The sequence below is a fragment of the Aulonocara sp. 'chitande type north' Nkhata Bay genome, linkage group LG16, assembly GCF_057382095.1.
Source record: "Aulonocara sp. 'chitande type north' Nkhata Bay isolate Kocher_YH1m ecotype deep benthic linkage group LG16, A_spYH_male_GT1.1, whole genome shotgun sequence".
Lineage (NCBI taxonomy): Eukaryota > Metazoa > Chordata > Actinopteri > Cichliformes > Cichlidae > Aulonocara > Aulonocara sp. 'chitande type north' Nkhata Bay.
The window spans coordinates 16807015-16950833 of NC_141359.1; the positions used below are offsets into that span (position 1 = coordinate 16807015).

A 143819-nucleotide genomic window follows, 5' to 3' on the forward strand; every position below is an offset into this window, starting at 1 on the left:
AAATACAACTTTTCCTAACTGTGACTTTGGGCTGCTCCTTCTGGCATGAACACCTTGCATCCACTGAGTAAACGTGCAAAATATCAGGATAATTTCAAGGTGGCAGTTTTATGACACGAGATTTGGGTCATGAAACAAGACAAGGACCCAAAGCATGTACGCAACCAGCAACAGAATGACTGAAAGAAGGAGAAAAAGCAGATTTTCCAGACTTTACTGGAAGAATTTTGCTTTAACTATTTCTGTGACATGACCTGAATATAAGCATTTGCTTATATTACCCAGCTGGTGCTGTGACTGATCACTTAGTGTGGTGAAAAAGAGCTATGAGAAGTACACTTTAATCAGAAAGCATTTGTCAATAATTAGACTTGGCTCAAGATCAGATTGATGAGAAATCAATTCAGATACTTCTCAAGTGTTTAGATTTTTTTTTGTATAAAAGTCAGTGTAGAGGCTAAATGTTCACTTCTTGTTTTTATAATTCATAGATATTCTGAAGAATTCAAAGAAATATTTGAACTTTTTAATCTGCAGTACCAACATATGAGCACCAGATGGAAACCAAACACTATTGCAGTGCAGCTGATCTGCACTGAGAGGCTTTGTTGCTGCCTGTTTTCAAGTTCTAACACGTCCCCTCACACGTGATAAGGATCCTAGATTATTTGCATTAAACTATACAGATCAGATGGAGCACACCTACGCCCATTTTAGTAACCATTAGGGTCCGACCAGGTGGGGCATTGTAACCTGTTCTCATCAATTTGTATATTGATGACCTTTCTAACAAACATGAAACAAGCATGATGCTGGATGGATGGTTATTAATGATCCTTAGAGCACGTTTTTTTTTCTCTCATGGAGACTAAAGTCAGATATTTGGGTCACATAATCAGGAATGAGCTTTGTAATAATGATGATGATGATGTGCAATGCACGAGCACTTTAAAACACCTGTTTTTAGAGCTTGCTGTATTTGTGTTAAAAGCAAATGCTTCAGGTGGCATGTGATGACACTTTGAGGATCTTGCTCAAGCTTCAAAGATGAATAAATGGAGTCTGAGTATTTATAACTATACTGTTCCCAACTGTAATGCCATGCTGAGTTATTGTTTGTATAAACATACATGTCGAAGTGATTCTAAAAACACGGCCTATGCTTTAACTGGCACAAGATATTCCTCCTGCCCCTGGAAACACTGTAAACATTGCCCGTTTGTGCAGTGATCGCTTGTGATTGCATTTTTGCATTGCTGTATTCATACTGTTACTTTTTGTGTATTGAGATGCATCAGAAGTAAAGTTTCCCTATTTAAAGTTTTTAAAAAAGTCAAGAATTTTTCAGCTACGCCTCCAGCAGGAATCTGCTGTTACTTTGAACGTCATGTGGGAACACGTTGAGTTATGACAGTTTGAGTCACACCTGCCAAAAGAATGAGAAAGAAAAAAACTTTTTAAAAAAATAGTGTAGGGGACTGACTGTGATTGGATGTTTGTTCTGCAGCTACTTCCTGTGGTGCTTCTGCTTTATGTCGCAACATGTTTCTAAAAACCAGTCTTCTTCCTCTTGGTGTCACGTGTAAATATGGAGCGGCCTTCAGTTTGCTTATTTATGACCATCATATTATTTTCAAATGCATTTTAACTACATTAAAGCTGAATGCAGTTCTGCTCTTGCAGAGCTGTTTGTCTTGTTTCTAGAGTTGTGCAATAATTTTATTCTCTATAATTTCTTCATTTCTTTTTTTTAAGGGGTGAACTTCTTCTTTGTTGTTATGTGTTCTAATGAATCTTTGTTGTCTGTTTACTTCTCTGTTTATTAATTCAAGTGTGGCCTGGATACTAGATACTATTGTGTGCGTTTTTTGCATGAATAAGGCAATCTGACCTTCTACATACACGCACAGACGCCCACACACACCTGGCAGTATGGAATATTGATGATTATTCAACAGTGAGTTTCTGTGCTGTTTGTGAGCTTTGCTCCAAAGAGAAAATTCATTCATTTCGGTCGCTTCTGCGTCCTGTGAACATGTCAGGTAAACATAGTACACCTTCTGCATTTAAAATGCAATAAAACTCTAAGCGCGGACCTCACTAAAATACATTTAAAGCAATAAAAATCCATCAAGCAGAAAAAGAGAAAACTTTGATTCTTTTTTTCATTATTATCACTGCTATAAATCTGATCGGATAAAGTTTCATATTTATTTAAAGCTGAACTAAGCAGCAGACAGACTGAAGCATTGATTGTGTGTTAACCATTACCTGTCAGATGGTTCAAACCGGTGGACAGACACAGGTCCTCCACAGTTACTGGGTAACCACCTAGCAACCATTCTATCATCACCATAGCAGCGTCTTTACCGCACAGCTGCCTGGTCCAAAGTCCTCTGCTTTTTTCTTATTGGCCTACTGGTTTCCTCCAGCTCTTCTTCTGTTCTCTATTGACTTTGTCAAGCATGTAGTGGAAACATTCCCTATGATTATGTTTGACCAAGACTGACCTAATGCTAGAAGATACTTTTATGGGCCACCTTTGAAGAAAAAGGTGGCCCATAAAAGTTGGTCTTAAGAACATTGTTCTTAAGACAAAGAGGGGAGACGCAGTAACTGTTTAAAACAGGGATAAAGGCAGAAATTTTTAAAGACATTTCTAATGTTGCTCCAGATTGTTCAAGTGACAAGACAATTCCTCCAACCTCAATACCCGACATCTTGGGGGGCGATTGTCCCTCAAGAGTTGGGAGTTCACCATGTAATCGGAAGGTTGCCGGTTCGAGCCCCGGCTTGGACAGTCTCGGTCGTTGTGTCCTTGGGCCGTTGTCTACTGGTGGTGGCCAGGGGTCCCGGTGGCGCCAGTGTCCGACAGCCTTGCCTCTGTCAGTGCGCCCCAGGGTGGCTGTGGCTGCAATGTAGCTTGCCATCACCAGTGTGTGTGAATGGGTGGATGACTGGATGTGTAAAGCGCCTTGGGGTCCTTAGGGACTAGTAAGGTGCTATACAAATACAGGCCATTTACCATCTCAGCCTCCTCATGTCCTTCTAAGCTCTCATTAAGACTGTTGCATTCGAAAGCACTATCACTAGCCATGAGTCATAATAAACCTCTGACATCGTAGATGAACATGGCAATATTATTATGTTATATTATATTTCTGTAGAGAGTCACGGTCATGTACGTCTGATCAAGCCTCATCATTAAGGCCCTGAAGAACTAGTATAACATGTTGTCCTGATTGAACTGATTGGATCAAGTTCATGTGCCACAGTTGCAGGTCTGTACACACGCCTTTTAAAAAACAATTTTAAAAGATTTCCATTTATACTGAGTTGTATCGTGTTCACTTAGCTCTACAAACTAACTGGCTTTATAGAGTAAGACGTTGACTATGTTACTGAACAGTAATGTGGGTCTGTTGTGGAGAAGAAAGAATGTAAAGTGAACTTGTTGAATGACTCGTTGTGTGACCAAAGGAATGAGTTTACAGATACAAGTGGCAAAGAGGCCCTTTGTTACTTCAGAGGGGTTTAGAGGAGAGCTGCTACTTTTCCACACTGAGCATCTTACCAGGATGCTTCCTGGATGCTTCCCAGGTGTTTCAGGGATCTCCGGCTGCGTGGAGACCCAGGGGCAAATCCAAGGCATGCTGTAGGGAAGGTCTGAGCTGGCCTGGAAGTGCCGCGATGCCCCTCAGTGCAAAGAGCTGAAGGAGATAACTGGGGGGAGGAAATCCCAGATCTGGATAAGTGGCACAAAATGGATGAATGGATGGAAAAGGACAGAAAATTTAAACTCAACAGTAATCTGAATACAAGTAATCCAGGTACAGACAAAATATTTACAGGCACACAAGTTTTGTTCGTTCTTACAGCTATTGAGTCTTTCCTCTACATGTTTATTATATACATAAAGAATCAAACAGCACTAGGACCCATCTATGAGTATCTCCTCAGCAGGAGATTGGAAGTATTTTTGTTAATTATTCATGAGAAAGAGACGGGGTCAGTCACATTTCAACAGCTCAAGATGTTGTTACCTGTCAGACAAGTAAGCTGTGATTCAGAGCCACAGGTGAGAAGCTGTCGCCTAATCATTTACAAATCATTTACGTTTAAAAACAGACAGCAATGATAAGTCTTTGAGGCCTATAGTGACCTCAATCATCACATGCAACACTTGCCTTCCAGCAGTAAGTTTAAATCTACGCATGCGTAGATGTTGTGGCGACAGATGGTCAACTCACCTCACAAAAGACAGAGAGAGGGAGAAAGAGAGAGACTGGATGGCACAAATGGAAGATTTGTCACGTGATCCCCGAGGCCGTTTTAATGACGCAAGCACCATATGGCGCGTGCCAGGAGGGCGGGGCCTCAATATGCTAATTACCCCCACCAAACCCCGCTGCGTGTGTGTACTGAGTATAAAACCAGCAGCATCCCACACACACCTCAGAAACCTCATAGCAGATCACGCACAATCACGCACGGACACGCAGACAGAGCGCGCGGGATGTGTGCGATCTGACATACAGCGGCTCATTACAGCAGGTAGGTTCATAACTGAATAATAATCAATATGCGAATTCCTCTGGTTGCTGGGTCTCGGCGTTGTCTGACCTTGGGAATGATGAATATGGTTTCTTATTTGTGATTAATTTTTTTAAATTATTTTTTAATTAATTATTAGAACGTTAATGATCACTTCACTTACCAATGAATAAAATAGCCTATTTCCTCTCATCTAATGTATAGACAATCAGAAAGGACAGTTTAAAAAAACAAAAGCAAAAGCCTGTAATTTTTGTTTTGTAATAATTAAAAACAGTTTCCTTTTTTCTTTTTTTTTTGGTTTATATATTATATATTTGAGTTTTTATCCTGTTTGTTGACCAATCTGTTACACACTTTTTCCTAAAATAAAAAACGTAATTTAATTATTAATCCTTTGAGTTTCGATTGTATTTTATATTCGTGTTAGTACCGAATGTCTGCTCACCTGCAGCCGTCTGTCGGTCTGTTAAACTAAATAATTTCCCCCAGGGATCAATAAAGTATTCTGATTCTGATTAACGGAACCAGTCAGCAGAAAGAAAGTCTTAGTATTATTATTATTTTATCACTATTATTATTGTAACTTCGCCTTATAAAAAACTACACTTTTTATCAATAAGCTGTAACACAATGCCTTTCGCATTTCGCACACTTTGTTAAATACTTTAAATGTTTTTTTAATATATATATTTATTTAGAGTTTCGATATATTTTAAACGCTTTCTGTTAAATCATTAAAAAAAATTCTGAACAGAGACGTGATTGCGTCTCTCTGGAGGCAGTTTGCGATCCTTTGCGCGGGTGTTACCGACACATTCTAATATCTAAATATGAAAACACGCCTTGTAGCTAATTGTGCAGCCATTCTTAACACCGCAGTTTTCTTTTATTACATTCTTTTTTCTTCTGTAGAGATGGTACCTTTGTCTGCACATTTTATGTTTATATTTGGCATTTATATTTAATATTGGATTCGGTTCAATAGAGGATCTTTCTTTGTGTCTTTCAGCGGGTAAATTAAAATGTCCAATTGCTCCTTTAATTTCATCGTCTTTGTTCTGTTTTATTTAAATAAAGACCGTCTAAATAAAATTCTACCCAAATGTTCTAAAGTCAGGGACTAAATCTTAAAATCCCAAACTGTTAATTGTTCTCTGTTCTGTTAAGCTTAAGTGTGACAGCAAACTTGCAGGAGTGTTTTATTATTCTTTAATATCAGCTAAAATTGTTTTCCATCAGAAATCAGCATTATGACGAGGTCTGTGCTGGAGGAGCAGATGTCAGTGGAGTCGGATGAGCAGCAGGAGCTCTGCAGCCCTGCAGAAAGAGAGAGGAGTGCAGAAGGAGTTACAGGTGGAGGAGGGGAGGAGGAGGAGGACCGCCTCCATCATCTAGAGGAGGATGAGGAGGATGATGAAGAGGAGGAAGAGGAGGAAGAAGAAGAAGACGGGGAGAGCAAACCCAAAAGGCGAGGGCCCAAGAAGAAGAAGATGACAAAGGCTCGTCTGCAGAGGTAGATTCTCTTTTCCTCTGCTTGCTCTCAGTGTGATGTGAAAGCAACACTTTCAAGTTAAACATTAAAAATCCAAAGTTGCACTAGCGGAAGTCTCACAAGGTTCAACCTCTGTAAAGCAGGACCCATTCAGTAGAAATCACTTGCATTGGATTAAACTATTAAAAAGACACAAAACCGCTTAACAGGAATAAAAATATTCAAAGGATGGTTGAAATTCTAGTTTTAATTTAGTAGTTTTCTGCATTTTTTTATGATCACACTTGTAGAGATCGATAGATAGATTTATGCTTTATAATGAAGGTCAGTGTTTTGGCTCACATACATGTAATTTTCTTTTAAAGCTCTAACTTAGTCTTAGCTCTAAATGCAGGAAATTATAGACATGAACAGGATTCATCTTTAACCAAAGAATTTTTTTTTTATCACATAGTATTAACATTTACTTTGCAGACACAAACACGGCACCGGGAAACTAAGAACATTGGCGTCCTAAAAGTGTGTCTGTGTACAGTGACATCTAATAGAAAATACTTCAAATTTTTCAAACTATAAGGAAAGAAAATGAAATAAGACTCACAAATTTAGTGACTAAACTGTGCTCATTTAAAATGTCCTTTGTAAGGCAACTTTCCAAACGAATGCCGATTCTGCGTTTTCAGTCAAGAGACGTTTCTGTCATTTTGTGCAGTGCTGTTTAGGAGTAAGATAGATGTGGGCATTTGTTAAAACTTACAGGGCCTGTCAATCATCAACATTCATTCTGTATGCACAATAATTGCTTTAGCATGTACTTAGTCTCATCCTCAGCACACACACAGCTGATGTCAAAAGGCTCTGTGTGTGTGTGCTGAATCATTGAAGAAATAGCAACTTATAGCTTACAAATTAAATAGAAACATAACTGGATACATAAATAAATAGGGGGAACAAAGAAATGTGCTGAGGGTCATTTTCACAGGTTCCTCCCACAGTTTAATGAAGTCCCTCACTGAACCTGTCACTACAGGCGGCTCTGTGTTGGAGCTCATATTGAATCAAGCCATCTGCCACAATTTTCTCTGGAAACATGTTTTTGTTCAGATTTTGATTAGCAGAAAATTGTTACGTACATTTGATCAGTAAGTGCTTGCAAAATACCAGAACACAGAGTAAAATCAATGTGAGACAACATGCAACGTTTTACATCTACATACAATTGTTTGCAAACTTATGCAAAAGGTTACTGAATAAAAACGAACACTACTAAGATGTTTCAGAGGAAATGAGAGATAACCCAGCTAACAATGAATCTGCTTCATGTATTTTGGAGGTTTAAGGTCCGTCGGATGAAGGCTAACGCCCGGGAAAGAAACCGCATGCACGGCCTGAACGATGCCCTGGAGAGTCTGCGAAAAGTCGTCCCCTGTTACTCCAAAACGCAGAAACTATCAAAAATTGAGACACTGCGCCTCGCCAAGAACTACATCTGGGCCCTGAGCGAGATATTGCGCTCTGGAAAGGCACCTGACCTCATGAGCTTCGTCCAGGCACTCTGCAAAGGTAAATCCCACCTAACATTAACAGACTACAATGGACTGGACCGAAGGCTGACCCAGTCTGGTCTCTGATTATGAAACATAAAGGGACAACAAGGATTTTTACCCAGGAAGCGTTTTCCCATTGGGCACAATGAGCATGTGTACTCCTTACACTCTTTAGTGTGACAGTTTAGCTGATGGTTGAGACTGTAATACAGCTTTTTTACAACAGATATTTATAAGCGTCACAGTAGGAGCAGCACAGGTAAAATTAATGATGTCTCATGAGTAGGTAGTTTTTCTAATGAATGAGTGTGGTTCAACGAGGTGAAGTCGTCAATACGTGTAATGCAAAATAACAAAATTCCTGAAAAGTTTTCATAAAGAAATTAGTTCGATAAATGTATAATGTCTCGGGTGAATGTGTTTCGTGAGGTTTGAGGTTTTTTTACAAGCCACATTTAGCTCATTGGTTCATCTACTTATTCATAGTTTACTGGTGGATGCATGCAGATTTTTCTGGGATGAGGTCATCTGATTTCATGTATAAGATTATGTCTATTAAACTAGCCCTGTATGTGTTTAAAAAAAGAGAAATTACTTGACTGCAAACAGCAGTACTAATTAGATTTTTTTAAAATAACCTTGTAGGTGTCATTATGGAACTAAATTTTGGCATAACATCTCTGCGTTTTGTTTGCTTGTGTTTTTTTTTTTTTACATAAAATAATAAAATTAGTTAATTAGTCACAATTTTAAGATTCTCAAAAAATAGCATTAATTATTATGTACTGGCATTTATTAACAGCTATTACAGCATACAGTTATAATATTTAAAAACAACTTAATAAAAAACAATATTACAGTACATGGATGATTAGTTAACTAGTGCTTCTATTACATTTAATAGCAGGTTAATAGCAGGTTTTATTTATTAACATGTATAAATGAACCTCGTGACAATAGACTGATACCAATAAACTGTGTTTATAGTCATTAACAAGTATTGACAAGCACTAATTATTAACTATTTAATGCTATAAAGAAACAATGACCAGCATGTATTGATCAGTATTAACTAATCATTGTCCTTCTATTGTCAGGTCTGTCTCAGCCGACCACTAATCTGGTGGCGGGCTGCCTGCAGCTTAACCCTCGGACGTTCCTGCCAGAGCAGACTCCAGACCTACCGGCTCACCTTCCCCCTGTCGGTGCCAGTTCCTACCCCGGACATTTTCCCTACCAGAGCCCCGGGCTTACGGCCGGCCTGCCCAGCCCTCCCTACGGCACCATGGACCCCTCTCACATCTTCCACCAGGTCAAAGGTCAACCCTACGGCCCACTGGAGCCCTTCTTTGATGGCGTCCTCGTGTCGGACGGCCCGGCGTTTGACCCGCCGCTCAGCCCACCGCTCAGCATCAACGGGAACTTCTCTTCGTCCTTCAAGCACGAGGCCGTCGCAGCCACCGATTACGACAAGAGCTTCTCCTTCAGTGTGCACTATGGAGGCGGGGGAGCTGGAGGACACCCTGCCATCTATGGCAGCGGGGGTTCCAACCCACGCTGTGGTGACCTACAAGTGGACGGGCTGATGGGCTTTGACGGACACTCACACCACGAGCGGCTGATGAACGCCCAGCTGAACGCCATCTTCCATGACTCCTGAGGAAGAAGAGGACGAAGGACTGAGTGACTGATGAAGACAGAGAGACCTTTGTATGGAAAGACAGTCTTGTGTACTTCTATCGTTTTAAAGCTGTCTTTCTGTCTGTCCTTGCTTTTTTTCTTTCTGTCTGCGTCAGGCTCTGCGACTCATCCTGACAACGGCGATGTCGCAAAGATGTCACCTTGATGTAACCTTCTTTGTAGCACTTCATCCTGCGGGAGACGCTCTCTGAATGTCTCGTTATTATCCATATTATCACTTAAAAATAATCAATAATCAATGAGCAATAATCTGGAGTAAACTATGCAATTTTGTTAAAAATCTGAGTGACCCTCAGTATAATAATTCCAAATGTTGAAAGAATAAAGATTTCTCTATTTTTGGGTCAGTGTGTGAGGCAGTGTTGGGCCGGTGATGGGCCGGTGATGAGCTGAAGTGTTTATGTGATTTTTACTTTTTGCTTTTTATAACATTCCTGTAGTGTTCTGTTAACATTTCATGTGACTCTTGTTCATATTTTATAAGATAGATGTTTATAAATACCTTTTATTAAAAGGGATTCAATGTGATCCGTCTCAGAGACTCTCATTATGTGCAGAAAGACAACAAAACAAATAAACACAATGTCATTAGATACAAATAACATGCCAGTTTTGGTCCTGCTGTTGTTTTAGAGCAGTATATAATACTTAGTGGTTACTTTATAAGGTATATACTGTTAAACTGCTCGTTAATGGAAATATCAGCCATATTAGCAGCAACTCCATGCATCTAGCAATTTAGACATTTTCAAGATGACCTGCTAAAGTTCAAACCAAGCATCAGCATGGCCACCACAGTCACCAGATCTCAATCTAACAGAGCACCTTTAGGATGTGCTGGATCGGGAGATTAATGTCATAAAGATGGATCTGACAAATCTGCTGCAAATGTATGATGCTGTCCTGCCAACATGGGCTAATATCTCTGAGGAGTTTTTACATATTTGTGCCAGTCCTGAAGATAAAAGGGGGGTCCAACACAGTACTAGCAATACATACCTAATAAAAGTGGCTAGTGGGTAGATACCTCAAATGAAATACATCATTATATATATATTGATGTATTTTTAAGAATTTATTCAGCCTAATTAATGTGAATGATCTTTTGTTTTCTTAGTCTTTTCTGTTGGAAACACCCTTCAGTTTCAGAAAGTCTAGACCAGGGGTGCCAAACATAAGATCAGGCAAAAGACTACAACCCAGGCCACTGGACAGGTTTATAAAATGTGTAGAAGTGCATAGATTTGGGACTTTTAACAGTATTTTCACAAGTTATACACATTTTCCTATTGACAAATACTTCCATCCCCCATTGTATCTATACTACATCAAAGTACAAGGCTTCTGTAAATTACTGAAAACTTTATATTTAAAAATTTGGAATTACAGGACTGTCTGAGCAATGACTAACCAGAACCTTCTCTGTAAGGTTATACGTTTACTGTAGTTTCACTGGTTTAACCAACTTTGATGTGAAGTGGCCCACATTTTTAAAGAGTTTGACATCCTTGGTCTAGACAAAAACACTGAAGGTTAAATTTTGGAAACCAAATCAACATCCCGAAATCTGAGTTCTTATAAGGTTGCTGTTTAAGGGGTTTAAACTGAGGTTAGGTGTTTTTTCAATGCAATGTAATGAGTGCTTAGCCTGAAGAGGAAGAAATTGGCTGCTCGCAGCTATGCGAGTATTCTTGAAAAATTCCCACAAGATCTGATGTCATAATAACGTCACAAATTTTGCATTGACCGCTGTGTTTAGGCTCCTTGCACAACACTAAACACACAAGGGAGAAATTCATATCTCCTTCAAGAGGAAATCATGCTAATGACATTATCATGCCAAATAAAGGACAAAACTCAGATTACAGTCTCTCTCTCTCTCTCTGTGTTTGTGTGTGTGTGTGTGTGTGTGCATGTGTGTGTGTGAAGGGCACAGATGTTCGTTCTGCAAGCAAGATTTTAATTTATGAAAATGATCTTGTTTATGCATGAGAGCCCCCCTCCACACACTGCTGTCCTGCTGAGTATTGGTGTGTGTGTGTGTGTGTGTGTAAGTCAACAGGGACAATATGGTGGCCATATCCCACCATTTAGCCTTCCTGTTGGTGGAATAAATGGAATAATAATGAGAGAAACTTCAGCTAAAGCATGAATAAATCCTGGTCAGAACTACAGAATTTAAACCACAAAGAAAAGATTATATAAGTAAAAAATATGTTTGGTTTTTTTTTTTACTTTCATTAGACAGGACAATGTAAAAGCAGGTAGAAAATCAGAGAAAGGGTAAAAACATGTGGCAAAGGCTCTTTTCAACAGTCAAACAGTGGAAGCTGTAATTATTGGTACGGATCCTAAATATCTGGAAGCTCTGAAAACCTCACTTCAAAATAATCATGCTTCCAGTAAAGGGACATTGTGAAGGCAAATGTGGAGCTCTGGAAAAAACCTCAATGACGGCTGCTTGTGTAAGTTGCTCACAGTGAAACTACAAATGCGTTATTACACTCAGAAGGTAGCTTTCGCTTTAGCAGCAGCAGCTGTATTATCAGTATTATTAATTAACAGTATTAGCACAAGTCTTTGTGATAGTGGTTTTGAGTTTCAGTCTGTTGGCTGATCATAACACTGATTAATGCAGCTTTAACTCAGCCATCTGTCAGCAACACACACACACGTTTGTGTTGTGGCTCATAATATGGTGTTTATACCAGAGTCACTTTCCTCTTTGATTGGCCGTCTATTATAGCATATAGGGGGACTCATGCCTTGACTATAATTAATTGGATGGATGGATGGATCAAAATGCAGCCAGTCATTTCAAAAGTATTGATGCTTTATGTTCTGTTTGCTGTTAACTGGCTTTTGCTAAATATACTATTTGTCTCTTAGTATGAGGGAGGATCTAAACGCAGCTTTTATTTGTGTCTTTAGTTACTGGAGAAGATGACAGAGTGAAAGCATCTATTAAGAGACGAATCACTTCCACTGGTTCCATTATACATGAAAGTTATATTATCATACCATATTGTGGTCAGAAATTAGCTGCAAATCTATGTTTGTGTATAGATTAAATTAGCAAGATATGCTAATATACATATTAATTAGTGAGTTTTAGAGGTGCTAGAATGTCTGTGTTTTCTCCAAGTGAACTCCAAGTCTGTAACTACAAACACATGAGAATGTTTAGTTGGCTTATTGGCCAGATGTATCACCTGTTTTGGAACAGATTAAACACCTATAGATGTGAAAACACAATAGATTAAAATGCTAACTTTACATAAAATAAAAGTTTAAATCCTCCTTAACTGTCATGTAGTACATTACAATTGCAATCAGTCTAGCTAGCCTGCGACAGTGCTAGCTTACTGATTCCCAGTTTTAAAAACAGTGAAAAATAAAAATCGAAAAATAAAACAACATGGAAACATAAAATACCAAACTCTTGAAATATCTTAACGCTATTTAAGGTGTCAAAGGTAAGGTCTACCTTTTTTAAATAATTGTTCTGCTGTTTAGCCTGCAATGTTAATTATATTTTGGTCTCCAGTGACTCCTATAAATATAATTAAAAAATTTGGACTGCCAATCACATTCACACTAAAATGCAGCAATAAACAAACCTGAGTTTTGAAGCTCACACAGGTGCGCGCGCGCGCTTGTTGATTACACACCAGTGAATCTGCCGCGTGCTCGAACTGTGCCAGTCCGCTAAACTAAAGCCGCTGCCTGTTGCCATAGCGACAAGACCCGGAAATACACCGTCATCAGCTTACTGCGTGTTTATCAGAGGGTATCAAACTCATAACGGTAGAGTTTTTGTTGTTATTGTTTGTTTGTTTTTTGTTTATTTGCTCGTGCGTAAATAAACAGTAGATATGTCGGAGCCCGAGGAGCTGCCGCAGAGAGAACAGCGAGAGAGTACGAAGAAGAAGAAGAAAACGAAGCGGAGTGGGAAAAAGAAGAAGGAGCAGCGGGAAGGAGAGGAGCAGGTGGAGTTTGAGCAGGAGGTGCAGAGGTGAGTGGTTCTTGTGGGTTTCCTCCAGGGTCGCGTTATACACAGAACCCGTTTTGGACCCACACGTGTCTCGGTTCATACAATAAAGTGACATAGCAGAGGAGAGAAAGAACCGACTACTCGTAGTCAAAACCCGTCTCTTCAGGAAGCTTTTCAAAGTAAAAGCACAGCAGTTAAATCCTTACAAAGTCAATAAATAAATAAACGATTGTGCCAACGTGCAACTGTTACTCTTCCGGTTTAGACATGTTATTGAGGTACTATTTCCCGCAACCCAAATGATACATATTAAACATAAAAAACAATTTAAAATGGACTAATTGACCTTGCAAAGCACATGGCTGTGCACTGTGGTTATGAACAGACTCTAAACTGTTTATGCTCAATAAAATAAATGAAAATAAATTTCTATGAAGAAAAGCGAAATTGCATGCAAGTGACACATTTTAATCCTGCTAGCAAGCTATGATTGATGGACAGCAATTGGTACACTCCCACTATGTTTCATAAAGGGAGATGAAGTATGTCGACATAAATAATAATTGTTTGGCTCACAACTTCATACCAAACTAATTCTTGTTTTCAAAACGTCTTGGTACTTGGTGCATATCTTTGGTTTTCACCACAGACTTGTTTTTTCTTAGTTTTTATTCATTATTGAATCAATTTAGCTTAAGGATTCAAAGAGGAGCTAGAGAGGAAGTTTGATATTAGAGCACTTTTCAGAGAAAGTCTGATAATCAGTCCCCTTGTTTGCATATTTAATCAGGTTACTTCCTCAAACAGATAACATAGAATTAGCAAACACAAAGAAAGACTAAAGAGTAGCTCCTGTCTGTATATACACTCAGCGGGTTATTAAATTAGAAAAGCTATTTTAAAGCAGAGCAGAATGCCTGAGAGTCACACTGCATTATCTTCCATTATATTCTGAACCTTGCCTGATGTTTGTGTTGTCATTTGTAGAAATAAAGAATAAATAATGATGAAAAGGTACAAATAAGGTTGATGAAAAGGTTGATGAGCATTCATCAGAATTTACAAAAATGATGTACAATTCACAATTTCCCGGGGAAGGATCTAGAACGCATTAACAATAAAGTTACAGAATTAATATTGCATTGAAATAGACTTTTTTCTGTCTTTCTTTCTTTTATTTAACAGGGACAAAAATCTAAACATGCCAGATTATAGTAAAACTGCTAATTCACATCTGTATTCCTGGGGCAGATCACATAAAACTTTATTATAAACAATAAAAATACAGATATGTGACAAACACTTATAGAGTAAAATGATATGAAGTGTGCTGTTATGTTTACTAAACATAAACATGTTTTATATTAGAGGTGACACATCTAAAAAAAAAAAAAGAAAGTGCAGTGACACTAGTAGCTTTTCACACTCTGTTCATACATCGTGCAGTTTATTCCCTGGAAGTTGTGTCGTCAGGTAAAAGTCCAGTATGAAGTATGGTTTATACTTCATACTTTGCGACTGGTTCTACGTGACAAATGTAATACATACAAGTAAACTCTATCCAAGATTATTGAAAAAGGTGTATCATAGGGAGGATTGCTTGGCTGTCATGCAGTTCAAATGAACAGAATTTGGGATTGCAGATGTTTAGTTCCTGTAAGGACAGCAAGACATCTGAGCAGAAACATGCTCAGAGATCTGTAGCAGTAGTAATTCTTTTTGGAACCCCGCCCCCAAAAAAACATTTTTCTGTGTCAAATATGAGAATTTTAGGTCTGTGTCTATATACTTAATATCTCTGTGTTCATACTAAAGTTGTCCCAATACTTGAATTTCAAGACAAAAAGACAAAACATTTAGATGCATTTTTAAAAATAAAGGTTAGAAAAATACAAACAATAATATCGGTGACAACAGTACTTGTAGTGCAAAAAAATATAAACACCACTGTACTGTTATGTATATATATTTGCTGGGTTTTTAGTGATTTGGCTCCATGTTTTGGTTGTTGAAGAAATTGTTAGTAAGATAGGTTGCCACTGTTTCTAACTCAATGTATACTTTTCTCAGCTTCAAACTTTATGACTAACATAACAGTTTTTAGACACAAATATTATCCTGTTAGAATAAGACCATCTTTTATAAAGTTATAAATGGTCAAGACTGATCATTTCTGCTCCCACATTAATGTTACCATTTTGCGATTAGCCACAGCGGCTAGCTGCTACCTTAATGATAATAGTGGTAGCAGCTAGCTAATAATGGATAATGTGGCTATCGGATAAAAGTACCTTCGGCTGCTCTCTCATTTTACAGAGGTTGCCACAGCAGATAGGTCCGCATGTTTGATTTGGTCCTGACACAGCTCTCCCGACTATTCAGGCTTGGGACCAATGTCATGCCAAAAAGTGATCATCTGCTAGCAAGCAGTTGCCAGTTTTTGCCAAAAAATTATTTTCTGTAACTGCTGTAAAAGACTTGTTGAAGACTTGTTATAATTTATCAAATATTTCTGTCTTGAATGATATAAAATCATTTTGAGTCCAGAAAGAACATTTCTGTTTCAAGCAAAAGCTGCAGCCAGTTTTTTGGCAAAGTGCAAAACAGGTATTTAAAAAAAAAAATTTAACTAGTAAACCCCCGTGCTACATGCAGGAGACAGGAAGCATACAAGCATACTTACATATGCCACGATCATTATAGTATGATATATTATATTGTGACACACCATTCTACTCTGACATTACATTCAGTGCTCAGTTGAACAGTGAAATGTACAAATATCTAAAATTGTGGGATTTATATAAAACATTTGTAAACGCAAGACAGATGTTGTCACTCATGGTGCCTGAGGCAATGTGTATGCAAAGTTTCATCAAGTTTTGTTACTTGTCTAAGAGGAGAAAGGGAACGTACAATCAGACATACAGAGATACATCTGCAATAATCACTATAGTGTTATATATAACCTCTTCATAAATCCTGTTTACACAACCTATTTACCGATATATAAAGAAGGTTATTAGACATAGAAAACATATACAAATTGTCAGACGTTAGTAATCATCTTTTGGCGTGACATCGTGTTTGAGTGCACTTGCTTGAGACCCCCTAAGGTTGGGTTTGTGGCTATCAGGTAACTGCTGATGAAACTAGCTAACAGTGATGTGTGTGTGTGTGCCAGGTTAACGTTTACGATAACTGTTCGGTACCTAAATTTTGTTGAAACGGGAGCCTTACTGACCTTTAAAGTCCCCAAAGTGTTGTTCAGTGTTGTGAACTTCAGCTAGGGGACAGGCTGTGTGATGGATGGATGGACAGTTGGATGAAGTTGTGTGTCAGCTGGAGGAGCCAAAGATGACAATGTTTGTATCAATAGTGTTGCAAAAGTGTCTAATCCAATAGTAATTTTTGGTATCAATTATAGTCTGGGAATCGACTTTTTTTTTTTTTTTTTGGACAACCTCATTTTGAGTTATTGGCCATAGAAACCTTTACCTGGGCTATCGTAAACTCTTGTATTCACCATTTTCACTAATTTCCATTTATTTTCTGACATTTTAAAGCCTAACAGACTAAGCCGTAAAATGATGAATCAACTTGTTCTTCACTTTGCCAATTATAAACATTTGTTATATATAATTATTGACATGATTGATATCTATGACTTCCTATTGGACAAAGTAAACTGTGTGTGTTTATTGTGTGTCAGTGTCAGTGAGTGCGTTGTGCTGCACGGGATCTTCAAACTGGGCAAGAAGAGTCACGACGTCCTGCTCACCCGAACCAAACTGACCTGGACGCCTATCATCCCGGAGAACCCCACAGGTCAGTGTCCATGGTGATGGGTTGTCATGGTGTTGAGTAGACGTGGTGGTGGTGTCAGACAGACAGACTGTGGGTGTTTTTCTTTCTGTATCTAGAAGCAGCTGGTGTTGTAATGGAGAAGTTATCTTGTGTTGAGACCACCTAAAACTTGACATCACACACACGCACACACACGCACACACAGTTCCATTGTGACACAATTAACCCCACACCCCCACCCCGGGTACGCTCCCTAATGCTGCAGTGTGCGTTTTTTTTTTAATTTGGAGGAAAAAGTAACATGTCATGCTAACAGACTAAAGCTTTATCTTTTCAGAATTTCGTTTTTTTTTTCAGTGTGAAATTGGCTCTTGTAGTTGACTGTGGAGTATGACTACATCTTATCAGGACACTGATAAATCCAATACAGTTTGCCAGACTGAAATCTGCTGTCTGGACAAGCCTGTGTAAAATCATCAGATGTGTTTTTTGTGTATCTAACCCCTGTTTGAGCCGTTTATGTTTTAGCTTACATGTGGGTGAGAAAACAAATGAAAAAAAGACCAAAAAAGTTTTTTTTAAAATGTTTACATTTTATTCTGTTTAATTCTGTTTCCTGTGATCTTTTTGCGGCCCAATAGTTGTAGTAGGCTCTTTGTTCTGATTCTGCATTTCAAAGCTTTGAATCTTTAAGGAGTAAACATGACTTGGGATCTGATGATTTTTTTACATATCTACAGATCAGAAATTATTTTAATCAAAACTTAAAAGTGAACCTAAACGAATTACAATTTGTAGAAACATTCTTATTACTAACCAAATCTGAAGTGCAAAGTAAAATTATTTCTAAATTATATAACAGCATCCGGTGGTGTAAAAACGACAGAACTCTGTATATTAAAGCGAAGTGGGAAAAGGAGGGTAATTTGACAATTACAGAGAAGTGTTGGGCTCACGCATGCAAGATACAGTGGGCTACCACTGGGTCTAATGTTTGGCGTGAATTTTGCTGGAAAAGCATTATGAGATTTTTCATTACCCCTGCTCAACAAAGATATCAAGGAATTGGTGATAAATGTTGGAGATGTGGGGGAGATGGAGCCAACCGTTTCCACATCTTTTGGGACTGTAAAGATATTCGCCAGTATTGGTCTCTAATCCATGATCATTTACAAAATGTTTTTTCATTTGTTTTTCCTTCAACTTTTGAGACCATGTTTTTGTGCAATGCACCAGTGGATAAACTGAATTCCAACGACAGAAGACTCCTGTATATCCTTCTGGCCGCAAGTAAAAAGCCTCTTACGAGAAGATGGCTTAAGCCTGAACCACCAACGATAGAAGACTGGATACATTCTGTACAAGAGATCTATACGATGGAAAAAGTGTCATTTTCTCTTAAACTTCAGAGGGATACATTCTACGGAATATGGTCTAAATGGACAGACTATGTTAAGCATATGAGGTGTGATTTTGTGTATGATGTTACAACCCTGAGTTCTACGTAAACCTACCTGCCCTGCTGCCTCCTAACCCTAGTTTTTTTTGTTTGTTTGTTTGTTTTTGTTTTTTTCTTCTTTTCTTTTCTCTTCTTTTTCCGTCTTCTTCATTTTTCTATTATAAGTTAAAATGTGACAGCAAAGAAAATGTAAAAAGGCAAATTACGTGTTATGTTCAACAGCTGTCCCAATAAAAGAGATAATAATAAAAAAAACAATAAATGGAAGGACACTGCATTTCCCAATGAGAAACTGGAGACGTTATCTAATATATGGTATAATGAAGATAAAAGATCATAATTATACATCATGCCCTGTAACAGGAGACATTTTTAGCTTGTATTTATTTACATTTAAGTAAATTAACTATAGCACTTTAGCTATTAGGAATTGACAGCCATAATTAGAAGATTATGATTGATTATGAGATGAAGTGTATCAGACTAATAGGGCAAGAATTGATATTCACACCTATACGAGGTAGCGTCATCGTCCTGTTTGCTTAATTGTAGAGCTGATTAACCATCTTTATCTCACCTTTAATGATGAAATGGGGTTTTATTTATTTATTTATTGTGAATGCAGTTTGTCTTTAGGAGTTCTGTGTCTTCAAATGACTTTCACTGGGCTTTACACATCACTTGTTAATTCACATTTGACTCTGGCTAGAGTGATTGGATTTGTTGTCCTTCTTGTTCATAAATTCTTGAGGTTTTGAGTGAATTTTACCTTTTTTAGACAGTAGCAGTAGCAGAAAAGAGGAAATCTAGGAAAGGGAGCAGTGGAATGAAATGCAGCAAGCTCACAGGCTCAGAGTCGAATGAAGGACTCATTTACTGAGGGCATTTTTGACTCTGGGGTATGCACACTACCCACTCTAGTAATCATGCTGTCTTTAACCTTCAGCTTGCATAGCTAAATAAATTAAATGCACCTCAACACTTGACTTAGTAGAAGATCTCTTGCCTCTTTACCCTTCCCCCCCCCCATCTTCACCTGTCCTCATATCTACCATCTATACATCCAGGCATCAGCGCTCCATATCTCAGCTACATCTCCAGTATGCAAAACCAAAAGCCAGCCCTGTGATGGCTTTAAAGCTTAAACGACTCTGCTTTATTCTTGTGTAATATGGTGGTATCATTTTGCTGTGAGATTTCTGGTTGAAAACCGTTCAAACAGAACTGGTTAGTGAAGCAGGATGAAGGTGTAATTTAAATGTGTGTGTGTTGTTGAAGCCAATCTGTTTTGCTGTATTTCATCCAAGCTAATGTCATTAAGCCAGCACTGTGTGTGTGTGTGTGTGTGTGTGTGTGTGTTGGCAGTAGTAGAGAGCAGTTGGTTCAGCCCGTGGGGGGTTATTAGAGTCTCTCAGTGTGAGGAGATTAACACACACACACATACACACACACACACACATAGTCAGCCTGTCAGCATGCTGTGTGTGTGTGTTGATTAGATATTTCTATATAAATGGATCAGCTGTTATTGTTTGTTTCTACACATAAATCCATCCTGTCTGTCTCTCCGTGTGTCAGGGAGGTGAGATCTGAGCGATCAGACAGTTGTGTTGTGTCAAAGCAGGAACTTGCAGCTGTGCTGAAGAATTTAAAGCCCAAAATGCAGTTAGCGCACAAGAAATCAATGCACTGTTGGGAATCATTATACTGTCAAACACCCATTTTTTGTAATATTAGAAACATGTTTACCTCAAGTTGTGTTTCATGTCGTAAGCAGTGAAGTATTCGCTGGAGTCAATCCTGTGCTTCTAAAGCAAGAAAAACAAAAAAATATTCACATGAAGAAACTGAAACAATAGTGTCCAAATGATGGATGTGGTTTTTATTTTAAACAGAGGGAGGATCGCTATTGTTTTGTTTTGTCTTTACAGTGATAAGCGTAGTACGTTCAGTCAATATTACTTATACTTTATTATTGTTGATTTAACTCTTCTTTGAACTTTTTCTGTCTTTGTATAGGAAAACTGTAAATAATAGCCTTTTATAACATCATAATTATTAATTTTACCAATTATTATATTATCTAGGTCTCCATTTGTTTGCAGGAAAAGAACAGTATCTGGTTTTAAATAAATCTGTACAGTGATATGATGATACACACAGTTTAAGCACAGATTTATGTGTTCCCACTGTTTGTGAATGTGGCCCAATAATGGGATGACCTGTGTTTGACCTGATGTCAGATGTAATTTGTGTATTGGTAGAATTTAGAGTCTGTCCAGCAAATAACAAAAATAATGAAAAACTAAAAACTAATTTGAATATTATCCAGATAATATTAGGGATGGACCGATCTGATATCACGTATCGGTATCGCTCTGATACTGACCTAAATTACTGGATCGGATATCGGAGAGAAATAAAAAATGTAATCCGATCCATTAAGTATCACGAAAGCACCTCACAAAACTTGCGACATGGGGTAACTCAGCTCATAACCTCAGTACGTCAGAGCAGTATGCATCACGTGATAGAGCGGCTGTGGCGTGCGAGACCTGTCGGTGGTCTGATTGAGCATTTGGAGCCTCGCTACCAACCCGGCATTTCATCTCAGAGAAAGTTATCACAGAGAGAAGTAAAGCAAGCGTGTAAGTTCATCTCTGAATGTTTGTAAAGCATTCCTGCGTTAAGCTTAACAACCGATATATGGAGAGGCTGCCTCTTCTCTCCCCCTCCCTCTCCTGCTGCTACTTCAATCATGAAACTGATCAATGATCAGCTGATCGGCTTTTCTGTCGCAAGTCCCGTCTCTCTTGTTTGTTTTTGGCCCACTTTGCACCAGAAAGAGGAAACCAGCGGCTGAACAACAGCAGCACGTTTAAGCTTGATCAGCTGTTGTTAGAATTAGAAAAGTTGAATCAAAACGTGACAGTGAAAACAAACTTTTTGAAATCATGAAGCACAATTTACCAAAGGGGAGACAAAAACGTTAGAAGTTAACACGAGACGTGTAGAGTATTGCAATCTGATTTTGTAGACACTTCCAGAAACAAATGCAATCTTTTAATCACGTCGCCTCATTCTACTCACTTTTTTTTTTTGCAAAGGTCAAATTACTCCTGACTGAGCAATCAAAGTAACTCCCTGCTTATCCCAGTACACCCAACAGTAGTAAAAATGTGGCAAAAACTGGTAAAAATGCACATTAATTTCCACTTCTTAAAATTGGTGGAAAACTTGTTTAAAATTTGTTGTAATTTGACTGGAAAAACACTTTAACTCTTCCCATGATACTGAAATGTCAGTTGACCAGAAGAAAGAAGATTGTAGCTGTTTAGGATTATCAAATTCGATGGTGGAGTAATGTATATTGTAGGACTCCAGGAAATGAATGTAAGTCAGTGTAATGTTCTCTGAAGTGATGGAAGCATGACTCCGATCCATAACTCCCCACAGTTACCACATGGCCTGGTCACCATGAGACTGAACTGCCACTGAGAGTGTTTGTATGTGTGTGTTTGGGCCACGCACAGGTGCTAACAATTCATTTTTCCCCATTTAAAATTATTTTAAGAATCAAATGATAGAATCCTCTGGGAAGTGAGTGGATAAATGGTTATTAAAATTAAAAGTAAAAGGAATAATTACATGACTAATGGCACATAATTTTTATATAAATATATCTGCGACTGTGTGTGTGTGCGTGTATGTATGTGTGTGTGTGTGTGTGTGTGTGTGTGTGTGTGTGTGTGTGTGTGCGTGCGTGTGTGTGTGTGTTAGCACAGCAGGATGTGAGGACCTGATGGGAATCTCATCTCCATCTGGGAATGAACCAACGTGTGCGTGCGTGTTCACAGTGACTCTGTAGGTCCTGTCAGCTCAGATCAGAGTCATCTTTATCGGGTTAGATGGAAAATCATCTTCCTACCCCTGACAGTGTTCTGCTGTATGTTTTTCTATCCAGGTATGCTTTTACTGCGTCGGCAGTATGTTTGGGATCATTGTCATGCTGAAAAATTTAACCGTTTCCAATCACATGCCTTCCAGGTCATATTGCATGGTGGAACAAAATCTGATGGTACTTTTCTGTGTTGATAACTAATCAATTGAGACACAATCTCCAACACTATTGACTGACACAAATCATGACAGAGCCTCCACTGTGTTTTACAGATGGTTGTAGACAAGAACTCGACTGAAAATGAGTGAAAAAGCAGCCAATGTCCAAAGAAAAACTTTGAAAGACCTTCAGAAAGCCTGTTGCTCAAGACCACTTTAAAAATTACTGACTCTGTGGAAGTAAAATCTAAAGAAATGAGTGGTTACTTCTGTATGTATTTTAAAGTTATATGTTATGTTGCTATTTTTTTTTAAATTTATTAAATGTCTGTCTTTCTTAGATGTGAAGGAAACCGAGGATAGAGGGTGCTTGCTAATATGTTAAAGCCCCTTTGAAATAATTTACGATAATAAAGTAATTTGCCTTGACTTACTTTTCTGCTTTCAAAATCCACTTGTGTTTTTTCTCAAATTTAAAATGCATAAATGATAAAAATGGTTTTGATTCCTCACCTTTAACCTCTCGTTTGACTCAGAAGACAAATACTTTAAACGCAAATAATATTAATTGGACACAATGAATGAAGACTGAGCAACAACAACCAGATAGACTGTTGTTACACACAATGACCCTGACATATGGATGCTGGTCTCTCTGGGGAACAGGGGAGGGTGGCGTGGGCATATTTGGTGTTTGATAACAGCAGGAGGTATTTCATAGAGAAGGGGGTTAATCAGCTATCATTTATAAGCTTTATGAGCTGTTTACACTGTACTGTACAGGTGCTTTGCATCAAGTTAATATCTCTTTTTGTCTCTTTGAGCACAGAATTGATTTTCCTACTCTGGGTTTGTTATGGGGCTGCACATTTTCCTTCATGTTCCTTAACCTGTTTGAGTTCAAATTAAATGAGATGCCAAGAGGCCCCTGTTTTGCGATTGTTAGATTATAACAGTATTAAATGAATACTGTTTAAGTGCACCATTATAGGTTTTAAATCTGGGAGGATTAAAATATTCTTTTTTTGAAAATATCTCTGTAGATCTGAATGTTTCTGGTGATTAAAGTGGAGTTTGTTTTTGTTTATGTACATCTACCAGCTGTGCCATGCGTTTGTCTCTAAAGCTACACATCTAATATGGCCATTTTCATTATTCTCCCCCCAAAGGGAGGGAGTATGTAATTGGTTGTGTTTGTCTGTCTGTTTGTAAGCACAGACTCTCTCTGTGAATTATTACAAAGGTCTTCAAGTAAACTTTTATAATTCAGGCTGATAAAATGTCTATAAATTTTCTCTGATGTGACGACTTTTGAAAATTTAAATGATGCTTAATTTTAAGAAAACTAGCCTTAGTAACTGACAAAATTGGTACTGTAAATATTGGATTTTGTTTTGGACATGTCGATTGTTCTTATTTCATTTAAAAAGTTTGTTATTTTGAATTAAATATCAGTATAGACAATAAATTCTCATCAACAAGTGTGCAGTTGTTGAGAAGTTATTAAAATTCCTGCTATAAGTTCCAAAAAAAACCTTCTGGATGTGCTTGAGTTCTACTTTTGTGGAAGAAGAAAGATGTTTTAGTGAGGTGTTGCCAGAGCAGCTTTACTGCACTGTGACACTGTATCTCATCTCTGGACGTCTGCTGAAGTGAGGGAACACAATCCTTTAAAAGATAATTCCCCATTTGCTGTTTTGATGATGGTGGTGGTGTTTAACGCAGGTGTATACATGATCAGTCCTAATACTATGATCACTGACAGGTGAAGTGAATGACACTGAATATCTCTTCATTGTGGATGGAATATATTGGGTAGCAAGTGAGGATTTTGTTCACACAAAAGGAAGGAACAGTGGTGAAACAGCGACAGGGTCATTGCCGGCCAAGGCTCACTGATGCATGTAAGGAGCGAATGCTGGCTCGTGTTGTCTGATCCAACAGACTTTTCTGATAGAGAGGTACTAGAACACACAATGTGTCACAGTTTCCATGTTTGTTGTTTGAGTATGCATAGACGTAGGCTAGTAGTCCTGGAAGTGACCACTTACATCAGGATAGAAATATTTTATCATAGGATGAAGGTGATCACATCTTCTTTTAACACTAAGTATAAAAGGAGGGCTGAATCGATCATGAAAAAGGTGTTCCTTATATCCTCATCTCTTATCTGATAAATCAGAATCCAGGGAAATTGGCAAATTCTCACATTTTTTAAACTGAAACCAACCAGTTTAATTTGGTGTGAAAGCAAAAGTTTCCATAAGTTTGTTTAGAAGTTTACATACTGTAAAAGGTATTTACATTTAAGTCAAAAGCTCCTTGTGAAAAAACAACAACAAAAAAAGCAAAAAAAAACTCCAAAGTACTTGCACTACTGTCATCTGCAAATGAGCCACGCACAAGCTCACTCAGACACAAAGTATTTTCTTTGTGTCTGAGTGAAATGTGATGTAACTCTGAATGGACTGTCTGAGCTATGCTAATATTATCCTCGGAGGATTAGAAGATTAATATGATGCTGGCCAATCAGGTTTCAGAATTCTTTCACGATTGTACTTGTTGATGCTGTACTTTACATTCTGCTGACAGCAGCAATGTGCAGCGTTCATATTTGATTGACTATTCAAAAGAATTTAAACATACAGTAAAACATCAATCAGACAAACTAATCACAGAGTTTGTTGTTAATGGTAGTATCCTTTTATACACTTACTTTTTCGCAGTGGATTTGAATGTTTTATTTAATAAGACTTTAGTCTTAATGTTTATAAAAAGAAAAAATGGCATTTTGACATTTTGGGTAAATCTCAGCATTTCATCTGTTCACACTGGTCAAGGATGTTTTTAGCTTAGCTTAGCACAGAGACTGGAAGCAGAGGGAAACTGTTAGCCTGGATGACTGAGAACCTTCACAGACATACAGCCTGGTCCCTTTCAAAACGTACCCAAACCTCTCAGATGTCCATCATGTACCTTGTTCATTAAACAGTGTGCTGTGTTCAAGTGCTGTTTGTTAACTACTTTTTTCTCTGCAGGTGAGACTGGTGTCCCACAGTCAGGTGAGGTGCTGCTGCAAGACATATTTGCAGTGAAGGTGAAGCGGAGGCGAGCTGCGGGCCAGGAGTCAGGGGGACCCGTGCTTGGTGTGGCTCTCTTCTGGTGTAGGAGGAAAGGGAGAAGGCTGGAGGAGGACACGCTGCACCTCCACAATGCCTCCTCAGAACACACACACACCTGGTACAACACCCTGAAGGAGCTGCTCACAGGTAACACAGACATTCAGACTGTCATGCAGTTCAAGCAGCAAGCACACAAAAGCAAACCAGGAGTTGAAAGTATTTTTGTCAGTATTCAGCATCTTTGTCTTAGATGGTGGAGCTGGTCAGCCATTAACCATTTGGGGTTCATGGTTTCTGTTGTTATCCTGTTAAAATGTTGAAAGTAACACCCAGATGCTGTGAAATTGCTATGGAAAAAACAGTGGAATGTAAATTTGACCAAGCTAATGGATGAGACCCAGTGTGGAGGTTCCTTGGGCCCACATTGAACATCCAACTGTGACGGACTCACTGAAAATGTGACTGGCAGTTTGTGTTACATAAGAGCTGAAACAGGAGAAACGTGAGTCAGTGCTTCAGTGAGTGTCATACTCTAAGATGATTAAACTGTACACACACACTGCTGAGTAATACTGTTATAAGTAGCACGCTTAGCATCTGTCCATTAGATGGTTTGATGAATGGAGACTTATTTAAATGGAGTTTGTCATTAAATTCACACATTACAAATTTAAACTCATATTTTTATTTACGTCATAGCTAATACAGCTGTTAAATGAACGAATAAATACATGGATTCTTACTAGACATACAACATCTGTATTACTACATGTTTTTGTGCAAATGTTGTCAGTAAGGTATCCTAAAAATTGCCACACCCACAACTGTAAATAAAAGGCAACACTTTTTGTAGCATAACAAAATTCTGATGCTGGACTGTATTCTGGGCTCTGATTATTTGGTATTTTTGCTGATGACATGCTACCATAGCAAATAGTTGATTTTGGAGTCATAAAGTCTTGTTTTTGATGTTCACTTTCATTAACAAGAATGTTCTGTTTGGAAAAGCTGAAAAAGAAAAATCAAGTAGTAAAGTGTTGGAAATGTTTGCATTGTTGGAAGATTGAATTATAATACATTTTTCATTAGGCCAGAATTTTAATTTGTTATAATATCTAAAAAACGGTCATCCCCATCAGCCTCAGCTGTTCTTTGTGTTGAGTGCTCATTCAGTGAAGTCCCATTGTAACACTTCAAGCTTAGCTTCAAGCTAAGATCTTAGCCTTTTTAAAGCCTTTGTTGGGTGTCTGACTTTGAAACCAAACAGTGGAGGATTCTTGTCATGTTAATCACAAGTCATTACCAAGTGAGATAACCGTGCTTCATGCTCCTTTCTGATAATAATGGGGATCATAATTTACAAAATCAATGTTTTATTGAATAAGACTTGAAACTAGCTCGTAAAATCATCAGTGTTCACAGAGGTTTCAGATCATGGAAACAGAGCTTTCCCCCCCCCCCAGAAACTTCTGTATAACTTAAAGTGTTTCTGCAACCACAGGATTTGTCCCTTGCTTGGGGGGGATCCAGGGTTAAAACACTTGTGTGTTGCCTACAATTGTCAAGTCCAAAAGCTACAAAAGCTTTTATATACAATCTGTTTTGCTAATTAACAAATGTTAGCATGCTAACACACTTAACTAAAATACTAAACATAGTAATTAAACATGTGGTTTACTGCAAGTGATTGCATTAAAACTTTGGCTTGCAAGTTAGTCTGGACCATAAACTGTTTAGATTGATAAAGCAGTTTTTTCTACAGTCTGTGGAAAGGTTGCAGTTTATTTTACTGGTTGTTCTGCTTAGATGTGCTGACACCCTGCCATTATTATAGTTCAGGGGCTTTAATGTATAACATTTCAAAACCTTATGTTATTTGGAACAAAACTGAGCTGAAATCTGTGCTGATATTTTTCTAAGCCAACGTGGTCAGTCAGCACTGCAGCTGCCCAAGATATACCAGGATTTAAAACGCACACCTTTGTGTTTTGTACGTCTGCAGATGATTTGCATGATGATGCAGTGCTAGCTGCTCAGATTAAAATTTCATTGTTTTCTATCTGTTCATCACTCAGTTTAATGAGGTGAGTCACAGTTACATCAGACCAGAGAACTAATCTGCTAATCCACAGGAACAAAGGATTACACACACACACACACACACACACACACACACACACACACATTTAGCAGTACTCAGTAAAGTGCTGTCAGCAGTTAAATCATGTTGTCTGCAGGAGAGATTAGTTACTGTCTGCATGAACACGTGTGTATACAACCACTTCATATTTAGTGCATAAGAAATATCTCTGAGGCTTGGAGCTTTAGACAACACACACTGCAAGGCTGAAAGCATGGAGACATGACTTTTTTCTAGTTTCAGATTTTCAGCAATATTTCTGAATCTGCAGCTGCAATAGCTTTAGCGTGGTCTTGTTTAGGGGCTGGGCTGTTGTTGGTGTTCAAGTTCAACCAATGGTGTGCAATGTGTTTGACGTCCGAGCCTTGAGTTCAGTTCTTCTTCACCATGCTAGGAAACCCCCCCCAAAAAACAATCTTATGTCTCTGACTCAGTCTCAAGTATCAAATAAAGTGCAGAAGATGTCACAGTTGTTTAGTTTCTTTAGACATCAGTATATTTTTTCTATAGAGCATAAAGTTTTCAGAAGAATAACCTCTTCATTGCCCAACCACCTGCTGCTAAAGCTCTGGATGTTGCTGCAGTCGGACGTTCCCAGACGCTGATTTCCCAGGTGCACTGTAGTGGGCGGTGCGTGGCTGACAGTTAACACACAATAGAAATGTTGAAGTGCTTGTTGTGTGGATTTAACTCACATGGACACATTTTACATTTCAGTTCTTCTCTATTTGTCCAACCACGCCAACTGCAACAGAGACATTACAAGCTATCCATAAATGAAGAGGTCAGAGGTCACACACACATTACTGTCCTTTTATCACCATGGCATCAGTCTGACATGTTATCGCTGGTCACCTGTCTGTCTGTCCATCTGTCTGTCTATCAAACCAGATTACCCATGAGGCCCTGCAGCAAAGTCACAACTTCTTCAAGTCTTTGTCTTATGGGCTCGCACTCACACTCACAGACATGAATGGCCCGCAGGTCGTGTGTCAGCTCAAGTGGTCACACTGCACATCAAGCTGTGACGGCTTTTGTGACTTTACACACCGCAGCAGAGGAGTCTGTGTGCCTGTGTGTGTGTGTGTGAAAGGTAAACACAGTCAGTAGCTCTGCCGCTGTGCGGACATTAAGCCTATTTTCCAGCCAGAGGTCAGTGTGAAAAGCGTATTGTTGTGCGAACCATGGCGTCACCGAGCGGGCAGTCCCGCCGCAGCCGACGCCGGCACCACTTCTTAACCTTCGGGTCTGAACAGTCATCTGCACAATGGTGTGCACAGCGCAGACACTTCCTGTTTCTGGAACCTCATTTTTTGTTGTTTGCTGTGTGAAGCAGCTGCAGAATGCTGTTCAGAAAGTGAATGGTAGTCAGTGACAAAAGGCGAGAACTGCTGCTGTATAGACTCCAATTCCATACTCACAGTCAGTCTGCAGGATCGACTGACTGCAGTTGTTTAACACCACAACAGACTGACAGGTCGGTGGAAATTGCAGGACAACTGAAGTGAGCGTTCATAGGTCACCAGGTGCCACAGCGACCCCTCCCAGATCTTTTGTCTTGCGGTTGCTGCTTGCTTACAGAAACCTCGGGGTCACAGTATCAGAGTAAAATGGGTGTTGTTAGTCCAGTGGTACTGTAAGTTGTCATATGGTCAAAAGGACAACATCAAAATGCAAGGTTTTACCTTTAGAAATGGAGTATAGTTGTGTTTTATTAAATTCAGGAACCTGCTACCCATGCACTGTATTTTCCATCGCCTTTTATTTATATATAAGAGCTCCAGGGACTCCCAGGAGGATGAGTGTTACCATCTGAGGTGGCTTTCCTTACACTCTTTTAGAAAGGTGTTTTCTAGATTGTTCCTCCTCAAATCCAAAATCTTGAACTAGTGAAGCATGTCATCGTGGTGGACAACCAGATATGTGAGCGTTTGAGCTGCATACTCCATGGGTGCAAATGCTCTGAGCACCATGTCACTAATAGTTTGATATTGATACCCTTCCTCCCTTTTCCTATAACCTCTGTCAGCCCGCACTGTCCACTGTGACTATCATTTATAATTAAAACCCCCTTAATTGTAAAATGTTTCAACTTGCAGTGATTTTTTAAAAAAAGTGTAAAGTAGCACATTTTCACACTAGAGAAACTGATACAGACTGAGACTGATCTAATGACTGCATGTTAAATGCTTCGCAGAAAACTTGTGTAGGTAATGAAGCTGTGAACTAATTAAAAATGATCTAAGGATGGAAAGATTTGGATTTCCTTGGGTTTGCGATGACCTGGATGACTGAGAACATACACAGACAGGAAAAATGATGTTTGAAAGCTATAATAAAATGGAGTCTGTTTGTAAACAACATGCAGCAGTCCAGTCTTAAGTGCTCAGTCAGAAACTCAACACTACTCCATGGTAAACTACTCCACTACGGGGATTGTTTACCATGGTAACATTTCAGCAGCGCCATAGCAACCTGTCACTGGTCAAGGCTCGGAGATGATCTGATGGATACTTGACCTCTTTATATCTGTGAGTCTGTCGTCTTCTTACATTTGTTGTGAAGATGGTTCCTTTATGACAGAAAGCATCTGTTTATGCATCTTTTTTCGATGGAAAATCTAGGTGTTTTATCAGGCTTATATTATATTATAGAATTTTTTTAATGAGTGTACGTGATGTGTTGGTTGTATGTTTGTTGTTTGTTTTGTTTTGACATACTGCGAATCAATTTCCCATCAGGGACAATAAAGTTACCATTGACCATTGACCATTGACCATGCATCAACAGTGTGAGTGATTTCTGTCATTTTTAACACATTATTAGCTTTTATAAGCAAGTTGCCAGTATACACTCTCTAAAAGAAGTGTAACTGGTCTAAGTGTTAAGTCTTTCTTTTTCAACACTCTGGAAAACCCACTCATTTTCAAATGTACAGATCCTTGTTTTGACCACGCCTTTGCATGGTCAAAACAGCTGCTCCTGTGTTTTAAATGCTCAGTTTAAGAAACACTGGTCAAAAGAGATTTCACAAGTGTGGGACAGAGGATACTGCAACAATCCTAGTTTAGGGTTTCCTGGTATTGAACTTACTGAACTAAATACTGACCTGATCGGCAGTTTCATAAGCCACTTTAAAAGTACTGCCAATCCCACCAAAGAATACTTCCAGATTTCAAAATAAAGGTTTGTTTGGTTTCCATTTCTCTTGTTATTAGCAGTTAAAGAGCAGAATAATCCATGCTCGTTAAACTGAAGGAGAATCAATTACAGCACACATGAATAAATATTGAAAACTAAGCAATACAACTTTGCTCCTGATGATAGTAATGAGACCCTCTGTTATCATCACAAGGTCCTTTCTTATAATTATAAGATCAGTAAGAGATAAGGTGTCTTTTGAGGCCTTTTTTAATTGATTGCAATTTCCACATAAAACCAAAAAGAAATGTAGGTTTATTCAGGCTTGTTTGCTTAGTGCTGCAGCACAGATGTGTTGCTTAGAATGGAAATAGGCCTGAGATTTGTGGGACAACGACAGGGTGGAGATTCTGGTATTTGATGGGGGACCACTAGAGAGATGTGGAGGTGTCGGGTAGCTCCTCACAGGAGCTCCGGAGAACCTGGTCAGAGCCGTGGGGTGGAGTGATGGCAGGAGGTGCACATTGTGTATATGTGTGTGGGGGTCATTAACAGGGCGAGGTCACGGCCTTTTGGGAGCAGATTATAGTAATGAGAGGGATAATGGAGCTGGTGTGTGTGTATTGATCTGAGATGGTCCAGAGGGATTCATAATGCGGTCTCTAAATCTGCCTAATGATGCGTCATACAGGGGGTCTGTGTATGTGTGTAGTGTGTCGATATTATAAAACAACACACACACACCCATCAACCAGTGTTGTAGATGTAAACAATATTCTGATGTATCAAACAGGCCACCTCCACATATACTGAAGCAGGTGTACAGACACGTGTTATCTGTTTATTTATATATATATCTCTGGGTTAATACTTTAAATTTAGGGCATGTGGAAGTCAGTTTCTGATCCATGCAGAATTTTAAGTGAAGATGTTCTTCAGTTTGTTCAGATACTTAATGTCAGCCACGATAACAAAGTGTGTTGTGATCAGCGTTCAAGTAAGGACAGTTAGCTGTTGGGCTGTTTGTCATCACTTGGTAAGTTGATTGTTGTTTTAATTAACGCATTCAGAGCTCATATTAAAATTTTAGTATTTTTAGAAAAATATTTGCAGTCTTCCAAATCTTATTGTCCAAAATGAAAAGTTATTTAACTTCTTGAGTACACATAAATAAACATACAAAACTGCTTCATCTATCAGAACACAGCTGCAGAGGAACGTGAAGTGGAACCCTCAGCTGGCTATGATGAAAGATAGTTCATAGACATTTTATAATCCAGAACTTTATGTAATCAGCAGCAGTAATTTTTCTATTTTATCTTTTTTGGTCACTAAAAGTGGCACATGAACACATTTTTTTTCTTTCATTTTTGACTTTTAAGGGCACTATATTGTGGACCAAAACACGCAGTGGCATGTGGTGTAGTTGGAAATATTACCTACAGCCAAGGAGCTATGCTAGTAGCAGTGTAAAGCCGCCAGTGTGTCCCACTGCAATGGTTGCTTCACATGCTGCCGGTAACGTTATCACACAGCCACTCCTGAAAAGCAGGTGTCACTACTCAGATATTTGTTAAATGCTAATAAACATGAAGTGCAACTGAGTCTCAATAAAGGAGACTCAAAGGATCAAAAACTCATGACTGTGAACCAGTTTGCCACCAACTGGTTTGCACATCTGGGCAAAATCTCTTAGTAATGCATGGAGTCGTTTTTGATCCTCTGAAAATGGGGGGACTCTGCATGAAAATCACTGTAATTACTGAAGTGTTAATGGAGCGCTTTTGAATTAAAGCTGTGTCTACTTCACATCTACATTGTTTTGTTTAAAATTCACTGTTGTGGTATTACTGTGCTAAGATGTATGGACCTAACTATCTTTCAGTCTGTTGAACAATAACTGGCTCATAGCCCATCACTAGTGTAGCTAACCAACCATTGCAGGGTTTCATTTTCTTTCAAAATCCAACCTATGATGCACCTGCTAAATGTGTGTGTGTGCATGTGTGCATGTTTTCAGGGTTCAGCAACCGTCCTACAAATCTGAAGGTCTTCATCAACCCTAGCAGCCACAAGAAGGAGGCCGTTCACATCTACAGAGACCACGTGGCTCCTCTATTCAAGATGGCTGACATCCGAACTGACATCACAGGTTAGTCCATCCAAGTGTTTATTTTTCTGCTCAGTAGAAACACTGAAAAATTATAATTATAAAAATATAAATAAATGTACGTATTTTTGTGTGTTTATTTTTAAATATAAAACTATGTGAGGCAGGGTTTTAACAACTAGATCTTTACTGACACCAGACATGATACTGAAATCTGTGTGCGCGCGTGTGTGTGGAGGGAGTCCAAAGGTCAGAGTTAATGGCAGCTTCTGGTCGCTAGGTAACCTGATATAGGGGGCGGAGCTTAGCCCATCTGTTGTGACAGAGGGAGACAGCCTCCTCTGCACTCCTCCCCTCATCTTCTCCATCTTTTTTCCTCTCCTTTCCTGTCTCCTCCTGTTTCCAATCATTTGCTCTTGTCTCATTTCCAGTCCTTCTCCTCTCTGCTGTTTTCTTGTTTTCTTTCCACCTGTCCTCTTTTCACCTTTCTGTTTTCCTCTCCTGCCTCATATCCTTGTGTCCTCTTTCCTTCTCATTTCCTATCTTCTTGTCTCATCACTTTTCCCATGTTTCCTTTTTCTCCTCCTTTTTTCTTGATTCCTCCTGTTTGCTTCTACTCTCCCCCTCTCAGCAGATGGTGTGATATCCGCTGTCCCACTTTTTTTTTTGGCAGTCATCAAACACACACTTCATCTGACCACACATATGCACGAACACTTTATCTCTGTCCATCTCAATGTCTCTCCATCTGCTTACTTATTTTTTCCCCCTCTCTCTGTCTTTACCTGTCTTTCTCTCTCCAGTAACAGAGAGGAAGGGTCATGCTCTCTCAGTGATAAAGGAATGCAAACTGGATGAATATGATGGGTTAGTCATCTATATCTTTTTTGCTTTCAAAATCATTGCTTGGTTGGGATTCATCAGGATTTTTCCATTAAAAAATCCAGAGTAAGAAATTATTGTAAAAATAATTTACAGTTTAAATGTAGTTTTGTTATTATTCATCCATAGATGTTCAGTATCATAATATGTTGCTTTCTGAACCAATGTGTGACTGATTACAGACAGGTGGAGCCACCTTTAATTGTGCTGAAAGTAGTCAACGCACTTGAAGATGATCAGATGATCTGCTGTATCGTGTGTAGAGGTTTCTGTTTGTTAAGCTTAAAGCAATCCGCTGTCAGCACTGTGAGATCGATGAAACTGTCTGTAGCTTTTAAACTGGATGAGTCTAAAATATGCACTTGAAGGCAAGATAAATGATCTCAGGTCCAGGTTAAAAGAAAGCCAGCTGACGATCAGCTGGTCCCTATTCCTCAAGAGGACAGGTAATAGTGGAATCTTACAGTTGGAAATAGTTGACTGTTTAATGGTAAGTGCGTTGACATGAAAGTTACCATGTTTAAATTGTGACATCATCCTGCTGCTGAACTGAGGTGAACTGGATAATCAAATAGCAGTTTACTGTCAAAGGCGGACACTGAAACACACTGACCATGACTGATCTCACACACCTCATGCACACACACACACACACACACACACACACACACACACACACACACACACACACACACAGGTAAGATGATCAAATACCAAACATTAACTGTTCACTTTGTTGTTAAAGTTAAAATAACTTTTCATTCCAATGATAGAACAGCAGCTACAAGTACAGAAACAGCTATCAAATTCTCATCAGTCTTTTTCTGATGGTGTGTGTGCGTGTGTGTGTGTGTGTGTGTGTGTGTGTGTAAGCAGCTTTTGTGCTCAGCCCCCATAAAGCTTAATGTGCTTAGAGAAGATTAGCTCCGCGTTGCTAAGCTAGCTGCTGAGTGTGGGTAGGTGGTTGGGTGTGTGTGTGTGTGTGTGTGATTTGGTTGAAACCTACATTTGCCAATTAGGTTGGCTGTCACCGTGGCGACTACAGCTCCAGGTAATCCCATACTCAGGAAGAGGGGGAGGGGGCGGAGACTGTTCACCTCCCATTTACTGCAAATAAAGACTCGGAAGATGAACCTTCTCACTTTCTCACTTTTTTTTTATTACTTTTTTTCATTAATACTAACAAACAATAACTTCCTCCCACCCTACCCTAAAATAAAATACAACTTTTTTTTTTCAAAAGCGATCAAAATATGAGTTTTATCTTTCGTGTGACTCTGTATGGGTCATTAGTAGAAATGTGACTGTAAATGATTCCCTCTCTGTCTCTTTGAGCTTACCATATGATAGACTGTCCAGAGTGTATCCTTTTTCTCACCCTGTGATTGTGAGTTCTTTCTTTTTTTTTTCTCTCCATCTGTTATGGTTAAAATATTGCTCGAAAGCATTTCACACCATGAGTTAAATATAATATATTTGTTTTAGTTTTATAGTCAACTTTATTCTAAACTTACGATTTTAACACTTAACTTAAGATTCTAAAACAAGACATGGATTATACTGCTGCCTGTTAGTGTGTAGACCTTTACAAAACCCCAGCAATCATAAATATTAAAGAGTTTATGAACTTTGGTGACTGTAGGAGAGCAATTCACTGGAGCTTTTCAAAATAAAACCCATCACAGTCATTCTGAAATCCAGTTTCTGTGTGTCTACTAGTTTAGTTGTAGTCTAATTCTAGTATCAAAACTTTGGTACTGATGTTTTTCTACTGAACAAGAAATGTTGAGAAATATTTGTGCTTAATTAAAATACAAACCTTTGCAGTGAAAATACAACCTAGAGTATTTATAAATATCCATTCACCATCCTTCGCTATTCATCTATAGTTAAAGAAATAAGTACTCAGCATCACACATTCAGGACCACCCTGCACAAACATTTTAGTTAGTGCCCAAAAACATTGAGGTTACTTACCCTGTTGTATTATAAAACAAATTGTCAATTTTACTAGAAAAGCCACATCCTCTGCTGGATGGTTTTCCTTTAAATCATCAGGAGTTTGAGATCTGTGAAATGTCTTCTAGGTGTATTATACTTTTTGTGGCTGTGAGTTTGTTAAGTCCGCTTGGGTCCAAATAATGTAAATGTTGTCATTAGGTGCCAAGATTGAGTCTGTGACAATTTTTTGTGACCATGCGTTTATGGAGACTTCACATTTCAATGAGCCAACAATGGATCAACACTTCAAGCAGACCTCAAAAGCGCTATAGAGGACTATAATGTCAATGAAGTCTGTGTCCTTGACTTAGTATAACCACCTCATTTAGCTTCACAATAAACCCTTATTTAGATTTGGATGATTGAGACTGACTTGTCTAAATGTCTACCTGTCCTCACACTAGTTTTTTTCCACCTGTCCATCAGGGTGGTGTGCGTCGGTGGAGATGGTTCAGTTGCAGAGTTGTGTCATGCTCTGGTCCTCAGAGCCCAGCTGGATGCAGATTCCCCAGAAAAACCAGTGAGAGCCACACTGCCACTGGGAATCATCCCAGCTGGTAAGCAAGGGCATTCTCATATAGAACCACTGCTTTAAGGTCTCATAAGGTTTGGTATGCTGGTATGCAAAAACACGACATGAAGTACTTTTATTAACGGTCTGTCTTCACATGTTTGCAGGTTCCACAGATGTGGTTTCCTGTTCTGTTCATGGAGTCAGAGATCCAGTCACTGCAGCCCTCCACATCGTCTTGGGTAAAGCTTACATGTTGTAGATCTGTTACATAGATTGGGGTTGGTTGGAATTGTCTTTAGTAAATCTATATTTGGATCACCTAATGTCGTCTATGCCTTTTTATAAATCAGTCCAAGATTTTACATTTTCAAGGACAAAAATCTGTTCTGTTTTAATATTAAATCTGTGGCAATCATAGCCAGGTTCTTTGTGTAACAGACTAATTTCCTTAAAGCATATCACACCAAAGCTCAGCTTTTGCTAAGCTTTGGTGTGATTGGCTGAATGTCAGTCCGGCAGCAGGGACAGTGTTTAAGAACAAACAAACATGCAGACAGACGGTGAGACTGGACTCTGGAGGGAGTGAACAGACAGATGTCTAACAACAGGGTCTGTTTCACTTGAAATCACTAAATCACAGGTTTACACTGCTCGCAGCAGCCCCGCCCCCTTTGTCTCTGACCACCACACTGTCAGGTAAACACGGTAACCAATCACCCAGCAGCAGGGCGGGCAGCTGTGTTTGATTGACAGCTTATCGTGTGATGATGTTTCATTGTCACTAATTAATACTGCAAGCTGAGTTTGTATGTGTGTGAGACAGATGGGAAAATTCAATAGCCCTAATGAGACTACTTCCTGAACAATAGAAAACTGTTAAAATTCCCAGGTAGGAAGCTGTTCCCACGGACACCAGGTGACTGCAGGTGAATTTTCCTGTCTTCATAACACTGAGGTGTGCTCATTCACAATCACATGATCTCCTTGCTGGACGTTAAACTACTAACAGGGGCGGAAGCATCAGTGCTGTTGCTACGGTTACCCGAGCCTGAGCATCCCTTGAAAATAGCGGCTTAACTGTTGACCTTTTATCAACTTATGTTTGGGAGTTGCAGCTGACACTGAAAATTTTCTGTATGTGAAATGGCCTTAGCTTGTTTATAGGTGTGTGTCAGACCTTTTGTATTTCTGGCTGTTTTTTTGTATCTAAAAAAGCATTTCAGCTGTAGAGATCTACAGGCGAAAACTACAACAAATGGCTGCAGGCTGCTATCCAACAAAATAAGCATCCAAAATTAAACTAATGTTTGGAAAAGCTGTTTTTAAAATTCATTGCTCTGTTTAACAGAGGCTGGAAAATCCTTCATAAGGGGGCCAATTCTGTCCTGATCTCTAAACATAAATATATAAAAGCATGACATGGAAGTCACCACCTTGACCACTTTACAATAATCTCATCAATGATCACCTTACCTGTTTAAAGCAGTTTGCCTCGTTCATTGTTGTACGAAAAACTACTTGCTCACAGAGTTTAAATTTTTTTCCAGAAGTTCAAAACCTGCTGAGTCTTTTCTAGCCTGGCTTGTTAGAAACCTTCACTGCAACAATGAGTGGGACAAAAATAGAGACAATTTTAGCAATATGTGAATTTCTCTTTTCTGATATAGGAAAAACCAAAGCAATGCAATAGCCTATACACTGAAACTTCAGCATACTGTATCTCTAGACTCACAAACAGATTCAATATGATATTGATTAATACTCAACGGTTGGCCCTCCTGGTGTTTGGAGGGGTATCTTTGTTGGCACCGTCATCATAGCAGTAACGAACAACCAGAAGGCAAGCTGGTCGAGGTTCAAATAGCAATTAGGATTAGCCAAGCTAGCTGTCTGGGAGTAACAACGGCCTGATGTAACTCATATACAACAGTCTGAATAATTCGATTTTTAACATTTTGATGCCAGAAGTACAAGCAATACGGCACATTTACAAGTGCATAAATGAAGCATGAAACTGGTACATGTGAACCCTGCTTTACAAAAATGTGAGTCTGCATTTTTACCTGCATTTATCCACAAACCAGTAATTTTTGTGCAGGTCATCTACTAATTAGTACTGGGCAGTGTAGAAATGTTGTAGAAAGTGTAGAAAGTTTTTTGTTTTGTTTTTTCATTATGAACACTCTGTTCACTTCAGGCACATTACAGTGATTTCTGCCTTGGCACAGAATGACTATAAATCTACCTTCATTAATGATTTACTCAAGAACTTGAACATTGGAAGTTATAAGAACTTCCACAAGTCCTGAAAAAGTCTCCAAGCTTTCTCCATGAGGATGTTTCACAGCGTCAACAAACTCAACTCACAAAGCAGATGCACTAACCAGCTCCTCAGACACTGAGTCGACTCCCTGCTCGCTGTTTGCTCACATGAACTCAATAAAATAAACAAATCATTCAACTCTTCTAGAGTTTTTAAATGTTAATAGAATGAATGTTTCAAATTCTGATGATAATAGTAATTAGAGTCATTTCACTGTGACATATTACATGACAGTAATAATTTGATTTCTATGCTATCAATCCAAAAAGCCCAGCAGCCTTCTCATACAGTGACATAACAACATCTCCACAGAGAGTTGGGGTATTTTCAAAGTATGTTTTAGAAAAGCTCGTTTCAAGAGGGGGAAAATTATGGTTTAATTCAATAAAAAACAAAGTTTAAAGTTACAGCCTTGGAGCTGAGCAGCAGCCCTAAATCCTCCTACTGGTGGTTTCATGTGTCCATTTTTAGCGGTGCCCTTAAAAACGAGATGCTGCATCTCAAGGGGCTATCCTTTAAATAAATTAAAATTCATTCATGTTGCAGTTGTGCAGCAGTCTGTTACAGGTGCCATTTTAGATATATGACTTCTGACGGATGTCTTTTGTCTCCTCCCTAAATCCTTGTGTGGGATAATTATTGGTTGATTTGCATTTATTTCAGCATTTTTTAAAAATGACTTGTGTGAGCATTTTACTGCTAACAGAAACAGTCATCCAGCTCATGTGATGCTAACACAACTTTCTAATAATCAGTTGGTTTACTGTTGAATTAACTCAGTCATTTTGGTGTTTTTACTTTCACTGATTATTATATTTGTACTTAATATATATAGGATATATTAGGTACAAATATTTTTTTTACATTCAACCACTTCATCCACTATATTTTTGAATAAGAGCTACCAATATGGTATGGAAATAAATCCTAAAGGTGGATTAGGAGCCAAACAGAAAGATAATGACTTTGTGATGTAAATGAATATTGGTTGGACCTTTTAAGAAGCGCCGCAGGTTTGATCTCGGTGACACACTGACCGTCTCAGCTTTAATCCTGCGCAACACACACTGACACACAAACACACTGACAACACGCCATATGGTGAGGAAATCAGATTCTGTCCAGAGAGACAGACAGGCAGTCAGACAGACAGGTGCGGAGACAGCAGTTCAGTTCAGTAGGTTACAGCAGGTATGTGGCCAGATGGCCCGCTTAGTGCGTGTGCCTTTGTGTGTATCCATCTAAAAGCTGGTGGAGCATCTCAGTAAAGGAGCTTGATGGAAAAATCTGGTTATTTTAAAAATTATTTTAGTTATTTCTATGGTTTGTGCTGCGTTCAAAGGCTGTAGAAAAATAAAACCGTAAGCAGTGTTTAGCGTGGAAGCCATTTTTTACCACATACATAAAAAGAATCTGAGGAAACGTTGATAATGTTTCCTCAGATTCATTTCAATCCTCTGAGTTATTAATCGGCTTCACACATTCTGTTAATTAGCCGTATTTTAGACTGTGTGTATTTGTATGTCTCATTTTGTATGGATAAAAACCACAAAATGTACAAACGCATAGTAAGGTTACAAAATTATTCATTTTCAGTGTGAAGGCTTGGAGCAAGAGTTGTGTGATGTCCTCTGAAGTGATGGAAACACAGCTGTGTGTGTGCTGCATCCTAACTGTTTCTAATGAATCGTTTAAAGGGTCTTCTCTCAGTGTGCTGGTGTCTCTCTGCCTGCAGGTCACCTGCAGCAGGTGGACATGTGCAGCTTCTCGTCTCATGGCCAGTTGGTGTGCTTCGGTTTCTCTGCCATGTTTGGCTTTGGCGGGCGGAGTTTAGCGAGGGCAGAAAAGAAGAGATGGATGCCATCGTCACGGCGGCGAGAGTATGCTCTGGTTAAGACGCTGGCTAGGCTGAGGTGACACACACACATATATAATTTTTACTTTTAAATGTAAATGTGCGTTCCTAAGGCCTCAGTCACACAGACATGACTGACTGACCTCAGTGACCCCATAGCAACCACTAGTCACTAAGGAAAACTGTATTCCATGACTGTTTGGTTGCTGGAGGTTGTTAGCTGTTGCTGAGTGAAACTGGTCACAGTGCTTGTGATGCTTTTGATTGCTGGAAGGTTGCTGAGGTCACTCGTAGTATGTATGGATGACACTGATTTGTCTGCAAAAAAATTGTCTGTTTCCTATTAGCATCCCATTTTTATCATTTCGCTAAAGCTAGAGTCTGTGTCTTCCATGTGGCAATCTGATAGCAACACAAGTAATCACAAGGTGATTTTTGGTGCATCACTTTCTTTGCCACCATTTTCACATGCTTAAAGCAAGCATCCTCCAGCAACCACTCATCACTCATAAAATACATATTTTTCCTTAGTGACCGGAGGTTGCCAACGGGTTGCCAACTGGTCTCTAAGTGTGACTGAGGTCTAGCTAGGTCTAGGACTAGCTGGTTTCTTATTTCTTTTTTTCTCTGTCTCCCTCAGACCGGAGGACTGTCAGCTCTCCTTTTTATCAGCAAGGAAGTCAAACAGCAATTTGTTTGTACAGCGGTGAGAAACACGCGCACACACAAACACGCACATACGCTCTGTGATGTTGGATGGTACATCTAAAGTGTCTTCAGACCACCATAAAAAACAATATGCATTTGTTTAAACAGGTTACAAGCACTCAGAGGAGACTGTAATTGTTCCACACCAACAGTGTTTGTTAGTTTGCTGCGCTGTTACATTTACTCAGCAGCTGAACCAGAAAGGCAAACACACCACGTAACAGCTTGTCTACTACAGAGACTTGCAGCACAAATCTACCAGAAACAAACTCAACGCAAATTTATTAAGAACAGTGTGGAGGAGAGCCTGTTTGAGTCAAAGCTGTTGTTTTACCATGATTAGTTTAATAACTGGCTCTGTGTTTGATGATATTGGTCCGTTATATAAATTTTCTCTTCTGTCATATTTGAAAAATTAACTTGATTTCTTGCTTCTCAGAGATAAGGACCAGGACCAAGACCAGGACCCAAAGTCCGGTAAAACCACTACTTCTCTATTAAAATGGACAAATCAGATTTTAATCGCTACCAGCTACTCTCTGTCTTACTTTTTCTTTCTTTGATTTGTGTGTACAGAGGGGGAGGAGTCCTGGGTGACCAATCAGGGCCTGTATCTGAGCATCAGCATCATGTCTATCCCTTGCCTGAGTCCACACGCACCTCAAGGACTAGCTCCAAACACCAGGTACACAGTGTACGAAGATTGGCTCGATCTTCTGCTCTTTGGCCTTGAATGCATCACAGTGCACGTTAATACATGATGATGTTTCTAATAATGCTAACAGTCTCCACCACTTCCTGATTTTGACAGTTTGGCAAATGGCAGTGCAGCGCTGATTGCGGTCGGAAACACCTCCAGGTCCGAGTTTATTAAACACCTAAAGAGATACAGCAGCTCTACTGGACAGGTGAGAACACCTGCCAGAGGTGAAAATAACATGAATCAATTTATTCCATTCAAATCCTCACTAAAACCTTTAGCAGATCTTTTAAGGCTCAGGAACTGAACATTTGCAATCTAAAATCTAAAATATTCACAACTAAGGAATGTCGGAGTACGATAGCAACCTTTTTTTCTTTACAAACTCCCAGTTTACTCAAACAAATATCCATTTTTTTCTGTCTGGTGCAGTTAAAGTTCAAGTGTTTGCAATTTCTCATTGTGAAATTGCAAATGATTTATGGATTTCATCATCTACAGTACATATTACTATTAAAAGAATTTTTAAAAATGGGGCAAATCTTTGTACACAAGAAAATAAACTAAAAACACAGAAAAACCTGCAGAAATCAACACTTCCAAGACTGTTCTGAGTGGACATTGTGCGTCAGTTAAACTCTACTGTGCAAGAAAAGCAAAGACGACATGTTGATGTTATCATGATGGGCTTAGTTTAATTGCACAGAGCTGGTGCAGTGTGTAGATTATGCTGATGACAGCCTCAGCTATTATATATGTTTCCACCCAGATGTTTTCTACCGAAGAGAGCAATTTATTGTCGTGGGAACTCACTCTTGACTTCAGGGTCACACAAGCACTTTGACTCGGGACAATTTTGTGATTGTGTTACAGTCGATTAATGGCTGTTGATTATACCACAATCCCTCAACGTTCACAACACCTAAAGACTCTAGAAGATGGGAAAGTAGGTCCCAGTTTTAAAAATACCGCAGTTTTCCTTGAAGTTAGTGAGTAGATTAGCCTGGTTCAGCATGACCTGGTCTGGGCAGAGAGACTGCACACTAACCCACTTACTAAATATACGGGCAGTGTGGTGTTCAGACTTGGAGTAAACAGGCTGTTTACTGACTGGCCTACATCCTGCTAGCGTCCGTCCTGACATCTCAGCAGAAAGCACAGCAAAAGTGGATGCTCAAGTGGAGCTGCCCACATGTGACCCTTACAGTTTATGTCCTACTGTGGACTTTAAACCTCTCCTGTCACTTGTGTGATGTAGAGTGTGTGAAAAACTGAATACACCTTTATTAATCTGATGATTTTATCAAAATAATTTTAAAGTTTCAGTGCTTTTTGGTGCAAATCCTCCTGTGTGTTGGTATTGAAGCAGCATTAAATTGAAGTGGAGCTGCAATTATACATTAACCTGCTGGATATTTCCATGATCAATTAATCATATCCTTTGTTTGCTTTGATCTATTAAAAAAAGCTGAAACTGTAGGCCTCCCTCTTTAATGAGATGCAATAAATTCAAATTCATATGATCAAATAGACAAAATATTAGAAACTGCTAGAGGAAAATTTTAAGCCATCAATTAGGCATAGTGGAGTTGTAAAATATTTCTCTCTACAATTCACAGTCTCGTGAAGTTAAATCAAGTGTGTATTTAAGGACAGTACTGGAATCCTCTGGGCTCTTGTTTTAAGATAGATGTTAATCTGTCCTATAAGAACGGCTTTACTTTAAGAAAGCGCAAACCTGCAGGAGAGGACAGCAGACAGACAGACAGACAGTGGGACAGTCAGCTGGTCTTTGCTGCCCCCTGTTGGAGCCTCACAGCAGAGGACAGTGGACCGGAAGAACCACAGACAGATCCTGCTGCTCTCTAACAAGCTGCTTAACGGAGATCTTAATGGCTCTTTCTGACCTCATCAGCTCAGCTTTAACACACACACACACACACACACACACACACACACACACACACACACACACACAGACAAAGCTCTGACTGATTATCTGTGTGCAGTTCAACTTCTCCTTCGTGGAGACGCATGCTGTGTCAGCAGTGAAGATCCGCCCCTGCTCACTGATTGGCTGTTCTGAGGATGAGAGTGAAGAGGAGGGTGACTTGAAAACCACACCCTTCATCCACGCAGAAGGAACAACCTTCCCCTGGAACATCGACGGAGAGCTGGTGGAAATTGCTAATGAAGTGCTCATCAGGTGGGACGCTCACGCCTTCGTTATTAAAAATATATCCAGATAATACAATCATTACAGACAGAGGAATTACTCTGAATTGATTAATTCAAGCACTGATTATTGATGATCAAGGCACTATTTTTCCTTTTAGTTCAGATCAATAAAATACAGCAAGAAGAGGTAAATATAGAGGATAATAATAATGATAATTATTATTAATATTATTTTGGACAATGGCTGCTCTTTCATTTATTTTCAGTCCAGTCCTTGTACCTCATCATTTTCAGAGGTATCTTGTTTTGTTTATTAAAACATTAACAGTGATTTATGAATCTTTCAAACATAAAAAGGGACCTAACACAAGGGCTGAACCCATGTTGTGTCTACACATAACAGACAACTTAGCACGAAATAATATTTTTGCACCAACATGATGATTGTCAAAGACATATTAGCCACAAACTTGGTATGATTGGAAGAGGATTAGGGAAACTGGAAAAAATGAGGCACTTTTTTTCCCCAGAATTCTGAAATTAAAGTCAGAATTCTGAAAAAAAAAGAAGAAAAAAAGACGAGCCTACTTTTTTTTTTTTTTCCAGTCGTCCTAATCCTCTTCCGTAATCTCAGTATGATGTTCAGTGAGTTCTTAAAAGATTTGAGGAAACTGGACAAACGGAAGACAAAAGAAGAAGTGACCGGCCTAAAAAACAGATAACATGATCTGAAAGTCATGTTGAAATTCTTCGAAAGAAATGGAAAAATTTAGCAAAGACCTGAAAATGCATCCGATCCATCTGCTGCTCACTGAAGCCTCATTTGAAATGGTCTCAGTTTAAGTGTGGTTGTTAAGAAGCCATTCTTCGTGAATGGAAACGTGGCTGAGTTGTGCCAAATTACACAAGAACTGGATTAAAAATCAGTGACAATAGATATTATAGGGGGATGAATTCATATTTGAATATTTGGATCAAATTTTTTTTTGTGTGTGTGTGTGGAGCAGGTCAGGAGAGAGGTACAACAGTGAGTGTCAACAGCCATCACTAAAGCAGGTGGAGGCTCTGTCATGTTTTGGTGCTGCTTTTCATCCAGTAGTGCAAAAATTGATGAAATAATGAAGAAAAGTACCAGCAGATTTTGATCCACGATGCAATTGGTTTCATTTTTCACAGTACCAAGCGACTGACTGGTCTCCTTGTCCTGGAGCTCACACTGTGTTTGTTTTTTTACATTCTGTGACATTTACATCAATACCAATCAGGCCATGCTCCTGCAACCATAGCAACATGTCTGAGGTCCTTAATATCCACCTGACTGTGTGTCTGTGTTTCTGTATGTCTTTGTGGTGCATTCAGAGTCCACCCAAGACTCATCACTCTGTACGGCGAGGAGGTGGAAGAGGCCGAGTCATCTGTCTCCTGCAGCTGCATCTGAGAACAACAAGGGGGCGCTGATCTGTGTGACACTCACCACGGTAACCAAAATGACTCAACAGTGCTCTTTGTACAGACTCTGAACTCACAATTTGAAACTTTGGTCATCAGCCCATGATTTTAACGATATATTCATAGAGGAAAAATAAATAAAATAAAAAAGCTCCTTTACTTTAAAGCCGTATTAATTTTATATTCTTTTTATCAAAGTATAATGTGAATATTTTGTAATTTTTATTCATGTATCAGCTGCAGAACTGACCAATGCACATAAAAATGGTTTAATGTTTACAATTTACTACAGTTTCATTACCCATTTCTCTCAGATCATGCGACTTTAATTTCATATGTTGCTTTTTTACATCCAGTTTTTGTTTCTGTGGCAGAGAACAAACTTGTTTAATTTGTGTTCAAAATCCAGTTTATTTCACTTCCCAAAGGGTTCATGTTTGAATAAAGGTATTAATAGGTGACTTTTCTATCTGTGCAGACGATGGTGAAGCAAAAACAGACCTGATGTATGCATGTAGATTCTCATTTTGACTCAAATCATACTGCGACTGGAATAAAGTATAAAAATCAAGATGTTTAAATAGAAAATCCTTTATTTTAATAGAAAAGTGTTGCTAAAAGCAGTGAGACTCTCCAGTGCAGAACAACTTCACATAAGAACATCAAAGTCACTTATTAAAATATTAAAACACTCTGTGTGAATCTGTGAGGTGCATTTGTATTAAACACACACCGGAGTGGAGGGCAGCAGCTAAGTGAACAGTCTAAATGGAGACCGTTAACACAATGCTTTTTTTTTTTTTTAATGTATTACTTGAACCAACAAGTTATCAGTTTAAAAAGCCCAGGTGTCAATTTTAGGAAGTATGACTGAGAAAACTGACCACATCAAACATGTTTACTTAGTGTTTGTGATGTGTTTGTTCAGAAGATCATTAGGCCTCCCACCTACCTCACACTGGTAGGAGTGGTTAACCTTAAATGTGCTTTATTTAAAATGCATCACGTTTATGTTTTTTTCCTCTCTTGTTTTATTTGTATTAATTTTAATTTAAAGAACTCCCACAGGACAAACTTTTTCATGGGCATCACATTGTGATTGTTACCACATTAAAAGAGCCTTCATGCCTCATTATGTTTGATTCTGTGTGTTTGACCCTCCTGGGCCCAAAAGGAGGAGGAGTGGAGGAGAAATGCTCATTTCTAGCTGCCCTGCGTGGTGCACTTGTGCTGATCTGGCTGTACATTGTTTTCATTGTTTTTCCCTCCACATACCAGCATGGCTTCCTGTTTTCTTCTTCCCTGAATGGCTTCCAAAGCGTCAGAGAAACTGTAAACAAGTGTGAAATCAGGCTCACGGGAAGGTTAAGGAACCATAGCACCAGGAGGCAGCACAGTGGAGGATTCACTGTAGAAAGATCCTGCATTCTGCTCATTTTTCAATCCTCTGCCCTGAAATTTCTATTAATCCTACATCAAAACTGCCCTCAGGTTCCTCTATTGTGAAGCAGTTTGCAAAAGCAAAAGGGTAGGTAAAAACAGATAGCGCTAATAAGCTGATCATGTCCTCCACGTTGGAGTATCCAGCCAGTGGTCAACATTGCTGGCTCAGTGAACTAACTTTGTGCAAAACAAAAATGTGTGGATTTGCATCAGATGAGCTGATTGTGCCATAAAAATTTGCTGGTTTAAGCAGAGGAGACACATCCCAAAACAAATAGTGGGAGCCAAAAAACGGAGTGATCACCCCTGTTACCAGCAAATCCCAGCAGCCATCACCTTCTTCCTCCAGCTGGACGACATCCAGTGTGTGCCACAGGCGTCAAATGATGCAGCACTGCCAGTGAGTTAGCTCTTTGTGTGTTTGTGTGTGTGTGTGTGTTGGTCAGCAGGTGAACAAAATTCAGAAAATAAGTTACACAGACAAAAGGAAGGTTTCCCAGAGCTACGAGCCAATCAGAGGCAAAGTTTAAATCACCTGAGATCATAGAAAGTGATGTTCTTTGTTTTGTTTTCTCCTAAAAAGAAGAGTCAAAATGAAGGTCATTAATCCCAGGAAGCTCCGAGGCTTTCCAATTGGTTCAGATTTGATGACTTCCGGTTCACTTCCCTTTTAATTAATCCTCTATCCATCGAACGCTGCAGTCTTTTTTCTTTCAGGTCTTTGGATTTCTCTGGTTCCTTTTTGTGAAAGCATGTCGGCAAAATAGTTTAAAAGGTCACAGTCAGATTCAGGAGGCGTTCACTGTCACGTGTTAGACTCAAACCCTCGGAGCGTAGGCGGATTTCACTGACCGATGACGTTCACAGTGCTGCAGTAAGACCGAGGCATGATGAACACTCTTTCATAGGTACAATGTGAACTCCACCTTGGGGTCAGATCACGGGCAGAGAGAACAATCTGGGTTAGGTAGTGCTTTCTCTTTTGCTGTGCTTGGGAACGAAGTCCCAGCTGTCTCTGTTGAACTCATCCTCCTTATGATGTAATTCTCTCTTGAAGAATCCAGCCTGACGGACAAAGAGAAGAAGAAAAGGTGAAGCCTGTGTATCAACTGCAAACATTAAACTGTAACATAATGTGGTTGGTCAGTACCGCAGAACTGAGCCATGATATTTTACAAGATGGTAGATTGTTAAAATACACCAGTTATTGCTGGGAGAATTGTCACAAAAATGAGTTTATGTTGAAAGACAAAAATTGAGTACCTTCCACAGACACCAGATGAGAGCTGCCAGGATTGTTAACCCCACGGCTAAACTGACAACGACAATGAAGATTTTCACCATCGCTGAGGGTTTCTGGGTAAAAACTGCTTCCACCAATACCTGGAAATGTGCAACATACATCTTTAACATTGCTGCACCACGGCAACTGTGAAGCCCAGACTCTCGGATCACACAGCAGTGTGTTCTGATTGGCTGCAGGGGAGTTTTACCTGTGCTACAGGATGATCCTGGATCAGGATGGTGTTATTATCTTGTTTAGGTGATGACATCACTGCCATGCTTTCCAGGATCATGATCCCATGGCGACCCTGAGACACAGAGAAAGGCATCAGGGACCAGAAACTCTGGCAAAATGCAGTGAAATCAGTCGCCTGCGTGCGAGTGTGTTACCGGAGCTTGCCGTAGTACGGCAGGATTCAGGTTGGCTTCCAGTTGGATGGTGACCTCTCTCCCCGCCTCCAAATTACCAAGGCGACACACTAACCACTCACAAGCCTTATCGGTGCGGCCACAAAACTGAACATAGAGAACAAAATTAAAGTTTGCACCCTTGCATAAGCTATATCTGAGAGACTACATTTTATGTGTGTGTGTGTGTCTGTGTTTGAGTACCATTCTACGGGTGGAGGTGGGCGAAAAGAAGAAGATGAGTTGTTTGATGAAGGAAGCTTGAGGGGCGTTGCAGTCGTCGATGACTGAAACAGTTGTGTCACTGATGTAACACACGCCTTGAGACGACTGCAGAGAGAATTCATGTGTTAGTACGGTCTGTTCTGTCGCCATTTACGATTAACTTTTCTCACGCTCTTGGCTTGTTTCACCTCAATTCCAGCCATGACACATGAGAAATCACACAGAACCTAAGTGTCAAACCCACTGCCGATGTTTGTGTTGATGTACCTGCCAATCGACCACTTGCAACAGCCTGTGACGGTAAGGTGTGAGGATCTTCGGCAGCGCAATTTCAACCACAGTGTCGACTGACCTGCTGGGACCGGAGTTTAACACCTGCAAGGAGATGGAACAAGATGCTGAGACTCTCTAAGGCAAGGACGTGTTCATATCAAGAGCCCTGTTTATTTACCTTGCGCTTTTTCACCTTTTGATGTGTGCGCACCAGTGAAAGTAAACCAAATGAGCACAAACATAGCAACAACTTCCTGTTTGGTTCTGAACACTTCCCTTTAAAGAGTTGCTAAAAAATTGTTGATTGGCTCCAGTTTTATGATGTGCTACTACTACTAAGACCAAAGGTTCCTAATTGAAACCAGAAATGACCAACTTACAGATGACCACTTTCCTAAACTCTCCAACCAGTGTTGATGAAATTGGACTTGCTGTGAAGTTTTAGCTTCACATATGAAATTGTATTTTTGGACAGCTGCATATATTTTTTATTTTGGCCAAACTAGTCATTCTTCTATTCCATTTTCTTTGACTATATGCTGTTGAAAGTGCCGTGACACACAGAACTCGCACCGTGATCTCTGTGTTTCCTCATTTGCTGACCTACATTCTTAAATAAATAAGTTTGGTCATGCAACTAATGTCGTGACACTTCTGTGTGTCACAACATCCCACCTTGACACATCTAACTCTTCATAAACTCAGTACATAAGTCCATCCATCCTTTTCCGCTTATCAGGGTTGTGTGTGTGTGTGGGTGGAGATGGTGGAGTCAAACTCAGGACCTTCTTGCTCTTCTTCTTGGCATCAGTGCTAACCATTATGCCACCGTGCTGCCAGTACACATATAATATGTCATATTTATATAGTTTTTTAAAATATATTTATCTATATAATATTTACAATATTTCTGCTAAGTTCTGCTATGTTATTGTATTTCTGCCAATATTATGTTTTCTTTACGTTATTGCAGTTCTGCTAAGTAATTACATTTTTGCTAAGTTCTTATGCTTCTGCAAAGTTATTACAATGTTTTGCTACTTTTCAGCTTTTTCGGCTATTTTTAGCAGACAGCTTCAGCGTTACAGCATCCACACAGCATTTTTGCAGGAAATGCAAATTTTTCTAGTTCTCTTTAAACTTTGCGTTTGTGATCAGCAATAAAGCTTGTCATGGTGTAGTGGTTTAAATTTGCTTAAAAAAAGATCATTGTTTGCTCTCACGAGAAGATCCGGCATTAAAAATCTGCCTAAATCAAATACACAGAGCTGCACTGTGTGACGATCCCTTGTGAATATGGGAGCAGCCGAAAGTAGCTTTTTATTGTCCTGGTCACAAAATCAAATTTTGACATAAACAGTATCATTTATGTGCTCTCTGTTGTTTAATCAGGATAAAATGGAAAAAAATTGGAAAATATCGTATTATAATGTTATACTGCCTCAGCTCAGTGACATGTTTTAACAGAACACACTCAATATTTTTAGTATTACTATAACATACATACAGGCAGACATACACATAAATCAAACTGTCTGCAAATGTGTACAAGTCTACCAAAGTCAAATGTTAAATTTAACCTCAATGAGCTCCATCTGTTACTGTTTTGCTTGTTTGGTATTTAAAGCATCCAGAAGTGTGTTTGCATCCTGTCTGATCACATATGAAAAAAAAAAACCCCTCTGAATCAGGCTGACCTACCTTGTATGTGTAATTGAAGCTTTCTGAATAGCAGTTAGTGGAAATCAAGTCTTCATCTCTAACTTCAAAAGAGGAGGGAGTCACAAAACTGTAAACAGGCAGACAGAAAGCATTGGGATTAGTTCTCCGGAGTTAAAGATATCCTTTATTTCTGCACTCTGAGGAAAAAATGTTGTTCACATGAATTTCACTGACATGGTTAAAAAAAACACCCCAAAAAAGCCTTTGACAAAGCAAATAATAGTAATGCACAACAAGGTGAGCTCACCCGTGGATGTTCACATTGACTCCATATTTGAGAGGAAGGGTGAGGCTGATGGAGTTGTCATGGAGATATTCCCTCCTCTCATAGTTATCACTGCAGAGAAAATAAATTTCACATATTTTTACTCCCTGATGGTTTGATTCAAGGTTTAAAAGTCTATAAAGCTATTTCATATTCATTATTGTTTCTTCTTCTTCTTAAATGTTCACATTAACCTGCATTCTGCATACTCCTTTTTAAATAACACTTTATCTTCATACATTTGTTTGCTTTACTGTCATAGGTGAGGTGCCCACTCACCTCAGAAAAATGATGAGGTGAGCGGAGGAGATTTACCTGCTGGTGTTGACGTGAATGAGGTTTTGTCCAGGTGTGCTGTTCTGGTTGACATCCAACAGAAAGCTGATATTCAGCTACAAGAAAAAAACATTACTTAACATCTTCCTTCTTTATGATTTTTGCTGCTAGAACTTTTTTACACAATACAGGAATCTCTACTCAGCTGCGGTCCGTTTCACCAGATCGTTTTGCAATATTTTAAACAGATAAGTCGAGGAAAAATAGAGAACTGAAAGCACAAGAACCCGCTTTGACCTTTGATATGTGGACCACAGGAAGTTGAGGACCCATAATAGCTGGCTGGAGCACGACATTCAGGTTCCTCATAATTTTAGTAAGTGATCAGTGTGTGATTACCTCCAATTAGCTCGGGCTTACCTGGGTGTGCGCTGGAAGGAGGAAGCTGGTCACACTGCAGTCAACACCCACTGTTGTAGCGTTGACTTCCTGTGTGACATCACATCTGACCACATTGTCCTCCTGGTTGAAGAGAAGCAGACTTGTTTTGGTTTTGTTATGTATTATAATTTTGACAATGATCATTTAACAGTTGTGTGACTACCTGTTTACACAGCAGTTTTAACTGTAAGACCAGCCATGAAACATACTGCTGTCCATTGTATCTGCCTATGGTTGCTGATGACACTATCTAAGAGAGCAGCAGTCTGCTGTTCATCTTCATGTAGGTTCTCAAATAGAGTTCTGTTTTTCTAAGAATGATGGCACTTTTTTCTCATTTTACCCAATCAGCATCCACCTCTGGCAGCTTACTCAGCCAGGACCATTTAGGAGTACATACATGACGGTAGGTATGTTTTTCTGCCCTAAAAACAGCCCTGAAAATGACCCTGAAACACACAAGCTACACACCATTTTATCTATTGATTCAGTTTAGTTTTATTTATATAGCTTCAAATCACAACAATGGTTGCCTCAAGGCTCTTTGTGAGGTAAAGACCCTACAGTAATAGAGAGAAAACCGAACAATCAGAACAAGAAATCAGACTTGGCGACAGTGGGAAGGAAAAACTCCCCTTTAACAGGAAGAAACCAGGCATAAGAGATTAAAATTAGTAACCGATGCAAAATTGTGTATAAACACATAAAGAGTGAGAGAGGTTAGGTGTGTAAAGAAAAACACTTGGTGCATTATGGGAACCCCTCCCTAAACCTATTGGAATTTAACTAAGGGAGTATTCAGGGTCACCTGATCCAGCCCTTACTATAAGCTTTGTTAAAAAGGAAACATTTAAGCCAAATCTTAAAAGTAGAGAGGGTATCTGAAAGTCTGACTCACATTTTGCAGTACTTTAATGTAGTGGATGTTGCTGGGCAACCGTAGCGTCAGTCGTGGCAGGAAGGCGTCATCTCCAGAGTTCAGCAGTGAGGCTTTCAACATGATAGTCTGCCCGGATCCCAGCGCAAAGTACTCCTGCTGACTGAAGACAAACACGACAAACAACAAGCATCGCTCAGAATCAAACTTTCTCTACTGTTGAAATACTTTTGATTTCTTTTTTGGTTTTAACTTGCAGATTTTTACAGTTTGATCTCAGGAGCCCAAAGTGTGAAGGTGAATATAACCAGCAACTCTGGCACTTACTAATTACAACAGCATACAGCACACATTCATTCTCTACACAAAAATATGCAAACACAACAGCTTGATATCCTTTTTTCTTCCTTTTTTTTCACGTATATTCCGGTTGTTTCCCTGTTGTTGTTTTTTTTTGTCATTCACACACAGCTCCCTGCAGTGTGTGTGTGTGAGAGATCTTACTGTGGGAGCACTAGATGAGCTGACAGCTGCATGTTTGTCGAACAGTTCACCAGGGAGCAGGAACGAGCAAAACGAGTCTGAGAGAAAGAAAAGAAGCAGCGGGTTAGCGGCAGCCGTGAGAATAAATAAACATTTCGATCGTGTTACTTCAGTGATAAATGGTAAATGGCCTGCATTTGTATAGCGCTTTACTCAGTCCTTAAGGACCCCAAAGCGCTTTACACTACATTCAGTCATTCACCCATTCACACACACATTCACACACTGGTGACGGCAAGCTACATTGTAGCCACAGCTGCCCTGGGGCGCACTGACAAATAACATCAAACAACTTGAGAGGTTCAATAAAAACCCTCTGATGACTAACTCCACCTGTGAATTCCTACTTGTAAACTGTTCCTGCACTGCTTTATGAGTGTGAGCAACATGTGGGGGACGCACACAGCAGGAGGGTGTTAATGTGCTGAGATGCAGCTGAAAGCACATCTGGATAGGCGATACACAAAGTTTGTTGATACACAAAGGTCGAACAAAGATAAAAAATAATAATTTGCAGATGGCTTAATGTGTTAGTTTAGCAGTATGCTAAACCTATGCGTCTATGCTTTTATAGCTGATTAAGCTAATTCATTGTGTTGTAACTGCAAGTAGAAATTTTTCATTTTTATTTAGAGCAGATTTGTAAATATAGATATTGATTACTGTGTGCATGATGGGCTGTTCTAGCTGTTATTTGCTGGGTCTTTGTACGTTAGCTTGATACCTGGCTGGTGATGGTGTTGCGGTGTCCTGCGCTCCGCTGCAGAATGGGTTTTAACGGAGGGAAGGATGTGGAAGAGGCTCTGCGGCTGTTTGTCTCCCTGAGACTGTAAGAAACCACAAACTGAACCGGAGTAAAAATGTCCCTCACATCTTTCTGTTGGAGGAAAGAAAAAGGGTTCAGAGGAGGAAAGATGAACATTTTAGCATCACTGCTGTTAATCCAATCAGTGCATCATATGTTAATATGACCAAAATAGACAGTGGGTGAGTATATTACCCTTTGGTAAGCCACATGGGCCACACAAGTGAGATGCCCCTGTCGTGCTCGTACACGCTCATTTGTGATATTGGACGATCCGTTACCGTGGAAATAGAACCGAGGTGGGAAGGACGGTTTATGGAGGAGGTCAGAGGTCAGATTATATTGAAGATCTGAAAAAGAGAAGAGAGAAACAACCTTCAAAAATCAGGCTGTACACTTTATGCAAAACAAATGTTGCCATTTGGAGAAGCTATCATCCAATCCCAGCACTGAAACTGCAATTAGGCACATTGCTGTTGTAGAAGAGGATAGAGGGAGAAAGAGAAAACGGCTGGAAGGTTGCATTTATGTATTTTACGATAAGGACAGTAGGAGTGTGACTCTGCAGCTTTGGCTGACCGATTACATAAAGCTGACCACTACATTCTTTTATGAGATGTTCAGATGAGTGGAAAAGCAAAGCTGTCAATTTACCAGTTAATCTATGTCCCCACCCTCACCAATGGTCACAAGGGCTGCACAGTGAAGGAGACGTGACGAAAATGAGACTGGCCTCTCCCTTAAAGATAAGGTCAGGAATTCAGGCACTCGACAGTGGCTCAGAGTAGAGCTGCTTCTCCTCCACACTGAAAGGAGGCAGTTGAGGTGGATTGGACATTTGACTAAGAGGCCTCCTCAGCGCCTCCCGGGAGAGGTGTTGCAGGCATGTTCTTCCAGGAGGAGGCCCAGGGGTAGCCCTAGGGCATGCTGCACAATTATTAATTTAAAAACTGTAAGGTAAAGACTCTACAATAATAAAGAGAAAACCCCAGCTATCAGATGCACTTGGCGACAGTGGGAAGGAAAAAATCCTTTTTAACAGGAAGAAACCTCCAGTAGAACCAGGCTCAGGGTGTGGCAAGCATTTGCTGTGACCAGTTGGGGGTGTGGGGACTAAAGACACGCTGCGGAAGAGAGCCAGAGATTAATGTACAGTTTATATCTCTCAGCTGGGCTGGGAAACCCTCGACGTTTCCCTGGATGAGCTGGGGGAGGTGGCTGGGGAGAGGGGACATTTGGATTTCTCTGCTTAGGCTTTGGGTGCCACTGGGGACAGTTGCTGCTGTGGAGTGTTTCGGTGAGTAACATCCACCTGCTGTCACTGACTCTAATGATGTGCTTGATTGGTGTTTACTTTTAAACATAGGTAGCTTTTAAATTTTATAAATTAACAGATAATACACTAAAGAGGTGCAATTAGGGCAGTACCTATGTGCCCCCTGAAATGTCTGGACTGGACACTGAAGCAGATGGTAACGTTAAAGCAGGGAGCTGGATGCTTGAGCTCTCGGCACAGCACCATCCGATCGTCGATCTGCTCCGGCAGGATCAAAGACGCGTTCACTTGAATCACTGGACGGGTCCTGCAGCACAAGCACACAGTCAGAGAAATTATCACAGCATGCAGACTGGGGTTTATGAATCACTGAAAACAACTGAAAACAAATAAAGCAGGAGGATTTTGTTATTTTCACCTTATTTTCCACAGATGTTGGGACACTTTTGGTTCTCTTGCACACTACATACATTAAAAAAACATTCCTGTTCACTACTATGAGAAGACGGTAACTACAGATGGAGTCTTTTTGGGTAAAGTTTCAACAGGAAGCTTCAGTGACGACTTACCTGAGAACCACGGCTGAGTCAGAAAGGAACGCACCAACTGCCACATCTGCAGAGACAGAGCGGGTTCAGCCTGCTTAAAACGATCTAATGAAACAAATATGGCAGAAGTTTTGGCACAGAATTGTTTACCCTTGTAACCGTTATCGTCAATGTCAATGCCAGAGCTCAGCGACTGCCCGAACATCCTGAGGTCATGGCCAAGGGTGGATCCAGTAATCCTCTGAAAGCACAATGGTAGGTATACCATGGTAAATGGTAAATGGCCTGTATTTATATATGAACCATATATACCATGAAAGCTGGTGTAATGATATTACTTAAAAGCACAGGAGGATATAAGTACTAATGTAAGCATGTGCAGGCAAGTATGCCAAAAGGCCAAATATAGCAGCCAGTGGCTCTTTGCTGCATTTCTTCCCCTAATCCATTTCTGTGTCTGTTTTCCCGTCTATTCTCCTCTGTGCTATTAAAAAGGCCAAAAAATGTCTCATAATATTCTTATACTTTGGGGGAATTTATCATTAGTATAACTCCCACACTGGTTATTATTCTGTTAATATCTTTTCTGATTTTTTACTGATCTCAGTCTTAAAGAAAGAATAGATCATTTGTCTTGGTTTGATTTGTCCAAATTCATAGCTTTAACTCTTGGATCTGTGCTACTTTTCTCTTCTATTTTTTTATCTATTGTATTTAATTATTTATGAATCTCTCTTTGAGCTATGACTGCAAGGGGATCAGGTCAGATTTTGCATTTTTGTTAGACGTGTTATTGCACTGGTAAGTAAAAAGTAAGTAAGTGACATTTTTACCTGCACGTCATCCTCATTATAGCCCTTGCCTGTCACTTAAAGACAGGTAAGTCCCCCACATACACGTTATTCTCTAAATTAAACAGGGGAGTTATATAACAATTTGCCCAGATACATCTTGGGGGAATTACATTTAGAGAACAAAACCTTGTTTTGTACCAAGCTGAAAACATGTTTACTTCTGTTGTAAAATTGGGACATTCATATCTTGTTTCATTTGAGAACCTGCAGTTTTTCTTTTTTTCAGCCCTGGAGGTTTTTGCTCAGTTTGTACCTGGGATGGAGTTGATGAGATGCCCTCTTTTCTGCCGTTGTAGATGTACACAGCTCCTTTAAGGTCGTCTTCATGTGGAGCACCAATCACCACATCTATACACACACACACACACACACACACACACACACACACACACACACAATTTTGTATTTATATACTTGAAAGGATTCTTGTTTTCACTTGTCACCAACCTACAGTGCCATGAAAAAGTGTTCATCCCCTTCCTGATTTCTGTCTTTTTTATTTTTACACTTTTGTACTTAACTTTTTCAGATCATCAAAGAGATTGTAATATTAGTCAGAGAAAACCTGAATAAACCTAAAATATAGTTTGTTTTTAACATAAATTATGATTTAATTTAATAAAGGAAAAAATTTATCCAAACTTACTTTATGTGAACAAGTAATTGCTCCCTAAGCCTTATAACTGGGTGTGCCACCCTTGGCAGCAAGAACTGCAGTCAAGCAATTGGCAATGAGTCTTTCACATCAATATGGAGGAATTTCGATCCACTCTTCTTTGCAGAACCTCAAAGTGTCAGATTTATTCAGAATACACTGCAGGGTTTTGAAGCACGAACAGCCAAAGCATCTCAATCAGATTTGAGTCCAGATTTTGGCTTGGCCACTCCAAAAAGCCTCGTTTTGTACTTTTTGGGTTTGGTTTAACCAGAGCTGGACTTCCTGCATGTAACCGATCGTTGTCAGGCTGTGAAATGAACCATATTTTAAAATCTGCATTTGTATTTACTCTGGTTATCTTTAGGATGGGACAAATTGTTTTTCACAGCACTGTTTCAGCCTAACCTCATCTTTGATTTCTTTTCTTCAAAGTAGTCGTTGGTTCTTGTGACTTTTTACATAAAATTTTCACACGTTTTAACAAACTAATTTTTAAATTCACAGGGTAATTTTTGTCCTTTCTTGTTTTTTCAGATGGATAAAAGTATGCAAGAGTATATAAACATGAGTAAACACTAGTATGGTCTTTTAATATTTAACTAAAGTATCCTTAAAATATTGAGGTCATGGACACACTAATGCAGTCAGAGATACTTCCATTGTTTCAGCCATCAGCACACTGATTTACATTTATTTCTTGCCTTACAATATTTCCAAGTTTACTGTAACGCTAAACTTGAAATCAGTCTTCATAGTAAAATTTCATGACTATAACTTTTCCTTTTTTCTCCAAAAGTTAGGTGGGTCCACCGTGTGAGTGTGTGTGTGTGTGTTAGTGAACAGATACAGTGTGTCCCCAGACCATGGGTACACACACACCCTTTTATCTAGCTGTGGCAGATTAGAGGGCATGTTCAGTTACAGAGCAACAACAGTATGTCATTAACGTTTAATGAACATAATAACACCCTCCACCCCTCTCACAAACACACACACGTACAAACACACACACAGACACACACAAACACACAGAAGGTAGGGGTCTTGATGTATGTGTTAGGGCGTTGTGTTACTTATCAGGAAGTCTCAAGTAGTTGGTTGGCTTGTAAGGCACCTAAAATACATCATCACTACATGCATGTTTTTCTGTTATGTAGCTCAACAGCCAGTTAAGTAATGTAGTAGCATTTCTAATGTTTGTTCTAATGCAGTAGATCTGTGCAGAAAGTAAAGAGAGCAGCTCTCTAATTACCACTCTCAAGGTGCCCTGGAGCACACAAGTGAACCCACAGCTGCTCACTGTGGGTTTTTGTGCTACTGTGACAGCTACTGAAGCAACGGCAGAGCATGTGCTGTTAGCAGTAGCTAGAGCAGAAACAGTAAAAGCAGGAGTCGTTTAAGTATAGTACTTATTTGCAGTACAAAATCTTCTGTTATTTGTAGTACTAGGAATAGTTATAGTACTTGCAGGCAGGTTCACCAGCAGTAATATTAGCAGTGGGACTAGTAGTATCTGAAGCAACAGTTACTTAGACTTCACGTTTTTTGCACTAAGACAGTTAAGGGGATATTTACATTTTGCAATAGTACTGCCATCAGGATTTATCTTTATTTTTACTGGTATATATATTTCCTTTAATGTATTTTTAATACTAAAAGTATTTATAGGAGAAGTAGTCTTCAGAAGCATAAGAAGGAAGATTTTATAAACTTCTAGCATTAACTGTCACATATTCAGTACTTCTGGTTGTAGTAGTATCAGCAGTGTTGTGTATACCAAAGCTTGCTCCAATAAAAAAAAAAACAACAACTTCTAGATCAGTCGGCGTGTGATCCCTACCAGGGTAACCATCATCATCCAGGTCTCCCAGGTCTGCGATGCTCTCTCCAAATCGGGCGGCGTAGGCGTTGCTGCCAGTCAACTGAAACTGCTCCTCTAGCTTTGCCTGAGAAAGGACACAGGACACGTTAACAGGTCATCTCAGAAAGTTTAAAGAAAGAAAGAAAATAAAGTCTGTGTTCACGATCAGGTTCTTTTATTTTTAATTCACAAAGACCCGTCCTCATAGCATCACATAAATCAGATGTTTTCATCTCTTCAGGGAAAGTTTTACTCGTTATACATGGATGTATGGAACTGTGAAATTAGGATCGACAGCAGAAACAATCAACACATCAGAGCATCACAGTAAAATAATACCATGCTCAGTGTTCCTGCCTACCTGCCCCTGGTTGATGTACACATGGACTCTCCCTTCTTCTCTCACGTTGCCCGTTGCCATCGGAGCACCGACCAACAGGTCTGACAATCCATCGGCATTTAGGTCCACCGCACAAACACTGGAGCCGAAGTAGGATCCCAGCTACACAAAGACATGAGCTAAGTGCTAAGCAGGCGGTTGCTTTGAATGGGGAGCATTAATGCTAAGGAGCTTCATACCTCTTTTCCAGAGACTTGGGCGACAATCTGTAGCACACTGTTGTCTACTGTAAAGATGAAGACCTGCACAGTGTATACACACAGTCACTGAATTTAACATCACATCTGCTGTACATAACACAATTAAGAAATCTTTACATCACTGCACCAAAGATGCGCCGAAGGCTGGCGGTGCAGCCCTTGCAAGTCAGGTAGGTCTTACCTTTCCCTTCTGATTGTATTGTGGAGCTCCACCCACCACCTCCACACTTGCAGGACTCAGGAAGTGACCAGCTCCAACAGAATAGCCTGAACAACAGCATGGCACATGATTAATTTAGGTAAACTTTAATTTGGGTAAAGTTTCCATTCATTCTCATCTGCTTATCCTTATCAGAGTCGCGGTGGGGCTAGAGCCTATCCCAGCTACAGGTCATCAGTCTGACACAGGGCTAACACAGAGAGAGAGTGCCTGGGTGAAGTTTACTTTAATATTAATACTCCACTAAGTTTAAAAAATGTTGATATTCTTATGTTTGTCATACTCTGCCTGATAATAACAATTCTGTCCTTTTACTTAAACTGCTATTTGCACAGTGTGGCGCTTTTTCACATGACTGAGGCGTAGCTGTGGGCACAAGGATCCACACGAGTATGCAGGCATGTCACATAATTCACAAGTACACTTGTACAAGTACACATTCACTTCATTAGTGAACCAGCGTGCAGCCTGTTACAGTCGCTCCTGCTTTTCTCTTAGTTTAGCTCTTTTTTCTTACGTATTCTTTTTTTTTCTGACTTGTATTTTCCTCCGTTTTCTATCTCTTACTCAATCATGTGGATTGAGAGAGTTTTTGTTCTTCTGGTGGCCGTGGAACTGTTACTTTTATCATGGAACGGGACCGCGGCACATCTCCTACACGCACGGACTGTTTACTCCAGAGATCAGCTGATCGCCCTGATGCCGGCCGGCTCGCTGGCCAGGCCCGCAGAAGTGCCCGCAGAAGTACCAGCTGAAATTTGGAGGAAAACACATCGGGGATGCAGAGGTCAAGGACAGAAGAGAAGAAAAAAGGTGACGGTGAGACAGCGGAGGCTCGAAGCGAGGAGGAGGTTTAAACCGTGTCTGCCGTCTATCGTGATGGGAAATGTGCGATCGTTGGCAAGTAAAATCGACGAGCTCTCAGCACTGGTACGGAGTCAGAGGGAATACCGAGAGTGTAGCCTGATGTGTTTCACCGAATCATGGCTGCACCAGGTCATTCCCGATGAGAATGCTTCCGTGGAAGGCTTCCACACTGTTCGGGCGGACAGGGACAGCATCGCTAGCGGTAAGCGTAAAGGAGGTGGGCTTGCTGTTTTAGTTAACAACCGGTGGTGTAACCCTGCCAACATAACAATCAAAGAAAGGATTTGTTGCCCGGACACTGAACTGTGTGCTGTTGGACTCAGGCCGTATTATTTACCCAGGGAATTCTCTCACGTCATCTTGGTGGCTGTTTATGTACCCCCCTCTGCTAACCCCACAGCTGCATGTGACACTATCCACTCTGCCATAGCTCGGCTACAGACTCAGCACCCGAGTGCCTTTATTGTGATCTCGAGTGACTTCAACCATGTATCACTGGACAATACACTACCAACATTCAAACAATATGTGGACTGTCCCACCAGGGGAGAGAAAACTTTAGACTTACTGTATGCTAACGTCAAGGATGCATACAGCTCCTCCTCCCTCCCCCCACTTGGTAGGTCAGATCATAACCTGATTCACCTCACCCCCCGCTATGTGCCAATTGTGAGGAGGGAACCTGTGACCACCAGGACTGTCAGGAGGTGGTCAGAGGAGGCAATAGCGGAACTACAGGGCTGTTTCGAGGTGACCGACTGGGAAACACTCTGTGAGCCTCACGCCGAGGACATCAATGGGCTTACTGAGTGTATCACAGACTACATAACTTTCTGCACCGACTCCATTGTTCCAGCTCAGACTGTTCATTGTTACCCAAATAACAAGCCGTGGGTGACTAAGGACATCAAAGCCCTCCTCAACAACAAGAAGAGGGCTTTCAGAGGGGGCAACAAAGAGGAGGTGAGGAAGGTCCAGGTGTTACTAAAGGACAAGATCAGAGAGGCTAAGGACAATTACAGGAGGAAGCTGGAGTGGAAACTCCAGCAGAACAGCATGAGAGAGGTGTGGAGGGGCATGAAGACCATCACTAGATTCAGGCCAACCAACAGCAGGGGAACTGAGGGAGGTGAGAATAGAGCCAATGAGTTGAATCTGTTTTTCAATAGATTCGACACCACAGTGTCTGCTCCCACCCCCACAACCTCACCTGCAGTCAGCCTGGAATCCAGAGCCACACCACTGTGCCAGCCTCTCTCTTCACATGTTGCCTCCTGTGAGATTCCTGACACCCCTCCCCCACCCATCACCTTCACTCAATACCAGGTTGAGATGCAAATGAGGAGACTTCACTCAGGCAAGTCTGCTGGACCAGACGGAGTGAGTCCCCTTGTCCTCAAGGCCTGTGCCCCCCAGCTGTGTGGAGTCTTTCATAAACTGTTTATGCTGAGTCTGAGTCTGCAGAGGGTCCCGGTGATGTGGAAGACATCATGCCTCGTCCCTGTACCAAAGACGCCTCGTCCCAGTGGCCCCCAGGATTACAGGCCCGTGGCACTGACCTCCCACATCATGAAGACCCTGGAAAGGCTCATCCTGGACCAGCTGCGACCCATAGTAAGACCACATCTGGATCCCCTTCAGTTCGCTTATCAGCCTCGTCTCGGAACAGAGGACGCCATCATCTACCTGCTCAATCGTGTCTACACCCATCTGGACCAGCCGGCGAGCACTGTGAGGGTCATGTTTTTTGACTTTTCCAGTGCTTTCAACACCATCAGGCCGACCCTCCTGGGTGATAAGTTAGCAGCGATGCAGGTGGATGCTTCTCTGGTGTCCTGGATTGTTGATTACCTGACAGGAAGACCACAATATGTACGTCTCCCACAGTGTGTGTCTGACAAGGTGATCAGCAACACAGGGGCACCACAGGGGACTGTCCTCTCCCCCTTCCTCTTCACCCTCTACACCACAGACTTCAGCCACTGCACAGAGACCTGCCATCTTCAGAAGTTTTCTGATGACTCTGCGGTGGTTGGATGCATCAGCAGGGATGATGAGACAGAGTACCGGGCTGTGGTCGACTCCTTTGTCACGTGGTGTGAGCAGAATCATCTGCAGCTCAACGTGGCAAAGACCAAGGAACTGATCGTGGACTTCAGGAAGACCAGGAAACACTTGACCCCTGTTTCAATCCAGGGGGTCAGTGTTGACATTGTGGAGGACTATAAATACCTTGGAGTACACATTGACAATAAACTGGACTGGGCTAAAAACACCACAGCACTTTACAGGAAGGGCCAGAGTCGTCTCTATTTTTTGAGGCGACTGAGGTCCTTCAACATCTGCCAGAAAATGCTGAGGATTTTCTATGAGTCTGTGGTGGCCAGTGCGATCCTCTATGCTGTTGCATGCTGGGGGAGCAGGCTGAGGGTCGCAGATGCCAACAGACTTAATAAACTGATCCGTAAGGCCAGCAATGTTGTGGGGATGGAGCTGGACTCCCTCAAGGTGGTGTCGGAGAGGCGGATGCTGTCCAAGATAAAGACAATGTTGGATAACACCTCCCACCCACTCCATGACATGTTGGTCAGTCACAGGAGCTCGTTCAGTGAGAGACTGAGATTACCGAAAAGCACCACTGAACGACACAGGAAATCATTCCTGCCTGTGGCCATCTCCCTGTACAACACATCCACTTAACACACTGTTTGCTGCTACAACTACACATGTTTCTTTTCCAACTATTTATTTATGAGTGACTTATGTATGTATGTATGTATATATATGTATATATTGTACTATTCTTAGTTAGCGTATTGTCTGTCTTGTCTTAATGTTGGTTTAAAATGGAGCACTGTAACAAAAAATAATTTCCCCCAGGGATCAATAAAGTATTCTGATTCTGATTCTGATTCTGATTCACTTGGTAAGTGATTCTAGAGCAACCGATTCAGGAAATGTCTTGTGAAGCAGGGAAGGAACCATTAGAGCTCTGCTCATTCATTTGGCACAAGCCTGTGTTCACAGCTAACCTATGTTGTTACGTATTTCCACCGCACAGGTGGCTGCTGGACTTTCCAGTTGAAAACTTTTACCAGATACTGTGCTTCCTGACTAAAATGTTTTCAGTATGGATCTTTAGAGAAAACTGGATATTTCTTTTACTTGTGAATAGACCTCAGCTAGCTCCTACCCCATTTATAGACTTAAATGCTAAGCTAATCTTCTGCTTCTCAGTGTAAATAAATAAATCCTTATGTCATTCATATTATTAACACTGTATAAAAACTGTTTACAAAGTGTACATCAACCTGAAACAGCAAAATAAGGTAGAAACTAGTCTGTTGGTTGACACAATTTTACCAGCAGTGGTGAAAATTTGATTTATTGGTTAAGGTTTCAGATCAGGTTTGGCATGTGGTCGATCTATACTGAGGTAAACCATTTGTGTGTGGCAATGCACAGACACGAAAAAGTCAAAAACAACCACAGGCTTAAAAAAAAAAAAGTTCCTGAAACTGTTTCCTGTGTACACACACACACACACATAACCACATACACCAGTGGCCTGAAGAAAACTCAGTAAAGTTTCTACCCCCATCATAAGTGAGAAGAAACCATTTTGCAGTCTGAGCTTGTATAATTGTCATTTCAGCAGCTCCTCACCACTGGTAATTGTGGTTTTTACGTCCCGTGAGAACCTTGAAGATGCTTTCACCTACAGTTTTCAGAACATAGCACCTCTCTGCTTGGCTTCCTGTTTCTCATGAACGCTGAGAGGTGATGCATATGCTAAAATGCGTTCGTATAGTTTTTTCGAAGTTTTTTCTCTTGGTTTCTTAAATGAAAACACGAATAAATATGACTTATGCCATGTCTATATGTACCCTTTATCCTCCTTAACACATGGGCCAATCTGCACCAACATCCTTACAGATTAAGATCTATATGTTATTAGAAAAATATATAGATCTCAGTTCCTTTGATTTTTGTATTTACTATGTTCATCTAATCACCCCCTGCAAATGCAAATGCGATGTTATGATCTCCGTTTTCAGTTGTTTCACCTGTCAGTTTCAACATGCGTAACTTATATTGTATATTTGTATATAATCTTGTGTGCGAGTGTGTGTGTGTTTAAGTTTTCGTCATCAGACTATATACACACCTAAATTGCTCAAGGATTAATAAAGTATAGTGATTCGGCGGTATAAGGCACATATTCAGAATAACAAGATAAACTAACCATACATGTCTGTGCCATACAGGAATGATGCTACAAAGTGCAAAACAATGCATCAACACGGGATGTAAATGTGTACATGCAGGTGTCATGACACGTATTCCTGCCAATGTTTTTGGATAAGTCTGCTGATCTAAGAGGCACAAACAAAAGGAGGAGTCTACCAGCAAAGGCACTCAAGTTATTAAGCCAACATCAATGTAATAATTAGACTTTAAATTTGCTTTGCAAATATTTTACAATAAAGAACAATCAATAAATAAAATAACGTTTGGGCTATGCACACTTTTTTTATACAAGAAAACTCCACAGGGCAAGTTCTCAGTTTCTCCAAAAACATGTTCACTGTGAAGCCGTGAGCTTTTTTTAGTTCCTGCAGCTATCAGCAGTGACAATGTTTGCTTTAAGTCAGATAACGTGGCGTGCCGATAATTTAGCGCCAAAATGCAAAATCAAGACTTTAAAACGAGACTCTGCAAACCAATGGGTGGCGACAGCGTGGTTATCTCTGTCGTTTATGATTATGAGGATGAGAGCACACTGTATATATATATATATATATATATATATATATATATATATATTAGGGGTGCAACGATATTCGTATCAATATTGAACCGTTCGATACAGTGCTTTCGGTTCGGTACGCATATGTATCGAACAATACAAAATTTGTAATTTATTTTATCAACTTTCCTTCTGACGATGCTGTCTGTGTTGAGCGCTCAGTGAATCTGCGTTCGACTACTCCGCCTAGGGTCGACAGTGCAGCCTGGGCGGAGTAGTCAAACGCAGATTCACTGAGCGCTCAACACAGACAGCATCGTCAGAAGGAAGAGCGCAGGGCAAGCTAGCGAGACAGAAGTTAAGCTCTTCTTGCAACATGGACCTCCCCCACCCTCATTCAGATCTGGCGTTTGGAATTATTTTGGTTTTCATGTGACGTATGACCCTGAAGGTAAGCGAGTCATGGACTAAAGTAAAACAGTATGTTGGATGTGACATGCAATGCTCAATTACATGGGTGGGAACTAGTGTGTTAGCGCAGTTAACTCGTTAACGTGCCCCATGCACGGGGCTATCAGGGGTAGCTCGTTAACGGAGATTTGCTGTGTTGTGGCGTTAAGGTCATTTCAACGAGATTAACCTGAAAGCACTAGTGGGAACACAACGAATATGACTGCACATTTACGCCGACATCATCCTAGTGCAAAGACAAGTGGAAGCAGAAAAAAAAGCAAGCATGCTACTAACTTTAGCCGAGTCATTTAGACAGCTGTTAGCACATGATTCTCCTTATGCTGCTGAGAATATAGCCCAGAAGAAGCGGATAGTATAGCTTTTATTTTGGAAAGAGACATTTCTCTGTAATAAACTCTCTTTTCCAAAGATGAGTGATTCCTCAATCAGATACAGGGCTCGCAATATCGCTAGCCCGACGTCCTGGGGCTAGTGATTTTTTCAGTCGGGCTACCAAAATCTATCTCTGCCCTGCCCGTCGGGCTATTGTAGGAAAAATATATGTCAATGCTTTTGCATTCTTTCAGAAATGTAGCTGGGTAATTATGTCATTGGCATCGGTGAGCCACTGTCAATATGTGACATATTGAAGTCGCGTTTGAATTTGCGCTTGTTTTTTTGCTTTCACTTTGCAATCGCGCGAACTGTGTATAGAGAGCGACAGCACTGATCTGTGAGTGATGATAATTTGTGCACCAATTCCTCTGACATCGTCTTATTAATCGTTAGCTTACTATGCAAACATGACAAGTGAAATCTCCCGCAGCTTAAACATGTGAGAGGTTGATCGCGCAGAGAATCACTGAGCTTATGTGAGTGAGTGTGTAAAAGCATTTCAGTTCTGCTGAGCCAAATAAGACAGGTCAGGGTGAAGAAGTGACAGCCAAAGAAAAGCTTACCACAAAACGGAAAAGTTATGACAAATCAGACTATAAGGCAAAAAGAAAGTGCAGCTTTATGGTTTCATGGACAAAATAATTTCTGTGGCTGCAATATGACGAGCTAAATAACCAGGGGTGCACATAAGTGGTCCTCAGGTGCGCATTCGCTGTCAAAATAAAAAACACGCACAAGGGTTAGGGTTAAATTTAAAAACTGTACTTTTGAGTTAAAATATATATTTATAATTTTAATAAATGACAAATTAAAAAGGCATGAACATTTTTTTGTATCGAAAAAATATCGAACCGTGACACCAAAGTATCGAACCGAACCGTGAATTTTGTTGCACCCCTAATATATATATATATATATATATATAGGGCCCAAAACGCATATAACCAGATGACGTTGAAACCAAAGCTACGTGTTTGTCCCCAAATACTTAACAAAGCTTAAACTTGGTTCTCCCGGGAAGCAAAATACTGAACGCATAAAGTCTGTTTATATCAACTTACTTACATTTCCAAATTTAACTTCCACCTGGAATACTTTTATTGACTTTAGCAAAGCTAGTTCGACATTTTAATGAATGTGCAGGTTAAGTGAACTCACACTAAACTACGGTTTGTGTTTTAATCAGCTTTTGCTGTTTGGCCACTTCCTTTGCTAAAGCTGTTTACACCAACTTCAGATCTCACAAGAGAAAGAGAAAAAGCCAGTGTTCCTCTCTCTTAAAGCCAAAAATGCTTTAATTGTTAGTTTAATTTAATGGTGTTTTCTTATTGGTAGTAAGGAGGAATCATTTTAACAGGTACAGTAAAATAATGACCAGATAGAGTCTTCTCAATGTTTTTGTTTCTATTATTCACGTCTCTGTGAAAGCTCCATAAATGATGGAAGGAAATCTATGACAGTAGCTGTAACTAAAATTAAGTTGGACACTGAAGTGAAACTAAGGTGAGTATCATATTCACAGACAGAAAAAGTGCTACCTCTGTGTGACCTGTTATGATGTCTCCACAGCACACAGCATAGCCATGAGCAGCTGTACTAGTGATAGCATATCCTGGAAGCTGCTTCTTCTTGCTTTTTTTTATTTAAAACTTATCCTTAAATCTGTATAGGTTTGTCTCTTATAGACCAGATCAGACTATATTTAACAAAGCACAGAACATTTCCTTTGTTTGAGTCTCACAGCAAGGAATGAATCCCGGTGTTCAGCGGCGTTGGTGTGAAGTGGCAGGAAATGTTTGCATGAACAGGAACTAAGGTAGTCTTCTGACCAACATCAGCTTTATGTGAACACCTGTCAGTGAATCTCCTTTTGGGCGTGAGACTTTTTACCCCCACATGGTGGCTACAGCGTGTGAGTGAACAGCAATCAAAGAGCTTCACCTTCACATTTTGTCAATCCAAGCCGCAGAAGGAGAATTGTGTTTAAAGGAAGGGACAGAAGCACAGACCGACTCTCTCTGATGAGGCTTGTGGTGAAAGCACAACACCGGTAGGTAACAGCTGTATTCTGGAAGCGGGCTAACATCAGCAGTGCTGGTGGAGGGCCGCGTGGACTACGTACCCAGGTAGCTTCCAAATTTGACGGCTTCAGTGTTGTCATTATCGAGGTAGGCTGAAATCTTCCCGCTGGTGCTGTTATAGACCAGAACTGAACCAGTCCAGTAAGATGTCCCTGGTGCCCCCATGATGACCAGATCCTGAGAAAGAGAGAGCCTCTATATTATAATGTGATGACTTTATTTAAGCTGCATTATATGTATAGCTGAATATCTTAGATTGACTCTTACATATGTTGCTTTAAAATTGTACTTCTGATTTGATCATGTCACAGTTTTGCTCTTTTTTTTTAAAAAAACTTGAATTTATACATTTTCATAGCCTGAGGAGCAGCAAGAGGAGAGCAGATGGCTTTTTAAAACATGGATGGACCACATTCAGTCTGCAAGAGGAAACGGGGATGACACGATTTTAACAAAGCGTGTTGTTTATGTTACTAACCTCTGTCAGGAAGTTGGAAATACCCGCCTGACATGATCCATAATCCTCCCCAAACTTCCTTTGGTGGTCTGTAGGAGACACACAGGCATGTCAAAAGGTGAAGGTGAACAAACGAATAAATCCCTCTGCAGCTGAACAGCTGCTGGTTTCACATGCACACACATTCATATCGCTACAGTCACGGTCATGGTTTTACATATCAGGACATTATTTAAAAATAACAAGCAAAATAAAAAATAGTCCTTACCAGATGTTAAAATTGGGTACGTATAACCTGAGATGTACAATAACACAACATACTGGACTGTCACATTACTTATTTAACAAAAAATGAAGACAAAATGCAGAAGCAGTGTGTGAAAAACTAAGTAAAAAAGACTTCATGAGTCTTTTTGTCTCACTCTGCTTTATAAGATGTTTTCATGCACAGCTCTCTTAAAGTCCTGCTACAGCGTTTCAGTCGGCTTGAGGTTTGAACATTTGGATATTGTAACACTATGATTCTTCTCCTCTGTCAGCCATGAAGCTGCAGATTTCTGTTGCGTTTGGGACACTACATGAGCCAGTTTGGTACAGGCTTTAAATATAGGACAGAGGTCCACACGTTTGACTCTAGAATACTCCTACGACGTGTTTGGGCTGAAATGCTGTTTGTTTTTGCCAAACTCAGCACTGTCCCATTTTCTCTCCCTCCAAATAAGTCATCCTTGTTCAGTCTTTTTTTAATTGCACTGTTATGAACTTTTAACATACTAACTGAGGCCTGCATAGTCTGACATGTAGCTCTTGGTGTTTTTTGTAATTTCTTTGAGCATTGCACAGTCTGACCTTGGAGTGCATTTGCTGGAACGTCCACTCCTGGGAAGTCTGACAGCTGTCATGAATGTTTTCCACTTGTGAATAAACTCTCTCAGTGTAATAATAAATGAACCCTTCCCTGACTGATGGGCAGCTTCTCTAAAATCATTGTGATGTCTTTTCTCCTGAGCATTGTGTTAACACACACCTCAAAGCTCCAGACCAGCAAACTGCCGACGTCTGATGCATCTGGCTCTTAATTACCTTCTGAATTCCTATAAAATCAGGACTGTGTCTGTTTTGACTTAATAGCTGTTAAATAATTAATATCACTGTGTAATTTTAAGACGTGCCACTTTATTTGTATTATGTCCTGATATGTAAAACCACAGAAATGTCAGCAGGTGAGTTTCGTTTTACTATGACAACTGTATGTTTGTGACCTTTATTGACATCATGTAATTTGTAGTTCTTTACCCTGTTCTACAAAAGGTTGCTAGGTCAAAAAGTTGTTCTCTCTAGTAGGAAGAGAGGAATAAGTGTAACCATTAGAGCAGCATGTGTGCGTGTGTGTGTACCTCTGTAACAGGGGGTCATAGCCTTGTAAGTTTTCATGTCGCTGCCAAAACGATAACACACCCCATTCGGAAGCTTGTTGTTCTGACCATCTTTCTTTGAGTAGAAGACGTTCTTCCAGCGGTGACCACAGGCCTGAAAACACACAAACACACACACACAAACAACATGTGACATGCACTCATTACTAAGTCACACGTTGGCAGCAAAGTGTTGTTGTTCCCATGACCTAAGTCACTGTAACAAAAACTGTGTGTGTGTGTGTGTGTGTGTGTGTGTTGAACATTATCATTTTCCTGTATGTTTCTTTGCTTCTTTCCCCCCCTGTGCTACACAGACGATCACAGTGAGGAGACATTTGGTGCTGTAAATACTTTCTCAATCACATCACTGCCTCCATTGTGTGTAACAGAAATGCCTTCAGGCTTTTCAAATGTTGCTGTCTGTTGTGCAAATGTTTCAGGCTTTCTAAGTGACTGACCTGCTGTTTAATGACTGCTGACTCTTTGTCATAAAGCTGGATGTAAAATGGATTTTTGTTTAAAAAAATAAGAGTCCATAACCTCTGAGTTTGTTTATGATACTGTTCTAACGTGCGTTGACGGTTTCTCTACAGTGACCCTGCACCTTGGATTAGTTTCTCTGAGTTCTCTAACTCCCTCTTTTTGCTTCATGTTGTGAATCATAATAGAGTAAAACAGGGAGTGCAAAGGATATTCATTTGTCACTATAATAAAAAAGAGACACATCCCTAAGTGTGCAGGATCTGCTAATAGCTCAGTGAGCGCTGAATTGTGGACATCATTGGTAATGTTACTAATCTAGTCTGACTACCTACCACTTTCCCAGCATCAAACAAACCTAACAGCACAATGGCTCCTCTGAAATGCTGAATGATACAGCGAAGTTATTTTACATAACCAGCACTAAAAGGGATTTCCATAAAAATTGTTAAAAAATACCTTTTTTATATAATTATATGATGTGCACCATGCCTTCAAAGCACACCACCAACCATCGCTAGCCCTGAAATGTTAAGCACTGCGAACTCTTATCTGCTGGCATTTGCAGTCTTTTAGATGGTGTCTGTTTTATGGCATGCTGCCCTACCTCACTGGAAATACCAAAAGTTTACAGCCTTTCTGAACAGCCACACTGTAAAAACCACTCTTCACCCAGAATGGTGAACAGCATTTTGTTAAAACTCGAGGTTTGTCTGACAGAACTGCCACAGGCCACGTGTTTTATGTCCAAATGGTGTTTCAGAAAGTCCACCAAGAACACCAAAGTCACAACAACGATCATGTTGAGGAAACTGCTGAACCAACGAAGATGATAAAACTAAGAAAAACGTGTTTAGTGTCGCTCATTGAGCATCAATAACATGGGGGAAAAACCTAAGTAGCACAGAGAGAGTGTGTGTGCGTTACCAGGATGTGTCCCCCTTCCTTTTCAGGTTGTCTGGATAAACTGACTCCCATCCACTGGTGATCTTGCTCGGCTTCACACGTCTTTCCACACCAAGACACATCTGCATACACATGGATACGTGGTTGACTGTCAGCATATCACCTTCACTCACCTTATATAGCATCTACAGTACATCCAGACTTATTAAATATATGTGTTTATAACACTAGCACAATAAAGGATGTTTTGGCTGAACTTGCATCTCTCATCTGAGTTTCATCTCCATCAACAGCTGGAGTAACGCAGGGGGAAAAGACTAAACGCAAAGGCTGACAAAAACACACACCAGCAGTCATGTGGTGGCATTTCCGGGGTCCAGCAGCAGCGATGCTGCAGCGGAGAACAGCTCCTGGAGACACTGAATGATCGGAGGATGTGTTTGCGACTGGCGCTCCAACTACTAACCTAAAAGAGGGAAAGAGAGGCATTTAGCACTGGTTTTGTCTTTGTCTCAAGTATCTAAATCGCATCTGTGTGTGAAGCATCAAAGAGCTGCTCTCATTGGCAAGAACTGGCTAACTGGTGTGGGCACACACACACAAAGTGATACTGTGTGAAGATGGCAGCTTACGGAGCGTTACTATGGCAATTAAATCAATTAGAATAAGACTGTAAAAACAGCTGTGAGTTATTTTACAATTTAAACTGCATGAGTGAGGTACTAGCATGTAGCATTCTTTGAAATGTAGTTTACGATGAGCAACGGCACATCAGTGGACAATCAGTAGTAGATAAACAGATCAAAAGTCAGGGTTAGGGTTGGAGGGGGCTGGTGAGTTGTTAGTAGACCAATAATGTGAATACTAGTAGTGATCCAGACCAGCTCTCTGTGTTGTGGCGATACAGCAGGACTGAGTATCCGAACATGGAGGAAGGCGGGCCTTTAAACTCCAGACTGTGGTCCTGATCCAGACTGTATCCTGCAGCAGGAGGAACCAGGGTCTGAACTAAGACCATGACCAGTGCAGACACACTGGCCGCGGAGACCTTCATGATGGAGGGCAAACTGCGAGAAGAAAACAGAGGTTATGCTGAATGAGTACGGCAATTTACATTTTATCGCTACACAGTTGGTCATTGAAGCAAATCTTTAAAGTTTCCTTTAGATTTTTCCCAGATTTTTCTTTTCACAGTTTAGTTGTGTCTGAGTGGGATTTATGTGACGATTGCCCAAAATGTGGCATTCCACAAGTGTGAGGTTATTACCAGCGTTTCCACTGTAGGACATCAGTAATTCATTTAACTGGACTTTATTGAAAAAAGGGGAAATTGCACAGGTTCATCCTCTCACTCACTTCAAATGACTTGTTGTTGTAATTTCCCAACAAATAACAGAAAATGTATTAAAAAAAGTAATAAAATCAGCTTCAATTTACTTAATTCATGAGCAGTTAATCAATCAATACCTTAGATGAGAACAAAGTATGTTTAATTCGAGCATGCATCACTTTACTTAACACCACAGTACACAGACTATTAGCACGCTAAGTATGTCAGCCTGAGTTTTGGCATATGTAAATAACAAAATGCACTCTAATTAAAGGATGAGTTTTTGATGTTTAAATGTTTCACTGAGTCTAGACATGAGATAACCGGATGATTAAACCAAAAAAAACCCCATGCTGATATATATCTACTGTCAGACAGTCTCAGAGTTACTTAGGAGACACACCCTTGTGAAGTACTCTGGTGTCTGGTTTTATAAAAAACCACAGCAAGTGGTTGCTTATATCCAACCACAGACTGAAAGCAGAGGAAATCACTTAATTTGTTCAGGTTAAATTAAAGAAAAGTTACATCTACTTTTCCATCAGTGCAAAAAATCTAAGTGTTTCTGCTGTCTGCTCTGGCTATGAGTTTCCCCCTGCTTCCAGCCCATATGCAAAGCTCAACTAACTGTCATCTGGCTGTTTCCTAATCTATACAGCAGGAGAAAGAGTGAGTGAGAGTGCTGCCAATCTTTCTTCCTGTCTAAAAGTGAACAAAAAAATTCAATCAAGTCGATTTTCCAAAATTGGAAAACTGCAAAATCTATTTTTCATTGTGCTTTTGTTTCTCTGGATTTGTTTATTCATCTTAATTTGCTTATTTTAGCCTGTTTGAATCATGCTGGGCTGTGGTTGCTCTTACAGAGTAAAGTACAAAGTTACGCTTTTCTAAATAAACATGAGCTTAATAACAGCTAGTTAAAAACTATAAGTAATGGTCCCAGACATTCAAACACACTGTTGTCAAGTTTCCAATGTCGAGGACCCCCAAACTTTTGGGTCATATGAAGAGTTATGACTTTACCGACTGCTGCCATTATTACCAGTTTATTTACAGACTCATTGAACCGTTAACAAAGAAATATTCTTTTCAGCCTGACTCCTCAGCATTGTTTGATTCTTCATCAGCTCTATCAGTCATTCACTGTATAAACGGTCCACATTTCGCTTACTGTACCGCTCAGACAGCAGAAAGCCTACCCCGGGTCAGACAGCTGTTATCCCGGGTCAGACAGGTCCAGGGGCTGACAGACTCAGGAGAACCGTAGCGCGTGAAAGACGTCTCCGTTAAATCCACTTTATTATTCCCCGCGGGTCTCGCTCGTGCGTAAATCCTCCTGTTGCTCCCCAAGTCTCCTAAAGAGTCTCGTGCGTGGACCGGCTTCGCACGAGACTTGTGTGTTCTTATTCGGGCAAACACGTGCAGTACGAAAGAAGAACTAAGACGAGAGAGTTTGAATGTTAAAAACAGAAAACAGAGTGAAAACTTGAGCTGAGCAGAGTTTCACATGGAGTCAATGAAACTGAGAGATGAGCGCGCGGAGACCCTCCCCTCTCTATTTGCGCGCGTGCGTGTGCAACGGTGTTTCTTCTTCTAAGCCACGCCTGAGCGCGCGCGGTGTGTGAGTGTGTTAGAGTCGTTTCGTCTTCAGTTGTCACTGAAGTGTGAATGAAGTTAGCGTTGATCTAATGTGACTGTCTGAACCGTGCAATGCGCGCAGGAAATATTCAGAAACAACAAATATGAGAAGTCCTTCTCTTAAAGTGTGAAGACAGAAAACACAGCAGTCGTGGCTCTAAAGTTTAAAAAACTCCTTTATTCTAAAAAAAATCCATCCTCACAACGGATGTTTCTATTGTTTCTATTGTTTTCATTTGTGAAACACGTGAAGCTTTAAGAATAAAGCACTATGCGGCCTGCAAATTCATATTCATAAAAGGTTGAATTTGAATTTTTTTTTAATTCAAAATTCTGAAAATATAAATGAACAGATTAGATTAGATACTAGAAATTGTTTATGCATTGTTTCAAGTGCTATTAAAACCCGACTGAATCCAATGTGATGTTCGTAAGACTCACAATAATAAGGCAAAAAATAAAAAATAAAAAATCACTATTTGGAATTTGGATCATTTTTGCAGTACAGGTTGTTTTCCTGCCAGAAAATATAACTAAATTATTTAAAAAAAATAAAATAACATTTTCACACTTTAAAATGCAGTAATATAATTGTGAAACAATTTCTACAATACTAATTTTACTTTATAGATCTGAGTATTTCTTACTCTGCTACTGAATTATAACCTCGTATAGTTTCCTCCAGAACTCTAACTTAGTCTTGAGAATTATAATGAAGCAACATAGCGAGTGCAGTGGATGCAAAACTCCTTGTTGTTGTGACATTTTTCACCAGACACAGAAAAAAAGACCTGATCTGCTGATCACTCAGAGTACAGCAAGAAATCATCTAGTGGACATCATTGCTAATATTAACAAGCTTATCTGAATATGTTTCACTTTCCCAGAAGCTTACAAACGCATGGAAAGAGGATGTTACATTTTCCTAATGTACTTTTTGCTTCTATTTAAAGTAGTTTATGTCTGCAGTGTGAGCACGGTGGAATGTCTCAGCCATCATGTGGTCTCTAATTCTGGTCAGCTGACCATCTAAAGTATTGTTAACGCTGTGTTCAGAGAAGCAGCACTTCAGGCAGTGTCCAATTTTTTTAAAACAACAACAAACAAACAAACAGGTTGATGGTTGATGGCTGTGTTAGTTTTGCAGGATCTTGGTTACAACTAAAATATGGATCCAATGTAGGATAACCAGGATTCACCCTCGGGGAACTCTGTAACAACTTTTATCTGGATTAGCTGTTGGAAATCTGTTATGCTTGACCAAAATGGTGTTTGGAGCCAGCAAAAGCAAAAAATGTGTGTAAAAGAACGCACAAAGTCCATCTGTATTCAGGTAACTTACAACAGTACAGATTCTGGTGGTCAGATTTGGATACATAACGAGGGATTCCTTTAAATAGCAGCCGGTTATAGCCTGCTGTTTATAGCATGTGTATATTACAATGATAAGTGGATGATAGAAAAGGTCTCTTGACAAGAACCTTGTGAAATCATTAGCATAGTTCCTTCTTCAGTAAAGGTCACTATTTTTGCACTGGGAGAGCATTAACATGCGGATAATAGTGTGTAGCACTTCTGTAATTCCCCTTTCCAGATTTTTAGCACATCTGTAGACTTTCGGCTTTGTAGTGTTGCCTGTTGGTCACCAAGGGGACAAAAACGCTCTTCTAAAAAGCAGCCTTTCATCTGATCCATCCGGCTACTCACTAAAAATAAATAACTACATCAGAAGTACTTTGTGTGACTCCAACTGTTTAATTCACTGTTACTGGACTCAGTAAACAATGACTGCATAAGTAATGTGAAGTAGTTTGTAGTGATGAACAGCTGGTGTTAGCCATGTTTAGGTGGAGATTGGGTAGTGGTGGGGGGGTAGATTTCCTAGCAAAGTCACTGAAGATCTCCAGCCAGTCTGTGATTCAATCCAGACTTTCAGCCAGTCGTGATTAAATAAACCAAAGAAAAGATGAGAGGATATGTTTGCAGAAAGTCATAAACATGAGCAAAAGGCAGCACAAACGTTTTAAGGGAGTACATTAAAACTCATCCTTTAAGTTTCTTTAAGTAACAAACTTCTCCCGTTCAGCAGAAAAGAGGACTCGGAAAAACTCGCATAAAATCAGCCTGATTTTGGCCATTCAGATAAAAATAGCTACAGCATGAAAGACAGTTATGGAGCAGACAAGCTGCTTTGGTGAATGTCAGACAGGAACTCGGCTTCACGCACACATACACATTCACTCAGTGTGTTTGTTGGTATTTCCTGTTAATGACCCTGCAGTTATTATGTAGCTTCTGTTCCCACTATTCTGCACACTCTGAGAGTCCATATGTTTAAAAAGTAAGAAAGAAAGAAAGTCATGCAAGCTTAACACAGAATAATAAGGTTAGCTAACCTCTACTGGTGGCTGAAGCACTGTTACTGTGGTCACACAAAGTTTTATATACATTTAACACTAGTTTGATCTCAAATGCTTATATACTGGTGCATGCTATTTTATGTGCAAATGTGCATTTAAAGTAGGTTGTGTTAGTGCTTTGGCAGACTGGCAAACTGTCTCAATTGAACATCACAAAAGCTGGATGGATGGATGTGGATTCATACTGACAAGAGTATGGCTACATGTAGTACACTATGAGTGCGCAGATGGTGTAACCATAACAGCTAAAAGAAAAGGAACTTTGTGCACTCCTCACCAATCTTCACCCTGTGAACACTGTAGCAACCAATTTTCTGGCAGCGGATATGCCTAGCACCAGAGAGGATGTTGGCTGCTAACAACAGAAGATTGTTATTAGTCACTGAAAGCATGTGGTTTGGGGTTTATCTTCTTTGCTAGAGAAGCTTGTGGCTTTATTGTAAAAATTGCAGAATCACAATCAAATGCTGAACCTGGTTGAGCGGACACAAAACCACTCTGGGAATTAACACTGAATAGGTTAATATCCAGCACACAGAGTAAAATGTGGAGCTAAGTGAAAGTAGCGACAGTAAATAACTTTAACCACATAACTCCAAGGATGTATCATGTTCTCACTTTCTTGAAACTTATCAGGGGAAATACTTTGTGCCCGTAGGTGTGTTTTCAAATGTGTGCACTTATTCTTTTCTTATTTGTATTGTTGTCTCAGCCTGATTTCCTTGAGAAGCCTTCATATTTTCTAGGCTGCCTTTGCAAATAAAAACATGTGAATGTCATCGATGCCATTGAATCGTTACCGTCTTGGGCTACAAATTGATGCTACAGAAAAGTGCGGCCCTGCTACATTTTAACTTGAGTAAATATCTCGTCAGCTCAGTGTTTTTTTGACAGTGGTTTTGTTGTATTGGTTGTCTCTTTAACCTCTGTTGATAGCTTACGTTAATTTTGCTCAGTTTGAGACAGTAGCTAAACAAAAATTTACAATATGTACCTTTAAGTCCAACCTGAAGACAAAGCCACTGATTAGCATAAAGTATCACGTTCCTTAAGGACAAACTGAACTAATGCTCTTTTTTTTCCCGCAGAGTGTCCATGTGAGGGAAAAAATATCTTAGGAATGTTTTGCCTTCTGGCTGTTGTAGATTAAGACTCATTAGGCACTTTCACCCATACTGTTTTCATTTTAAACAACAACTTATAAATAGGCAGTAGAGTCCTCTGTAGGGCTGTTTAGTAATCCGTACATGGTTGGGGTCACATTAGGGTCCATGTTACACAATATTTCTGTCAGATAAAGCTGGGAAATCTCACATAGATTTTTCAAATATCTCAGTAAAACCACAGAAATCTTTATTGTAAGCCAGACTGTCTGATAAATGGAGTGGAGTAGTTAACTAGTTGCTTTATTTTGAACCGATTCATGTTCTTTTGAGCTCGGGAAGTCATGAAATTAATGACACTGGTTACATTTAAATCATATTTATGCCCAAAATGATTACTATCAAAAGTAATTTGATAACATGTAAATTGTCCATATAATTTTGTTACATGGAATATAAAATGTTACATTTAATGGAATCTGTAAATGGTATTTACCAAGCAGTGATTCATGAATCATTAACGTAATCATTACATTCATTTAAATAAATGAACTTTTGAAGAATAAATTTTTGAGTTTTAGTTTATATAAAAGATACTTAAGGTTTGGGTTTGTTTCGGGTTTTTTTAAATTATTATTATTACATCAGCAGTGCAGGTGTCACTCTTGTGACTTTTGTCAGCTTCAGCTAAAATCTCGCAATCACTGTCATTGTTTTCTGCACAACACCAACTTCCCGAAAAGTTGGGGTGTTGTGCAAAAAAAATAAAAGAAGAACATTTTATTCACAATAGTACATATCAAGTGTTTAAACTGAGTCAATGTACAATTAGAGAGGCAGAGTTTCTCAGAAGTAAACGAAGATAGAGTTTCATCAATCTGCAAAAATCATCAACACATTGTAGAACAATTTTACAATAATGTTTGATAAATTGAAGAAGAACAAACTGCAGCTTTGGGGTGGGGGTCTGAATAACCAGTGTTTGTGAGTTGTACTGTGCAAATATGAGAAATTCAGGGCTCAACATACCTGCTGTACCAGGGGTGGATCTACAGGGGGGCAGGGTTGGGCAACTGCCCACCTGTTGTAGAGCCGTGGATATTTTGTTGACTCTGTTTACATGTAGGAGATTTCCACATACTTCACTTGAAGAGGGATGTGCTACCCTGCCTAGATCCCTCGCCCCTCCTTTGCTCCCACATCTGAATTTTTTAGATCTGCCACTGTGCTGTACCTAGTTTGATTGTTGCAACGTATATCTCTAAAAAACATTTATATACTGCTGGCTCTCACGTGACTGATAGACACAAGTAACAGCTTTCTGTGAGAAGTTTAAAGCTGTTATTCCAACAGTATCTGAGGAGGTGGATTGTTCTGATACTTCTCAGAAGATGAGGACGAAGAGCAAAATCAGATGTGAATGAAGCAATAATGTGTTATCAATTTGACAAAAATGCACTGCAAACACACGCAACACATCCAAATACGGAAACTCACAACACAACAGGAAGGCACTTCATTCAGCCCAGAGGACAACACAACGTCCTTCCAGGGGTCACAACAAAGTGATGAACCTGGCTGGAGTTCAGTGCTTTGTGACGATAACACAGCCACTGGTGAGCAGTGTGTTTAACTTAACGTTTTTTTTGTGTTGCCTGAAAATGTTTCCATTGTCATTTGCGCAACTTCTTTTTGGTTGTGTTTATTTGAACCACATGTGTTCACAGAAGAGGTTTTCCTGATTCACTTTGTGTTTGGTTGTGTTGCAGTGCAATGAGCTCTCTGGCTCTCTGTGTTTCAGTACTCTTTACTGAAACGGGGTCTGACATACTTGCTCTACCAGGGGCCTGAATGGCCTTTTAATCATTTCTAACTCACTTTTAGCATATTTTAGCATACCACAGCACTGCTTTTGATACCATAGATCAGTGGTGTCCAAACCCAGGCCTCGAGGACCAGTGGTCCTGCAGGTTTTAGCTGTGTCCTTGATCCATCACAGCTGATTTAAATGGCTAAATGACCTCCTAAACATGTCTTGAAGTTCTCCAGAGGCCTGGCAATGAACTAATCATTTGATTCAGGTGTGTAGACCCAGGGTGAGATCTAAAACCTCGAGGCCTGCAGTTGTCCAAGGCTGCCATAGATCATGGTGCCCTCACCTCAGTTAGACCACTTGGTCAGAAACAAAGGAATTTCTTTCCTGTGGTTTAAATCTTATTTAACCAACAGAGGCTTTACAGTTAAGATTGGAGAACCATCGTCCTTTAAAAAAAATCCACTCACATGAGGGGTCATTTGGGGATCCACTGTTGGCTCTTGATACTTGCTATGCTCCCGATGGTTTTACTTTTTTTTTTTTATAAAAAGCCATGCTTCATAATGCTGATGATTTAGCTGACTGTCTAGAAGATTTTAAGATACGGATGACTTTGAATTCTCCTAAACTGACTAATGATAAGAATACATGACTCATATTGTTTGGAATCACTGACTTGCATGACCTCAGCTCTGTATGCAAAACAAAACAACCAGGAAGAGATATTTTTTGGAAAAAAAACAACAACAACAGCAACATCATTTTGGTGTCATTTTTACCTGTATTTGTAAGGACAGTGAAGACTTTTCACACAGGAGACTAAAGATAAAGATTGGCACGGACATTCAGCAGGGGACGATTTAATACTAACAGCAATTAAGATCCTCTTAGTGATTTGTGAGTACAAAGAGGGCTGAAGAAGGCAACTGAACTTCTTTAGGTTTCTGAAGATGTTTAATTTTTGTGGTTGCACAAACATTTCCTAAGAAGTACTTAGCAGAAAAACTACAGCTAGCATACTGTAAGCCTCTTTTAGCATCTTGATGATGGTGACAAATAAACTGCTGCAGAGAAAAATCCCGTTTGAAAACAAAACAGGGCAAAGACAGAGAGCCCATACACACACAGCCAGTAAGCATATAGGTTCTCTTTGTCATATAGAGAGCAACAATACTGGTTGTCATGCAGATACAGTATGATGGTGGTTTTGTGCTACATGTGAATGTGCTGACAGCCCACTGCTCCGACACTTCCTCTGTTCTCTTTCGTTTCCTCTTTCTTTTCACTCACTGTCACAGTTCTCACAGTTTCTGGGGTATGTGAGACCCTTTACCTCCTGATTTTTGTCCCCCTTACCCTACGTAAAGCAAAAAGGAGGAACAAGAAGAGGCTTGGTTGTTGTTGTGATTTTTTTATGGTCGTCAGGTGTTTCACTGAGTGATACAATGACCTGAATGGCACAGAGAGGTGAGCTTGTAACAATGCAGGAGTAATCAGACTGTTAAAACTTAAAACTCAGCTCAACATTTGCCAGAATTACAAAAGACAAGTCTTCACTAACTAATGAAGTGTCAGCACACTTAATTCTCATTTAATTCTCACTAATTTCCTTTCAGAGCAGTGTGCTGCAGGCGGGTGTCCCTACTTTTCAGAGAAGCCCAGAAACAAGCCAAAGAATTAAAGATAGTTAATCACTTTATTGCTTTTAGAGCATTCTTCAAAAACAGTTCACAAAGTCAAAAAGCCAACATGCACATTTATCATAACTGCCTCTCTGGCATTAAAATGTGCCACACTGACAGTGATGTGAACATGAATGTTAACTTGTAGTTTTGAGGATTTGGCAGCACTTCATTAAATTGCACTGGCGTGAAGTGGAAACCGTGTGTGCAGCAGTGCAGGCTATGCTGCTGTGCAACTCTGAGCCAAACTCCATCAAGTAAAGTCTTCATCCAGTGATAAGTGATAAGTGAGCGGCCTTTCAACGCTGCTTTCTCTCTTCTGCTTCCTGAAGCTGTGACATGTCTCAGTGTTTACAGATACAGAAAAGTGATTTGGTATAATAGCAACAAAGAAGAAGATAAAAGACCTACCGGTAGTTTCTTCATGCAGCTGCAGCAGCAGCAGTGCAGAAGTTATCTGCAGTTAGCATTCAGCATTTTTAAGCAACCATCAGATCAGGGAGTCATGGCAACAGGAAAGCAAACATCAGCAAGAAAATCTGTGTAACATTATACTGAAGCACGAATTCAGAGGCCTTACCTCACTAACAATCGAAAGCAAATGTGTGAGTTCATCAAATGCTGCTCAAAGTAAATGTTTTCTGAAGGATTTTGATCGTTCCTATTCATGATCCATCACGAGGCAGCTCCAGTTTACTTTGAGTTATATTAAGCTCAGCTGTTTAGCTGTTTAATTGGGTGTACATGCTCATTTTATTTAGTTTTAATCAGCATTTTTTTATTTATCCTAATTTAGTTTTGATGTTTGTTTCTTTATTTTCAGTTGAATATTTAGTTCCAATTTTACACATCTCTTTAGTCTTTTAGTTGATTTTTCATGTTCTGCCAAATAAAGACCAAAACCTGCAGGTCTATAAAAATTTTTTTTTTTTTGTTCGCCGGCTCTCTCCACACAAAGACAAAAACAGTCACAGATTAAAGTTCTGCATGCGCGCGTGTGTGTGTGTGCGTGTGTGTGTGTGTGTGTGTGTGTGTGTGTGTGTGTGTGCGTGCGTGTGTGTGTGTTATCTGTGGTATGCTAATGACAGCAAATTCCTGCTGCGTTCACATGAATTGATCACAGATCAGTCGAATAAGAGCCAGATACAGAGCTTTCATCTCAACGACTCTGTGTGTGTGTGTGTGTGTGTGTGTGTGTGTGTGTGTGTGTGTGTGTGTGTGTGTGTGTGTGTGTGTGTGCAGACTGCATACAGTCAGGGTGGAGGTGGGTGCAGCTGCTGACATTACTGAAAATAGAAGGAAATGACTGTTTATTCCTCCTGTACATACTGAACTACTGTCTGCATCCATCCACATTTCCCTCAACACTGACACAGTTTAGAGAAAAAGACACAGAGAGCTATAAATAGTCATGGCTTAAACTGTTTATTTAATCTAAAGAAGTTCTGCTTTGCTGCTTCGTTGTTGCTGTAGTTAATAAAGAATGATTACATAGCAGCTGAAGTCAGTCAAAATCATATACAGCAGAATTTGCTGTATGTGAAGTTGCATGGTGTGTTTTTATTTGTATTTTACCCATAATTAGACACTCACAGAATATTTAAGCCTGGTCTGACCCTCTCTTATAGAAAGGTAATGTGGGAGTTAGAGTAAACCTCAATCAGAGGAGTCGATTGTGGAGATACAGAAATTCTTTTATTGCTGCCATATAATCTGCATCATTATAACTGCATTGATAACATTCTTTACAGCATTGTTTCATCTAATAATATTTCTCACAGTATTGATATTGCATTAAAGTTGTTTATTGAAGATGTTCATTTGAGGATCCTTCCATCATGTTAACAGAAGTATTTCATACACATTGCATAGTATTTGTGCTCATTAAGAGTTGTTGCTTAGTCTACAGAGGGTCTTAAGCTTTGTGAAGCGCGACGTCTTCACAATCTATTGTGTTAGAGACTAGAGCATAGAAGGATAACTGCAATACATGCTTACAATACATATAACACATATAATCTAGGAATGTGTCAGGCCTGAGGCCTTAACTCATTTAGCTTCTAACTATATTTTAGTCAACTTGGCAACAGATGACCAGAGTCAATAATTAGCCCCAGAGACCCTGAGGGCTTGAAGTTTATTACCTTGTATGGAAGGTGTTATAGAAAGAGAAGTTCTATGTCTGTTTATAGCCATTAAAGATGTACAAGATGTACCATTCACTGTAACTAACGTCTTTAACCTATTTTAATCTGTAATTGACGCCATGGGGGGGCTTATACCCCACTGCTTTATAAGTGTTCTCCATATGTATTTTTGTCAGAAGACATATGCTGATGTTTTCTCCTGGCTGTTAATAAACTCACCGTTTGATTGCACTTTTCTGGGGCCTCCGTGGTTTGTCTCACTGCTCTACATTGATCGATTTCGCGACACGATATTCTGGGATAGAGTTAACAGAATCAAAAAGCAGACGGCGCTGAATTATTTCCAGCAGGTTGCTGACATGACACCAAATCCATGAAGCTGCTCATGAGCAATGACGAATAAATGATAATCAAATAGGCACTTACAGCTTTCATTACACAGACTGTTGTGTATGGAAATGCTGTGGGTCACCTTAGTGTCTCAGGGTTTTAGAATTTGAATCTTGAATCCATGCTTTTGTTCCCCATGTCTTTAAAGTTGAATGGGGCGCTTATTACATTTTCCATTTTCAGAGGCGGTTCCACGGTAATTCAGACCATGCATGTTAGTCATATGTACTGATGACTGAACCGGAAAGGATGTGCTCCGACAGTGAGTCATGGAGCATTTTGGTGGAAAAAAAGTGACATTTCGAGTCTGTGTGATTTTTAATGCCCACGCAGTCTCAACTCTCACTGAGCAGCTCATGGATGCAGTGAGATGTAGATTTGGTGTGGATGGAGGGCTTTAATGTGGGAGACAAATGTAGCTGAGTGTGAGGAACCTCTCAGACAGAAAACTGCCTGATGTTAAACATGAGGACACACAGAGTATTGTGAAGTGTGTTTCCAGCCAAATATGGTGATGTTCCTGTGACTGAGGTCATTGACAGATAGCCATGACATCAGACGCACACACACACAGATTAATGTAGGTCAGTAATATAAACCGTAACACACAGAGGACTGTAAATATTTTAGGAGTGATGTATGTGCTGTGACACACCCGCACCCGCACACACACACACACACACACAAACACACCCGCACACACACACACACACACACAGAGACCCCCCGGCGGGAGGAGGGGAGGATGGGGGTGTGTGAACAGCTTGTGACGTCTCCAGGCCATGATAACGTCTGCTAATTGGTTCCATCAGGCTTCAGTGTGTGTGTGTGTGTGTGTGTGTGAGAGAGAGAGAGAGAGAGAGAGAGAGAGTGTTCCAGTCAGTCACATACATCATGCCAGTTTGTTTCAGTTTTAAGCTACTTTTTCACGTCTTTCAAAAGAACTATGACAAAAAAAATCCAACATCTTTACACTCAATACAGTCTGAAAGCACATCAAATCTGATTTTCAAGTAAACCTGGAAATAATCAAATGGTTTAAGGATGTGGAAACTAGAAGAGGTGAAATGTAAAATAAATATTTGGGAGCAACAAATCTGAAGCCTTCACCTTGCTAACTTTTTTTGCACACAAGATTGCAATTCCTAAAATATTCCTAAAATCTTCTGTTGATCCAGATGTCACTCGGGTGGATTGAGTGGACAAACCAGAAGTGAGTTCAATTAATAAATGAACTTGTAGTTTACATTATGTCATAAGTAGGATGTGATGGTGGAAAACATGGGAACCTGAAGTTAGTTTATTAATTACAGCAAAGAGATCATTCCTCAGCATGAAATCATGATCCGACTGAAGGTTTCTAAGGGAGCAGTGCACACAAAAGTGAACACACACTCTGCTCATTGAGAGATTAAAGAAACCCAACATTTACTTAATAAGCACAAGAGTCAAAATGTAACTCAAGACTGAAAATGCTTTGTCAAAAGAAGTCTGTCTGATAGTAACCTCAGTTTTTGGGTTGGGCTAAGGAATAAAGGGTTTTTGAAGTGGAAGTGAAACACGGTGGTGAAATATTCAAGTCTGGGTTGGGGTTTTTTGATACCTTGGAGATGGACAACTCCACCAAATGGACCCCACCCTGATCAAGATGAAGTGCTTCTCCATTCTTCAGAGATGTGCTCCACCCTCGTCTTTGTATCTTCATGGGGATTCATATTGTACGAGGTTTGTGAGCTCAAGAACAGCTCAAAGCTTTTCAAGACCTACTCAAGGAAGGTCTGACCGTCATCGACGCACCTGTCATGGACCATCTGTTACACTGACATTATAATACAAAGTTGGAAGCAAATGCAAAAGAAGTGGAAGTAGAGGGCATAGAAGTAGAAGTATAATAAATTGGTCTTCCGGACGCTGATGGAAGAAAATCTGTGAAGAGCAACATTTGCTGTCAGCTTGTACAGTGGGGCAAAAAAGTATTTAGTCAGCCACCGATTGTGCAAGTTCCCCCACCTAAAATGATGACAGAGGTCAGTAATTTGCACCAGAGGTACACTTCAACTGTGAGAGACAGAATGTGAAAAAAAAATCCATGAATCCACATGGTAGGATTTGTAAAGAATTTATTCGTAAATCAGGGTGGAAAATAAGTATTTGGTCAATAACAAAAATACAACTCAATACTGTGTAACATAACCTTTGTTGGCAATAACAGAGGTCAAACGTTTACTATAGGTCTTTACCAGGTTTGCACACACAGTAGCTGGTATTTTGGCCCATTCCTCCATGCAGATCTTCTCGGGAGCAGTGATGTTTTGGGGCTGTCGCCGAGCAACATGGACTTTCAACTCCCGCCACAGATTTTCTATGGGGTTGAGGTCTGGAGACTGGCTAGGCCACTCCAGGACTTTCAAATGCTTCTTACGGAGCCACTCCTTTGTTGCCCGGGCGGTGTGTTTTGGATCATTGTCATGTTGGAAGACCCAGCCTCGTTTCATCTTCAAAGTTCTCACTGATGGAAGGAGGTTTTGGCTCAAAATCTCACGATACATGGCCCCATTCATTCTGTCCTTAACACGGATCAGTCGTCCTGTCCCCTTGGCAGAAAAACAGCCCCATAGCATGATATTTCCACCCCCATGCTTCACAGTAGGTATGGTGTTCTTGGGATGCAACTCAGTATTCTTCTTCCTCCAAACACAACGAGTTGAGTTTATACCAAAAAGTTCTACTTTGGTTTCATCTGACCACATGACTTTCTCCCAATCCTCTGCTGTATCATCCATGTGCTCTCTGGCAAACTTCAGACGGGCCTGGACATGCACTGGCTTCAGCAGCGGAACACGTCTGGCACTGCGGGATTTGATTCCCTGCCGTTGTAGTGTGTTACTGATGGTGACCTTTGTTACTTTGGTCCCAGCTCTCTGCAGGTCATTCACCAGGTCCCCCCGTGTGGTTCTGGGATCTTTGCTCACCGTTCTCATGATCATTTTGACCCCACGGGATGAGATCTTGCGTGGAGCCCCAGATCGAGGGAGATTATCAGTGGTCTTGTATGTCTTCCATTTTCTGGTGATTGCTCCCACAGTTGATTTTTTCACACCAAGCTGCTTGCCTATTGTAGATTCACTCTTCCCAGTCTGGTGCAGGTCTACAATACTTTTCCTGGTGTCCTTCGAAAGCTCTTTGGTCCTGGCCATGGCGGAGTTTGGAGTCTGACTGTTTGAGGCTGTGGACAGGTGTCTTTTATACAGATGATGAGTTCAAACAGGTGCCATTCATACAGGTAACGAGTGGGGGACAGAAAACCTTCTTACAGAAGACGTTACAGGTCTGTGAGAGCCAGAGATTTTCCTTGTTTGAGGTGACCAAATACTTATTTTCCACCCTGATTTACGAATAAATTCTTTACAAATCCTACCATGTGGATTCATGGATTTTTTTTTCACATTCTGTCTCTCACAGTTGAAGTGTACCTCTGGTGCAAATTACTGACCTCTGTCATCATTTTAAGTGGGGGAACTTGCACAATCGGTGGCTGACTAAATACTTTTTGGCCCACTGTAGATGACAGCAGAGAGGATTGCGCCTCACCACACGAGGAAGGACGATACTCTGACACCACATCCTGAAGTCACTTCATACTTTTGTGTGTGATGACACATGCATGTGACCTCACACGTCCTTCAAAGTGTGAAGGACACAAAAGCCCCTTTTCCATTAGTACCTATTTGGATCAACTCAACACAGCTCGACTCGGATTGGCTGGTTGTCCTTTACAATCAAGTACCTCCTAGTGTGCGTGGTTGTCAATATAGCCACACGGCCCATTATCCCGTGACGTAATTAGTATGTGAAACAAACGCTACAACAAAGGTGGACGTTGAGGAGAGAATATACCTGCTCCTCGATCTGTGGCTTTTCATCAGACCCGGGAATACAAAAACGTGGTTTTTGTAGCCATTTCCCTCATTAATGGGTTTCAAAAAAGGCTGATTTTTGATATTTGTAAACGAGACGCTTTGATGACCAGTGTTGGTCAAGTTACTTGAAAAAAGTAATCAGTAACTAAATACCGATTACTTCCCAAAAAAAGTAATCCCGTTAATTTACTGATTACTTATTTTCAAAAGTAATTAATTACTTAGTTACTTAGTTACTTTTTAAAAACATGACTTACAACCTGAAGAGGTGATAAAGCGATAGATCTTTCAGCCCAATTCTACTTTTTCTGCATAATCCATCATACAAAATGTAATCAAATGGAAAAGTCCCTTTTTAAAACTTCTTTTTATTCGTTTTAATCTTTTAAAAAATATAATTATATGCAACATTCTCTGACTGGAAGAAATTTGTTTAACATTTAAACCTATTTTCTGCACATTCCAGCACACAAAATATTTTTTTTGTGTGTGTGTTTACACTCACTCTTTCAAATAGATGCAAGTAAAACACAGCAGAATATAAATAAAATCAAAGACTAGCGGTCCTGTTGCTCTATTTTCACCTGTAAAGCAGGAGTGGGGTAGGCGGAGGTTTACCCTGGTGCAGGTGTGCCGCAGCGGTCAGTGGAAGAATCCACGAGTTTCTCTGTGAATTTCCCATTACGTGGTAGCGCACTCGGTGCTTGCTTGGAAGTTTAGGGGGTTTTTTCGCTGTAAAAAGAAGTTTTCTTCCCACGCACAACGGACGCTAATGTTTTTGTCACTTTTTATGGAATCAAACTCAAAGTAAGGTCAGTACTTCCACGCTTTAAACGCTGCATGCTCATACTCTCGCGCGCACTCGATATATGATCCATTGTTGATCTGCACACAGCTGTTGTCACTAACGGCGCACTCGCTTACTTCACTTTCATGAGACATTCTCGCAAAAAAATCACGGTTTTAGTAACGCAGTAACGCAGCGTTCCTACGGGAAGGTAACGGTAATCTAATTACCATTTTTGTAACAGTAATCCCTTACTTTATTCGTTACCTGAAAAAAGTAATCAGATTACAGTAACGCGTTACTGCCCATCTCTGCTGATGACTCATCGCTACTGACCAGCCAATCAGTGGCATGCATTCTGATTATATTTCATTGCCTTGTATCAGGTACTATGACCAAATGGAAAACCCTGAAAACTGTGATGACCCGTGGTGAGTTGATCTGAGTAGATGCTAATGAAAAAGGGGCTAAACACGATCATGGAGGTTCATGGAAGGGTCCAGTGATGCTCCCAGCATTGGTCGATTTGCATTCAAACAGTGCAGTCCTGCACGTTTTATCGACCTTTCATAGGAGTGAGTACTTGTTGCAGTGTTCCCCTGGATGAAACATGCCGCCACTCAAATAAAACCTCTTTCCAAACAGTTTAAGCATCCTTTCCGTATAGTCTGTCCAAGCTTCTTTTCTGATATAACATAAAAATAGCAGTAAAAACCACCACGATCTCTTATCTAAAACCCAGCTGTGGGGACAGGGGGATTCACACAAAGTTAGGCCAGTCTGTGCCAGCAGATGTGACCTCACTTGTAGTACACTGCTCCTTTTCCCCCAGATGTCAAACTGTCTGATCTAGGAGTGACGCAACAGCATACTGGCTGTTTCTTGTTATTTTAAGGGGGTTTTGTTTTGTTTTGTTTCTCAGATTCACAGTACCTGGTCTCTGTATAGACTATTTAACAAGTCACAAATACACAGTAGTGGTTGTAAAGGTTTGCTGCGCTGGCTCTTCCATGTGTTACCAACTTAGAAGTCTGACTCGAGGAAGCGTTCCAGCTGAAATATCACACCGGAAAGTTTTCAAATGGAAGACAGCCTGTGACTACATGCAGTGCACCAATGGGGTAAAGGAGAATTACTACTGTGCAGAAATATGAGTCCAAGTAAGGCATTAAACATTTTGCAAAGCATCTTGACATCCTCCAAGGATCAGTTGGTCATAATAACCGATTCATCAGTGTGGAAAGATCATTTTGCTGTTGCAGACATGAATTCAAAGATGAATGTTAATTGTCTTGTGACCAGAGCATATTTCAGGGTCTGTCCTGAATCATCTCAGTGCATGTCAGGGTCTTAACCTGGGCGAGGACTGCAGCGAGAGAGGACTGGATGTTACAGACTGGGCGGAAACATGGAAAAAAGGCCAAAAATAGTTGGACAAGAATAGTTGGGCTATAATTGAACTGAAGAAGAGAAACATCTTCAGGAATAAACCAAAGAGGATCCAGCTGTCTTTGACTCAATGCTGCGAGCGGAACGACGCAGGAGTCCCAACTGTGACACACAACGTAAATAAACTCGGTCCAGCAAAAGTGGGTCAGAGTTCATACCATCTGTCCGTCTGTCTCATTTTAATACAATAATACAGTAATTAATAACAAGATCACAAGAGTTCAAGTGTTTACTGTGTGTGTTTGTGTATGCATGGCCATGTGTTGAATTTTTAATGAGCTACAGGCCTGAAGCAGAAGCACTGTGTGTGTGTGTGTGTGCGCGTGTGTGTCCGAAGGCATCTTCTTCAGTAACAGCTTGTGTTGCCTGTGGGACAACACTCACCCATCCGCACTCACCCACACACACACGCGCACACACACACACACACACACACACACACACACACACACACACACACACACACACGTATGACTTCGTCAGTTTCAACTGAAACAATTTCAGTGTTTCAAACTATTCCAGGGTTTTTAGTTCACCATTTATGAGGTTTCAAGAAGAAAAAAAACAGAAAGATTCAAATGCTTGAAAATGTTTCGGAAAAATTCTGTAAAGATTAGATGAAAATACTCAAAGGATCAATTGGTTGGTAAACAAAGAAACAAGTAAATAGAGGAACAAGCTAAAAACCAAAAGTTAAACAAGTAAATAGAGGAACAAGATTAGGTGATGGTGTCCCTGTTTTGTTTGTCAAAGCAGGTGAAGAACTGGTTTAGGGCGTCAGGTAAGGTGATGTCTTTTGTACCCAGTGAGTGTCTTGATCCCCTGCCACATGTTTCAGGAGTTGTTTGCGTTAAAGTGTTCCTCGATGCACTGATTGTATTTGCACTTGGCTTGTTTTATGCCCTTCAGCAGAGATTGGCGTGCCTCTTTGTAGACTTGCTGGTCTCCTGATTTGAAGGCTTTGTCACATAGAGCATGTGACAATGTGTTCATGTGTTCAGTATGTGGGTCGGAGTGACTGTGGATAGACAAAACATACGATGACTTGTGAAGGCAAAACGGGTTAAATATTTGTGGTACATTTAAATTAAGTACCAAAGACAAATGGTCGGGCATGAAATCCTCACAATAAATCAGGTAAAATACTGCAAACAATTATTTCTGCATTTGTGCGATTGAAATGAATTAAAAATGTGTATGCAGTGACACCGTTTGAAAGATTTGGCTGAAATAAATTTGGAGTGAATGAGCCTAAACATGATGACCTGACTAGTGACACCGTGTCACCTGTGACACACACACATGGAGGACAGAAGAGTGTACACAGTAAAATCTCTCCTGGCGTGAAATGATATTCATAATTAACTTTATCAAAAAAAAAGTATAAAAATATTCAAGGACATATTTTAGTCCCATAACTCCAACTGGACAAAGCACAAATGTAAGCAATCAGTGTCAGACTGAATGACATCAGTTGTCACAGTTTGCCGAGGCAAACTGCGTGGAGTGAAGAGTGGACCCAGGTGCAGACATTCTAAAACTCAAACTTAACTGATGAGCTGTTTATTAAGGCAGACAGAACAGTACAAAATAAAAGGGCAAAAACAATGCAAACTAAGCAATAACCTAAACTGGGTAAACTAGAAAGGAAGCATGAACTATGAAAAACCCTGGCAAACAGAAAAACAAACAAAACTCTAAACATGGCAATGATGATGAGCACATATATATGAAAACCTGAACGCAGGACTTGGCATGGGAACAACACAGACGATCCGAGCAAGACTGAATGAGAACGCACAGACTAAATACACACAGGAGGCTAATGAGAGAAGTGGGAACACACGGGGGACAGCTGACACACATGAACACAACGACGTCACAGTGGAAGAGTAAAACTAAATACGATGAACACAGGAACACCAGACCTCTTCAAAATAAAACAGGAAACATAAGACGCAGACATGACAACCTGAACTTGAAAACGTAAGACACAGACATGAAACACATGAAGGGGAAGGGAGACTTGACATGGGTGGAAAACACAAGGGGAATCTAATAACAAAGAACTAGAACAACCTAGGCATGATAAAAAAAATGCACTTAGAAAACCTGAAGGGCTTAAACATAAACTAAACTCAAAACGCTGGGTCAAAAGACCCAGGATCGTGACATCAGTCTCAGGGAAAGACCATCACTTTATAGGATCTTTATTTCATGATCACAGTGGTTGAAAAAAAAATCACAATGACGTCATTAGGGGGAAAAAAAATACTATCAGCCAAATTAATCTGATTTCATTGCACGTGAATCGTTTTTGGCACATTCAACAAACTAAAGACACATATGTGCATGGAGACTGAAAGAGTTTCCAACCACAAGTGTACCAAAACCTAAGAAAAAGAACAATTACGCAACATTTTTGTGATTATCTTAAGTGTAATCAATCTAAACTAGTGACACACAAATACCCATGCAAAAATTACGTATACATAGATAAAATACAGATACAGATTTAAAACATAATCCACATATCCTCCTGATGAACCGAGGGGGGAAAAGTCAGTTGACCTTTTATGTGATTGGACAGAAGCGAATGGGAGTTTCAGGAGGGTAAGCACTGCAAGGATGCATGCATCACATCCAACACAGACGTAAAGGTCGAAGGACTTGATTCTAAACTAAAAACCCAGCGTTACGTTTAGTTTTCTCCCAAGTTTTGCAAAAGAGAGACGTCAAACTGTGTATTAAATTTCTGGTAATTTTCAAGCCCTACAAAAAGAGTCCAAAGAAAACTAATCAGCCAGCGTGACCTGTCTGCAGTTACTCTTCAAAGCTCCTGCAAATAAACAAGGTTTTGGCCACAGCGGTGAAAGTAAATACTTAAAAAAATAACAATCATCATTCATTGAATTTTTGAAGCTTTTGCTTTAGGACACTTCCTCCTGAACACTCAGAGAGAGAAAAATATAAACTTTCAATAACATAGTCTGATATCAGACTGCAGCGGACCCACAACAATGAACAAACGCCACTCTGAGACCTCTGCTGTAACAACAGTGCACATCAGGACACAGATGGGCAGATACGCTGCCTCCATGTTACAGGAGACGCAGAGTTTCAACCACATCCTCTGGCAAAGTCCTTGGTTATGATGTTACATTCTGTCTGAAACAACTGCCATTGTGATCTCCAGGAAGTAAGCTTCCCGTGCGGAGCTTGTTCTTCCCATTTTGGGGAATCAGTTCAGTCTCACACTCATGATGCTGCTGGACAGGAAGAGCATGCAAGGCAGTGTTTATGCAGTTTTAGGTCAGTCAGACCTTTTTCCCATTCAGAAGCTGGACAAGTTCATGGCCTACATTTCACATCAATAACAAAAAACAAGCTTTTCAACTGATATTTACTTATTTGACTAAAAATCAGAAGTCATTCACCTCAGAACCGCTGACTGAAGAAAGAACAGTTATCTCATGGTCTGATGTGCACATGGATGCTACCTAAGATTAACTCTGTGCTTTTCAAACATTCTGGTTTACAAGTTAAAAAAACAAACATGTGGGAGATTTACAAGTCATTAACAGTTCTACTAAACAGTGATTTCCCCTCTAAACCTCCGTTTCCTTCCACTTAAACAACTGTAATTACAGTGAGGGAAATAATTATTTGAGCCGCTGTTGAATTTGTAAGTTTGCTCACTTAAAAAGAAACAAACTCAAGGCATTAGCTCCCTCCACTGATTTTTAATAGGACTAAGGTCTGCTATAGAGGACACTTTATAACCTTAATGGGCTTCTTCTTTAACCACTCCTATTATCGGTATCTTTTGGGTCATTGTCTTCGGTGTCTTCAGTGTTCTTGCTAAAGGAAGGAGGTTCCTGATTTTACAGTACATTGCCCCATCAATGCAGTGATGTCATCCTGCACCCTTAGCAGAAAAACAGCCCCACATCATAATGTTTCCACCACTGTGCGTGACTGTGCGTACGGTGTTCTTTGAGTTATACAGCAGTGATGGAGAAACTGGCATCCAGGTGCTGAGAAAGTTTGCCGCTGCATTTATCTGATTATTCTGTTGCAAGATGTTTATGTTAAGTGTTGTGAAACTGTGATTTAATTATGGTTTCATTTATATAAAGGATATGAGTACTTTTTCTAGCTGACAGTAACAGCTGCACGCTGGTCTTCTGAAAGCAAATGGAAAAGCAAAGCATTCTTGTAGCTGGGTAACATGCAGAGCTCACAGGGGTGATGCGGTGATGATGGATATGATCAGCAGACTGCCTGCAGCACCAGAGCCTCGGGGTCCATTCCTATTTCTCATTTTCCCATCCTCCCGCTACATTTCCTGTCTGTGTCTACTGTTAACAGCAAATTAAAGCCATAAATGTCTTTAAATATAAGGACACAAAATTTTAAAAATAAAAATCCTGTTAATCTTTTGTTTCCATTCTCTTCAGTGGTAATGTCAGCGAAATCAAATCTAATAGAGAAAAAATGCTTATGTCTGCCCTTGTAACTACACATTTTCTCATACACGATTACCCGAAATTAAGATGAAGTTACCTTTATATTTAGTTCATGTTTTTTGCTGTTGGCAGAGAATCTCAGCGGTTTTCTTATTCAGCAGTTTATCACTGTAGGCGAATTTGGGATTTTTTTTTTAGCCACAGAGTAAAAAAAGATCCTTTTCTGTGAAAGTCACTCAGAATTTGAGCATCAGTGTTTAACCCTCATTAAATAATGAGGGAGTTGTTTGTTTTACAGTCACACACCAATATGTGACTGAATTAGCGTTGCTGACTTTCAGATGCACTTTCCCCGACAACTGACCATGTCCTGTTGAGTCCATTTGGATAGGATGAAATAAACTAGATACCAGTTACTAAGTGTTTACATTGGAAACAATGGAGGGAGCAGCAGCCACCTTAATAGACAAAACATTCCCCTTTCTTGTTATTACACTGCACATGAAATGATTCTGCATATGGGAAACTTTCATCTTATACAGGGGTTTTTCCCAAGTGTTAACCTGCTCTGGAGCCAGTTATATTCAAGATAAGGCAAAACAGTCTGTGTACAAAATCAGCGCTCACTGACCAAACGGTTTCCTGTAAAGGTCTGTGGACTTCAGTACACAGGGAGGTGGGGGTCTGTGGGTTTTTGTTTTTCTCTGATGAGCATCGATCAAAGAAAAAAAAAGTTAGGAGCAGATTGTCTACCAACATGAAGGTGGATGGGGCGATCCCTGATGCAAACATTGGTGTGTGATTGTTAGATACATATATAAAAGCACCGTGTAAGTACTGGTCATTTACTTGATGGTGCCATTTCCTGATTGACTCCAACAAGTTTAAACCAATGTTATTGTTCTGTAAGCTTTAATACAGTAATATGATCCTAAAACAGACACCCAAGATTTATACATTATACAAAAAACTGCCAGTAACTTCTTCTCAGACCATCTTTTTTTTAATTAACAGAAGATGTTATTCTAAATCTATTCGTACCCCAGCTCCTTCTTTGCTAACACAGCAGTCATACAGCAACTTTTAATCCTTTACTTACTGGATAATCTCACACACTGCCACTGTTGCATTCAGCCTGTATTACCTGTTTAACCTCTCCATGTTTTTGTTGTTTGATCATCTCTGCTATATGTCCTGCGAGCAGACCTGCTCATGTTTCTGACTGGCCGTGTGCTGCTAACACTGACTCTTTCTTGTGGACATGCTCTTGATTGCGAAACCCCGGTTTGACTTATCCAGCTGATAACTTATCCTTCATGTGAGCCTTAGCCAGATTGCTGATGTTAGGAGAAGTGGAGCCAGATAAGGAAAATCTATGCTGGGCATCCTGAACCTGATTCATAGCACAGGCTCCTGGCACAACGCTGCATTGTTCGCTCTCTAATATTGCAGCATATTTGCTAGTATGTTCAGCCAGAACAAGACAGGCTCATGGCCGTGCAACAGCATTGTCAATTATACAAAGTGAATAACATGTTCCTTATTACATTCATACTACTTTCTGTTTTATTGTTCATTCAATTTGTAGACTCCACCTGCCATGCATCTCTTTTAATAACAGCAAAGCGCAGGAGCCTTAAATGAACACCAAGGACTTTGTTCTGTCTGTTAGCCTGCAGTTTCATTAAGCTAACGAGCCTCAATTAATTATGTTAATGAGCTACAGTTAAAATCTCTCCTGGAGGGAAACAGATAGTCTGTTAACGAGCTGATGGCTGGTTTAAGCAGTCGTTAGCGGCTCTGTGTGTGGTGTGTGTTTGTGTGTGTGTTTGTGTAGTAGTAGTAGTGCGAGATAAGCAGGTCAGGGCTACAGAGAGATAAAATTCAGGATGAAGCCCCCCTCCTCATTCACAAACACACGCGCACAAACACACAGACCTCTTCCTGTCTGGCAGGAGACAAGGTCTTGGGTGTGTGTCTGTGTGCTGGATCCAGCTGTTGGCTTCATTTCTGTGGCCTCCTGCGGTGGGCGTGCGTGCGTGTGGGGGTGTTGAGGGAAGGAAGCGATGAGCGGCTCCCACCAACATCGTCTCTAATGAAGGCTGAGCGTGTGCGTCTGAGCGAGGGTCTGGCAGATGGAGGACATTTACCAAACAGGTTAAGCGAAGTCAGATTTGTGTTGACAAAATGCACAATTTAAACCATTTATTTTATCGCTCATTTTCTAAAACCATGTAAATCCTTTTCTGTATGGGACCTCACTTTTCTAATTTTGTCTTTTTCTGAAAATGGTCACAGTTTTACCCCTTTTTTAATTAGTCTCATGCCTCCCCCCCACCTCCCTTCTCTTATTTTATGGCCCTTTGAATAGTCTTTAATAACTTTAATTACATTCCTTTGACATGGCTCAGTGGTACTTCACAAGAACTAGGTGTAACAGATCACTAGGTGTGTCTTATGTAGACTCTGTGCTCAGGAAGTAAGACTTATTCACTGGCAACAAAGAGGGAAGTTGCCTGTCATTATAATACATCAGTAGAAGCTGGAGGTCAGGGTGGAGGGATGGGTCAGCAAAACAGCAGACCTTGACAGCAGTTGGAATATTCCTCTAGGGAAGTGGTGCTCAGGGGAAGCTAAACCCTAACCTTTGTTCACATCGTGAAACTGATTTATTTTTCAACAATTTCTAATCATTTGTGGCTGACTGAATGTTAATAAAAACACTATTCCTCTAACTGTGTGGGCCACAACAATGCAAAAACCTAAAAATTCATACACTGTTGAGACATCAACAGCAATGTAAAGCGCCTTGAGGTGGGTGTTGCTCTAACTTGGCACTATACAAATAAAACTGAAGAGAACTTTTGATGAAGAGACGTCAGTGTTAAATTTAGACATTTTAGCGTTCACTCTGGTAAAGTATACAAACTTAGTTAAAGAAGTTGGTATAACTTGCCCATCTTAAGCTGACATTATTTAGGTTTTTATAGGACACATGTTTGCATATTTTTAAAGTAATATCTGTTTTCCAAATTTTACATTGGTCTGGGTGAGGTTTTATGAAAAGTACCTGAGTATCTGTTTGCTCTATGCACAGTGTGCACATACTTTCCAAAAGGTATTTCTGCTGAACCCTCTAAAAGTCACATTTTTGTGGTGTCACTAAAAATAAAAAAGGGAGGTGAAATATTTGAATTTTCAGGAGCATCGTGTCCACAGGAGCTGAGTGAAGATTTTGCATCCCTGCGTCCTCTGGCATCATGCAAACATTGATAAGCACCGATAGCCTATCAGCTCATTGGTGGCTGCATGTTTTGAAGACAGTCAGCTAAGCTGCTCTCCACTTTCAATAATTTAAGTTTAAATCAGTCTTTTGATATCTTTCATTGAATTTTGACAAAAATAATAATCAAAAACAGTAATAACTAACCTTTTTTTAATCTATAACATGCCAGCAAGTTGATTAATAACTACTATGTTATCACATCCAAGGCATTTCATTATCCAGTGGTGGACGTAAAACTGGATTGTAATCCAAACCAAATGTATAAGAATATTCCAGTGTATAAAAAGGTAATAGTAAAAATAATAGCCGCTCCATAGCAAAACAAAAGTATTGTTTTGCTATACAGTGAGCAGCTGTTTGATGGTGTAGCTTGTCTAAGGATTTTTAATATTGTTGTGTATATTAATCGTATCAGTATATTGTAATGTGGAAGACATGTTTTAGATCTCATGCTTTAAATCTGACCTGAAAAATCAACTTAAACAAGCTGAAAATTGGACTCAAGCTATGTAAATTAAGCACTCAACACAAAACCTCAAACTTATTGTTTTTATCCTCATCTCAGTTCATCCTGGAGCGAGGTATTAAGTCACTTGAGGATTTAAAGAAGAATATACCAGTTATAGTTTAGGTTTTTCTGATTTGGGGGATTCATGAAGGTGTGATGTCTAATCTAACAAACCTTTTCTTCCACAGCTAGTATATAATTGTCGAAGCCTTTTCTCTTGTCTAGTTAAGAGGAAGCAAAGATGGGGCTTTACTCATTAACTTCTGCTTTGAAGAAGAAAGATAAAACAATGAGCGGCTGCTTAGGAGAGATTGAGGGAGGCAGGAAAACAGAGATACAGGAATGTGTGTGTTTTAGTAAAGCATGTTCAGGATGTTGTTTTTCTCACTGACAAAAAGATGAAGAGTTCAACTCTTATTCTGACCCAAGGTCGGCATGTCGTGCTTTTATTTTGATGTTGTTACAAAGGGAAGACCTTGACATAGACGAACATCCTGTGACAACGGGAAGAGGGCGAGGCACAAACATGAGCCATCAGCTGTCCAGTGTTGCACCAAAACCTCCATCCCTGCTGTGGAAGAGCACAGAGGAAGTTTGGTGCAGTCGCCATGGTTACCGAGGTATTTACAACCAAAATCAGCTGATTTGACCTTGGGTTACTATGTAATCACAGACCTTTTACTGGGAGTTTCTCTGAAAGAACTAAAAGTGCTTTAAAAACAACTCCCAGAATGAGTAAGACTGAGTAAAAATAAGTAAAACTAACCAGTCACTATGGTCTGCCAGAAGTACGTACCTGACAAGTTATTGGACACGGACATAAACAAAAATGTTTTTGTTTATGGAACAACCACACTGGTGAAGACAAGGAAAACTGTCTGATGGGGTTAAAGACAATTCTAAGGCTTCCTCATTCCTCAGAGTCACATGACTCTCAAAGCACCCTAAAGAGGGACCAGGGCAGCGAGATCTCTGGAGGATTTTGACTGAACTGGTTCGACACTGAGGAAAAAGATATCTCAGATTCCTGCTCACACTACATGAAACACAGACCATAGCCATATACTGTGTCATACGGGTACTATCATTATTAGCAGTAGATGTGCTTGGACAAGACACTTCACCTGTTGCCTACTGATGGTGGTCAGAGGGCCTGGTGGCGCCAGTGTCCGGCAGCCTCGCCTCTGTCAGTGCGCCCCAGGGCAGCTGTGGCTACAATGTAGCTTGCCATCACCAGTGTGTGAATGGGTGGGTGACTGAATGTAGTGTAAAGCGCTTTGGGGTCCATTGAGACTAAGTAAAGCGCTATACAAATACAGGCCATTTACCATATTTGTATTAAAAATGCTCCCAAAGGCACCAAACACCACAGAAGTTGAGTGACACACCTGTCAATCAAAGTGCCCACGCCCCTAATGCCAGTATATGGATATAAAAACAGTTTTTATCCCTTTGTAATGCTGTAATGTGGAGCATTTTAACACAGGAGTCTTAGGTGACTGACTGCCTTTTGGTTTGGGAGCCAGCCTCTAGTGGCCAATAAAGTAACTGCAGGTTTTGGGGTTTTTTGTTTGCTTTTGTTTTGTTTTTGTTATCTTCAGGTTTAAGTAGATTTTTTCAGCCCCAGGGGCCCGTTCTTCGTACATCGCTTACTACATCCAAGATCAAATGACACATCCAAGATCAAATCATCGCGCTAACCGTGAGCTCGCTAATCCGGTTCCCCGAACACACCTGCTGTTGACGATTAGTACAGCTGGACGCAGGAATGTGACATCACTGGGTGTCGTAAAAGGGGCTACGCATCGATAGTAGAAACATTGATCGGCAACCCGCTGATTGGTCGGCGAAAATGTCCAAGGGGCGTGCTCAGTATTTTCCGGCAGCAGAGCAAGAACTCATGAGTGAGGGATTTCAGGAGTTTCAGAGTTTAATTAAAACGCAAGAGAACACTGCAAAGGCTGCAAAAGCAAGGAGAGAGGGCTGGCAGAAAGTTGCTGACAAATCAAACTCGTAGGTAATTTAATAATAATAATAATAATGGATTGGGTTTATATAGCGCTTTCCAAGGCACCCAAAGCGCTTTACGATACCACTATTCATTCACTCCCACATTCACACACTGGTGGAGGCAGCTACGGTTGTAGCCAGGCTGCCATATCGCGCCATCGGCCCCTCTGGCCAACACCAGTAGGCGGTAGGGTAGATCTATCATATGACACTATATTGTCCAATATCATATGGCATTATATTATATTATAATATGTTATATTATATCCCCTTTCACATTAGAGCCACAACAGGACCCACAAGAACATGGGAACAAGTAAAAGTGGAATACAGGAGTATTCTACAGAATGGTAATATTTATCTCTTAGATTGCTTTGCGTCTCTTGGCAAGGTAATACTGGCCTGTAATACTCTGTTAGTTTGTTCATAACAGCAACCAAGAAAAGGGCAGAGGAAAAAAAGACAGGTGGTGGTCCTGCACCCCCTCGTCAACAAGTTGGTTAAGTAAATAATACCCTCACGGGAATATCGATATCTCTCTATGAGCACACTGTCGCGCTGAGCTAAAGGATCCTGTCTGTCCCGCAATATACGCTGAATTCTGAGGACTCTCCTTATCAATCTTGCACCTTCCGCAATGGGTTGGTCGCGTATACGGACAGGACATGGCTGCGACAGGCTTCCCAAATCCACCTTCGCTTTTATAGCCGTGGTCTCTCATCTTGATTACACAAAGTAATTTACAATTACTACTCTGAAATATGAATTACATCTGTAATAATCACATACGTGTAATAGAATGTTAATAGTACATTTCCCTTTTTTAGGAAATGACCTGTATGTATCTGTGTGACATCAATAAAAAGATCAAGTGCTGCATTATCTTTAGTTACATTGATAATATTTATTTATGGTGAAACAGTGGAAAAATATCGCTGTTGCTTTCGTATAAATGAAGCGGACATACCTGCGTGGCCGCGATCTAATCCTGTTTACATAAAGTAAACCTGCTCCCGAGCAGGTTTACGCTTACGGCTCTGTTGCTATGACAGCAAGTCCCGGATGAGCTTCGGGGAACCGACTGATCCAGGATCACGCGAAATCGTCAACAATCTAATCCGGCTAACCTACTTAGCGAGGTACGAAGAACGGGCCCCAGGGCCCTATTTCAGGAAGCCGGTTTAGAAAACTCAGAGTGAAAAACGATACTCAGGGTTGAGTAACCCCGAACTGTCCAACTCGGAATATTCGGTTTCAGAAAGGCTGATAACAAGTAGTTCAATCAACGCGGAGTTGCTCTAACCCCAAGTGAAGCGCGCGGACGAGGATACTAGGGGTGCAACGATATTCGTATCGATATTGAACCGTTCGATACAGTGCTTTCGGTTCAGTACGCATATGTATCGAACAATACAACATTTGTAATTTATTTTATCAACTTTCCTTCTGACGATGCTGTCTGTGTTGAGCGCTCAGTGAATCTGCGTTTGACTACTCCGCCTAGGCTGCACTGTCAAGCGCAGATCCACTGAGTGCTCAACACAGACAGCATAGTCAGAAGGAAGAGCGCAGGGCAAGCTAGCAAGACAGAAGTTAAGCTCTCCAGATCTGGCGTTTGGAATTATTTTGGTTTTCATGTGACGTATGACCCTGAAGGTAAGCGAGTCATGGACTAAAGTAAAACAGTATGTTGGATGTGCCGTGCAATGCTCAATTACATGGGTGGGAGCTAGTGTGTTAGCGCAGTTAGCTCGTTAACGTGTTGGCCGTCTAGCCCCATGCACGGGGCGATTGGCGGTAGCTCGTTAACGGAGATTTGCCGTGTTGTGGCGTTAAGGTCATTTCAACGAGATTAACCTGAAATCACTAGTGGGAACACAACGAATATGACTGCACATTTACGCCGACATCATCCTAGTGCAAAGACAAAAACAACAAGCATGCTACTAACTTTAGCCGAGTCATTTAGACAGCTGTTAGCACATGATTCTCCTTATGCTGCTGAGAATATAGCCCGGAAGAAGCGGATAGTATAGCTTTTATTTTGGAAAGAGACATTTCTCTGTAATAAACTCTCTTTTCCAAAGATGAGTGATTCCTCAATCAGATACAGGGCTTGCAATATCGCTAGCCCGACGTCCTGGGGCTAGCGATTTTTTTCAGTCGGGCTACCAAAATCTATCTCTTCCCTGCCCGTCGGGCTATTGTAGGAAAAATAAAGGTCAATGCTTTTGCATTCTTTCAGAAATGTAGCTGGGTAATTATGTCATTGGCATCGGTGAGCCACTGTCAATATGTGACATATTGAAATCGCGTTTGAATTTGCGCTTGTTTTTTTGCTTTCACTTTGCAATGTGCGAACTGTGTATAGAGAGCGACAGCACTGATCTGTGAGTGATGAAAATTTGTGCACCAATTCCTCTGACATCGTCTTATTAATCGTTAGCTTACTATGCAAACATGACAAGTGAAATCTCCCGCAGCAAGCTTAAACATGTGAGAGGTTGATCGCGCAGAGAATCGCTGAGCTTATGTGAGTGCGTGTGTAAAAGCAGGAGGATATATATTTCATTTCTTCTGAGCCAAATAAGACAGGTCAGGGTGAAGAAGTGACAGCCAAAGAAAAGCTTACCACAAAACGGAGAAGTTATGACAAATCAGACTATAAGGCAAAAAGAAAGTGCAGCTTCATGGTTTCATGGACAAAAGAATTTCTGTGGCTGCAATATGACGAGCTAAATAACCAGGGCTGCACATAAGTGGTCCGCAGGTGCGCATTCGCTGTCAAAATAAAAAACGCGCACAAGGGTTAGGGTTAAATTTAAAAACTGTACTTTTGAGTTAAAATATATATTTATAATTTTAATAAATGACAAATTAAAAAGGCATGAACATTTTTTTTGTATCGAAAAAATATCGAACCGTGACACCAAAGTACCGAACCGAACCGTGAATTTTGTGTATCGTTGCACCCCTAGAGGATACATAAAGCCCTGATAAGAGGAGCACAGAGTAAGCGAGTCACCATGGAGACGGAGGGAAAGAAGGCGCGGTCAATGTATTTTACAGCGCTTGAGGCCGAAATTCTGATGGCAGCATATGCCGATAACATGCAAATTTTGCAGAAAAAAAGGTAACACAGCCTCAGCTGCAAAAGAAAGGGAGCATGCATGGCAAAACATAGCCGACAGAGTCAATGCGTGAGTGTTAATTTAAACATTGATCTCGGGATTTCCACCCATTTAACACGTTATTTTATCATATGTTATTTTATTTGTTATTTTATACATTTTATGTTGTGATGTGATGTGAGCGCAGGTGCAACCCAACAGGCCCCAAACGTGCCTGGCAGCAAGTAAAAATGAAATATAAAAATATAGTCCAAACAGGTAAGGTGTAATTGTATTATGAGCCATAGTGCTTGGTCTGTTTGTCCCATGTAAATCAATTGCAGTTAGAGGCTACATTAATTTTCTTTCTGTAAGCACTTGCTCTGTATGCTCAAATGTGGCCCGTTATAGCCAACAGAAAAAAAGCGGAGGCCCGAAAAACAGGTGGGGGTCCTCCACCACCACCACTCACAGAGGCTGAGCAGTTGGCCCTCAGCCAAAACAGTGGGCGCCCTGTGGCTGAAGGCATCTCTGTGGGGACATCCTCTGAGTCAATAACCCCGCAAGACACAAGTGCCTACATAGGGGGTAAATTCAAAATAATACATGATGTGCATACATCCTTTCTTCACAGTCACCTTTGCAGTGCTGCTCATTCATTTGATAAACTCTTCACCATAATGAATTTGTTTGTAGTGAAGTTATTTTCCTACTGAGTTTGCCTTCCCTCAGTCTTGGTTGTCTTTGAGAGCATAATGACAATGACGTGTAAGGTGATTGGTATGTTTGTTAATTGCCATTTGGTCCCTTGTAAGTTATAAGTGACCTGTGTAAACCTCATATTCTATCAGTTGATGGTGATGGTGTACTGCATCTGGTGCAGCCTCCTGTTGAGCCAGACCAACATGCAGTTGTGAGTAATACTCCACAGATTATATGAGTTTACAGTAGAACAGCAATGTTGTTTATTTCTTTACTACAGGAAAATAATGAAGAAACATTGACAGCTGTTACAGAGGAGGAAGCAACAGAGACACTTTATGAGGTTTACATCTTTTAATACTTTGTGTACAGGAAATACAGGCGACCAATAAAGCCAGTTGAACAGAAAATCTGTTTATTCGTCTTTCAACATGTTGAGGTGATGGGTCAAAAGAAATGATTGTGACATATGGTGTCTCTGACTGCGCTTCCATCTTGTATGTCCGTGGGAGGGTCAGGATGTTCATGGTTTGGATCACTGCTGATGTTTGGTTCAGAAGGACAGTGTTCTCCTCTAATTGTGGCAATGTTGTGAAGAATCACACATGCCACAATAATGTCACATGCCCTTTCTGGGGTGACCCTGAGTCTTTGCAGGCACTGGAACCGGGCCTTAAGCATTCCGATAGTCATTTCAATTCTGGCTCTTGTCCTGCAATTAGCCAGATTATATCGCTGCTGTGGGCCCGGTTCAGGGTCAGAGTAGGGGGTAAGCAAATAGGGTAAACATGGATACCCCCTATCACCAAGCAAGTAGCCAGTGAACTCTCCTAAGACAGAAGGATACACTTCAGTTCAAATGTCCCTGTAGCAATTGGTCTTTATATATTTTAAAGTATTTTCAACTCACCATGTCCAAATTTTGTGCTCAGTGTACATTCACGGAATATTTGTGAGTCATGGACAGAGCCTGGCCACTTGGCTTCCACATTTGTGATAATGTTGGCAGCATCACATATGATCTTCACAGTGCAGAGAACACAAATTAGCATCCATTACTATAATGAAATAATTTGTTAGTTTGACATGCTACAGGGAACTATGTACCTGTACATTAATGCTGTGGAAAGACTTCCTGTTCACATAGTCTCCTTCATTTACTGAAGGAGCAATGATTGGAATGTGAGTGCCATCTATACAGCCAATCACGCCTGGGAACCCTGAAAATAAATGTAATATTTAAGTAGTAGTTCAAGTATCACCACATCATAAATTAAGTTTTGTTCATCCTGCTACCTACAACTTTGTGGCATCCCTCTTTGATAAATCTTGTGGGTCTATGACCGGGGAACACCACAGACGAGTACAGGAGACGTTTCAGTGCAACTGTAACATTCCTGACTGCCCGACAGACGGTAGCCTTGGAAACGTGCTCAGCGTCACCAATATTATACAGAAAGCTCCCGTTTGCAAAAAACCGAAGTGCAATACAAATAATATGTAATGAACTGAGAGCATGTCCGCGATGTGTCACATGCGTAATATATGGCCTGAGGATGTTATCCAAATAAATTATAGATTGTGCTGAGAAACGGTAACGTTCGCACAGACAATCATCAGGAAATGATAAAATGTCCAAACGCGCTCTGATCACTCTCTCCCGGCGGAGAGCTCTGCGGAGAATTTGGGCTTCACGATCTACTGGCTCTTCAAGGAAGGAGCAAGCCATGTCCGACACTTCCTACTGTCAGGTTTCCGACAAAGGGGCGGAGACAGTCAGGGTTAGTTGTAGTAAACCTGCTAGGGGGCAGGTTAGCTTCACAGAGTGTGTCGTCATAGTGACTCACTGAGGCTTCATCTGAACTCGCTTTGTGAAACTGAAAACCCAGAGTTTTCGTTAACTCAGGGTATACTTACTCAGTTTTTCCACTAAACCGGCTTCCTGAAATAGGGCCCTGATGTTTCCCTTTGATAGTTTTACTTTTGAATTGGTTCATGACACAGAATTACCCGAAGTTTGTGTTCAGTTAAGGGTTACAAGTCCTTGAAGTAGTTGAAACCTACCAGAAAAAAAAACGATATAACCAGACTGATTCTGTCTCTAATGTAAAAGTCTTAAAAGTAACCAACCTGCTGTTCAGCCTCTGTTCAGTAAATAAACAAATGATCAATTGTGTGCTGGACAATGAATCTAATTGTACTAGCAAAGCATGGCAGGAGGAATGCGTGTGCTTGACAGGTTAAGTGATACATGAAGCTATTAGACATGCAGTCATGATGGCTGCCAGGAACATGAACAGATAGATGGTTAAAATTAAAAAAACATAAGTCTCTACGTTTTGCTGTTGAGCTCTAAACCTTCAAATCAAAAGCACAAAAACTGTATGTTGCCCTGCCAACAGCGGTATCGTGCCGCAGGTCATTTACTCATTTACTAACTCACTGTGGTGGATTTGGAAATATGGAGAGTAGTTAGACTCTTAAAAAGCAAAAAAATAGCCAAAGCAAAAACGGTCTAAGATGAGCTGTGTGATGTGGCCAGAAGCCTCGTGGCACTTCCTCCTGATGAAGTACAGCTGTGCGCATCTCTGTGTGACAGTACGCGACGACCACAGCGTAGAGGACAAACAGTTCTCCAACACAACGCTTCGCATCAGGAGAGAGAGAGAGTGCTCCATCTCCAGCGGAGCGTGTTAATGAATCAACAGTTGGAAACCTGTCTGTGGGAGACGACACAGCTGCTAACGTGAGAGTGTTTTTGCAGTGAAAACATCCCACTGCAGTGTCTTTAATACCTTTAACGCTGACATAATCATTTTCCACCCCAAGAAAGCTGTAGGTTGAAGGAATAGAAGAGGGTCCCAGTCAGTGACGAGACCCTCTAATTTGTCAAAGTGAAGGTTAATTTAATGCACCGTGTTCCCGTCCCCACTCTACATACTGACACTGTAATCTGCACGCTGCGTAGCGTGGCAGTTAATTAACATCTTGTCCTATGTGGGTTGTTTTTTTTTTTGTAAATCAGCAGATTATACAAGATGTCAAACTGTGGAGTGACAATTTAAAAATGTAACCCCTATCATACAGGAAGAAAAAAATAATCAATCAGTGTCAAGACATTAAACAAGAGGCAGGTTTAAGTTGAGTGCTGAATCAGTATTCGTCAATGTGATTGGTATACACTCAACATTCAACACGGGGCTTATGTTGCTTTAAACTAAATGGACCTGACTGGGAAGCAGCCTAGAGGAGGCAGGTCGGAGACAAAAAACCGGAGTCCATGTGGACGGTCATCAATGAGCTTCAACCCTGTTTAATCCGTATTTATACTTCACTCCTTGCTAGTAGTGGGTTGAATCCCCCTTTGACTTCAAAATTGTTTTAAGTTTTCATGGCTTGCATTAAACTAGGTGCTGGAAACACTCCTTAAAGATTTTGGTCCATCACACAGTTGCTGCAGATTTGTTAGCTGCACATCCTTGATGGAATTCTCTTATTTGAGCACAATTTTCACATCAAGAAACCAATTTTAGATGATTTGAGCTTTGTGAGTTCAAGATGGATACACTGTGATCATACAGGACATGGGCAACTACAATACTCAGGCTGTGGAAATAAAAACAAATGCACAGGTAGTAAGAGGCCAAAGTGTGAGAGAAGCATCTTGATCATGTGTACATGATTAAATGGACTGAGTTGCTGTCCTGCGATTGGCTGCTTAGATATTTGCCCTAACAAGGAGATAAACAGGTGTATTCAACAAAGTGGTTGGTGAGTGTATAGTTTTTCTATAATACACCCTAATATAATTATATACTTGTAGAACACTATTTTCTAGTTCACCTACCCTGGGGATTTGCTGGCCTGCTGCTCTGACACTAAAAAACACGGATCTCTCAAAGTGAAGCTATAACTGGTCATAATCATCTCTAATTACAGCTCGTGTGGCTCTTTCCACTTTATTGTCTGCGGATGAATATGCAGGTTTCTATTTACCCCTCATTTCAGTCCAAAAGACAAGTGTTTAAAATGATTTCATTTAGAAGACTCCTGTCCAGAATGTTATATCACAGCAGCACAATTTAGTTACAGTTTGAGGTCCATGGGTGGGTGCTGGGTTGGTGGAGGGGCTGAAACAGCAGACGGGGATGCAGGACAGGAAAAGCACTGACATGTCAGAGGAAGGGATGGAAAATTCTGCAGTTTAAATAGACTCCCAAACCGGGAGGTTGTGCTTGGTGTGTCGTGTGAGGAGAGAGGCATGCTATGTGTGTATGACACACAGCATCTTGACTTGTCTGCAGGCTTTTCTCCATCCATGGAAAAATTCACGTTTGTTGCAGTGCTGCAGGGAGCTTGTGCTAGTTTTGTGCCATTTTGTCTGACTCTTTGTTTTCCTGTGTCTCCAGAGTGCAAAGTTGGCTAAACTCACAGTCATGATTGACAGGCACATTAATGGGAAATAAGGTAAATTGAAATAAACAAGAATTATCCTTTGAATGTTATGTTTACTTGATTGTTTTCTTGACAATATCTCCAGTGTTCATTCATCTCTCCCAAACAAGGAGGAAGTCTTCTCAACCAGCTGACAGCTGCACTCAGAGAGAGAGAGAGAGAGAGAGAGAGCGAACAGAGTCTCCATAGTAACCACTTTGCACAATCTCCATCACGCTGTTTGTCTTCTCGGCTAAACCCCCTCAAAACAAACAGGAAGTGAGACAGGATGGGGGAAATGGGATGTCCTGTAAGAGGACAGCCTCAGTATTAATCCAATCCAATCGGAGACGGGAGCTGCAGTGAGGTCACTTCCTGTCAGGTCAGTGCCGTCACATGGTAAACTCTGAAACAGCTTTGTGAAGTCAGCGTGTATAAATGCTGCAGCAAGCAGAGAGGAAGGCCCACACCACACACACACATCCTCTGTTTGTCCTAATGAAATTGTGTTGTTGTTTTTTAGCTTCGTGGCCACTGTGTTATTATTTTCTTTGGTGTTGCCAGTAGCGATATTGACATAAGGAAATAGAACATCTGCCATAACTGGAGGCATCGCCACAGCAACCCAGACCCACAATGCCTCTGGAGCAAAGCAGCTGTTCTGTCCAGGGGCGAGAGACCCAGAAAAAGACAGAGACTGTGCGAATGAGAGAGACAGAGAGAGACACAGTTTTACTAATATGGGGGCTGACATTGGGGCGCACGAGTTCCCACACACAGTGGAATGCTGACAGCATCACTATCTGAATTCCTCGAACTTCACTCTGTCCCAAACTGTGAGTTTCACTTCATTAAAGGCAGCTTCAGTGGACCTTTAGTTTATTTAGCTACACTTAGCCTGAAAGCTCATCTATCAGTTCTCACAAACATTCATACTTTTGTTTTGTCTATTGTCATGTTACATCAGGTAAATTTGGGGTTCAGCAACCTGTCCACCCCCGTGCAGACTGTCAGAGCTGGGAATCAAAAGAACTTTTTTAAGGAAACCTTTATTAAAGCAGAAACTGTTTCACGAGGTTAGAACGATGAAGCAAGGGGAAATGATGAAACTACCCATTTTTATTGGAAGAAGGATGGATGCCAGAATTTATTTTATAATTCACTCACACCAGCCGCTCATTAAAAGCCATGTCAGACAACCGCGCCACCCACCAGCATGTCTCCTGATGTGACACCATGAAGAAGAAAGATATGAAAAACCTTATTTAGACCTTTACTTTGATAGGAAAGCAGAGAGGAAACTGGAAAGTAGCGAGAAAGCTAGATTTACTAGCAAACAGGAAATGTTCCAGGGCGGTTTCAAACTCAACTCTGCTCTATTGGAAACAAGCTTTTTTCCCTATTCAAACAGCAACCTGCAGGCTGGGAAATTCAATTATGTACCAAAAACTGCAGTTCCTCTAAAGGCCACTTGAGGCCGGGTCCAAAAGTAAGTCAGTCTAAAGCAGGGATGGGCAACTCCAGGCCTCAAGGGCCGTTGTCCTGCAGGTTTTAGATATCACCCTGGGTCAACACACCTGAATCAAATGATGAATTCATTAGCAGGTCTCTGGAGAACTACAGTCGTGTTCAAATTTATTGGCTGCATCCTCCTGAGGACCCGGCCTTCGTGGTCTACGTGGGTCGGGTCCTCAGAAGGTCGGGTAGGCCGAAAGTAAACGGCTGTGAAATTGGACGGTCTAGCCTTCAGATTTGCGTCACCGCTGTCTCGGTGGAGTTTAATAAACTCAGCTGTCTGCTCCTTGCTATCTAGAATATAACAGGACACTGGTGTAAATTCTCGACCATCTCACACTTCTGTTTAATCAGTTTTCTGTTTGAAGTTTATTCAGCTGTGTGAAAACCAAGGAGGAACCCACCCGGGGGATTAATAAAGTTTTATTTTATCTAATCTAATAACTTTAATCTCAGCCAAACCGATTTACTCACGAACAAATAAAACACTGAAAAAAGCCCAACAATAACATTTTTAGATTATCTAAGTGATTTATATATTACGTTTAACCTGAGTAGCGAAAGACCGCGGTGATCTGAAAATGATGTGCCGAGAGTTTGCCGCTCTCGCCGGCTCTAGTGACCCTCGAGCTCCCGGCTAGCTATCGAGCTGGTGGATAACAGACATCTCCGACAACATCGGAGCACTTTTGCAAATATCCGATGTCTTGATAAACCAAGCAGATATTTGAAGTTTACACAGCTACATTCTCGCCTGAAAATATGTTAAAAGTCTATTTTGTGACCCAGAAAGAGTAATAAGAGTAATATTAAAAACTTAGTAGCGGCCGCCATTGTTGAAAACTGGAATTGGCTGGTCCGCGCTATGAATTCTGGGATATGGTGGGCCACGAAGGACACACCCGGCACATCCTTCAAATTCGGGGAAAAGGAGGACACATTTGTCAGTTGCATTCGGAGGAGTCTACAAGTTTGGACAGCCTTCATTGCGTCGCTGTGACGTGATCGGCCTCAAATACACAGTTTTGTTTATAACTTAGTTCATAAATCTTAATATGCTCACTTCTGGCTCCAAAATCATAACCACGAGGCTTCAGAACAGAGCTTCACAAACCAGTGGGTGACGTGAATGTCACTACCTCCATCTTTTATATACAGGCAATGTTTCTGCTGTGATTTCTGTTTTTTCTGTGATTGGGACCACCAACAGCTCAAGCATAAACAGAACAATGTGTGACAGAGTTCTAAGAAGAAATATTGTTATATGTTATTTGATGTTAACCCTTGAAGTCCAAAATGTTCAGTTTAGTTTATTTTTGGGGGAGAAATGGATTATTAAATTCAGAATATTGACACTGGCAGAGGTCTGCGCTGTCGTAGTGCACGTCCAGTTTTATTAAGTTAAAGGGCAGCTGATTCCACTAAATTCCTCTAATATTTTATTCATTATTTGTTGATCTACTGGTTGAGAAACATTTCAGTACCCTCTGCAAAACTGCAGAGCATTTACAAAGAAACAGTGGCAACACTGACATCCGACCTGAAATATGAATCACAACCATGTGTGTGTGTTTGTATGCATGCACATGTGTGTTTTAAAGTTAATTAAAGTTTAAATTTGTACTTCCTGTCTGTAGTTCCCATGGAGACTGTGGGAGAGACCGAGGATGTGTTTGATTGTATAGCAACGCACAAATACACACAAACGTCCATACGCAGAGTGAGCAGATATGAACTCCACAGGACAATAGGAGCCTCCTTGGTGTGCAGCAGTATACAGGGACGCATAACTGTGCAGCTGCAGTGGAGGAGGAGAACCACTGCTGGACATTTTCTGATTAAATTGGAGAGAAACAGGACAGCAAACAGTAGAATATACAGAAGAGTCTATGTATGTTATTGGGGTTTTAGCTCTATTGTTCTGTTTTGTCCCAGATCTGACAAAGCTAACTGTATTAATGATGAAGAGGCTAATATACACACACGCACGCCGAGGCAGTGCAGTGTTTAGTTGTTGGACAGCAGAATGGAGCTCTGTTGTCACATCTGCAGCTGTGTGCATTTTCCTTCATACAGAGGCCGAAGGTTATTCCACCACTGGGAGGTCAGAAGTCAGAGGTCACCTCCTCCTCCTCGTACCCGCAGCCGCTCCCTCCGTTTCGGATGTCCTGAACCTTGCTTTTTATGAGGAAGCAGTTCATTTTCATTAGCAAACAACATGCTACAAGGATCAACTGCAGTCACGGACAGTTTATTAAGCACACCTTACTTTTCCCTACTTTTGCCTTCAGAACTGTCTTAGCTGCCTTCTTCATGGCATAGACTCAGCAAGGTGCTGGAAACATCCCTTGGAGATTTGGGTCCACACACACATAGCATTATGGGAGATTCCCTGATGTCAATCTCCTGTTCCAGCACATCCCAGAGGTGCTCGACTGGATTGAGATGTGGTGACTGTGGAGGCCATTTGAGTACCGTGAAGCTATCGTCGTGTTCAGGAAACAAGTATGAGCTGATTTGTGCTTTGACATGGGTACACTGTGGTCATAAAGGGGGTGAAATGGTCAGCAGCAATTCTCAGGTAAGCTGTGAGGTTTAAATGATTATCAGTTATTACTGAAGGGCCCAAAGTGTGCCAAGAAAATATCCCCCACACCATCCTACTGAGCAGAATAGATCCATACTTTTATGTTGTTCATCCCAATCTCTGACCATACCATCCAAATGTGACTGCAGAAATCGAGGCACATTAAACTTGCAGCGTTTTTACAATCTTTTCTTGTCCAGTTTGTGGTCTTGCGTGAATTGTAGCCTCGGTTGCCTGTTCTTAGCTGATAAGAGAAGCACCAAGTGTGGTCTTCTGCTTCAAGGTTTGACTTCTGCATACCTTGGTTGCAATGAGTCGTTATCTTAGCTACTGTTACATTCCTAACAGGTCAATGCAGTCTGGCCATTCTCCTCTGACCGCTGACCTCTGGATATTTTCTCTTTGTCATACCATTGTCTCTAACCCCATAGATAGTTGTGACGAAAAACCCAGTAGATCAGCATTTTCTGAAATATTCATACCAGCCCGTCTGACACCAACAACCAAATTCAAAGTCACTTAAATCATAGTTTTTCGCCTGTTGATGCTCGGCTTGAACTTCAGCAGGTAGTCTTGACCACGTGAGCTGCTGCCGTGTGATTGGCTAGTTAGATAGTCAAAAAAACAAGCAGTTGAAAGGGTGTACCCAATAAAGTGGCAGATGAGAGTATAATGTAGAGTGTATTAATTAGATACCAATGAGGAGCAGTGAAGATCAGCAGGTATGTGAAAATTTGGGTTTTAAATGCAAAACCACAGGTTCTTTCTTTTATTTAATGGGCAGGGCTTCTTTCTACTTCCACTCTTTCCACCTAAAAAATGTAGCAGCCTTTAAATCTGTAGCATTTAGAGTAGAGAAGTAAAAAGGTTTAAACACAACATTACCACCTCATAAAGCTCAGACATCTGCGTCCACCAGATGATTACGAGTCCGCACTCACTCTTTAGCTTAATTCTTTTGTCTCTGTGGTGTTGATCCTGTGTGCTGCTGAATGCTGAACAGGCAGTTCTGGTGTTCACCGCTGTTCCTCCACTGCTGCGGATCAAACGATGAATATTTTGACAGTTTTAAAGTTCATGGAAAAACTTCTGCGTTTGGATTGCCACCAAGCTCAACAACGCCATCTGGCGGTCAGGTGTATTAAATTCTGATTGTAGAGGTTGCGGAATTTGTCGCAGGTCCCTGGTGGTCTAGTGGTTAGGATTCGGCGCTCTCACCGCCGCGGCCCGGGTTCGATTCCCGGTCAGGGAACATCATTTTCTACCAACAGTTAGAATTTTTCCCTCTGTCTTTTTATTTTATTTTTTTAAAGATTTTTTATATTTTCTTAATTTCTATTCTAGCATCTATAAGTACTAAGCATGGATTTTCATCATTTGTTATTACATCAATGTTTTTGTACCAATGCCTATATTATATGATATATTTCATTTCTGTATCACAGGTTTTTGCACAATGACATCAGGACAAATTCCTCATTTGTGTACAAACTTAGGGATAAGTCAAATTCTGATTCTGATTAAGACACATCAAGTAAAAACCTTGGTGTATGTATCCTTATGATTGGTGAACCATTCTTGCACAAACAGTTACCGTGAGTGGCAACATCTATATGGCGTATTTTGTACAAATACCACAATCGTATATATTTGTGTATCTATATTTGACAGTTCAGTTCAGCAGTTGACGAATGTCAGGTTAGACTGGAGTGTCACAATATAATGTATCATAGCATCATACTGTAATGATCATATGTATGTATGTACTTTCCCTGCCTCCCACACATAGCTTGGGAATTTGTTAGTATATATAAATATAATAAAATAAGGATAGGTTTTATCTTTTAGTGACACACATAGATACAGATTTTATTAGCAGAAGCCTCAAGCAAGGTAACCTTGCAACCCTCTTACTGTAGATGAAGCCATGAGAAGTGTGATTGAATGATATTTTTCTTACCTTTTTCTTATTGTTGTCAGGGTTGCGTGGCTCCAGCCAGGTGGTTGAATTGAACTGTTCTTGCTTTGAGACGGTGCTAATCACCGTGTTGCTGTGCTGCCTGGAGTTTCTTACCAGTGATGATAAATATTCTTTCATCATCTTTCTCACTTTAGCATCCAGGTAACACAATAATACAGAAAGGAATGCTTTGTTTCTGAGCTTGTATGAACTCGCTTCTCGCTTTTGTTACAACAATTTAAAGTGACTGCTTTATTTCAATGCATTAAACAGTGAACAGAAACAATGAAACACGGATGTGACTGGTAAAGCCATGAAGATCTGAGACTGCAGTGTATTAAACAAACATCTGCAGGGTCATTTGGAGGATCTTAATTAGGATGACTCCTGTGTCCTCAGAAGAAACAAAAACACAGTAACGTGTAAAACCTGTGTGCATGTGTGCAGCATTTATTCATGTTAAGCCTGTGGGACTTTATAAAACAATGCAGCATCACAATAAGTGAACCACCTATTTATCATGGACACTGTCAGCTCTGTGGGTGTGTGCATGCCCCCATTAATCACAGTGGATTGGTTCCACCAGCGGGACACTCGGATCTCAGAAGGGGAGCCAACTGTTGCTCTCACATCTTCTTCTGTGGTGAGAAAAATCACAGGGGACTTGAGGTGAATTTTGACTTTTGCACTAAATTTACACTTCCTGCTAATTTTCCCATTAAGAGTTAGTGCATCTCGATTTCAGCTGTCCGGAGGTATGCGCTAATGCACTAATACCACCCTGCTGACTTTCAATGGTGAAGCTAGAGGACAAAATAACAGAATCCCAGAGTCCAGTGGCATTACTTCAGGGGCCACATGATCTTTTAGAACTGGGATGACTTTACCAAACATCACTAGAATGACAGTGCAAGCACATTTCACACTAAAAGTACTGATAATATCCCTAAAACATAATTACCAACATCATTTAACGCAGGCCAAAAATTCTGCTTAGTAGTTCACATGTCACAAATGTCACGATTCTGCTTTAGCAAGCTTTGCTTATATGCAAATTCATATTTAATATGTTTTTTAAATTGTCAGAAGCTTTAATTTTCAAAAATATTTCAGGCAATTATTTCATGGTTGAGCATAAAAACCACTCTGACATTATTTTGCTGCCATCTCCTGGAGTTCATTTATTCCCACAGTCTTTCTTTTTCTTTTTTTCTTTTTCTTTTTTTAAGAGGGCTGTTCTTCTGTCATCATACTCCTCAGTAAAGACTCAAAGATCCCTGTATACTTTTTTTGTGTAATGCTCAGCTACATTTAGAAAGAAACTCATTATAGGCTACTATAAACATCCTTATAGCCCCCCAAAAATGTTTCTTTTTGTTATTTTTCTATCTTCTATCATTCAATGTGTGAAAATGTTTGTAATCCAAATTGCTTAAAGGTAGCGTTTAGGTTTATTTATTCTGTATTTATGCTAAGATTGTGCTCCCATCATTTAACACATATAGAGTTTTAATACCTCAGTGCTGCGATTCTTCTATTTGCGACAATCGCTGCTTACTTCCGAGTTAAACTAAGAAAACGAGGACGAAGCCTACATTTCCCGTCGGCCCCCGCGGTGATTTCTCCGGAAGAAAACCTTGGCTTTTTCCTTTGCACTTCCTCTTTCCGTCAACGGAGTTTAGGTAGGATGTCTACTTTCTGATCCCCGTCCTAAAAATCTGTTCTAAATCCAGATTTAATTAGGCCATCCGCTTTAAAAAGACATTTCTAAATACGGAACAAGTGTATAAGACTAAGACCTAACGAGCATTTTAACGACAGACTTTTGATTTTAAGTTTTTTTTCGTGCTTGTGTGTCCCTGTTGGGCGACATGGCGCACTTACAGCGGTGTGCTGGTAGCTAAAAGGCCGGCAGCCTTTCATATGAGCAAATTTGGCAAGCTGCTAATAATTAAATTTGTATATACTCCTGTAAGTGTTGGAATAAAGGAAATTTGTGTTAAACCTGAACCGTTACTTTAACAAATTGACTTAACGGAGGCTAGCTTGGCGGGCTAACGACAGCTAGCATTATGAGAGATGTATTACTGCATATGAGAAGCCAAACTCGCTTTGTGCAGTGTTTCAGCCACTATACCGACAAACATACATAAGCTTTAAGTTAAAGTTCCCATAAAGGAAAACTTAATGTGATTTTACATTAGTAGCAGCCCTGTTAGCATTTCATATGTCAAGCCGACAGATACGTGTCTGTTTCAAGCTTTTAAAAACCAGTGGAACTCATTAAATCCTCACATTTAAACTCAGGCCTTTGAAACGTTTTCTTTAACTTGCTACTGGTTAAATGTTTGCTTTAAAGTGTTTTTATGTATCATAAGTTAAGGTTGGATCCATTCAATGAGGTTTAGCTTTAGTAATTACTACACAGGTCTGCTTAGAGGGGTAGCCACATGTTTCTCTCTGTTTTGACCTGTTTGATGGAGATGCTGGATTTAATTTTATCCTGTATTAAACAAGACACTAGAATGTAACTTTTTTTTTTTTCATTAAATGCTCTGTTTTTCAGTACACGATGGGACGTGTAATCAGGGGACAGAGAAAAGGTGCGGGCTCTGTGTTTAAAGCCCACGTCAAGCACAGGAAAGGTGCTGCTAAACTCCGTCACATTGACTTCGCTGAACGCCATGGTTACATCAAGGGGATTGTGAAGGTAATTTGATGATAAATCCGAGCTGTTTTGGGCAGTGGTGAGGGTGGACGGATTTGTAATGTCTTTCCTGCTGGTTTCCCCTTGCAGGACATTATCCACGACCCTGGCCGTGGTGCCCCCCTGGCCAAAGTGGCCTTCCGTGACCCATACCGGTTCAAGAAGAGGACGGAGCTCTTCATTGCTGCCGAGGGCATCCACACCGGACAGTTCATCTACTGTGGCAAGAAGGGTAAGACGCTGAGCAAGGGTGTATGAGCTGCTCTTAGATTTTCATCTGTTGCCATGGATCTTTCCACAACGTGACGCTAATGCATGAATTATATTTCTGCGTCCGATCTTACACCATAGCTGGATCCCCATTTTAACCTTACGCCACAACCTGCTACATAATCTGGCATCCATCTCCTGAGAAATGTAACTAAACATCAGGTCGACACATAAAAAGATGACTTGAATGGCGTGGAAGGTTGAGGTGTACGGATGAAAGTAGTTTCCGGTTACTGTGCAAGTTATGACATAGATTTCCCACAGAAGTCTAAATCAAGCTTGAGAAGGAATTTTGGACCTCTGTCTCACTCAGACTCTCTTTTAAAGTTCCTGTTAAGATTGAGTGGCTTCAGAGGTGGCAGTAGTTCCAGGGAGCCATGTAATGATATGATTTAATGTTTTCCTGTCATAAAGTTAGTCACAGGAGTAATGATCATATGTGATATAGGAGCTGATAGAATATGCAACATACAGAGCAACTCGACAAGAAGCTGCCTGAATGTTTTCTGCTCTTTCATAGTTTGGGTTAGTGCTGGACACACTTGAGATCTCAACTTCACTCTCTGTGTTTTCACTCATAAGTCTTAAAGTCCTTGCAGGATGTAGCTGTTAAAGTTGTTTTTTAGCTTTAGTCAAAGTGTAATTACACTACTTGATTACTTTTATTTGTATTTCCTTCTACATGAATAAAAATCAGCATTTCCTTCATTGATAATGGTGCTGTTGTGCAGAGAGTCAGCTGTTTGGGACTGCCGTGATGTTTTTTATTTTAATATCTGCTGACAGAAACTCAACAGTTTGAAGGCATTTACACACTTTTTTTTTAAACTTGGTATCTGTAGTTTTGGGGCTGTGGTCCACACTTGTGCTTTGTGGGGACAGAAGAAGCACCCAGTACCATGTGTTTGGTAGTAGAAGATGGCGACAGTTGCCCTCCTGTACTTGTTATGGGGTTGGAACCAGCAGCTCTATTCTGATATATAGGTCAGGACTTCAGCTGTCCTCAGCCACACTGCCCACTTCAGGGGGATCTCTGTTTTCCCCTGAGACTTTTAAGTTGTGGTTGTTAAATGACAAACATGATAACAGCAATTTTAACCATGAAGTGTGTAATGTTTGAGCTTTCATCTGCATGGTTAAATATTTTCTGGTCTAAAAATAAATCTGTTCCATTGGTGGTCCTTGATGGAGAAGATGGATAAAGTTATCTGAATGAACCACAAGATGTTTTAATAATAATTTTCAGTCTCAGTGTTGGTTCTAATTGAACTATTGTCTTATTTAGCTCATTAAGCAAAGATGAGCATCCGTGAAAATAGCAGAAGAATCCTAGGGTGTAATCAGAGGGCGATTATTTGCTTTTGTGCTGTGCAGCACCTGCTTATCTGCTGCCTCGTGTTTCTGTTACATTTTTTGATTACCTGTCTTCAGTCAGCCTCCAATGAAACGCGAACAGAGCTGTTGCTTAGGTGACACTGTTTTCAGATTGTCAGATGGAAGTTTGAAGCTTGTCCTCTCATCCCTTGTCCCACAGCTCAGCTGAACATTGGTAATGTCTTGCCCGTTGGCACAATGCCTGAGGGAACCATCATCTGCTGCCTTGAGGAGAAGCCCGGTGACAGAGGCAAGCTGGCCCGTGCTTCAGGAAACTACGCCACAGTCATCTCCCACAACCCCGAGACCAAGAAGTCCAGAGTCAAGCTGCCCTCAGGCGCCAAGAAGGTCATTGCCTCTGCCAACAGAGCCGTCGTTGGTAAGAAAGCGTAACGAAACAGCCGCGCATTTGATCTAGTCTTTGGACTGAGGAAAGCGTTTAAACGTGTCTGCCCTCCTCCTGTGGTGAAGGTGTCGTTGCTGGAGGTGGACGTATTGACAAGCCCATCCTGAAGGCTGGTCGTGCCTACCACAAGTACAAGGCCAAGAGGAACTGCTGGCCACGTGTCCGTGGTGTGGCTATGAACGTAAGTGAACATGAGCGTACCGGCACTGTGCTGCGATTAGAAACACATACAGGACTGCAGGCAGAGCAGCAGACAGATGCATGTATTTATGCATTGAACTGAAAGACATGTCATGTAGGCAGATAATCAGATTGTTATTTTGGGCATTGAATCTTTAGAAAAGTTACTATGGAGCCCCATAAAAAGTCTCAGCACTGATGCAGATGATTGCCTGTTCTCAGAGGTGGTGAAGATAATAGCTAATCACTCGGTATTACAGTTACCCTAATGGGTTTCCAGAAGAGTCTGCAGAACTCACACACACTGCAATGAGTCTGTGGGCGGGCGAATCTCAAAACGTTTAGAGGAACAACCTGCTTTGAGGTTTTAGATGGTGCTGCCTGTGTTGTCAGAGCACCAACCACATGAAGAAAGTCCATGTTTGAGCCTTTCTGGTCACAAAGAAAACAATCTTTATTGAACATATGAAATAAAGGCCTGTTGGTTCTGATTCTCAGAGCTAAGAGGCTGGTGAAAGGATGTTTATCACAATACCTGGTTGTGTGCTTGCTGTTAAATTAGTCAGTGAGGAAGAAAAGAGTAGAGGATGGATTCCCTTTTGAAAGTCCTCATACTAAAGATGCTTCTCCCCCCCCTCTCCTGTCCTCCTGCAGCCTGTTGAGCATCCCTTCGGTGGTGGTAACCATCAGCACATCGGCAAACCCTCAACAATCAGGAGGGATGCACCTGCTGGTCGCAAGGTCGGTCTTATTGCTGCCCGTCGTACAGGCAGACTGCGCGGAACAAAGACCGTCCAGGAGAAGGAGAACTAAATCTGACCGTGTTGATAATAAAAACCTGTTCCAAAACATTTGATTGGCTGAAGTCATTCCGGAGTCCACACCACATACAAAACAATGAACCCCATTTCAGTGAGGTGGTTAGATGAGCAGGTTTTCCTTGTGTGAAACTGAGTAGTTGCAGAATTTTAAAGGTGAAGCTGTGATATTATAATCTGAAGTTAAATTTGACAGTGTTGACTTTGCTCAACAAGCTTTCAACATGCACAAACTTTGGGGAGTTTAAAAAAAAAGGAATATAGTGGGGGGGGGGTTCTTCCTGAGTTGTGATAATCAGGAGCAGGTGTTTCAGCTGTCACACCATCAAAGCTTTAACACAATTTAAAAAAATACTCAACAGATGTTTTTTAACCCTGTTAAGGCTAATTAGTTTTTAATTTGAAACAATTTGTATACAAGTTAGAATTTGCATCAGGTTTTAAAGATTTAGTCAGATTTACTGGGGGAAAACAAATCACACTGAGGTCACCAGTTATTATTTTACTGTTTGGTGACAGGAATAACTTGTTATACCAAATCCCTTTGTCTTAATCTTTGTTTTTAGGTTATGGTCTTTGAGGAGCGAGGGTCGGAGTGTTTCCCTTATCTGAAAGATTTCAAAAGTTCTTTGGGGTTTTTTGGAAAACAAAATCAATTTTAGCTGCTTTAGTGTAGTGACCACTTCTAAACACTAGAGGGCATCTTATTGGGCAGGTGATTGAACTTTCAATGCATTGAAGTATATAAGCAATAAAATAGCCTGACCTTAGTAATTCATCCCTGCTCTCAGCCTTCTGAGTGTGACCCAGAAATCAGTAATAGTGAAGGGTACGTGGAAAACAGACTGGAGACTTGATGGAGGCGAAACAGCCACGTGATTGGCAAGAGTTTGTTAAAGAGACTTAATTATTTTGCTCTTGTGGCCACTATGTAAGATTCACACTTTCAACAAATACTATGTGCTTTTCAAAGTATGACTCCCTTGAAGTTGGGCCTTTATTAAGGCACAGATTCAGTAAAAGTCACACTGCACACACAAGTTGTTTGTGGCAGTTGTTTGAAGAGCTAGTCTTTTTTTATTAAGTTTTGTTAAACAGTTTAGTTTTTAGTCAAACATATTTAATTGACATTGTAAAAGGAAAAAAAGTCTCATTTTACTACATGGCTGCTACCTCGCATCTTCGGTGGGAGGTACCAAAGGGGAAGGGGAGGAATTGAGGATGTGCAGTTCAGGAAATGAGTGTGAGTGTCTCTGATAGACAGAGATTTGAGACATTTTCACAGCAGTCAGGTTTTGGCCATCAAAGCAGGAGCACCACAGCTGTAATTTATTAGTGGTAGATTCCATTTAGTGGTGGATTCCATTTAGTGGAGACCCGTCCAGGGACAAATTGATGTACATTTATCAATTAACCAATCACTCAACAGAACAGTTCATGCAGAATCGAAAACAAGTCAAGTATCTTCTGAACTGTCCAACGCTTAAAAATGACACGCAGGCAAGATTCCATGTTCTTTATTTGCTAAGGGCGCAATGCTTTTTTTTTTTTGTTATATTTCTGTGCACAAAAAACCTCACAAAGTGAAAGTCCACATCGCGACTGTAGCTCCAGAATTCAACGTCACACCATGGCCAAAACAAAAGTCGGCAAAAAACAGGGCGCAGAACTCTGTACAGTCAAATATCTTCTTTAAAAATAACACAAGGACAAAAATGTTCCTCTTAAATCAAATTCTATTTTTTTAGTGAAATACAACAAAATAAATTCTATAAAATAAGAGCAAAATATTTAAATATAATACGGTGGGCAGAATATTTTCATTTGCAGGAGTATTTGGTATGTTTTTGACAAAATAAAAGAAAAAAAAATGAATAAAAAAAAGAAAATTACACGCATTCAAGTTACCAATTAAATACAGTATTTACTGATGTTTACCTTTACTCCTACATAATCACAAGTTAGCTCAAGTTGCAACATGACTAACCAGCCGCTATTCTTACGGTAAAACCCTGCTGTGGGACCTACTCTCAAAGGTGGGGATGGGTGGGGTTAGGTGGGGTGGGTGCTCGCTGCTGCTCAGGATCAGTCACATCATCCCAAACCGCAGCCAGATGCCAAACCTGACCAGCTCCACGGCAGAAAGGAGGCCGATGGGCAACAAAGTCTGTCTACGACTAGGCTCTATTGAAGAGACAGAAGCAAACCACACAGTCTATTATACACCAGAAAGCCCAGTACAGCAGTTCTGTTGCATATGTGTTCATTTTCCTATAGATGAAAGCTAAAGTTGTCTAACCCACCGAAACTGACTGCCAAATGTGAAGTTGGAGGATTATAATGTGCAATTGAAAAGCCACTTATTCATACATTGGTTCCAAAAAAACAAAAAAAGTATCGCCCTCTTTGTAGACAGGGTAGATGAGTAGAAAAAAAAGACAACCTAAAGGGAAACAACACCCCTCTGGAGATGTGGATTAAGAACAGCTTTTAGGTTGTTATGATCACAAGTCTTCCCATGGGCTACACTATTCTGGTGAGAAGCCATGCTAAATGTTACAGCATATTAACTAGAGCTTCAGAAAGGATTGAATTAATTACCAGAACCAAAAAAAAAAAAAGAAAAAAAGAAAAAAAAAGAAAAGTGAGAGAAAGGCAATGAGTTTCAGAGCAATGTTGCATCAATGCTGTTTCACATCAACCAAACACCATTAAAGTCCACCCAACCATTCCACGTCTCGCAGTAAAACCCAACCACAGCTCGGGGGTTGATTTGGCGTGGTTCGTAAGGTTGCCAAGGAGCTTAAGAAGAATATAATTATGATGATAACAATGCGTCCTTCTACAGGTGAATGACCAGAAACCGTCCGATGGCAGAACAAAGTTTTACTGCTGAGCATGGGTGATAAAACAAAGGAGTTGTTGTCTTCTTACAGTTTTTTTTTCTGGGGGGGAATTTTTATTATTTATAATATCCATTTTGTTTTTCATAACATCTGCAACATCTCCCAACAGCAAACCACACAGAGTTATGCTACTGGGGAATCTGAACAGTCAAAAACATTAACATACTATGTACACCTTTTCGTCGTGTAGACAAGCGCATCAGCATCGTCAGCTCCAGGTAAATTTGTTTTTTTCGTTATTAGAACTCTTGTCCACTCCCTCGCCTCTGCAGCCGAGAACGGGCCCCTGTCACACAGTCAGGCGGCCTCAGGTCAGGGGAGAGCGTCTCCCGCAGGCTGTCGGGGGGAGTGGGGACAGTGGAGAGAGAAGTGGCCAGGCTCTACCCTGCCCTGGGGCCAGAGAGAGAGAAAGAGAAAGGTGGGACCCGGCGAGAGGAGAGAGTGGGACGATGGAGGCTCGAGGCACAGCAGAGGAAGGGAGGGGGAGGTTACTCCTTAGGCGGGGCGGGCGCTGGGGTGGAGGTGGGGGCGGGAGCGACCTCCTCTGTGCCCTCCCAGTTCTCTTGTGCTCGCGGGCCTGTTCCTGGAGTGGTACCGGGGGCAGGGGCGGGGGCGGAAGTCTGGGTCGGGGCTGGAGTCGGAGCGGAGGCCGGACCGGGGCGCTGGGGGTTGTTCATGTGCTGAGCAGCAGGCCCGGTGTACGGCTGCCCGTGAGGGTGGTTGTTCTGTTCGGGGGGAGAGCGTGGAGAAAAATCAGCACATCATATAAGAAATGCACTCAAATGAAAACATGACATGCTTTAATTGCATCCACAGCCACGTGTTTTATGCACGTGCAACGCTGCTGGGGCCAATAACTCCAAACTAATCTAAACTGACAGACCTCACCTCTGCTGCTGAATCAGTAAAAACATCAGAGCCACATTTCTTCACTACAGTCAACATGTGCACCACAGATTGTTTTTAGTCCGTGTTTGCTTGCTGTAAATGCACTAAACAGGAAATTACCCTGCCTTTCACGAAGCAGAACCTATAAAAAATTTTAAAAAAATCCCCATCTATGACTAGTAATGTATGTCTTCAGTAGGGATAAATGCCCTGACAGCCACAGAGTCACTCAAGGTGAAGCCACATGCCGCTTCCTGTCTACATTTTACTTGCACTTGACCTCAAAGACGGATGAAGTGTTTCTGATGAAAGAAATGAGCCTGGTGTGGTAAATTACTGAATACACAGACAAAACGTGCCAAAATCAGTGTAAAGGGATGAACTCAAGTACAGAAGGACACAAAGTTGTCTGCAGTACAGCATTATCACAAACTGACAAACCTGAGTCACTGATTGTGTGAGTGCTTGGGCACGAAATAATACTCAGGAAAAAACACTTTTCACCATGGTTACCAGCATCATTAACAGATAATACAAGACTCGCTACGGGGATGGAAACCACTGTCTAAGACTGCGTTCTTTTACCTGTGCAATATGAAAACTCGAGAACATCCTGTCTCAGAGTGACACTGAAAAAACACTTCACAAGCTCCGCACTTCTGGGATGGATTTATTTATTTATTTTTGTAAAATCAGGTGTCGTAACCCCTCCCTGAAAAGTTTCCAGTTAAGCAAAAGTTGTTGGCAAACAGAAACTAGGAGATGTCATATTTCTGTGTCCCTGTTAAATCCAGAATTCATCTTAAAGTCTTTCCTCTCACACACCAAAGTTCAGAAACCCCATGTTCAGCTGTGGACCGAGCTCCCAGTTTGAGTATGGGAGACAAATACTTGAACTGTACTGTAAGATTATCCTTTTTTCTTTAGTAAAGAGCTGGATACTCTCTTAGTTATGCTGCTAAAAGCTTAGGCTGCTTTCTATTGCAAGTTCTTTTCCTCACATGTTATGATTTAGAAAGATAGAACATCCTTTGATGGGAATGGGCAGTAAGCTGTCCTCTGAGACACTACCTGCTGAAACTGGGTTGTTCCGGGAGAATGTGGGTACAGAGACGTATCCTCAGGTGGGGAGGAGTCCTGATCATCGGGTGCTTCCTGTTCATCTGGCTCCTAGAATAAAAGAGATGAATATATGTTTGTAATCACATATCAAGACAAAAACTGGAAATGTGCTCATCTATTTGAACAAAGTATAATAGTCTGACATCAGAGAGTAGCTTGTGTGGGAAAGTCAAACTTCCTACTGTGTTGTCAAGTAAATAAGGTTTAGGAGATTGAATTATGTGTGTGGGTGGCGTCTACAGCTGAGAGCATGAAAAAATGGAGCTAACAGAAGGTGCACATGAACCTCTACTGTGGAGGCAATTTCAGTGCGTCGTTTTTAAAGGACAAGGCTCATTGGCATTTGTACTTTTATCATGCTATATCGAATAACATCAGCCTCATCGTTTTACAGTCTTATCTCTGAGGCAAGGTCAAGTACACATCAACATTACAACATGATGTAACGGACAGGACCTGAAAGCTATCTGAAACATCACGAGTTTATAAACTTTTCAATTTAGCTTTTGTTCATTATTTTGTCACAGATTAAAACTTAATACTATGAATATGATAAGTTCTGGCTTTTGATTTGATCCAAATAACAAAACTGACAGCTTCACATTAGGGGCTGCTTACGCCTTTAAGAGTAATGTGCAACCTTTGAGATCTAGAAATGTACAAATCTGCAAAACAGCGGCTAAAAAAGCACAACGGCTTAACAGTTAAAATACTGTAACTAGCATTGAATGCTCAAGTACAGCTGAGGCTAGGAGATGCAGGTGGCTGGCCGTACCACACTGCAAGTTGGGGAGGAAGCAAAAACTGGCAAAAGAGCACTAGACTGAGATTGAAGACTGGCTATGTCAGTGCTGCTGAGACTGGGCAACAGGACAGGAAGAGAACAAAGATCTGTTCACTGTGTGCAGCTGCGTAACATGACTTCTCATGCTTAGTTACACTACATAGCATCTCATATCTCACCAGTGGCCAGTACACCTTGCCTTTTACTTGAACAGCCAAGAAATGATTTATTTATTTATTTTTTTAAATAAAATATCATGTACGCTCACAATCTGCTTTACCTACGCAGAGTGGACATGTACAAAATTGGAGTAGTTTACTCTAACTGCACATCCTAAATTATTTACATGACATTTATATTGAAAATACATGCAAAAGGCTCATCGTCATAGTGTTTCAAGCCTCTGACTAATCTACAAGAAACTCAAAGCTGTGCAATTCGATTTAAACTAGTGTTAAATGTGATGGAAGCTAAAACTGTTGTTTCTCTGCTGATTCTTTTGGTAGGTTTTGTCTCACTTCCTTCTTTTATGTCGTGGTGCCTGGAATACTGACCTTCCCTGGGCTTCCCTGAGTACACTTGAGCTGTGTATGGAATATTACAGGAGAAGTGTGTCATTTGACTGGATTTTCCATTCATAAAAAAATATATACAAGTAACGCATTTTAAGTGAAAACAACACAATCATATCTGTGTGTATTGTGAACTGCAGCCATGTAAACAACACAGAGTCAAACATGGTAAGCTGTACTTTAATCAAGCTCAGTTTCTTTTAGCTGAGCACTTAGATTCCAGATAATTTACTCTCTGTATGTTTAAAAAAAAATCAGGATACAAAGCTAAAAATACACAACACATTTCGTGCGTAACTACAAGAGGTAGAGAAAATGGTAAATTACAAATTTTCTGATCGGCTTAATATTCGATTAATCGCCGTGTTAGTACTCATACATATCCACATGTTAAATGCTGGTCATGTTAGACCATTCATTTGGGCTATTTGTGTTGAAGTGATGTGATACACATTCACATTCAGCCTCAGTCTTACAATATTTTTTCTGTTACCTCTCCCTAAGACTGCAAGATAGTGTTAAAGAGAATCTGTGGGTGTGTACAGTACAAGGTTAATGGTATTACCTCCTCGGGACAGAGCTCACAGGCCTTGGCCAGTGTCATACGTGCACTGTGAGAGCGCTCCAGGAAATATCCGTTGGAGGTCTCGTTGCTCTGAACAGGAGGTGACCAGTTGTTGTAGGTGTACTGTGGATTTCCTGTGTATGGCCTCCTTTCCAGCTCATCGCCCAGCCACTCCACTGCCCACGTCCACTTTCGCTTCAGGTCACCGTTACTCTGTACAGACAAGCACAGAAATGTAACAAACGTTTAAATGTTTTAAAGCTTCCAGTCTTTTCACATGCCAAAGCACATCAATATACCTCTTTCTTGTTGTTATGTTACTTAGTGCTTACTTTGGTCTGCATTAGTTAAAGAGAGACAGCCTGTTTACCTGTAAGATCTGGTAAGCCACAGAGCAGTTGCTGAAAAGGGCCACCATGCACTTAATGCACTGATAAGCTCGTTTCTGATAGTGGTTCTTGGAGCGCTGGATGGTGTCAAAAAGCCCATCTCTGTCATCGGGAATGCCCTTCAGCGCATTGTGAATCCTACACACACAAAAAGAAGCAAAGGAGAAATTTAAAACCACGTTCAAGTTTAAAAATTTTAACTTTCTGCACTCAGCAATCAAGTCTGACCTGTGTGTTTGCCAGGAGTCCTCGATGAGCAGGATTTGTAGCAGCAAGTCCAGGTAAGGCCTCAGCTCATAGGTGTACGAGTATGCCACCTGCAGACAATGTGTACAGTCTAATTACAAGCACTTGTAGACGTTTATAAGTAAGAAACCTATGGAGTTCTGAATATCATGTTGCTCTGAAGAAGCATTAGATGTTTACCTGCCAGAGCAGCTCACTGAGCACAGTGGAGGAGAACTGAGGGTTCTCCCAACAGCTGAAGCGAAGCAGCTTCACTGTCTCTTCAGAGTTGCTGCAGTCCTCAATGATCTTCTTCACGTAGCTCGTCCTCACAAACAGGATCTCTGCCACCAGCTGCTGCACAGGCATCACTGGAGCCGTCAGGTTGGTGTCCCCATATGGGTTAGGAAGAGGGGGATTACCTGCAGGAAATACAAAACAAAAGTTAAGATGGACTATCCTACAAATGCAGGCGGATATTAGCAAAGTCCCTCATTCATCATCTTTGAGAGCCCTCAGCTCCAAGCTGTGCCTACACAGCACAGAGGCTCAGAGTGGCTGTTTGTCAGTCACTAGATCCTGAGCAAGGATGAAAATCCTCACTGGGCTCTCACTAACCCTTTTCACACAATCACTTGTTCACTTTAACTGAGCTCATACAACTTGTGCCTAAAAGGAGAAGGGGGGGGGGGGGAACCCCAACAACTCACCATTGATGGAGGACTGCATGCGTGAAGAGACATCACAACAGCGAACCAGCTGAGAGACGACAGTGTAGAGCTTGCCCAGTTCAGCATACTGATACTTAATTGGAGGGCCAGGCCCCTCGTCCAGAGCGACCAACATGAACGTGGCAGGAACATTCAGCTTCAGCAGTTGCGTCTTTTCAGCCAGGCCTGCATGTGGCAGGAGTAATGACAGGTCAGAAGAAAGTAAAAGCATTCCAAGCACCAAATAACTTTAATTATTAAAGAACTGAATTATAATTTACATAAAATTTTGTAGAATTCATTGAGGAACAAATGTACATAAAAGCTTAACAATCTCTGTGCGCTCCTTACCCAGATTGGCGTACATGACAAAGAGGTTGAAGTACTGCTGCAGATGACGGCCGTGCTCAGAAACTTCTCGTCTGAGCAGGTTGAGGACAGCTCTCAATAAGTGGTCACTTAGACTGAGGTTATCACAGCCCTAAAACACAAACATGAAATCAGTTGGAGTCCATCAAAGGCATCGTGTTAACATGTGAGGCCAGACAGAGCGAATTAAAGTCCTTTTTCCAGTGCCCAGATGTAAGCCTGGCACCAACCTGAGCTGAGGGTCCAGGCGAGGCAGTGGGGGAGGGGCAGGGGCCATCTTGCAGGGAGAAGTGAGCGATGAAGACAATGAGCTTGGCAAATGCCCCACGGACCTCAGCGCTCGGGCACTCAAGCAGGTACTCAGAGAACCGGTTAGGATAAGCAAACAGAACGTTGTGTGCAAACCAGTAGCGTACATTCTTACTGTGTCTCAGCAGGATGCAAAGGGCATCATACCTAGAGGGGAAAACAAGATAAACATGTGTAAACAAGGGCAGGAACACTTGAGGGGGAAAAAAAAGGAAAAAAGAAACAGCAAGGCTCACCAGTCACTGGCAGGACCCCGTACTACTTTCTTGGTGTGAAAACCTGTGCTGAAGAGAAACCTAGCAGCCAGCTGAGCACTTATCATAGCAATCTCCTCTGCCTCTGGCAAAAGGTGGTCTTGTCCTAAAAGAAAGAGTAGCGGTTACCAAAACAAAGAAAATATTCCATGTAACTGCAGCTAATTCTTCAATGCTTAAACATGCAACTAAGGCTTCACGCAACTACTTCTCCTTAAAGTAACTACTGCACATCAACAGAGCTGGCTAAGAAACACACAAAGGAAGTGAAATATGCAACTCCACTGGAGTGTGTAAATAGCAAACAGACATTTCCTTTGTTTGGAGTTAGATGAAACATGAAATGCACATAATGAAACAGCAGATGGGAAGTTGTCGGCTCACAAAATGAGGCAGCAGCTTAAAGGCTCAGAGCAAGCTCAGATAAAATGTGAAACTACCTAAACTGACACTGTTTTCTTATTTTCTTATGATCAGAACAAATTCTGTGTTTTTGGGGTTATGGCATCACTGGGCTCTGGTTCAAATAATAATGCATCAGAGCTTTGTAATGCCTAACACAGAGGTAGTGCAGTATTAAGCAGTCTGTGCTGACCTACTAAACATCAATTTTTTTTTTCCCCTCCATGAGAATTTTATTTATAAACATTGAGTTGAGTGAGATATAATATATACATATAATTTTTTTTTAGGCATAGATTAGTGATACAAATATTTTTGGCAGCAGCTGTATCTTTAAGAGAGAAGCTTTGAAACCCACAGATCAGATACAATGAGGAATTAATCAAAAAGATCAAAGTAGGTTTCAGGGGGAATTTAAGAGCACGGCCATTACTGGAGGAACAACACAATCTGTGCATCAGTAATGAAATATATGCTATTATTTTTCATACAACCTGTCAACATGAGTGGATGGTTGGACTGTCTTATCTGAGTATTGTTTATTTTATTCTCGCTGGTATCATTTTATCGATTGCCTGTTTTCATTGCCATCTTGTTCAGGTCTCCCTCTCTTAAGAGGCTTTCCAGATTACATGGACCTTACCTTGATTAATAAAATGATCAAACACAGCTATATTAGCTGGTGTTTGCAACCTTGATTTACCAGCATTACATCTGGCAGCAGATGGCTTTGTAAACATCTGCTACAGTTAATGTTTCCAGTATTGGAACCATGTCTCAAAAGGTCTGAGCAAACATAAAGCAAAAAGAAACTAGCACTAAACTAAACTCTAGCTAAAAAGAGTCATTCGTTTTTTCGGATCCAAAGAGTTAGCTCTGAATTTACCCGCACACACAAAACTGATGCATACCTGGAGGAGGGTTTAAATAGACACTGTTACAGGTCAGAAGTTTCTTAATGAACTGGAAATATTCCAGGCTGTATTGCATTCGGTTGTGCATGAATTGGACGTTCTGTTTGCGGACGCTGCACTCGATAACACCAGGCATCTTGACCTGATGCGGCTTAGTGGAGGAGATATTCAAGTCCGAGATGTATTTGACAAGCTCGCTGTCCTTGTCCATTGAGTCCATACGTTCGTAGAACAGGATGTAGGCATTCCACCAGCGTTTCTGCCTCCTGTACGACATCCTTTTCATCATATGATCAAAAACCTCGCCCATGTATTCCCCTCCAAAGCACTGGTTCTTCATTTCCTCCTCATCGTCCATCTTGCACTCAGTCACATCACCATCATCAAATTTATACCAGCGGTTCTTCTCACCATCACCCCCATTCCTCTGGATTATATACGAATAGTAGTGTCCGCCACTGGCCTGGCCTGAGTGGACCAGCACTCCCACCAGGCGATACTTGGAGCTGCCTGGTGGCGTCGGTTCAGAGGGCTCATTCTGTTGGATAACCTGGTTTTCCGGATTTACGTCGTCGCCTTCTAGCTTGGCCACACCTGCTACCGTGTACGGCTCCATGTCGAGCTCCCTAGGGAACTCAAAATAGTCATTAAACTTGATGGCACACTCCCTCTCCCAGTCGTAGTCGAAGCGCTTCAGCTGGATAGCGAGGACAGGAGGCAGCTTCTTGATCAGCAGACGTTTCACTGTGTCCACCTGACAGGGAGAACAAGCATCACAGATTATCTACGGCTCCTTTAAAGCAAAAAGCATAAAAACAGGTGAGGAAAAGGGAACTGGTGAGAAGTTAAACAGAGGACAACAAAGTTTGTTTAGATTCAGTGTGAAAATGATGGTAAAAGTTGGCGTGAATTTCCCATGAGCAGTTACAAGTAGAGGTGGGAATCACCATACATCCCACGATATGATATTATCACAATATTTAACTCACGATACTATCACAATATTTAACTCACAATATGATATTATCACAATATTTAACTCACGATACGATATTATTGCAATTTTTAAAAATATTTTGCGATATTCAGATTCTGTACATAAAGGTAAACGTTTTCAATATTCATTTTATCTAATATCAAAGTCTCGCACTCAGTCTTTCTCTCATTTCAGTCAGTTTTATTGTTGACAAACTGAACGGTTTGTATTACAGTCTAGTCCAACTTAACTGAATGCAACCATCTGGTACAATTATAGCTATTCTGAACTATGCAATATGAAAACTATGCAGCCCCTTCAGCAACTGAAGAATTTGAAAGTAAATTAAAACAAAATATAATTTTACATTAAATAAAAAAGTTTTAAACTTAATTAAAATAAAACATGTCTTAAATTAAAATAAGTACACTGTCATGTTTATTGCTGCCAAAAAAAAAGTTAAACACATTTGGACAGTGTCAGGATTCTTGCTTAGAAAAAGGATTAACATGCTCTGAAGTCAGAGCAGTTCCAGTCCACAAAAACCTTTTTTGTAACAAGATATCGATTTCTGCTGTCCCTGTATCGATACATTATTAGCAAACAAAATATCACGATACTACACAGTATCGATTTTTCCCCCCACCCCTAGTTACAAGCATCACATACTAAACAGAAGGACACCAACTTCTCACCTTTTTGTTACACTTCTCACAGTGGTAGGCGTTTGCTCCTTCCAGCAGATCTCCTTTTACATACTGCTCCATTGAGTCCAACAGGTTCTGATGGTTTCTGATGTCTACATTGAGTGTTGTGAACGACTCTTCACACTCATATCTGACAACACATTTTTTGTGGGTTAAGTATACAGTGTCTTAAACTGCTGCCCATATTCAGTCACCAAACACAAAGTATGTGTACTTACCTGTGTGGGCATCCTTGACAGATTTTCTGGTCAGCAAAAGATCCTCCCAGCACCTTACTGAGCATGGCAGGGTGGCCCAGTGCTTTTAAAGCCTCGTCTAAACTGTCCACCAAAGAGTTGAAAAACTCCAGTGCATCATGCTGTTCCCTCAAGTTAACTGGCTCACCCCATAACCTAAAACAGGAAGACACGGATACATTATGGTTGCTACGTTGGTCGCCTTGCTAGCAAACATTGACACCACCACAGCTCTGAAAGCATTTATAGCAGTGCTGAGGGCACAGGCACTCAGATACAACATCAACTTCGACGCTGGTGTAGGAGTAAAAGACGTTGAAGCTGGAAGCAAAGAAATCAACAAGTTTCTTTTTCCCCCCTTTCGACATCTTTTTCTTTTCAGAATAACTGTATAATCTGGGACACACTAAGCTTCTATATTGATGTGGCATTGACATTGTGGTAAAAACGGACATGATCATAGACTGCGTCTTCAACTCAACCGCTGTGGTACCCACGGCTGGCTGAAAACAACACAAAAATGCCGCCTGTGGCAGGAGATCTGACATAACTTCTGGAATCCCCCATTCGCAAGGACGAGAACATTTGGTATAAGAGCCCGCTAGACTTCAGGAACAGGTAACTAGGCAAACTGCTGATGCTCAAAACAAATGAGTCTTTGCAATACCTGAACTGTTTCCAGAATCCCCTAGGGACGTAGTACTGCAGTCTGGATGCAGCCAGGTGGCCAAAGATGACCTGCAGGTGACGCAGGACCCCGATGTTGTACTCTTTCCTGTCTTCTGACTTACTGGAAGGTTTGTCATCAAACTGGTGATGATAGCTGAACACCTCATCACGAGGATCTACATTGCTCTGTGGAAACAAAATACGCAGGTGAAATATTGATATCCACATGTGTCATTAAATCTAAAATTGTTTATCGTTTTTAACTGCTGCTGTTTAGTTGGGAAAACAAATCATAGCAGCTAAATGACAACTGGGAGGGAAAGTCACTGTGTGAAGTGATTTGCTATTTGGTCTTGTAATTATGCTGCCCTCAGCTCCAAGCTCTACCTACATGACCTCCATGCTTATAGTTGGCCAGTCTGTCAGTCACTGGATGCTGATAAAGGATGAAAACTGGGACTAAATCTCTTGCAACACAAACTCTCACTGTACCTCATTCTCCTGCTTCTCATCCCCCGACATGTCATCATCCACATCGGTCCCCGTGCCCTCAATGGCAAGGATGCCATTGCGGATAGGAGGGATCATGTATAGCTGCTGAATGACAGAGTTCATGTAACAAGTGGCCCCAGCGTTCTTCAGACCTACAAATCCTTTGTTGGGCCGTGGCCCCACTGGAGGCAAGTACTCCCACTCTGTCAGCGTCTCACAACCTAGATGGAGAACAAAGTAAAAACACCCTCATGTATACTGTAATTTACAAGCTGCTTGGGCGGCGTCATCTCTAAAGCCAAAGCAATCTCCATACCTAAATAGTACATGTCAGTCAGAGTGTCAACTATCTGTTTCAAGTTGCGGACACAGCCAACAGCCAGCGCCACGAGGAGCTCAAAACCAGCATTGATGGAAGCAGGAGTGCTGCACACTGGGATGGCCTGCTCTGTGGGGAACTCGCCAGTCTTCATGTACTGCAGGTAAACATTAGATGCTGGGAAGATGAAGTCATCAATCAGCTCCTAAATCAAGCAGGAAAAAAAGGAGAAGAAGAAGATATGGTTTCTTAGTGATGTTATGTGAAACAAGAAAAATACAGGATGGACATATTCTCATTATAGTAGCACTGTTTTCATGAATGTGTGTTTCACCTTAATGAGGTTTGCTCCTCCCTTCTCGCAGCCGATGTAATACTTCTTCTCTGGGGTTTGGAAGGCAAGCAGCTCTTTGGTGACTCCAAGGTGGCCCTCCAAGATCGTCTCCTCCACTCCAGTTTCCCCTGTCCTCTTCACTTCGTCCTGGCAAATGAAAACATACAGTACAGCCTCACTTCTGCCTTAAATAACTAGTTGAACAACAGCATATATTATGATTCCTTACACATTTTACACAGCTAAAACAAATCATTAACAATGATTAAAAGGCTCTTTTACCCGTATTCGTTTCAGCCAGTCGATCTCATTGTTGAGCAGCACCTCAGCGTTTGGCAGGTTGATGTTGCTATTGTAGGCATAGTTTAATAAGTGTCTGAGCAACGTGAAGTAGTCCCCAGCATGCTTGGCTCGCTCTTTGGCCGTACTCTAGAAACAGACATGGATTAAGTTAGGATTCTGTTGTGTGGACTGCAGTGATGTTATGGTATTAAAATACAAAAGAAATATAGCCACTCACCCCTAGTACAGTAAAGAGGAGGGTGATAAAAAAGAGAAGGGGTCGATGGCCCATACAGCACCTAGTTGCCATAAGGAAGAACTGCTCCTGGGCCATTTGCCGCACCGATCTGTTGAAAACAGATTTCAAAATCAGCATCATGTCTCCCCCACCCAAAGCTTAAATCTCATGCCTCAGAAGGTGGCTAGAATGCAAACTGGTATCCTTACTTGCTGTGGCAGTGTAGCAGCAAGTCTATGATGAAGGTCTGCCATGCCTTCTCTTTACTGAGTGTGTCCAGAGCTGTGGGCATGAGGGCAAAACACAGTGTCATCACCTCCAGGGCCTCACAGCACACCTGCTCATCCTCTCCATCTGGTTCCTTTGCTGCATTCGTCTACAAAAACAAAGACAGATAAAGGTCACCAGGCTGATCAAAACCTCATATAGATTTAGACTTTTGCTGATCAAGCTTTAGCATTCTTTCCTCATACATCAAACACCTGATGGCAGACAGTTTAAAGTGCTGCTGGAACACAGTCAACAAAACACATCAGCATTCAGAGTCATTTTTACCTTCTCATAGATTTTGCTGATTTCCTCATTGGAACTGAAAACAAGCTGCACTGTACCACAGCCTGATGCCCACACAATTTTCTGTATAGCACGGATCACACAAATGTCCGGGATGTACTTCGATGCCTGGAAGAAATTCTAGTGAAAAAAACAGTTCCAGAAAATCTACTGTTACAGACATAATAGCTCAAATGGGTCTACTCATCCAGTGTTTGCTTGAATATATTTTATGCTTTTCATATCAACATATAATAATTATAACTATATATCAACCTACTTATGTCAGCCCTTAATCGCAGCCCTTTTAATGCTTATAAACACATTTGCCTTTATCATAAAAAATAATTATTTATTTTATTTTTTTATTTTTTTATTTTTAAAGGTAAGATACCGTGACCTCCCTAAAAAACCAAACAAAAAACAATTTAAAGAAATCAGTTCCTTTAACTTATCTCACTAAAATTTACCTCATCAGAAATCTGCTGGGCCAAGCGAATGGCTACATTTCGTAGCATGCATTCTGAGGCAGGGTTGGGGATGTTTTGCAGGGCACTCTGGAGGACCAGTGCCTGGTCATGAGTAGCCTGATTTATCTGCAGAGAGGTGTTGAGAAAGAAGCAGGCACGTAAGAGTATGGCAAGCATATGTGCTAGTGTCAAACAAGTAATACAGGTTTGTCTATGTGTGCATCATGAGTGTGACCTAACCGGAGAGACAGGAATATTTCCCTCTGCATTAGGCTGGCAGGCCTCAGCAACAGCCTTCACGTGTCCAAAGCCTACTGCAGTCAGGAGGAGCTTGGCGATCTTGAGCGCATTGAGGTAAGCTCCACGCCGTGTCTCCATGTCAGCAGATGGGAGGAAGTTGTTTCTGGTGAGCATGCTTAAAACCAGGGGCAGACCACCGCTTTTCAAGAAATTATACTGGAAGTCGCTGGCATCCTCGCCCAGAGTGGCACTGGCTGGCATCAGCAAAGCATACACAACCTGGAACGCACACAAGAAAAAAATCAATCTTACATTTTTCTAGCACGCCCCACATCCAAGAATCAAACAGGTTCAAAAGCCACACCCCACAGCCTTTGTCAATTGTTGGGACTGAAAGTTTAATCTGGATGAAACAACCAGCATGGCAGCTTCAGCAAACTCATTTTTAAAAACACATTCTCAGCAAAAATCATATTCATCCAATGTATGTTTATTTCATTTTTCTCCCTTGCTTGTCAACTCCCCATAGGCAGTGACTGCATGCCCTATTAGTGGAGGAAAAAAAGTTCTTTAAAAACATAATGAGGGCTGGGAAAAAAAAAAAAACCCTAACAAAACTCACTCCTGTGTAATATTCCTATTAAATACAGATTACACTATAAAATTACAGGTGCCATTGGGGTTGTTCCACTGCTGGTCAATGTACAGCAGCATACATTATGCAAATCTGATAATGAAGGGTATATAGATAAAAGGGAACACAATGTATAACAAGGCAGGGCACAGTGACACTCACCTCAATGAGGTAGAGCACTTGTGAGGGTGAGGGGCCAAAGAAGCGTGAGTCCAGAGAAGGACTCAGGCTGTTCTCACCAAGCTTGGCATGGTCCAGACAAACAGCTCTCAGATTCTCCACTGTAGTGTTATCTAAGGACAAAGAAACCGCACAAACAAGACCACTTAAAATAACACCGTCTGTGTGCATTAGCATAGGAGTACATTATCACCAAGCAACCTAGGTGTGTAATATTGTGAGCACAGGTGTGTGTAATACCTGGGGGCATGAGTTTCATGAGATCTCGAGCTCCATCTCTAAGCAGGGGCATGTTAAGGTTACACCCCAGGTCGGCCACTTGCCACAGGAAGGAAATGTAGCGCAGATGCAGCGACATAATCTAAAAGAGAGCAGAGGGTGTTACAGTACGTCTGCTTACATACTGAGCAGCACATAATTGCATTACTGCATCATATTTAGAGGGGTCTGATTAACTATCAAGTAGCACTTGTTAGTGCTGTACAAGTATATGGAATATATATGGAACATGGAAACTGCATGTGCAGCTTATGCAGAATCTATTCACTTTACTTACCACACCCGGAAGACAGCTCTCCACCTCAGGGTTGGGGCCATCACTGTAGTGGTTACCGTGGTTACCAGGAGAGCCAGTGGATGAGTCAGATGAGCTGTCTGGACTCGAGGGCATATTGGCACTCACCTGGGTCAGCTTGGCTGTGATAAGCTGTATAAAAACAGTTACCGTGCAAGGAAACATTTTTATTTCAAAGTCTTAATATTGGTATAGGCAGCGTTAATGCATTATTAATAAAGAGCAAAAATAAATATATTAGTACATATATTAGTACAAAAAAAATAATCACAGTACAGCAGCTTCATCAGAGTGATTCTTTTGTCAGTCCAACAGAATATCACTCTCTCACCGTTTTGTCCTTCAAATTGAGCTGTCCAATCAGCTTCCTGTCGTCAGCTGGATCAACAACCTCTCCACCAATAAAGAGCTCGATCTTGGTATGGGCAGCATTTGCTTTTATCCTGTTTAGAATACCACGCCGAACCGAGCCAATTGTGTCATTTGTGTGTGACCAGATATCCAAATCATCCACCTGTCGACCTTGGTTGGGGAAACGTACAATCAATGTGATATGCTTCCCACGGAAAGCTCTGCAAGAAGAAAAGAGTAAAGAGGTTCAAATAACTGAAATATAGTAAAAGTAATGTCAACACCTTACTTATCTCATGAAGAGAAATGTTGCAAAATGTTTGTGCTGTAGTTTTGTTTTCATGTCTCATGTTTTTATTTGTCAATCGGATGACATTCGACAAATGAGATATGGGCATTTATGATAACTGAATCAATGATGCAATTGCGACAGTACCTTGACATGGGCAGTATAGTCCTCTCTTCATGATAGTCACTGTCACACTCATTGATGTACTCCTTAAGCACAGTGAGAACTCGTACCATGCGGATGGCCTCCTGACGGGCACAGTTAATGCTGTCTTTATCTCCATCTAACACACAAAGGGTGTCGTAGGATGCCTTCAGGCGGTCAAAACATGACTGGATGAAGTCTTCGTGAATTTCAACCTAAAAGGGGAGACAAGAAAAAAAATGGTCAAAGACTTCAATATTACTAATGTATATAGTACATTTGTTAACTGACACATGCGAACTAACAATTTGGAACAGCAGATGAAACAGTTTCTCTAACTGAGAGAAGTCACAGTACCTGGTTAACTTGTAGTTTTGGTCCCAGATTGGTATAGATTTCTTTCAGCAGGTCTATGGCTCGGTTTGCAATGTCGTCACTTCCTTGAATCACCACCTGGGAGAAAACAGAAGAGCTGCAAGTCAGTCTTTAATACATTCATGTGTGTGGATGTCTGAGATAAGTGCACAGCAGCCTCATCTTTAAAGGCCATGTGAAAACATTAACAACCCAAACATCAGGTAGTTGTGTGAAGCTTCAAAGCTGCAGAGCATGCACAGTAAATCTTTATTAAAGCACCTAAACAGAGAATTTGTAAGTTAGACATCTTAGCTCTGGGGCACTAAAGTGGCAAGAAAGGTGAAAAAAAAAAGAGAACGTGATTACAATCTTCAAGGTACAATTTTTTTTCTCCTAAATCAAATTCTCATGACCTTAAAAAATAAATGTTAAAGAAAAATAAAATGTTCATGTGTGCCTGTTGCAACTTCTCTCCTCACCCTCCAGAGATAGTCCAAGCCTATTAGTTCCAGGTCATCCATCATGTAGGCCCTGCGCTTTGCTACCAATTTCCCCTCCCTGCAGTTGACAGCCTTGAAGAACCTCTCAAAGCACTTCATCCCATTCTCTGTCAGCAGAGAGGGATCCAACTGCAAAACATTGTTCTCAAAGAAGTCCTTATTGATGTCTGGGTCCAGATCTGGCTCGTCACCCATCAGTTTGGAGTACCTATTAAGTGATGGGAAAGAAACACATCGTTCAGAAAGCATACTTTGTGATTATCAAATTTCAATTAAGAAACTAATTATGCCATAGGCAAGGAGAAATAGAGCCATACCATTTAAAGCAAGCCTCACGGTCACAGAGAAACACTGCGTTCTCAGCCAGACACTTCCAGATCTGCTTGGCCTGCGGGGCACACAGCCACAGCTGGCCATCTTTTAGCAGAAACCTGGTACATACAAATTTAAATTTAAATGGACCCTGGTGGCCAGAAGGTCAGAGTGATGTTGACGCAATATGTGGACTTGTATCATATTTGCACATTTTTACACAGGATCCTACCTTGTTTCTTTCTTTTTCCCTCCAAGGAGTACTACTTTACTACTACATTTTATATATTTAACTATGCAATGCCCAATGTAATGTACCTCAGGAAGTTGAGCCTTTCCTGGACTTCCTGGACATGGCTATAGCGGCTTCCTGGTCTAACTGTCTGTGGGTCGAACTCTGCTTGTTCCTCTGAAAAAGAGACATGTTGAGTCACACAGCAGGTTGTACACAATTCAACTGACACAACTAATATAGAGGACCATATCTGGTCTGACCAAAGTACCTTTAGACAACTGCCTCATGGTCTCCATGTAGGCTGAGAGGTTCTCAGCCACAAGCGTCACCAGTGCGTGGTTATGCTGCAGCTGGTTGATCAGGTCATGGCGGTAAAAAACATGGGGACTTCTCTGAGTTTGACTGAAGAGAGAACAGCAGGATGATTGGTGGATATAGGCGGTTTTAAAGCAGTGAGTAAAAACACAAGACTGTTGACCAGCCTGAAATTGAATCTACATACTTTTAGTGATACAACTGTGATTGAGAAAACATAGCAAGACTGATTTCTCATATGTCTGTATTAGGGGCATAAATAAAGCAGCTTTTATTGCATCTCTGTGTGTATGTATGCTATAGAATAACCAGCAAAGAAAGTCATATCAATAAAGGCCATTTCATGCCTTATTTCCACAAGAATGTTTTGGTCTGAAAATGAATAAGCCTGCAAACCTGTACTTTTGAGAGCCAGTATAAACCATAAAGAGTCCTGCGAGAATCAGCAGATACTTAAAAATCATTTTAATATTTTTTCTTTTCCCCCATCCCATTATACTCATCAGCTATATTGTCTTATAAGAACAACTTAAAAAAAAAAAAACAGTACAGTGATGACACCAATTATCAATTTGAATTCATAAAAAAATATAACATTTAAAAAATATATATAACACTAAAAAAAGGGGGAAAAAAACATGTTAACATAAATGAGACATGTGGATCCAAGGCATGAAATACCCCTGATATTTTTGCATTGAATGATTTGAGCTGAAAGGCATCAGGAAGAGCTGGGCTCCATCTCAAAGGACCTTTCATTGAGCTGTGCAACTCACTACTAGATTAAATGCTGTGTATGCACCATGGCTCCCACCAAGAAACTCCCACCAAGCGTCTCTAGAGAAATTAAACACACTAGAGTTTATCCAGTGATGGCTGTTCTTCACCTATTAAATAACTACATTTTACATCATTGAGTAACCGCTTTGAAAGAATCAACCACACCCTGAATGTATTAATGTCACCATAAATACCGAGATTACCCTGATTCTGTTCAAATCTGAGAGCACAACATTAGTTACTCATGTAAGCAGTCCACAGACCTGTCACACTTAAGTTGTTAGAAGCCTCATGTGACTTCAAAACAAAAATCCTTACTAAAGACAGTCATCAATTACAATTATGAAACAAACTGATGCAACTTTGGTATATAAGCTATAATTCTCTGTAGGACTCATTTTTGCTCTTAAGGGGAATTGCTCCTATAAACAACCTGACAGCTAAGCAAACACTTGCCACCTGGGTCACCAAGGTTTCAAACAACACAACATTAATGATAAAAGTTAATGCAATTTAGAGCTGTCCTAATCTTGCCTGACCTACACATGCACAAACTTTAAGGAATTTGAATAAGCAGTAAGTCATTTGAGATGAAACCCATGAAGGAATTGCTTAAGCGTATTCACGGCAGGGATTTTGCATTTTTTATACATTTTAATATGTCAAAGAGAAAGTTAGACTTGACGTAACACAGAAATAGGAAGAGCCCTGGAATTAGCATTAAACTTACCCCGCTAAGCTCGTTTGTATGTAAATTGGCATTTTCTTTCTGAAAAACAACAGGCATGTGTGCTACATATTTTCTACAGTTACTATTAAAGAAAAACACTACTCCAAGTCTAAACAATTTAATGTTGCACAATCAAACTTAAAATTATTTATTATAGTAACTTTAAATCAATGCTACTCTGGGGCCTGAAGACCCTGAGTTGCTAGAGTACACAGCTTAAAAAAAAAAAAAGAAAAGAAAAGAAAAAAGAAAAAAGAAAGGGGGGGGGGGGGGGGGGGCTGCACGATAACCTGATTCACTCGCAGAACAAGCTTTAATGTATGCTTGACTTACACTTTGGGAAAAAGCCAAGTGTTAATAATTAAATTGATAATGGCTGAATTCCATTAAGGTATATTTGTGATCTGTAAAGTTGCTCAGATGAACTTAATTAACTAATATTATTTACTGGACAGAACTAGTATCGTGTCTATAAAGTATTGTGTATTTTGACTGGCATGATGCGATCTTATGTAAAAGCTTTTGGTCCGAATTAAAGCGGAAAGTGCAGCTTTTCAGCTCTTTCCAGTGTATTCAAAACAAAACAATGCTCACCAACCCATGCTGCTTGACTGATTTACTGAGAGATATTGAACAAATAAGGAAGAAAAAAAAAAGGTTGTCCAGCTTTGTTGGTTAGTGCTGATGGATAATTAGTGCACTGGAATGAGTTGCAGACAAAAAATGTTATCTTACAGCGGTGTAATAAAATGTAAACTGCAATGCCATTAATTTTCTGAAATGCAAAATTGACACGCCTCAGCCATTGGGATAAATGCTCAGCTCAAACACAGAAAATTATGTTTTCTTTATGAGTGTTCAGGCATTCTGTGCAAAATAAATATAAATAATTCATTATAAAGCATTAAAAGTACAGTAAATGATACCTTTAAAAAAAAAAATAATTGCCAGTATTAGAACTGTGCTTTTTGTGCATTTATGTAGGAATATATTTCCACCATGACCTTACCTGAGGTTTTGAGGAGCTTCTCCAAAGAGGCTACAGATTTCTCTGATTTGCTTAAGGGCAGGGATCACCCATTTGTCATTGGTTCGTAGCTCCTCTATGAAGCGATCTATCCATTGAATCTTCTGGGTGTCTCTGTCCTGTGAATGAAAATTAAACATCATCAGTATAGAGTTAAGAAAGACCAGCCTATTATTTTCATATTTTTGGAGTCAAACATAAACCGCAGCATGTACCTGTGAGCAACTATAGTCCAATATCTTGATGTGAGCACTGAGAGCCTGGTCCATGATGTCTACAGGCACATCATCGCTGTGTGCTAGGTTCCACAGCAAGTTAAGGAC

At 40.6% G+C, this 143819-nt stretch overlaps 5 protein-coding genes and 1 non-coding gene across 18 annotated transcripts in view; 4 read left to right on the forward strand and 2 right to left on the reverse strand.

Moving 5' to 3' along the window:
- The first annotated feature begins 4289 nt into the window (after window positions 1-4289).
- On the forward strand, window positions 4290-9825 carry neurod1 (neuronal differentiation 1). The gene is made up of 4 exons (XM_086266811.1): window positions 4290-4554; window positions 5797-6070; window positions 7383-7612; window positions 8694-9825. The coding sequence occupies exons 1-4, from the start codon at window positions 4290-4292 to the stop codon at window positions 9254-9256; spliced, it is 1332 nt and encodes a 443-aa protein (XP_086122937.1). The 3' UTR covers window positions 9257-9825.
- A 3188-nt stretch (window positions 9826-13013) lies between these two features.
- Window positions 13014-56090, forward strand: cerkl (CERK like autophagy regulator). 2 transcript variants are annotated; one of them, XM_086267951.1, is made up of 15 exons: window positions 13014-13312; window positions 17004-17119; window positions 25655-25885; window positions 33040-33171; window positions 33933-33996; window positions 36439-36569; window positions 36691-36765; window positions 40585-40762; window positions 41345-41410; window positions 41852-41889; window positions 41989-42097; window positions 42224-42320; window positions 44122-44318; window positions 45650-45768; window positions 48455-56090. In XM_086267951.1, exons 1-14 carry the CDS (start codon window positions 13173-13175, stop codon window positions 45726-45728), a joined length of 1653 nt encoding a protein of 550 aa, XP_086124077.1. In that variant the 5' UTR covers window positions 13014-13172; the 3' UTR covers window positions 45729-45768; window positions 48455-56090. The 2 variants fall into 2 exon arrangements, with proteins under 2 accessions (XP_086124077.1, XP_086124076.1); XM_086267950.1 differs by lacking the exon at window positions 48455-56090 and having other exon boundaries at window positions 45650-48444.
- Window positions 46036-74966, reverse strand: itga4 (integrin alpha 4). Its single transcript, XM_086267949.1, has 29 exons — window positions 74656-74966; window positions 73008-73193; window positions 72474-72592; window positions 72148-72248; window positions 70720-70852; window positions 69344-69411; window positions 68907-69042; window positions 60280-60365; window positions 60078-60140; window positions 59860-60000; window positions 59478-59583; window positions 57233-57327; window positions 56276-56366; window positions 56147-56192; window positions 55730-55884; window positions 54497-54651; window positions 54221-54373; window positions 53458-53534; window positions 52975-53116; window positions 52056-52157; window positions 51675-51751; window positions 51342-51431; window positions 51074-51161; window positions 49367-49474; window positions 49079-49204; window positions 48857-48982; window positions 48676-48774; window positions 48446-48565; window positions 46036-48247 (listed from the first exon to the last, which is right to left on the reverse strand). The coding sequence occupies exons 2-29, from the start codon at window positions 73178-73180 to the stop codon at window positions 48146-48148; spliced, it is 3078 nt and encodes a 1025-aa protein (XP_086124075.1). The 5' UTR covers window positions 73181-73193; window positions 74656-74966; the 3' UTR covers window positions 46036-48145.
- Window positions 74967-114609: 39643 nt separating this feature from the next.
- Window positions 114610-114681, forward strand: trnae-cuc (transfer RNA glutamic acid (anticodon CUC)). The gene has a single exon. It is a non-coding gene; the product is annotated as a tRNA-Glu (tRNA).
- A 2251-nt stretch (window positions 114682-116932) lies between these two features.
- rpl8 (ribosomal protein L8) lies at window positions 116933-121177 on the forward strand. The gene is made up of 6 exons (XM_086267122.1): window positions 116933-117071; window positions 117956-118099; window positions 118187-118328; window positions 119901-120119; window positions 120212-120327; window positions 120981-121177. The coding sequence occupies exons 2-6, from the start codon at window positions 117962-117964 to the stop codon at window positions 121137-121139; spliced, it is 774 nt and encodes a 257-aa protein (XP_086123248.1). The 5' UTR covers window positions 116933-117071; window positions 117956-117961; the 3' UTR covers window positions 121140-121177.
- A 1468-nt stretch (window positions 121178-122645) lies between these two features.
- The window catches only part of usp9 (ubiquitin specific peptidase 9), a 41696-nt gene continuing 20522 nt past the window's right edge, over window positions 122646-143819 (reverse strand). For 6 of the 12 annotated variants that reach the window (XM_086267110.1, XM_086267112.1, XM_086267109.1 and 3 more), the window contains exons 12-48: window positions 143712-143819; window positions 143479-143615; window positions 142470-142508; window positions 140913-141046; window positions 140728-140818; window positions 140415-140528; window positions 140077-140305; window positions 139598-139693; window positions 139244-139455; window positions 138788-139028; window positions 138439-138588; window positions 138123-138243; window positions 137865-137995; window positions 137069-137347; window positions 136829-136954; window positions 136362-136499; window positions 136016-136182; window positions 135807-135915; window positions 135569-135715; window positions 135287-135433; window positions 134950-135157; window positions 134634-134854; window positions 134140-134327; window positions 133455-133628; window positions 133225-133366; window positions 131551-132307; window positions 130220-130343; window positions 129905-130130; window positions 129657-129786; window positions 129306-129491; window positions 128797-129017; window positions 128599-128687; window positions 128352-128508; window positions 127982-128194; window positions 127399-127428; window positions 126010-126108; window positions 122646-124775 (exon numbers count right to left, since the gene is read on the reverse strand). The exon at window positions 143712-143819 is cut by the window's right edge and continues 99 nt beyond it. In XM_086267110.1, coding sequence (XP_086123236.1) covers window positions 124539-124775; window positions 126010-126108; window positions 127399-127428; window positions 127982-128194; window positions 128352-128508; window positions 128599-128687; window positions 128797-129017; window positions 129306-129491; window positions 129657-129786; window positions 129905-130130; window positions 130220-130343; window positions 131551-132307; window positions 133225-133366; window positions 133455-133628; window positions 134140-134327; window positions 134634-134854; window positions 134950-135157; window positions 135287-135433; window positions 135569-135715; window positions 135807-135915; window positions 136016-136182; window positions 136362-136499; window positions 136829-136954; window positions 137069-137347; window positions 137865-137995; window positions 138123-138243; window positions 138439-138588; window positions 138788-139028; window positions 139244-139455; window positions 139598-139693; window positions 140077-140305; window positions 140415-140528; window positions 140728-140818; window positions 140913-141046; window positions 142470-142508; window positions 143479-143615; window positions 143712-143819 — 6318 coding nt within the window. In that variant the 3' untranslated portion in view covers window positions 122646-124538. The remainder of the gene's footprint in view (window positions 124776-126009; window positions 126109-127398; window positions 127429-127981; window positions 128195-128351; window positions 128509-128598; window positions 128688-128796; window positions 129018-129305; window positions 129492-129656; window positions 129787-129904; window positions 130131-130219; window positions 130344-131550; window positions 132308-133224; window positions 133367-133454; window positions 133629-134139; window positions 134328-134633; window positions 134855-134949; window positions 135158-135286; window positions 135434-135568; window positions 135716-135806; window positions 135916-136015; window positions 136183-136361; window positions 136500-136828; window positions 136955-137068; window positions 137348-137864; window positions 137996-138122; window positions 138244-138438; window positions 138589-138787; window positions 139029-139243; window positions 139456-139597; window positions 139694-140076; window positions 140306-140414; window positions 140529-140727; window positions 140819-140912; window positions 141047-142469; window positions 142509-143478; window positions 143616-143711) is intronic. The other 6 variants (XR_015125417.1, XM_086267116.1, XM_086267119.1 and 3 more) reach the window with 6 other exon arrangements.

Coding starts and splice junctions, on each gene's coding strand:
- neurod1 (XM_086266811.1), top strand. CDS start 4,290: ATGGCACAAATGGAAGATTTGTCACGTGATCCCCGAGGCCGTTTTAAT. Junction 4,555..5,796: donor ACAGCGGCTCATTACAGCAG/GTAGGTTCATAA, acceptor GTTTTCCATCAG/AAATCAGCATTATGACGAGG. Junction 7,613..8,693: donor CGTCCAGGCACTCTGCAAAG/GTAAATCCCACC, acceptor TTCTATTGTCAG/GTCTGTCTCAGCCGACCACT.
- cerkl (XM_086267951.1), top strand. CDS start 13,173: ATGTCGGAGCCCGAGGAGCTGCCGCAGAGAGAACAGCGAGAGAGTACG. Junction 33,172..33,932: donor CATCCGAACTGACATCACAG/GTTAGTCCATCC, acceptor TTCTCTCTCCAG/TAACAGAGAGGAAGGGTCAT. Junction 36,766..40,584: donor AGCCCTCCACATCGTCTTGG/GTAAAGCTTACA, acceptor CTCTGCCTGCAG/GTCACCTGCAGCAGGTGGAC.
- itga4 (XM_086267949.1), bottom strand. CDS start 73,180: ATGAAGGTCTCCGCGGCCAGTGTGTCTGCACTGGTCATGGTCTTAGTT. Junction 59,584..59,859: donor TGTACATCAACCAGGGGCAG/GTAGGCAGGAAC, acceptor GTCCTTTCTCAG/GCAAAGCTAGAGGAGCAGTT. Junction 51,162..51,341: donor GTCAATGTGAACATCCACGG/GTGAGCTCACCT, acceptor GCCTGTTTACAG/TTTTGTGACTCCCTCCTCTT.
- rpl8 (XM_086267122.1), top strand. CDS start 117,962: ATGGGACGTGTAATCAGGGGACAGAGAAAAGGTGCGGGCTCTGTGTTT. Junction 118,100..118,186: donor ACATCAAGGGGATTGTGAAG/GTAATTTGATGA, acceptor TTCCCCTTGCAG/GACATTATCCACGACCCTGG. Junction 118,329..119,900: donor CATCTACTGTGGCAAGAAGG/GTAAGACGCTGA, acceptor CTTGTCCCACAG/CTCAGCTGAACATTGGTAAT.